At 39.1% G+C, this 115,713-nt stretch overlaps 3 protein-coding genes and 5 long non-coding RNA genes across 9 annotated transcripts in view; all 8 read right to left on the bottom strand.

Annotated features, from left to right (window-relative positions):
* LOC120741991 (low affinity immunoglobulin gamma Fc region receptor III-like) overlaps window positions 1-3,008 on the bottom strand; it is an 8,324-nt gene extending 5,316 nt beyond the window's left edge. Inside the window, exons 1-3 of the mRNA XM_040045134.1 lie at window positions 2,910-3,008; window positions 2,537-2,569; window positions 1,569-1,652 (exon numbers count right to left, since the gene is read on the bottom strand). Coding sequence (XP_039901068.1) covers window positions 1,569-1,652; window positions 2,537-2,569; window positions 2,910-2,946 — 154 coding nt within the window. The 5' untranslated portion in view covers window positions 2,947-3,008. The remainder of the gene's footprint in view (window positions 1-1,568; window positions 1,653-2,536; window positions 2,570-2,909) is intronic.
* A 17,790-nt stretch (window positions 3,009-20,798) lies between these two features.
* Window positions 20,799-32,275, bottom strand: LOC120741923 (immunoglobulin superfamily member 1-like). Its single transcript, XM_040045040.1, has 8 exons — window positions 32,184-32,275; window positions 32,028-32,060; window positions 29,781-30,044; window positions 24,157-24,423; window positions 23,782-24,057; window positions 23,334-23,633; window positions 22,247-22,510; window positions 20,799-21,549 (listed from the first exon to the last, which is right to left on the bottom strand). Exons 1-8 carry the CDS (start codon window positions 32,218-32,220, stop codon window positions 21,254-21,256), a joined length of 1,737 nt encoding a protein of 578 aa, XP_039900974.1. The 5' UTR covers window positions 32,221-32,275; the 3' UTR covers window positions 20,799-21,253.
* An 8,196-nt stretch (window positions 32,276-40,471) lies between these two features.
* Window positions 40,472-98,679, bottom strand: LOC120741910 (Fc receptor-like protein 5). Its single transcript, XM_040045020.1, has 17 exons — window positions 98,529-98,679; window positions 97,016-97,270; window positions 96,640-96,915; window positions 47,747-48,019; window positions 47,371-47,646; window positions 46,914-47,222; window positions 45,796-46,056; window positions 44,782-45,030; window positions 43,468-43,587; window positions 43,293-43,308; window positions 43,122-43,213; window positions 42,216-42,266; window positions 42,035-42,097; window positions 41,852-41,911; window positions 40,996-41,058; window positions 40,853-40,915; window positions 40,472-40,752 (listed from the first exon to the last, which is right to left on the bottom strand). Exons 1-17 carry the CDS (start codon window positions 98,569-98,571, stop codon window positions 40,745-40,747), a joined length of 2,478 nt encoding a protein of 825 aa, XP_039900954.1. The 5' UTR covers window positions 98,572-98,679; the 3' UTR covers window positions 40,472-40,744.
* On the bottom strand, window positions 53,483-56,937 carry LOC120741967. Its single transcript, XR_005697726.1, has 4 exons — window positions 56,760-56,937; window positions 56,503-56,535; window positions 53,954-54,007; window positions 53,483-53,528 (listed from the first exon to the last, which is right to left on the bottom strand). It is a non-coding gene; the product is annotated as an uncharacterized LOC120741967 (long non-coding RNA).
* On the bottom strand, window positions 75,443-77,317 carry LOC120741971. The gene is made up of 3 exons (XR_005697730.1): window positions 77,065-77,317; window positions 75,904-75,957; window positions 75,443-75,479 (listed from the first exon to the last, which is right to left on the bottom strand). It is a non-coding gene; the product is annotated as an uncharacterized LOC120741971 (long non-coding RNA).
* LOC120741973 lies at window positions 78,567-83,397 on the bottom strand. Its single transcript, XR_005697732.1, has 3 exons — window positions 83,219-83,397; window positions 81,081-81,093; window positions 78,567-78,577 (listed from the first exon to the last, which is right to left on the bottom strand). It is a non-coding gene; the product is annotated as an uncharacterized LOC120741973 (long non-coding RNA).
* LOC120741965 lies at window positions 89,725-93,497 on the bottom strand. 2 transcript variants are annotated; one of them, XR_005697724.1, is made up of 8 exons: window positions 93,477-93,497; window positions 93,176-93,283; window positions 93,001-93,016; window positions 92,830-92,921; window positions 91,741-91,972; window positions 91,549-91,608; window positions 90,603-90,665; window positions 89,725-90,505 (listed from the first exon to the last, which is right to left on the bottom strand). It is a non-coding gene; the product is annotated as an uncharacterized LOC120741965 (long non-coding RNA). The 2 variants fall into 2 exon arrangements; XR_005697723.1 differs by lacking the exon at window positions 93,477-93,497 and having other exon boundaries at window positions 93,176-93,444.
* A 2,663-nt stretch (window positions 98,680-101,342) lies between the features above and the next one.
* LOC120741969 lies at window positions 101,343-105,399 on the bottom strand. The gene is made up of 3 exons (XR_005697728.1): window positions 105,213-105,399; window positions 104,958-104,990; window positions 101,343-101,387 (listed from the first exon to the last, which is right to left on the bottom strand). It is a non-coding gene; the product is annotated as an uncharacterized LOC120741969 (long non-coding RNA).
* Between the last annotated feature and the right edge of the window lie 10,314 nt (window positions 105,400-115,713).

Genomic DNA, 115,713 nt, shown 5'->3' on the forward strand with positions numbered 1-115,713 from the left:
TTTTTATGTGGCACCAAAGTCAAAACTAGACTGGCAAAGAAAAATAAGAGTAAAGGTTCAGTAACCAGGAAAGGAGCACAAACTGTTTTTTAAAATCACTCTAAAAAGACAAAACAGCACCATGAACTCCTCTGTGTCTGTAAGTGATCTGAAGACTGAACAAAGGTGAAACGATGTACTGAGCCTAATAATTAATAATTTGACAGATTTAGTGCTTTAAGTACTGGTGATTACTGAATACTGATTTCCATTACAATTTGGAGAAGACCTTTTTCAACTATCAAATTTTTTTTAAACTCATCAGTTTCCTGAATGACGACTGAATCGCTTTTAGTTGTGACTAAATTCGTGTTTCTTCTCCTTCCTCTGCAGGTGTAGATGCCTCCATCAGAGACAGAGATTGCACTCTTAGAGCTAAAAGAGATGATCTCATTTTCAGATGAGGTTTTTCTGAACAGAGTAATTCACATCACAGGTCACACTGTGTCACACTGCCCCCTGCTGGTGTGGTTGTGCTGTCTGCTGTCAGAGTGGCCTTGATTTTAACTTCTATAAGTTAGAAAAATATGAGTCTATTGTTGTGGCCCTTTTAGTGGAAGAAGGAGAAACCCACCACATCTGCCACACAGATGTTCCAGCTGCAGTTTTATTTCCTACTGTAACTGAGACTCAAATACAAGGTGAAGAGCAGGTGAGCCTGGCTGAGTAATACGCCACCTGGTGGTTTGTTCTGAGTGTGACAGAAACCCTGAGCCTGTGAGTCTGAGCTCAGGGTTAATGAACCCTCGATTACAGAAAACCTTCCACACTCATCTGTGGATCTGTCACAGCAGAAGTGCAGCAAAGGTCACAAGTAATAAAACAGACAACAAAGAGAGCAGGTGAGCTGAAACTTGACCACATGTCTGTATTTTAAGTGCTTCATGCAAAACTTTAAGACTTTCCAGCTGATAATATCTGTGCACACAGATGTGTTGACTTATTTATAAACCTGATCACACACACAGAGATAATAAAATGCACACGAGGGTTAATATATATACACATGACTTTGCTACAGTAAAATCTCCAAACTAAGCTACTATCATAGAAACACCAAATTAGAGAAAAAGTATTTTGTGTCCATTCTTCCAGTAGAGTCCACACACTTGTAAATATGTGTCTCTGTAACAATGAGTGGAGTGCAGAGGTGTGAACTCAAATGCAGGAAGCAAAATAACTTAAATAAAACTGAACTTTAATATCTAAATAGTTTAAAAATGGAAACATACAAAGAATCAAAACGTAAAACTAGAAATAAATAAACTGTCAATAGAAACAACTAAGAGATGAACACACGTGAGTGTTCACAGATGCTCTGACAAAGACTGACAAGACACAGCAGGACTATTTAAACAGGACTGGGAATGAGAAACAGTTAAGTTTTTCAAGAGGACACTGAGGCAGGCAGCACACCATGACACTATAAATAACTGAGAGTAAAAACTCATAATAAGACTGATTAAAGTCTTCAGGCAGGACTTTAACTGGCTGATCTGTGGTTGAGTCTGTTTTCAGATTAGAGTTACCTGCATTTACCCTCATCACGCTGTGCTGTAATGAATTAGATTGATCCTCCAGTTCATCAGCATCTTGTGAATCATAACTGTGATCTGTGAGGATGGACAGATAAATACTCATGAAAAGGAAATCAGTCAGTTTCAAGGAAACAAACTCTAGTAAATGTAAAGTTTGTGTATCGGCTGAGTGAAACATCTGCTCACATGGTTGCACTCTTGATATGATCATTTTAGTATTTTAACCAATAAATGCAGTGGAGTGTGAGCTGTATCATATACAATATTTTGTCCCTCAGGTTATTCCTGAAATATAGTTTGTTTCAACTTTGTTATATGACGGGTCACATTTATTCATCCGCTTCTTCCTGGTCCGCTCATGTCAAAGTCCGCCATCTAGTGGTTAAATGGAGGAAGTGCCGAGTAATAATGGCTAGAGCTCCGTGTCTGTGATAGTTCTGCATCTGCTGCTCTTGAGATGGGATAAAGTGTAAGTTTGGGGAGATGATGGATTGTTTCTACATATTAGTGCTCTGTGGGTCTGTGAAGTTTGTTACATTACTACTGTAAGCTAACTGTTAGTGCTTTGTTTTGCCTGTTAGCATAAAACATGTCAGCATGTGGTATTTGTATTTACGTCACTTGACAGGCTTTGTCCATTTATTGTTGATGTTATGATCTTGCATTGGTCATGTGACATTTGTGCATCTACACTGAGATTAAATGTACCTGCTCTGTTTTGTTGTTACAGTTTTACAGACTGAAAGTGGTACAAATGGTACATCAGTAAAAGCTCTGAAGAACGCCACAGTCTCCACATGGAGCGCTTACTGAAGCCATTTATGTTTAACTGCACAGGCTGAATAGAAGCATTGAGTCTGTGCAGAAGATAACATGTAAACACAGGGAGGATATTATTGAGCGCATTATAGGAGATAACAGCTACATATATGAACAGGAAGAAAATAATCATTTCTTACCTTCAGCATTTCCACAGATGACAGTACTGAGCACTAAAATAATGAATAAAACCTCATCAGACATTATACAACGATTAAAATCAAAACAAAAATAAATTAAGACTTTATTAAAGATGAACAGTAATAACCAGTAATCTGTTTCACAATACAATAAAATAAACATAAAAATCCAAACTGTTGTAACACAGCGTGTAACTATAAGTGATGCAAAAAGCAGCAGCGTATCAAACATTTAAACACTTAAAGAATCACAAGTCTGCTTTGTTCCAGCTCTCAGGTAAACAGGTTAAAGCAGTGACTCACTGTAATTCTCACAGATCAGAAACATTTTCATTAATCGCTGCCGTTCAAACAATGTCAGACGTGTACTTACAGAAAAAGCCCATCATGCAGAGCAAAGAGTGCCCCATCGTCACATCCAGCCTGCTGCACTCTGATCCTCAGATAATCAAACAGTTTTAGTTTGCAGATAAAGAGAAGTTGTGTTTAATATAGATACAACAAGAGTTTTTCTACAGCTTTTCCTGATTGGTCTCTCTGTGCTTCCTGCCCTTGCACACAAAACTCAAACAGCTCCTGTAGCTTTGACCGCAGCAGTTGGTTGATATGTTTATATTTCCTGTCCACTGCAAACATAGAAGCTTGTTTCTTGTGTTGTGTTGTTTCCTTTCTCTATAATATACAAAGTTGTTGTGTTGCTTCATGTAAGTATGTTTTGCCCTTTTGGGGTATTTTTTGGGTGCAATATCCACTAATATTTGTCTCCTGGCAGGTTTCTGCAGACTGGGAGTCACTGAGAGTGAATATACCAAAACAGCTTTTCTACTTTGGTGCCTGTATTTTCACAAAAGCCTTTTTAAAAAAAAAAAATTCTCCTTTTGATTGTTTTAAATTAAATTCTTACTTTAGGCTGCATTAAAATGTTTTTATTTTATTCGACTCTCAGCTGAAACATCATCATGCAGTAATATAGTGAAAAAGGCTTCTTTGACCTCAGACCTGTGAAAGTTTCCACCTTGTGGTTAAATTCTGGTTTTAAGTTTTGTGGAGACCCAAACACAGGAAATGACTCAGTGTGTGGCTGAAGTGAGACTAAAGACCTTTATGTTTCACCAACTAAAGAACAATTAAATTCATAGATAAATTCAAAGTTATATTTATTATCTGTTGTCATTTCAAAGTAAAGCAGGAACTCATTTATTCTGCAGACTGTTCTTTGTCTTGCTTTGACATGTATGTGCAGATGCACACTGACCTCAGCCTCTGACTACATGTAAACACAATAAAATAAAACAAACTGATGATGTGAAACAATGATTGAAACACTGTAATAATGATGTTTGTGTTGAACACCACATGTTACCAACACAGATCATGTGATTGTGTTCAGAGTCAGTTCAAAAAGCAGACCCACATGCTAAATGGTTCTTATACAGCACTTTTTCTACTCTTCTGAGCACTTCACACAACTCGTGCATTCACCCATTCACACCAGCACATTTTTCTTGGTGCTTTCTGACGAACATTCACACACATATTCATACTCCGATGGATGCCTCGGAGAGCAATTTGGGGTTAGTATCTTGCCCAATGTGATAAGCAGACTAGGGGAAGCCAGGAATTGAACCAGCAACCCTCTGATCAGTAGATGTTCAGCTCTACTGCCTGAGCTACAGCCACCCATGCAAAGCAGGACTCAGAGTACCAAACAAAGGTGACCTTTATTATGAAGCTGATAGTTTCAGGCCTCGATGGTAACAAATGAAGAAAACTGAGTTACAGATAACTGATCACAGGAACACAGAGACTTACCTGTGGGTCATCACAAAATCTCTATTGAGGTCACAAAAGTTTCAACTTACACTTTCCAGTCAACATAAATAAATAACTGAGACTTAAACACTGTGTGATTCCACAAATGTTAATCTGTCCAAATGATGCAGTCATGTGTAGACTAATAGATCAGAAGATACTGTGGTGTATTACCTACAACATGACTGTAGACGGATCTTATCATAGTTATTCCTGAAAGACTTTTACCTTTATTTTTACTCATGTTGCCATAGTAACTTTAACCTCCGAAGACCAGGTTAAATCATGCTGAGAAAATGCACAAAGCATTGCAACAAACCACTATTGAACTGTTCACTTATAACTGGACCAAGCTTCCAGTTCCTCTTTACACTTACTGAGGTTTGATAACAAGAATAAGACGACACCACATTCACACCAGAGTTTTTGAAGTGTTTTAGAGCAGTGGGTTGATGTGGATGGTGGTTTGTCCTTGTATATTATGTGCATGTGATCACAGCTCTGGGCCCTGTCCTCAGGCCTCCGTCTTCCTTCTGCTCTCTTTCAGGTGCTGTTTGTTTTCTGTGTCGTTTCCTCTTTTTTCTTTTTTTTTAAATCTCTTTCCTTCTTCTAATTTCTTCTTCCTAGTCTGGACCTCCCCACCTGTCAGCTCTGACACTGTTACAGTAAAGATGTGTAATTTTTTTTTATTTTACTTTAGTTAATGTAGCAGTTAAAGCACAGTTTCTATAGTAAATGTTCTTCCTCATTTTAACTCTGCCGGCTAATGAAGAAAACAACAAAAGATCATTGAGGTTTGTTTCAGTGCAGAGATGGTGCAGATAAGACTGCAGCTCTGTGTGAACTTGCAGTTATACAAATAACAATGTTTACACAATATTTTCCATCATTTTGAGAAGTGATCCTTCCTGTCACAGTCTGATCTACAGGTCAGAGTCTAAACACTTTCTGCATATGTTCATGGTCTCAATCATTAAACCTTTACATCTTACTGACATGTAAATATTATAAAGTATTTTCCTCATCAGGGTATGAAGAGGACAATAAAGTGCAGTGTGCTTTAGGACCTTATGTTTGCTGGATACTGATGGCTTAAAATAAGACACTGCTACACACAAAACTGTTGTCTCAAACCACAGGCTGCATTTCCTCTTATGCATGTGGCCGAGACGAAAATGAGGCCGTTCAGTAGATTAAAAATAAACCTGTGGCAGAACAGACAGTAACCACCAACAACCCTTCACACACATATCGGCACTGTAGCTATTCTGCATTGTCATTTTTGCGGTTTGATCTTAATGTCTTTAAATTTAATGCAGAAACAGATGTCATGGTCCTCCAGTCCTCTCTGACTTCCTGTCAGTGCTGTTGTTGTTCCTCTCTCTCTCTCTCTCCTGCTGTCCTCTCCACCTGGGTGGTGCTGAGCTGAGCTGTAGGCTTTGCTGGATTGTTGTATTTACCTTAGTTACTGTAACCATGGTTCTCTCTTGCTTCGTTTGTCGTGTTTCTGATTTGGATGCGTTTCCCTTCCCTGGCTTCCCTGGAGCTCCCTTTCCCTTCACCATGGTATAAAGCACCTGGTGTCACTTCTGTAAATAGAGTCACCTTTATTATGAACATTCAGAGTCCCGCGTTTGATGCTCAACATCTCATCAAGTTTTCAAGTTGTTGAGTTTGACTATACACTGTGTATTTGGACACGTGTTGGCAGTGCTGCCTAAAACAGTCCAGTGCAATAACAGTAAACTGTGAAGCGACAGTTTATAAAAAGATCAAATTAAGTTTTAGCAGAAATGAGTTCAGCTTATTTGTGCGGCTTTTACAACAGTTCATGCTTCTCATGTGGCCGCTCAGGAAAATGAGTTACCAACCCTGTTTCTGAGGGTCTCTGTGCCACAGCAACGACCCAACGTCTCACCAACACCTGTGTGACGTTGATCTGTGAGGTGCAGAGCAGGTCATCTACTAATTGGAAGGTCGATGGTCGATCACTGTCTGCTCTAGTCTGCATGCCAAATATCCTTGAGCAAGATAGTAACCGCACGTTGCTGTCAGATGCATCCATTGGAGTATGAATGTGTGTGAATGTTAGTCACAGATGATTTTACACCCCCTCAACATAGTATAGTATAGCAGGTATGGGTTTATAGATTAGCTTGTAAGCCTTTATATACACAAACAAACAACAACAAAGTAAAGAATCAACAACATAATGTAGTGTTTGGGATTTCTGAGGTCCCTCAGAGGTTCAGCAGTGCTGGGAATAGTGGGAGTGTTAGTGGGAAGTGCTTGGGTAATAAAAGGCCATGCAGCAGGTGTAGTAGGCCTCTTTGTCTCAGCCTTAGTTTTGAAAACTTGTGTTAATGAAGTACCAGCTGACTTATTATAGTTTTTTTTAGCTAAACTTTAATTAGAATGTAATCATTTTGGACCAATCAGCATTACAGTCAGTTTGGCTCCTCATGAATCAGCTCTGAGCCTGAAGGACTGAAAAGAAACCATTTAAACTTTCATGGCTGCAGAAAAAGACTCAGTGACTTTGTGATAATTTGCTTATTTTCCAATAAAGACCCAAAGTTCAAATGTGGCCTCAGACATTTTCACGTATCTCAACTCATTTTAGAGATGCTGACACAATGTGGACAAATGCTTTTGGGCAGGTTTGTGCATTACAAATGCTTTTATCATGGCAAATCATATAAGTAATAGTAATACTGTTTCATCTGTGTGTCGGTTATTCCAGTAAAAAAAATTTTATTCATCATTTTTATGAGGAAAACAAGAAGGGAACATTTTTCGACATTAAAGTGGCAAATTTATAAGAAAAGTGTCTCTTAGTGCTGAATTGCCGTCACCTGCAGTACAGTAACTGATACTCAATGTCTCATTTACAACAGAGACCCGTTTCAGACAAACATAAAAATTACAACAGCATATTTGTGATATCAGTGTTGTGACCTGTGTATTGTATAAGAAATGATATGCTCATTCATACAAACAATGACCGTCTTGATGCATTCTCAATCATCCAGGAAAGTAAATCTCCAAAAGTTCATCTGAACGTAGCGTTTTGTGGGAGAAACGTTTCGTCACTCATCCAAGTGACTTCTTGAGTCTCAGCTGACTGCAGGTTTCCCCAAATCTTATAAACAGTACATTTGCATAATGACTGAAACCAGCCCACTGAAGGAACAATGGGCTGGGAGGTCAATTCCTTAATCATGCAAATTCTTATGACCATTGATCAACAACCACTGATCAAAGACCACTGATCAATGGCCATGAGTACCATTCACAGAGAGTTGGGGAATGGAGGAGGAGAGAGAAGGACAACCGCTGCCCAAGCGAAAACCTGTAGTGATCCCATATGTGTTAGGAGTATCGGAACAGTTGAGACACATTTTTTCTAAACACCAGATTGCCAGGATTTACACATCGGGGAAACCAAACAACCTCTGGCGAAGCGGATGGCACAACACAGAAGAGCTACCTCAACAGGCCGGGACTCTGCAGTCTATTTACACCTACAGGCCAGTGGACACTCTTTCAATGATGAGGATGTACACATCCTGGACAGGGAGGAACGCTGGTTTGAGCGCGGAGTCAAGGAGGCCATTTACGTGAAAAGGGAAAGACCATCTCTGAACCTATACATCTTTCGCCATCTTAAAATGGTGCGTGAGGTGCTGGATGAGCAGATGGCTGAGCTAGCTTTTCTGAGCCTACGGAGCCTGAAGAAAACTGCTGGATGGGCCCACCTGAGGCTCCAGCAGGGTCAGATACAGGTGCAGGGGCATGCTGGGAACTAGCCGCTCCCACCCGCAGGGTGTAGGTACGGGTGCAGAGGTAGGCTGTGTCCTGGCTAGCCTCACCCTGGGAACCAGAACAGGCACCGGCGACGGCTGGGCAGCTGCTGTCCACACCCGAGGAACAGGTACGGGTGCAGGGACTAGCAGAGCTTCAGCCGGCCTGGGAACAGGAGCAGGGATCAACTGGGCCCTAGCCCCCCTCACCCGAGGAACTAAGTGCATGGGATGGCTGGACCGCAGCTGCCCTGAGAGCAGGAGCACAGGGAGGCAAAGGATCAGGCTCAATGAAAACCAGCTCATCTACAATAGATGTCGACCCTTTCCCACCACGTTCAACAGTCTTTGTTTTGGCGGAAATGGGCTTCCATAAAACACTTGTTTTACAACATTTGTAAGTTATGTAAGTGACTTACTGTATACGTCATGTTTAACCTGAGTAGTGAAAGACTGCGGGGGTTTTGAAAACGTGAGTCTCGACCTCCCAGTCAGCTAAGGAGCTGGAGGGTGACAGACGTCTCCGAAGACGTCGGAGCACTTTTGCAAATATGTAATGTCCTGATAAATCGAGCAGATATTTGAAGTTTACACAGCTACATTCTCGACTGAAAATATCTTAAACATTTATTTTGTGACCAAGAAAGAGTAATATTAAAACAAAGTAGCTGCCGCCATTGTTGGAAACTAGAATTGGCTGAGCTATGAATTCTGGGTTAGATCGGGCCACAAAGAATACACCCGACCCATCCTTCGAATCTAAGGAAAAGGACACATTTGGAGGAGTCTTTGAGGTTGGACAGTCTTCGTTGCGTTGCTGTAACGTTATCGACCTACAAATACGGCCTGCAAAGGATGCAGCCCCTGAATTTGGACACAGCTACGATACTGGAGACGGCTTCTTCTTGTTTTTGTGTTGAACACTAGTTGACCTGATCGTGACTAGTCAACGAATCGTGGCAACCCCAGTTGTTATTATTGGATGACTCTACACAGGTTTAGCTGAGAGGTCGGTGACAGAAAGTGATTATAGGGTTGTAGCTTACACCGTCCCGATCATTGTGTTCTTATTTCTTAGAGCAAAAGAAGTGTCAGTCTGGACAAATGAACAGAAAAACTAAACAGAGGCAGATTCTGTTGGCATTGATATTTTTTATATTGTCATTTGTGCTAAAATATATAGATATATAATCATTGCCTTTATCTATCCTAATATGGCTATAATTATGAAGAAGTCAGACAGTCAGAGGATTTATTTTCAACCTTCTACTATTTCCTTTATCTGTGTCTGTGCTGACAAAATGTGCTTTCTTTATTAAGAGTGCAGCTTAGTCCAGAGATGAGCTATGTTATACATTAGGAAAGCACCATGTTCTGTTTCTTCTAAAGTGCAAGTCTTCACACCTTTAAATGTTTGTTTGAGACATGACTTATTACAAGTTCCTGTTTTTATTGTTTAGCAAGGTGCTTGTTTCTGCTTTTCTGCATACCTCATACACACGGTTTAAGTTCATTGAAAGGTCGCATGTCTATGTATGGTATAGCTGGAAACACACACACGCACACACACACACACACACGCGCGCGCGCACACACACACAGGCGTATACATTGCTCACACACACATGCTTGCCTTAAAACTGTCATGTATTTAACTGAATTATGTGTAACCTCTGCTGTCAATAAAAGAGTGAAGCGGACACAGAGGAGTTGGAGTTGCTTGGACAGTCACAGCAGTGCTCTCCAATGCTCCCCCTGCAAGTAAAATGTACAATGGTGTCTGTGTGGTTGCTTCCAGTAACAGGTTCTGTTTACCAGCAGGGTTGACTTAAACCCAACAGATTTAGAAAGTTTTTCTCAGCAAACAGCAGCCAGTTAAAAACTAAAAGGAGCAACGTAAGAATCTGAGGAAGAGTTTGATCAGCAAACAGAGATGAAGGTCTATGAAATTAAAGGAGTTTGACATCTGGACAGAAGAAAACAGAATAAAGACAACAGAGGACAGAGAGACATTCTTGACTTTAGACTGAGCAGAAGATGAGTGACTCTGAACAGAAAAGGAGAAAATCAATAAATGCACCTTAGAACACACATGCATCAACACTACATATGAGCAGGTGGAGGGAGGTTTGGAGTCTTCTCTCACCCCTGTTGTCTGCGGCCTGCTGGAGCGGGGGAGTTGGCCGTCCGACTGGGGTCTGGAGTGTGGGGCCTCCCTGCTGCTGCGGAGTCGGGGCGGTCTGCTTCTCCCCACCGCAGGGAAAAGGGTAACACCACCTGGGTCTGGGTGCAGTTCCCCCCTCCAGGGGCAAGGGTACTTAGACCCGGTTCTTAGAGTACGCTTGGGGAGTGTGATCGTGTGTACAGTGTCTCTCTATGTCTGTCTCTACGTTGGTTGAGTGTTGAGTAATTGCATATGAGAGCATGAGGGTGGGAATGGATGTTTGTATCTGTGTGTGCCTGTATGTCTGTGTCTATATGTCAGGTTGGGTATCAGACGCCACCTCTCTGGGGACATCTCAGGCCCTCCAAGGTTTGGAGGCCTATCTCCCCCCACCACCACTTCCCCTGCCAGTGGCGGACTCCCTCAGACATCGGTGCGTTGGTGGTTCTTTGTGTCCGGGGATGGGCGTCCAAGTACACACCGGCTCACTCCTTGGCGGCCGCATATCGGGGCCTGGAGCCTGGGGCTCGCTCGGGCCACTTCGGAGGTGGGGTGCCCCCGGCCTCTCGGCCTGGGGCTCGGTCACTCAGGCACAGCTGGCTGCCGGCAGAGCTCACGGGCGCATCACTGCAACCCCCCCTGACTTCTGCTCCGCGGCTGCTGAGTGAGCCCTCATCTGGGACTCTCCTCAGCTCTTTCTGGGACAGTGGCGCGGCTGCCCCTCTGTTGGTCTTCCTTGGTCTCTTGTGTTCTGGGGGCCTCTGGATGTCTGGAGTTTTGATCTCCTCCATACCTGCTTCATGCCCTGGAGGACGGGGCTGTGCCCCCCCCCACACCCTCTAGCAGATCATTACATGAAGGAACCTTTTAAAAAAAAAAAAAAAACAAGCGCGTCCATGCTCACCAGTGTACACACGGGTGATCACACCCACAAACTACACCCTTTTTGGCTCCTACCTCAAAGCACACTGTGTGCTGTCGATCTTACGTGCTGCACAATAATGTTTAATATTTAGTATTTACTGTTATATTCCCATATATCATCGTGATGTTGTTTATTGTATTGCTCTCGTTTTCTTCTGCTTGTTTTCTTTTTTCTTTCTCAACAGGTGATCCAGGTGATCGATATATGTATTTTTTCTGTCTGCTTATTTAGTTGGTTTTTGGTTTTTTGCCCTTTATCCCCGTCCCTCTTCTCCACTGTTTTTCCCCCTCTTCCTTTCTCCCTTTTCTTTTCCTCATTCAAGTCTGTCCCGTATTTAGCAAGTGAAAATAAAAAAATAAATAAAATAAACAATAAAAGGTGAAGCAAATAGACCATTACGGCAAGGCTGGGATGGTCAAATTGGTAAAGTAAATCCATTGCCTTTAGACAACAATTCTGATGGCAAAAGAACCAAACGGGACAGGCAAGAAAAAAAAAGAAAGAAAGAAAAGGAGAAAATCAGATGTCTGAGAAAAAGTCTGAGCAGAAAACTGAGAAGACATTATTCTGAAAGACAGTTTGACAACTTATCAGAGGAGAATGGGTTTTTTTTTTTTTTAAAAACTGCAAAGCAACCTGTCAACTGAGATTAACTTTGACTCAAACCAACTGTGCAACAACTTGGCAACAAGAGCAAATTAATGTCTATATGAAACTGACAGACAGTTTGGCAACAGAACAGAAAACAAGTGATTCTCAATAACTGAGCAACAATTTGGCAAATCGACAAAACAAAACTGAGTGAACTTTTTTTTTTTTAAGTCTGAGCAGAAGAAAAGCTGCTCTGGAAACATGAGCAACAGTTTGACAGGTGAACAGAAAGATGGTGAAGCTCAGCAAACACGAAGCAATTTGATACCAGAACAAAAGAGAAATGTCTCCCAAGAACAGCAACGACTTCACAGTTTAAAGAAGAGCGATGATTCATAACCATCAAAGAGCAACTCAGAGGATAAACAGAAGAAAAGTGATTTGATTGGAGAGGAGAGTGATTCTCAGAGACGGTCACTGAACAGGAGACGTGACGACTTTCAGGACGCCTCACTGATATTCAGTGATGCAGATGATGATTTGACTGAGACTAACCCAAAGATAACAGTTATATTTGTTACAATTTATGATATTTTGACTCTAAATGATGTATTTTTTATTATCGTAAAGCATTTCTAAAACCAGTAACACTGAGATTTTATCCACTTCTGTCTGTAGTTTTGTGTCATGGTCACAAGTCTGTGAAAACAAAGTGAGTGTAATCTCTAAGAGTTCAAACTTAAGTGCAAATTAAAATATTTTGATGAAAATAAAACCATCAGAAATGTTTACATGAACCAAATCACAAAAACTGGAAGATGGAGGATGGAAAACATGTAAAACAATCAGGTACTGAGCAGAATTAAAGTGTGGAAATGTCACATCAGGTGTTCAGCATTAAAGGGGACATGAAACACTACATGTATATGACTGATTCATAGACGTCAGCAGTACCTAAAGAAAAAAACAAGCCAGGCTCACATTAATCATTTTATTACAGTTACACTAAAGATCAGAGCAAAAACAGAAACACTGTGTGAGTCAAAACCAGGACTGTAAGATCTTTAAATGTTCTTTGAAAAACTGCTGAACACAAACTGAACCTGATAAATGTTCGTGTTAATGGAGGTTTAATAAAAGTCAGTATCCATCCATCCATCCATTCGCTTCTGCTTATCCTTTCCAGGGGCGCTGGAGTCTATCCCAGCTGTCATAGGTCGAGAGGCAGGCTACACCCTGGACAGGTCGCCAGTCTGTCGCAGGGCTCACACACAGGGACAGACAACCATTCACGCTCACATTCACACCTACGGGCAATTTAGATTGATCAATTAGCCTTTCCCCATTAAAAGTCAATATTAATAATGATAATAAAGATCGGTATAAATACTGACCATGTTGAAGAGAGTCGTACACATGAGTTTCATTCTGGTTGACTCCATGATTTGTGAAGAAGCTGTGATTCTCAGACTGGATCGACCTAAAAGAGGAAATAAACACAATTATTATGGTCCTCGGTCTTTTGACCCAACGGTTTGTGTTTTTCATTATTATGATCTTGTGTTCTAGGTTGTGTACTGGGGTTTAGACTTTTTAGTTCCTAGAGTTTGGTTTCTTTGTTTCCTCTGTTTATGTATGCTAACACACAGGGACAGACAACCGTTCGCACTCACATTCACACCTATGGGCAATTTGGATTAACCAATTAACCTATCCCCACAAGCTGCATGTCTTTGGACGGCAGGAGGAAGCTGGAGTACCCGGAAGAAACCCACGTGAACACGGGGAGAACATGCAAACTCCACACAGAAAGACCCCAACCTGATGGTGGAATTGAACTCAGGACCTTCTTGCTTTGCGGCAACAGTGCTAACCACCATGCCACCGTGCTGCCCAAAACCAACAGTAACTGAAAGTAGTATCAAAGTAACTTGCCCAACACTTTTGGTTGCTCTCTATTCTGCCACAGTTTTATTTTTAATCTACTGAAAGATGTCATAATTTGTGGCTGGGCCTCATAGAAAACAGGAAATACATGCAAAAGTCTTCTATGTAGCAGATACATAGTTTTAAGTCTTCAGAAAACAGCAGAGAGTTATCAAGACAGACAAAGAGCACAGTGAGAATTTCATTTTGCTCTCATTATTATTATATTATTATTATATGAAAGTGTTGGGACTGTCAGGAGAGTTTCCACCTCTGGGCTACAGAGCTTCAGTTGATGCAGTGTCATTGTAAGACAAACAGTCAGTGTAACCATGGCTTGTAAGTCAAGACTGCCTTTCTGTGTGTAAAAATTACTTACCTGTTTTCTGCTTTATGTTCCCTAATCTTGAGAAGTGTAGCTGGAGAACTCAGAGACTTTTTATAAATAGTTCTGTAAAAGCTGTGGAGGGAGTGTTTTTGTATTTGGAGAATCCTGATATCAACAAGGCATTTTAATCCAGATAACTGCCACTCACTGGGGATTTTCTCCTTTCTGATCTCTTCTCTGTAAACCCTAGAGATGGTTGTGTGGAAAAATCCCAGCAGATTTTCAAATAACTCAGACCAGCCTGTCTGACACCAACAACCATGTTACATTCAATCACCTTTATTCCTGATGCTCAGTTTGAAGATGAATAATATAGCAGACCAGTCACTAATAAAATGAGTCAATGAAATGTGGCCAAAACTGAAGATTAGGCTTAAAATGTTCCTTTTTGAGGAAGTTTATAATAAGGACTCGATTAGGGGACCCTGAATCCCTCACACTGCAGTAGGTCTAGTTCTAATCTGGGGGTTCCTATGATGTGTTTACACACCAGGTAAAGAGTAACATTTCATATTTCATGCAATAAAAAGTTATAAATGAATGATCAAACTATCATCATGATATCTCCTGATTAACTAACAGTGGGTGCAAAGCAGCTCTTTAGGCATCAAAAATCTGTTTTCCACATTCACCAAAGAGGCAAAGTGTACTTAAAGTTTTGTACTTAAAGCTGGGGGCCAAATTAGCATGATGATGCATTTGTAAAACTGAAATTGGAAAGTTGTGCTAACAGTGCGCTAATTTAAAAAGATGCAGTCATTTCATTTCAATAATTACCTGCTTAACAGCTCAGAAACAAGCCCAGCCAATGAGGGAGGGTGAGAGAAGGATCTAATTGTTTTAAATAATGATGTATGTTTTTCTGTACATGTAGCGCACAGGTTACAGAATACAAAGTGGGTGAATCCTGCTTCAACCTGAGTTCTCAAATTTATCTTAAACTTTGACGTCACTGTGCTAAAACAGCCTTAGAAACCGATTTTAACTCAAATGTGTGCACGCACATGTAAATGGCCTGTATTTGTATAGTGTCTTTCTAGTCCCTAAGGACCCCAAAGCGCTTTACACATTCAGTCATCCACCCATTCACACACTGGTGATGGCAGGCCACAGTACCCTGGGGCGCACTGATAACGGCGAGGCTGCCGGACACTGGCGCCACCGGGCCCTCTGACCACCACCAGTAGGCAACGGGTGAAGTGTCTTGCCCAAGGACACAACGACCGAGACTGTCCAAGCTGGGGCTCGAACCGTCAACTTTCAGATTACAAGGCGAACTCCCAACTCTTGAGCCACGATCGCTCCATAAAACAGCCTTAGAAACCAATTTTAACTCAAATGTGTGCGCGCACATGTGGGTGTGACCGCTAACTTAGCACCTCTGTTCATATGGTGCTGATCATATAGCTGCGGGCAGCAGTTGTGTTTTGTATTGTATTTGGTGACAGTAGCAATAATCACTCACCTCAGTGTGAGGAGTTTCTTCCCATCACCTTTTTTTGTGCTTGTTGAGTGTTGAGTGGACTTTCTTCATCATAGCCACGAGCTCCCCTTGTTTTTGTGAAACTTCAGTGTGAGATAAGACCACTAACCCTTCCCACATTTATCTATTATTATTCCAGCGATATCACTAGGGATGAGAAGTTCAGACATTTCAGCACTGTGCTGAACTTGCTTAGCGCAGATGTTTCAACACACTGCTCCGAAGCCTGGTTCAAAACACCCAGATCACGTGACCACGACTTAACGAGGTTTTAGCAACCCAGTTTCTGCAGGTGGCGTACCTGCTGCTTTTAGGTATTGCCAGGCGCAGGTATTCCCATTTTTTTTATTAACCAGAGTCTTTTGGGCTGGGCCTTGTAATCACTGAATTAATGCTTATGATGCTACTGCTTCAATTAATTACACGCACACATTTAAAAGGAAGTGATACCCTCTGTGCTGTTATTATTTTTGCTGTGGCTTGTGAAAACTAATGTAGACTCTCCAACCACTTAAACATTGCAGTCCAAAGTGTAACCAAATAAACATTATACAGATATATAAATATCTTATTTTAATGATGAGAGAAAGCGAGAGAGCGAGACTGATGAGTGAGCTCCATTCACTCCTATCAGCAAAAAGAGAGCGGCACACTGCGCTGTAAAATCAACAAAATATCTCACTAAACACCGGCTCTGCGTTCAGGCAGGAAACAAAACACTGAAAACACACATTTTCAGCTCTGACTCTGACTGTTTTCAGGTTTTTTTTACTTTCAACAGAAAATGTAATTTGCTGCACCAAGAGACGTCACACACTGCGGTACTCACACACTTCATCACCATAAAGAATATGTTTATACTGCAAAAAGAAAAGGAAGAAAAACTGCTTTTTCATGTTTTTATACCAAATAATTCATTTTTACGTGATGCAGATCTTTAAACTCAGACAGTAAAAGTATTTGTTTGTGTCCATAGCAGCACTTCCTGATGTAACTCTGCTGACTTTAAGTTGCTGCTATCAGCTACTAAAAATCAGAGACTTTTTCTCACTGCTGTTGGAACAGGATACATTCAAAGTTTGATATTAAAGCTCAACAATGAATAAAAGGTGAATATGAAGAGCATGGATCTGAAACAAGGACACACCTCTGTGTGCTTTATGCTAAAAGATAGTACCAAATCTATATCATATTATTATTCAATATCATCTTCATAAACACTAAAAAGTGAGCACGTCTGATATTTGAGCAGCAGAGGAGCAACAGTGGATTCATAAAATGCTCCTTTTTGCTGCTGCAGCTCTCCTCACTGACCTGTAAGACAAACACACAAAGAACAGAAATGTCCAAGTTTCAGGATGTTCGCCATTTAATAACTTGAAGAATAACTCATCCTGCACAGAAGCATAATTACCAGGAAAGCTTCTTAACATGACTTCAGAATAAACTGCTGCATCAGCTGCAGGACTTGATTTTCCTGTGAGTGGAAAGAAGATTTTAAGACCAGATAAACATGTTGAACAACATTCACTGGAGGTGATGGCAGACTTTGTTTACCTGCTTTCTTCTTGGCTTTTCCTTTTTTGGGGCGTTTGACCTCAGCATACATCAGACTGTCCTCTAAAAGAGAAGTCAGAGCTCAGGATACATTTGATCAGCAGATATATGACACAGAGCTGTTGGATGTAGAGGTGGATTTAAACTCTGCAGATTTGTCAGCTGCAGCCATTAACAGCATTAATGCTACGCTCCCCTTAATGATTCTCGCTCGTTGTAGTTTCACTAGATTATTACTTTAGCTGCCAAGTACAGAACAGAGTACTTTAAGTGCTAAGAGCAGCATGTAAGAATTATGTATGAGATGTATTTACAGTTAAAGTTGCCTTTACTGTTACACAAAAAGTTAACAATTTAGACTTTTGAACACAGGATATTTTATTTAAGGAAATTAGCAAAACAAAAATCTTAATCAACTAGTAATAATCATATAATTCAATCACCTGACTGTTATCCTAATGTAACTAATCTACTCAGTGCTATTGCTGATTTCAGATATAGTGTGGAGGTGAGGAGAGGGGTAATCAGTGCTGCACTTCTCTCCATCCTGTGCATGAAAGTCCAAATGAGGAAGCAGTAACACAGTACAAAGTCTTCCAAGTCTTGTGAAGGACAAAAATGATCATTTCAGTTCATAAGTTCACAGTGATTGGTCAACTGAAACTTTTGACTGTGAACTCCACTGTGCTTTCTTCAGATGTTGCATCATCCCCTACTTTCATCACTTACTCATATTTATATGCCCTACATTTATTCCACACACACTTTCCATGCTATTGGCACATCCGATACTTTCCTGTATCAAACAACCAGCTTAAACAGCTGTGCTCAAGCTCTGCTGTGCTTCTAGTGGTACACCGCACTCAGATTATATGCTTTATTTGTTTGTGTTTGGTTTTGTGATCAGTGCTCTGGTTCAGAATCAGTGGGTGGTGTGATTCAGTAAATCCAGCTGAAAAGCTGACTTTTTTGCCTCCCTGATTAAAGACTTTAACGAAAGCCCCAAAAAGTTGATTCTGTTCATCTGGACATACCAATTTTTGCCGCAGCGTGTTTTGGGGTTTAAAAGCCACAGAGACGCAGTGTTTAGAGAAAATGCGTCTCAGCTGTTCCGATACTCCTGACACAAATGGGATTACTACAGGTTTTCACTTAGGCAGCGCTTGTCCTTCTCTCCTGGATCAGCTGGAGCTTTCTTTAGGTGCCTTCCCAGCTTTGACAAATGTCTAGCTGGGATAACCACATTTACTCAGGGCCTTCTTGATGTAATGTTTTTCTGCTTCCCTGGACGCTGTGTCTGTGGGGATGGTGTTTACTCTGTGTTGTAGCGTCCTGGTGACTTTTTGGGCTTCACTTGCCTGGATGATTGAGCATGCATCAAGACACTTTAATGAAAGGCAACCCAACAAACCTGTTGGTGAGATTAACCTGTGATCTGAGGAAGAGACTGAACTCAAACTGTGGAAGAAGTTTGTTTTGAGTTTTCTTCGTTCTTTGCAAACATTCTGACCTGCTGTGTTTCTGAATCACTCAATAAATCTGTTCACCTTCTCCAGTGTGTCTGTGTTTGAGTGCTTTGAATGACAACAACAACACAGTATCATGTTAAACAAATACACCTGACTTAATGACTAACCCACCAAAACCCTAAATGACTGCAGATTAACTCTGCTGATGTGTAGTAGCTAAGCTTGGTAAGGGAATAACTAAACTCCATGTTGACCTATAATAACCTGCAACATAATGAAATGACACATTTCAGTACAAACACTGAATGAGACTGTTGTGACTGTACCTGCAGCTCCCGTCTTCACCTCAGAGTAAACAGCACTCTGCTCTGGTTTATGATGCTTCCCTGTGAAGATCATCAGAGTATTTGACACAAGAAAATAATTTTTTTTTAATCTTTATTTTTTGTATTTTTACATTATATTTACAGTTATTATTTTTAAACTGCACGTGTTTTATGTACTCACTCTTCTTTCCAAAGGTTTTAAATTTAATAAGAGCGTATGTGACATCTTGATGTTCATCTGATCCTGAAATGTTCATATTTTAGTTACAGGAATGTAAACATGTCACATGGAATTAGTTTCATTAAATCAAAAGCAAGTTTCATCTCTAACTGCTCTGTGCTTTTCAACACATATACTGCACCATTTCTGTTGTCTTCGACATGAGAAACTGATTCGTAGATGTGATTAGTACCTAAAAAAAGACGAACCAGGGTCACATTAATCATTTTAATAAAAACATAAAATAGAGATTAAATATTTCTGTTCATGTCAAAACCAGGACTATGAGATATTTTCGGACCATGAACCCATAAAGTTGTTACTGTTTGTGTTGTTATGATATGAAACAACAACATTGTGGATTCTTTCAGTCGACTTAAAGACACAATCAGGTTGTAAAATCCTGTTTATTTCTCATTTTATGTTCATGTGTCAGCTGGCTGTTTGGATGTTTGTCCAACTGGATTTTGACGAACGTTCTTTGAAAAGCTGCTGAGCACAAAATTAACCCTCAAAACTGTTACTGTTAATGAAGACTGATTTAAAAGTCAATATTAATAATGATAATAAAGATGGGTAAAATGCTGACCATATTGAACATAGCCGTACTCATGAGTTTCATTCTGGTTGACTCCATGATTTGTGGAGGAGCCCGGACTGTGACTCTCAGACTGGATCGACCTAAAACAGGAAATAAACACAATAAACTCAAAAGTAACTGATGTTTGTTTAAAATAATAATAAAAAGTATTTTACCAACCTGGTGAAGCAGGAATCTGTGAAAGAGACAAATGTTATTACACATGTTTGTCATGTATAAATTGTTCCACTGATATTTTGTGTCATGAGATCAGAATACATGTATATGTGTGAATAATTAAAGTGTATGTAGTAAATAAACTCTCTAATACAGCATGAAAAGAAGAGGCTCTTACACTTGGACTGTCTGCAGCGATACAACAAGAGCAGGAGAATAATAATGAGAGAGACTCCACAAACCAGTCCAACCATCAACCAAACAGGAGATGAAGAGCTGTCAGCTCCTGACACAGTTACTGTAACAACAAACAATAATTAATTATTAATAAAGTATAAAACAAACACTCTGAGAGCACAAATCTCTGCTAAGGCAGCTCACTCTGTTGACAGCATTTACTTTTAAGGAAACAGTATTGCATTTTCTGTGTATTTATTTTGTTTTATTTGTACTGTCAGAAGTTTGTAGTTCAGTAAAAATAAGTCCAAAAGCAGATTTTTTTTCAACATGACAAGATAAGCAGATGTGAAATGTAAAAGTGAGGTCAGAGGTCAAATGTAACATGATATTTTAAATCTTTATACAGTATTTTCTATATGTTGACAATAAACAGCACCTTTATAAGAATCAGTTTCTATGTTAAAGGATTTCTATTTTTATTTTCCCCTTGTTTCAGTTTCTTCCTGCTTCAAGATTCGTTTTCATGCCATCATTCACCTCCAGTCAGACGCCTGCCACCTTGGATCATTACCCCCCTATTCACCACCACCGCTTCCCCCCTCGGAGCCTCTTCCTCACTTGCCTGCCTGCCCATCATTCAGCAGTTTCCACAGACCTCTGCCTTCATCCACTAAACCCAGCTACTCTGGACTCCAAGTAAGGCATTGTTGCAGCCACTTTATGAACACTCTCTGTCTTGTCACATTCCCTCTCAGATTTCCTGCCCTAACTGCTCTCTCCTCTCCCACAGATCTGCCGCCCTCACACTGTTATGTCCGCTCCTCTGGCCTGTCTCTCTCACCTCAGTTAAGATGTTTTTGTAGGACTCACTCATTAAGTTTAGGTTCATTTATGTTTTGTTCTTGTTGACCAAGTCGAAGCTTGCAAAATGTTGCGTTAAATGAATGAACCTTTGTTTGATGAAGAAACTTTCACTCATTACTTCCTGCACTTGAGTCCTGAATCACAACAATATTAAACCTGACAATATACAGATATTACAAAATATTACAAAAAGTTCTGACAAAATAGATCCAGGTGACTTCAAGCGTTAAACAGACAATCTAATGTTCCTTCTCAAGCATGAAATCCATTAAAATCCATCACGTTTTGATCCTGCTCACCTTTAACTGACATCCAGCTCTGTGCTGACTCTCTTCCTGAGTACTGACACTTGTAGAAACCTTCATCAGACTTTGACACTGCAGAGATCTTCAGCTCCCCTCGGGTATCATTTTGAATAAGTTTGTCATTGTGATAGAAAAACACATTGGAAAGTATTTTTTGTGTTCTCAAACTGCAGCTCAGACTAACAGAAGCTCCCTCAGTCACAGGATGAACAGGACTCACCAGGATAGGAACATTAACATCATCTGTGAAACAATCACACACAATTGTTTCAGTCACATCAGCTGGTGCACACTTTTAGAAAAAGCTGTGAGTCGTGTCTCATGATCTACATGCAGACCTGGCTTCAGAGAGATTTTCTGAGAGCCTGGTTTTAATGACTGGAGAGACGTTTGAACAAGTGACAACATTTCAGTGCTTAGATGTTCAGTTACAGTGGGTTCATCATGTGGACTATCAACACTTCGTGTCGTCAGCACTTGCATTTTTGTTAGAAGGCTGAGGGTCCATGGAGTGGATAATTGCATCATGTTACTATTTTATGTGGAGATTGTTGAATCTGCTATTCGTGATATCACTACATGTTTTGGCAAATTTTCTGTCAAGCTCAGATCCCAAATTCAAAATTTGATTAAGAGGACTGGAAATATAGTTGGGATGCTTCCTTTTATTTTTCCTGCAGGAGTCAAATTATTAACAGTGACATAATTTAATGGTTATAGGTGAAATTGTAAACATTTGTATGTTTGTCTTATTTTGCATCACGTGTCTCTCAGAAATGAGACCAACAAATTAGAATATTTTGATGCTTTTCTGTCTAAAATTGTCTGAATTTTTTTTGTTTTGCCACATAGAATTACTTCACATAGAGCAAAGCTGAGACAAATGTTCATGTGACGTCTAAATCATTCAGATCCAAGAAGGAAATGTATAATAACATACTCTGTACAGTGATGTTGACTGCACTGCTGAACTCTCCTGATCCAGACTCACACCAGTACACTCCAGTATCTGACTTTGATGTGTGGATGTTACATGTGGATCCAGTCATTCTCTCACAGTTATAATAATATAAAGGATCACTCTGGGGAACAGTCATCACTCTCCACTCAGGGAAGTTTCCCTCACAGGTCAGGGAGACAGAGTCAGAGGTGAAGTGTTGCACTCTGTCAGGACTCACTGTGAGAGACGCTGCTGAATGAACATCTGGAAACAACATGCAGTGAAGAGACAAAGCTCACAGATGTTAGGATTCAAAATATCACAGTGAAAATATTTGTTTGTTTGAAGCTTTTGTTTTGAAAATCAAATTTAATAGTTCAATATGATAAAGTGTTTGTTTGGTGAGACAACACTGAGTCTGACAACAAGCCCTGAATCACACAGACAGTAAATTAAATGGAAAACAAAGGAGCCGAATACTGACATGTTTAAGATGATCTAACCCACATGCTTTATCTGCTGGCAGCTCATGTAGAGCTTGGTACAGGTCATGTGACATCATGAGCTTTGAGTCATCACTCTCAGCATCATCTACCTGATACAGATCACTCTGAACACACTTCAGTCATTTGCTGTAATGTTTCTGCCATAATTCTGTGATATTGTCTGTTTCACAGATTCCTTCTACAGTGAGATATTTTGCAGCAGCAGGACCAAAACTAAAAACCTTTGAAGTATATTTTAAATGAACAATAACAGCAGCTGTTATTTGTGACGTCTTCTTCTAGCGTCCATCTGTAGTCAGTGTTTCTCTTGTATTTGTCAGAGCTGTTAACCTGCCTGCTGACATCTTTGTTTCTTTATTAACTATATTTGACTTTTTATCTGAACACCTACCTGAGCACTAAACAAAGAGTCTTAACTGTGTAAATGCTGTCTGTGCACTAAGTAAAAATAATCAGTACAAACAGTATGTACACAGACATCAATAGTTGTCATGGAGATGAGCTTGTAATGGTCTAAATCCTGGTGAATAAAAATGATGAGCTAACATGAGCTCATTGAAAGGACAGAGAAACAAACTGACCTGCAGACCAGACAAACTTTGGTTGACTGTGATCAGTGTGATACTCTGGGTCTCCTCTTCCAGCTCTGCACACATATCCTGCTGTGTGTGTCTGTCCATGAATGATGTAGGAGTCCTGTGCAGTCCCACTGCCATCAGGTAGCAGCTCATAACTGGAGGATTTCTCTGATAGATCAGGAACAGCTTTATACCAGTAGAAGCTCCATCCTGCAGACGGATGTTCAACCTCACAATTCAGAGTTACTGAGGCTCCAGGACTCAGCCATGATGGAGACACAGTGAGGACAGGACGGGGTTCATCTGTTCAACAAAGATTTTCTCTCAGTGAACATGTAGTACAGTCTCTGAACAGTGAGCTCAGTTTATACAAAGAATAATAATCTCAGTCTATATGAACAGAAACACATTTTACAAAGTGTTCAAACAGCTTAAAGCAAACATGACTTACTGTCAGAAACTGTCAGTGTGACTGAATCACTCCACTCTGTTGTTTCATGCTGTGAACTTTTCATTCTGCCCTTACAGCGATAGTTTCCACTGTTGAATGATGAAGCAGATCTAATCCTGTATTCATTTTGATTTGGAGGTTTTATGATGCTGTTTGCTTCCCACTCATAATCCCACTCAGTGTCTCCTCCATGGATCTCACATCTGACAGTGATCGTCTCTCCTCTGTATATCTCAGACCAGTTTGGATACAGAGTCACAACAGACCTGTTTGACACTGTTAATGTTCAACAAGGTACAATAAAAACACATGAATGACAAAAAGTTCAGTTACTATGAGATGTAGTGCTTTGTGGGAAGTTACATTTACACTCACCAGTTGTTTCAATCCAAACTGACTTGCTCCACTCTGTGTAGTAAACTGGTTCTCCTCTTCCTCCTCTGCACCAGTAGAATCCTCCCCTTGAGACACTGATTTGTCCATTTGTCAGAATCTGATAAGATTTCCTATATGTGTACCAGTAGTATTTCCATCCAGATGATGATGATGATGATGATGATGGGTTTACATAGCAGGTCAGGGTCACACTGCCCCCTACTGGAACAGCTGTGTTATCAGCTCTCAGTTCAGCCTTTGGTTTGGCTGCAGTTCAGTTTAGAAGAAGAACATAAAAGTAAAAATGACTGAATCAGAACAATTTAAAGGTTGGAAAAATGTAAATGATCAAATATCATGAAACATTAATTGTGAAGGTGTAAAATACTGTGTCAAACAAAATACTCTGAAATACTGTTTTGATCAGCACCATGATTTGTTATGTGTATTTGCAATTAATTCCACACATGTACAGTTCAAATAAGTAATTTGAAGCATGACTGAGTTTATTGGTCAGTAATGAGAAAGTAACCCAGGTTAATAGGATCTGATTGTGTTTTGAACATTTGAGAATTGCTCCTAAATAAATGTGAGCAGTTATCATTTCATTGGTGTTATTTTGTACTTTTGTTTTTCGTGTATTGTTCCTTTATCACATGTACCAGTGACAGCCAATCAGTGTAACCACAGCGAGCAGCAGAAACCTGAGTGAGGGGAAGAGGTTCAACAGCAGAGCAAGTTGTGAACACATGCATTTTTATTTCCAGTCTTTCACAGTGATGGTGTCCAACTTCAGACCTTGTGGATAAAATCTGTTTGATGGAGTTTGAATGAGGATTTGGTGAGTCACAGTTGGTTTGCTTTGGTGTCAGTTAGCATGCTATGTGCTTGTGTTCTTTACTAAATCTGATGTTAAAGCCTCTGATAGCTAAGATGAGACCTAGTATGTGTGTTTTATATTCTTTTGCTGTGGAAGCTGACATTTCCTGTCGATGTGCACCAGTCCCAGCCTGATCTGAGGCCTGAGTTTGAACACTGCTGTAGTTTTGCCACAATTTGTTTTCTAGAATATTTTATATAAAATGTGATTTAGAAAATAATTAATAAGAAAAGAGTCCAAACTGAAACCTTGAAGAATTAAGTTTAAAAATAGTAAAAATGGCTAAATAAGAAGCTGCAGTGATAAAAACTCCACATGTACAGCCACTGAGGTGAAGAAACTAGGATAACTACTTTTACACTTGTTTTTTCATCAAACTGGCAAAATCTTTTTTTCTTCACTCTGAGTGATTATTGTATATTTTATAACTACATTAAACTGTTTTACACTACTTTTGATACTCATCTATAAAGACACTTACAGTACTTCTGAAAGACAAAATATTTTGTTGTGTTTTGGATTAAACGTTTCTGAACATGTAATTCATGAACCCTTTCAGCTGTTGTTTCGTAATAACACTGTTAAACCCCTGATGATGGATTCCAGTGGCGTTCTGCATCTTGTCAATATAAAAATATACATAAATTAAAGCGACAGCACTGTTATAAAGCTCCCCCGCCTGTGCATCCAGCCTTTACATTACTGCCATCTTGTGGCTGCAGGTCTGCTTTTACTGCTTTGAGATCAGTTACTAACCATACCTGGTATAAAAGCAGTATCAGCATTGCCAAGTAAACAAATTTTAGTAATTTGGTATCATAACAGATGAATTTCTCCTTGCTAACCATCCTTGGTCAACATATATGATGTAGAGGAGTTGTTTATAGCTCCTTTAGAACATTAGCAAGGAAAGCTGTGACAATGGTGGAGAGGGGATGGCAGCTAAGACCTTGTCCATAAAACAGGCAAGCTGAAGTTGCATCTGAGTTCAGATTTACGGAAAGAAATCGTCATTCAGACTAAAACTGCATGGCTCGTCCTCTTCCACTTATGGCTGCCAGATGTGAGTTTCACTGAGCTGCTGCTTATTATCACAAAATCCTTCTGAATGCACCCAAGGCGTGATTCACCATTGCTAAAACCTCATAAATCCAACACACAAGAGATTAAGTCGCCAAATTAAAAACAATCAATGTTGGATTGAACTTTGCAAATATGTGTGAGGAAAAGTTATAAGAATGTCCCACTGTGTTTATATTTGTGTTCCTCTATATGTTTCTTTCAGTACAAGATAATCTAGGCTTGGTTTTGAGGGGTTGTTTATAATGTCTGACAAAGTAAATCTAAATTTTGTTTCTTGGAACTGCAGAGCAGTAGGATTAACAGATTTCTTACTTTGAGCTGGGCCTAAACTATAAAGGCATTAACTCAGAGAGAGAAATCTGAAGATAGTTTTTAGTGGAAGGGGAAATACTCGTGCCAAGGCACACTCTGATCTGATGGTCCTGGTTGAATTCATTAACAACCAGTTGCAGAACTCTGGGCAGCTTCACGGGTACTGATGGAAGTGTAATAAATACAGGGAAAAAAGTCTTTCTCAGAATCTCTTATGCACACAAAAGCAACTCAGAATCTAGAAAAACTTTTGCAAGATCTCACAAAAATGCATCTTTCTGATGGTGACAGTAGGCTCTGTTAGAGAGTGTCAAGCTTCAAAGAGCCAGGAAGGTTACAGTGTGCTGGTGAATCAGAATACGATAATTACTACTTTGAACCCTCACTCTCTCCTAAATAGTCCTTTCATAAGATCACAATAGTCACTGTGTTAGTGCAGTTAAGTAACTACTGGCAATGCTTTTTTGGTTCGCAGTACGGAAAGCAGCTCTGTCTTGTATTATAAAGACTGTGACATGAGACATTTAGAAACTTTAGTTTTAAATACAAAAACTGAAACAAAACAGTAATAACAAAATGTTTTGAATCATACGTAAACAATAAAAACAACCCACTCTGTTTTCAGTAGATTAAACCTAATCAAAGCATCAAATAAATAAAGACGTGAACGAGCAAAGCTACCATGTCTAGAGGAATGATGGCTTTTATGTACGTGCTCATGTTCTAAAACCAAACCAATATATCACTACTGGTGCCCACAAATCTGAGAACCACCAAATCTGCTGTCTGCCCTGTGTGGGCACACCCACTTAATAATAATAATAATGGATTGGATTTATATAGCGCTTTTCAAGGCACCCAAAGCACTTTACAATGCAACTATTCATTCACTCTCACATTCACACACTGGTGGAGGCAAGCTGCAGTTGTAGCCACAGCTGCCCTGGGGCAGACTGACAGAAGCGAGGCTGCCATATCGCGCCATCGGCCCCTCTGGCCAACACCAGTAAACACTTGTGTCCACAGTGTATGTTTTCCTGCCTACACAACCCCACAGCTACCCAGGGCTACGGAGGGTCCCAAGTGCCAAAAGTATTAATTAAATACATCATTAATGAATCAAAATAGGAAATAAATAAATACGTGTTTAAAATGAAATTAATTGACATTTAATTGTTATTTATATATTTAATTAAGGACTATTTCAAATTTTGATCAATTCATTTTGATGTTGGGTCTTGGCCCTCTAGGATGTAACAGTTACAGTGGGATACAGTTTGGGCAACCTTGTTAATAGTCATTATTTTCCTGTATAAATGGTTTTAACAATTAAAAATGTCAGTTAAATATATCATATAGGAGACACACACAGTGATATTTGAGAAGTGAAATTAAGTTTATTGGATTTACAGAAAGTGTGCAATAATTGTTTAAACAAAATCAGGCAGGTGCATAAATGTGGGCACTGTTGTCAGTTTATTGATTGCAAAACCTTTAGAACTAATTATTGGAACTCAAATTGGCTTGGTAAGCTCAGTGACCCCTGACCTATACATACACAGGTGAATCCAATAATGAGAAAGAGTATTTAAGGGGGTCAATTGTAAGTTTTCCTCCTCTTTTAATTTTCTCTGAAGAGCAGCAATATGGGGGTCTCAAAACAACTCTCAAATGACCTGAAGACAAAGATTGTTCACCATCATGGTTCAGGGGAAGGATACAGAAAGCTGTCTCTGTGTCTCTGTTTCCACAGTTAGGAACATATTGAGAAAATGGAAGACCACAGGCTCAGTTCAAGTTAAGGCTCGAAGTGGGAGACCAAAAAAAATCTCAGATAGACAGAAGCTACGAATGGTGAGAAGAGTCAGAGTCAACCCACAGACCAGCACCAAAGACCTACAACATCATCTTGCAGCAGATGGAGTCACTGTGCATTGTTCAACCATCCGGCGCACTTTACACAAGGAGATGCTGTATGCAAGAGTGATGCAGAGGAAGCCTTTTCTGCGCCCACAGCACAAACAGAGCTGCTTGAGGTTTGCTAAATGACATTTGGACAAGCCAGCTTCATTCTGGAATAAGGTGCTGTGGACTGATGAAACTAAAATTGAGTTATTTGGGCATAACAAGGGGCGTTATGCATGGAGGAAAAAGAACACAGCATTCCAAGAACAACACCTGCTACCTACAGTAAAATATGGTGGTGGTTCCATCATGCTGTGGGGCTGTGTGGCCAGTGCAGGGACTGGGAATCTTGTCAAAGTTGAGGGACACATGGATTCCACTCAGTATCAGCAGATTCTGGAGACCAATGTCCAGGAATCAGTGACAAAGCTGAAGCTGCGCCGGGGCTGGATCTTTCAACAAGACAATGACCCGAAACACTGCTCAAAATCCACTAAGGCATTCATGCAGAGGAACAAGTACAACGTTCTGGAATCTCAGTCCCCAGACCTGAATATTATTGAAAATCTGTGGTGTGAGTTAAAGAGAGCTGTCCATGCTCGGGAACCATCAAACCTGAATGAACTAGAGATGTTTTGTAAAGAGGAATGGTCCAAAATACCTTCAACCACAATCCAGACTCTCATTGGAATCTACAGGAAGCGTTTAGAGGCTGTAATTTCTGCAACAAGCAGATCTACTAAATGTTGATTTCATTTCTTTTTTTGTGGTGCCCAAATACACAGGTGAATCCAATAATGAGAGAGTATTTAAGGGGGTCAATTGACCTGCCTGATTTTGTTTAAACAATTATTGCACACTTTCTGTAAATCCAATAAACTTCATTTTACTTCTCAAATATCGCTCTGTGTGTCTCCTATATGATATATTTAACTGACATTTTTTATTGTAACAACCAACGATTTATACAGGAAAAATAATGATTATTAACAAGGTTGCCCAAACTTTTGCATCCCACTGTATATAGCACTTTCTAAAACCCACATTTCAAAGTGCTTTAAAGGGGCAACAGAATATAATACAAGTGGCATGTAAAACATATTTTACATGTAAAGCAAACATAGAAACACATAACATATAAAGCAAGTTAAAAAGTGAAATAAAATTGGGGAAATCCTTGTCATAAAAGAAACGAAATATTAAATGACAGAGCAAACTAAGCTGCAGTGATAAATCCACATGTGCACCAACTGAGATGAAGAAACTGGGAAACAGGCTGCATACTTTTATAACTACATTAAAAAGTTTTCACACTACTTTTTTTTAACCAACTATAAACAAATAAAATAAACTACTGTATTTTTGAAAGTATTTTGTTGTATTTTTAGAACATACAATATAAAGTGCAATATAAAATAAAACGAGTGAAAAATATCCAACTTACGTAATACAATCAATGTGGTGATGTCACTCCACTCTGTCCAAGAAAACCTTCTGCCCCGGCAGCTGTATCCTCCACTGTCAGCCTTAGTGGCTCTGCTGATTGTGTATACACTGTATATCTGACGTGTCTTCAACTTCTCACGTGTCCATTCATACATCCACTGAGCTCCTTCACCTCCCTGAATGTCACATCTGACAGTGACTGTCTCACCGCTGTATATCTGAGGCCAGGATGGCTGCAGGATCACAGTGGGCTTTGGAGGAGCTGTTCAAATAAAAAAAATCACATTAGCAGACTTAAAGAAATATAAAATTATTATTAACCTGTCCTGTATTTTATTGATCTTGTTGGTATTGGTTTTTGCATCCTAGTGATAATTTGACTTCCAAAACAACAAAAAGTTTTCTTTTTATTAAATAGATTAAACCAGGTAGTTTCCTGATATTTACAATATACCAGCAGAGGGACTGAAAACAAGCAGCTACACACAAATCTAAACTGTGAGACTGTCACCTAGTTGTGTGTGTGAAGCCTTGTTCTTTTCTAAATTTGACAGCTTTTAGAGGTATTTCCAGAGGACACTGAGGCAGACAGCACACCATGCAAGTTTAAATGTATAACAGTGTAAGAATTTACACAGCAATAACATTCAGCGATTCATTGAGTAATTAACATAACTTTATTATTTTAAAAAATCCTCAACACAAATTTGTTCCTCCCACGCTTTGATGACTGTGTAACACTCGGTTGTCAGCACAACATTTTACTCAAATCTGTGAATAAAAACAGACCTGCAGTAGAAAACCTGCAGCAGGCGCACATGTGTGAACAAAGAGTATGATGGCATTAAGCCCACACAGCCCACAGTCAACACAAAAAGACTGATAACACAACAGAAGCAGTGACAATGACGCTGGCATGTTTTAGTATAGAGGACTGTCTACACTAACACACTACAAAGAGCAAAAAGGCCCAGCTGTTACAGAGACTGTGAGCTCAGGTAGAAAGAAAACCTTTTTCTAGGGTCCAGAACAGCGGTGCCTCTTATTATAATCACCATAAAAGACCACAGACAGAGCCCTTCAACACAACACCTGATCCACCAGCTGCAACATGAAGAAAAACCTTCGCACTGTATACTGATACGCAGGGATAGGCCAATAAAAATATACATGGGCCAGTAAAACTCTGACCTGACCTGAGGCTGTTAGGTTGGACACTGAATTATTATTCTGCACCGTCATAACATCTGTTTTCAGCAGCAAACTTCAGAATGCTGATGTGCTTTTCTTCATTGCAGCCAACAACATGAAATTGTCCAAAATGTCTCGGTATGCTGAAGCATTAAGAGTTTTTTTCACTGGAACTAACTCCTGATAAACAGCCCCACACCATAATCCCCCCTCCACCAAACTTTGCACTTGGCACAGTGCAGTGAGACAAGTGCTGTTACCCTGGAAGCTGCCAAAAGCACACTCATTGTCAGATTGCCAGATAGAGAAGTGTGATTCGTTACTCCAGAGAACACATCTCCACTGCTCTAGAGTTCAGATGCAGCGTGCTCAAGACTTGGATGCAGCTGCTTAACCATGGAAACCCATTCATGAAGTTCTCTACGTTCTCTTCTTGAGCTAATCTGAAGGCCACATAAAGTTTGGAGGTCTGTAGTGATTGACTCAGTAGAAAGTTGGAGACCGCTGCACGTATCAGTATCCACTAACCCCTCTGTGTGGTTTTACTTAACCTACCACTTCATGCGTTGCTGTCGTTCCCAATCACTTCTACTTTGCTATAATACCACTAACAACTGACTGTGAAATATTTAGTAGTGACAAAATTGGACACAGGTGGCATCCACAGTGCCACGCTGGAATTCACTGAGCTCCTGAGAGCAACTCATTCTTTCAAAGATGTTTGTAGAAGCAGCCTGCATGCCTACATGCTCGATTTTATACACCTGTGGCCATGGACGAGCCGCAGGTCTCACTGTGAATTCAATGATTTGGATGGGTGAGTGACATTTGGCAATATAATGTACCTTTTGAATATTTATTCATACAAATTATTATAGTATAGTAAATATTTCTTATCCATTTACTTGATTAATCAGTTGAAAATCAATAAAATGCTTGATTACTAAAATAATCAATAGCTGTAGCTCTAAATAAGACTCAGTACTGTGATCTGTTTGAATGGTCAGTAATAACAGCTGCATATGTGAACTGCAAGAAAAACAGCATTTCTTACCTTCAGCATTTCCATAGATGACAGTACTGAGCACTAAAATGATGAATAAATAAAAGCTCATTAGACATTATACAACTGATTAAATCCAAATAAATATAAAGTAAAGCTTCTGTTAATGAGTCAGTGCCATTCAAACAATGTCAGACGTGTACTTACAGAAAAAGCCCATCGTGCAGAGCAAAGATTGCCCCATCGTTACATCCAGCCCTGCTGCACAAAGAGTTTTGCTTTGAACAAAGAAGATGAAGAAAAAAGAGAAGTTGTGTTTAGTTTAGATACAACAAGAGTTTTTCTGCAGTTTCTTCATCTGATTGGTCTCTCTGTGCTTCCTTCCCTTTTACACAAAACTCAAACAGCTCCTGTAGCTTGGACCACAGCAGTTAGGTGACAGGTTTACATTTCCTGTCCACTGCAAACATAGAAGTTTGTTTCTTTTGTTGACATCTTTCTCTGTAACATACAAAGCTGTTCTGTTGTCATATTTATTTATTTATTTACCATTTTCTTCTTTAAAGCTCTTCTGTGATTTTTGCAGTTTCCTGTGGATCATTGTCACGCTGCATTATTGCTTTTCTGGCAGACTGGGAGTCACTGCGAGTAGAAATATGAAAGCATCATTTTCTGCTTTGGAGCCTGTATTTTCTATGAAGTCTTTTTAATTCATTTGTTTTTTTTCTTTGTTTATGAGTCTCTGCATGCAAACATGTAGATGTATTTCACAGTTAGCACAAACGTTATCATGCAGTGAAAAAGCTCCTTTGATCTGTGAATGTTCACAACTTGTGGTTAAATTCTGGGTTTAAGTTTGGTGGAGACCCAAACACAGGAAACGACTCAGTGTGTGGCTGAAGTGAGACTAAAGACCTTCATGGTTCACAAAGTAAAGTAACAAAGACAGCAAATAAATTCATAGTTACATTTATTATCTGTTGCTATTTAAAACGAAGCACAAACTCATTTATTCTGAATTCTTTGTGTTGCTTTGACATCTTACCATCTGACTACATGTAAACACAATAAAAGGATACAAACAGATGATGTGAAATAATGATATAAACACTGTATTAATGATGTTTGTGTTGAACACTATATGTTACCAGCAGAATTATGTGATTCTGCTCAGAGTCAGTTCAAAAAGTAGACCCACATCCAGCGCAGGACTCAGAGTACCAAACAAAGCTGACTTTAATTTCAATAAGGACACATTGTTAGAAAGAATGAACATGATTTATTGAGGAACAGAATATAGAAGGTGTTTGGACTCCAATGGCTCGTCTGGGTGCTCTGTCTGGGGAGCCCCCTCTTCCTTCTACTCTCTTTCAAGGGGGTTGTTTGTTTTTGGACTGTATTTTGTTAAACATGCAGCAGGTGGTGACCCATCATGCTTTACTTCAGCTTTGTTCTTTTTTTCTTTCTTTTTTTTATCTTTTCTTGTATTTCCACCTCATTTCTCTATCTCTGTGTCTTTATTCTTTATCTCCTCTCCTTTCTTCTTCCTAGTCTGCACCTCCCTGCCTGTCAGCTCTGACACTATTACACTAATCCAGATAAGCTTGTAGCTGTGTGTTTACTTGCAGTTATACAAACAAATAGCTCATACAATATTTTCTATTAGTCATGTCTTTTTGAAAAGTGACCCATTCTTTCAGGTCAGAGTTTCAAACATTATGAAACATTTTCTGGATATGTTTATAGTCTCAGTCACTAAAGTCTTAAATGTTACTGTCATGGAATGGACATGTTATAGTTGTTTAGAAGTGTTACTACCACCTAGTGGTAACGGAGCACAATGTCTTTTTTTTTGTAGAGAAAGTTGTCTACAGGAAGTAGTGTGCGCTGGTGATGGTAAATTCAATTCTTTTTATTGAATCGAGTTTGAATGAGTCACTCACCAAAATGAATCGGGTTTTTTGAGTCATTTGACTCACTGAGTCAGTTGCCCAGAGAGTGCAAGAAATTTACATTTTCACTCAAATTTAATTTGTTTCTCTTTTCATATAAATCCTACTTCTAAGATGAGTGATTAAAAAAGAAAAACAACTATTTTATAGAGGAAAAAAGAGCACAAAAAATAAGATTTCTAAAGGGAACATTTGTTTTATTTTATTTATTTTATTTTATTTGTATTTTCCTTAAATGTGTCAAATATATATATTCTCATCTAAATAATTTAGTGAAATAGCAAATTTATGATTATTTTACTTACATTATTGCAGCAGCAGAATGCGAGTCAGACACTGTATTTTTTAATAGTGGTGGAACTGAGTTCATATATTTTTTTCTTTAGCCTGCTTATTATCTTTGCAAAACAAACAAAGTGTAGACTGAATGTAGCGTGAGCATCCACTGAGCTTTGAGCCAGGGGGCGGTAATGCACCTTAACCTCAGTTGCCAACCAAGAAGTAGAAGAAGAAGCTGTGAGTGACTCATAAGTGATTCGTTCGTGCTATGATTCAGCACAGGAAGGGAGGTGGTGAGTGAATGAGTGAGTGATTCGTTCATGCTACGATTCAGCACAGGACATTAGCTCTCAGGAAAGGGTGAGTAACTAAAATGTGCTGTAAGCACGTTAGCAGAGCGATGCTACTGTGAACTTTTGAGCTATTGTCTTGATGTGAGCTTTCTACTCATGGGTTTTTCTTCCATCCCAGAGCAGAAATGTTTTTGTTAAGAAACTGGCTGTTGTTTTTTCCCACAATTTTAATGATAAGCTAGATATATTTCTACTAGTGAAATTAGTTTGCTAACAGTAACAGGGATGAGTCAGTGAATGAGTCAGTTGGGCTTGTGAATCATGATTCACGAGTCAGTAAAATGATTCTCGAGTATTGAAAGGTTCGTTCATGACTCGCACATCACTGGTGTGCTCTTTTGCTGCAGTAAAAAAATTGTAATCTGATGGCAATCTCTGCAATCCTGGGGTTAACCCTTTAAGACCTACCAGTCCGTAGAACCAAGTCCGTCAGAGCTTATATTATATTTTTATATGCTGTAGTGCCATTTTTGGAAGCATTTCAAGTTGCTATACGTCAATGCAACCATTATAGCCCAAATTTTAATAATATGCATTAAGTGCATAGTAATTACATAAATTGCAAAAAAGTGCAATAAACTACAAAAAAAATCGTTTTTGTTTTTTTAACATATATTTCTAGTTAGAGAAATTTAAGAGGCTTATCCCTCAAAACTGTAAATACAAAAAAGTTGCACAAAATAGTTTCCCACCACAGGAAATTTATTTTGAGTGTCTTCATAGTTTTATTTTTGAAATACACCAATTTTTATATACTGCAGGAAAAACGAAAATAATTATTTTAATGCAAATTTGCAAAAAAAAAAGCATATACATCAAAATAAACTATTTCCAGCAGTGCAATTTGAGTTCTAAGCATCCCAGAAACTATTCAGAAAGTCGTAAAGTCAAACATAACTTTTAAAAACACCAGTATTGTCAGGGTTTCTGGGTCGTTGACCCAGTATTTTCAGTTCACGTTCACTGTTTATCTACTGCCTGTTCCACTTCCTGTTTTATTGTATTAGCCTTGGTCTGTGTGCATTATGTTCAGTCCTCTTCCCATTCCCTAAGCCCTCTCTTCCCTTCAGCCCTTGTCGTGTCATTGATGTTATGTTGTCATTCCCGTTAGTGCTCAGTTATTCAGCCAGCCACTCAGTCTTTCAGTCAGCTAGTCAGTTCTGCCGTTCCTGTGTTGTTCATTCACCCGCTCCAATAAATTCTCATCATTTCTGCACTGTGAGTCCTGCATGTAGGTCATCTCTTCCATGCCTCCACACACAACCCCTGACAAGTATAGGCTTATAAGGCCCTGAAGGTAAAAACTACATTTCCGCAAAAACGACGTCACTTCCGGTTTTGGGCAGGACTTGCGATAGTTCGCGCTGATGTCTATTCCAATGTAGGAAGTGTTACAAACAGCTGATCGGATCGGCAAATATTATGTTTTTGTTGCTGCAAGTGCTTTTTATGCAATTTTTGCAAAGCTATATGTGGAAGGAAACTGTGACCTAGGACAAGCTGATGGCATAAGATGTAAGTACAACTCCTCCGGTTTCATATGCAAAAAAAATTATTGCGCTAGCTTATGTGGTTGCAGTTCTACTGGGATTTAAAAATAGTTACGCAAAACAAACTTTAGTGAGGACAGCATAGTTACTCACATGTTAATTTTGTCAAATTTGATCCTCATCAGAGTCAAAAAGGACAAAGTATGCTTTAGCATGTTGCTACCTTCTGGAGAACATGCTTTTCTGCTATACTACAATAAAGTGTGAGTCCACATCCACTACAGTACCAAGCATGCGCACACACAACACAGAGCAGGAAATATGAAGTGCAGTATACAAACCATTACAAATAATTAAAAGGGACGAAAACAAAGGCGGCACGGTGGTTAGCACTGTTGCTGCACAGCAAGAAGGTCCTGAGTTCAATTCCACCATCAGGCCGGGGTCTTTCTGTGTGGAGTTTGCATGTTCTCCCCGTGTTTGGGTGGGTTCCCTCCGGGTACTCCGGCTTCCTTCCACCGTCCAAAGACATGCAGTTAGTGGGGATAGGTTAATTGGTCAATCTAAATTGCCCATAGGTGTGAATCTGTGAGTGAATGCGCGTGCGAATGGTTGTCTGTGTCTCTATGTGTTAGCCCTGCGACAGACTGGCGACCTGTCCAGGGTGTACCCCGCCTCTCGCCCTGGGATAGGCTCCAGCACCCCCTGCGACATTGGAAAGGATAAGCGGAAGCGAATGAAAACAAAGGCGCAGAGAGAGTCGAGACAAACAAAAGTCTCCCAAAAGTTAATTCAATTCAATTCAATTCAATTTTATTTATATAGCGCCAAATCACAACAAAAGTCGCCTCAAGGCGCTTCATAGATACAGAGAAAAACCCAACAATCATATGACCCCCTATGAGCAAGCACTTTGGCGACAGTGGGAAGGAAAAACTCCCTTTTAACAGGAAGAAACCTCCGGCAGAACCAGGCTCAGGGAGGGGCGGGGCCATCTGCTGCGACCGGTTGGGGTGAGAGAAGGAAGACAGGATAAAGACATGCTGTGGAAGAGAGACAGAGGTTAATAACAGATATGATTCAATGCAGAGAGGTCTATTAATACATAGTGAGTGAGAAAGGTGACTGGAAAGGAAAAACTCAATGCATCATGGGAATCCCCCGGCAGCCTACGTCTATTGCAGCATAACTAAGGGAGGATTCAGGGTCACCTGGTCCAGCCCTAACTATATGCTTTAGCAAAAAGGAAAGTTTTAAGCCTAATCTTAAAAGTAGAGATAGTGTCTGTCTCCCGAATCCAAACTGGAAGCTGGTTCCACAGAAGAGGGGCCTGAAAACTGAAGGCTCTGCCTCCCATTCTACTTTTAAATACTCTAGGAACAACAAGTAGGCCTGCAGAGCGAGAGCGAAGCGCTCTAATAGGGTGATATGGTACTACAAGGTCATTAAGATAAGATGGGGCCTGATTATTTAAGACCTTGTATGTGAGGAGCAGGATTTTGAATTCAATTCTGGATTTAACAGGAAGCCAATGAAGGGAAGCCAAAACAGGAGAAATATGCTCTCTCTTTCTAGTCCCTGTCAGGACTCTTGCTGCAGCATTTTGGATTAGCTGAAGGCTTTTCAGCGAGTTTTTTGGACATCCTGATAATAATGAATTACAGTAGTCCAGCCTGGAAGTAATAAATGCATGAACTAGTTTTTCAGCGTCACTCTGAGACAGGATATTTCTAATTTTAGAGATGTTGCGCAAATGGAAGAAAGCAGTCTTACATATTTGTTTAATATGTGCGTTGAAGGACATGTCCTGGTCAAAAATGACTCCAAGGTTCCTCACCGCGTTACTGGAGGCCAAGGTAATGCCATCCAGAGTAAGAATCTGGTTAGATACCATAATTCTAAGATTTTCAGGGCCGAGTACAATAACCTCAGTTTTATCTGAATTAAGAAGCAGAAAGTTAGCGGCCATCCAGGTCTTTATGTCTTTAAGACATTCCTGCAGTTTAATTAATTGGTGTGTGTTATCTGGCTTCATGGACAGATAGAGCTGGGTGTCATCTGCATAGCAGTGAAAATGTATGCTATGTCTTCTAATGTTAAGACGAGGAAATATGGCGAAGCGTATGTAGCGCTGAAGTTGATCTATAATTTTCTTTTTCCTTTAATGTCAATAAGGATACAATGTTACAATTGTACTTATAGGAACAATTTTATAGCCAAACGATATTATTTATAGTCGTGGGGAAGAGTGGGGGGAGCGCAAAATGTTTTCTTTTTCCTAATGAGGGTGTCACAGAAAATAATTCAGAAGCACTGACATATTGATAAAGACAGCAAGCTGTGACTTTAATGATCCGTGTGCTTCAGCAAAATCCTCTTTCTGTTAACATATGTGTTGCTCCCAATAAATCAATTTATAAAGTAAAACATACAGAGAAAAGACTGCACTGAAACCAACTGTATTGACAGGAGTGCTGGTAAAAGACGAAGAGCAAAACAAGGAAGTGATGGAAGTACCATCTGTGAGGAAGGCTGCATGTTAACCCTGCCATGAGTGTTAATGATGAAGATCAGTCTTCATATTTAACTGTCGTGGCGTCTCTTTATGGAGATTCAGATGATGAGGATTTAAATCAAGCTATAATTGCCAGCCTGGAGAGTCACATGTGAGTAGCAAATCAACAGAACTTCAGCTTAAGAGGGGCAGTCATGGAATTGTCAAATGAATAATGCAAAATCTCACTTTAAGAGATATACGAGTGGAACTGTCAAGCAAAATTAGCACAAACAGATTGAAAAATTTAATAAGAACAAAAAGGGATTTTTTCTTAAATCTAGAAGCAACATGAAAAGAGACTGCAGCAGGATCCACTGACTTACTATGCTACTTTAATATTTTTTTCCCTCCGATAAGTAGATGGGCACTTGGAAAGAGCATTCTCTGTGGAAGCCAATCGATAATTTCACAATTTTAAAGGAGCGTGTAGCCACAACAAAATTCAATAATTTCTTCTGTATCCCAAGCAAAGCCACTAGATCCATCTCAGTTTGGCAGAAATATAATAATTAAATTCATAGATTTGGAGAATTGAGACTTCATTCATTCTCTGAAGAAAACTGTATAACTCTGTTATGTTTGGACTTTAATTCTACCCTCAGTCTTTTATCCTCTTGTATCAACTCATTCCTATGTAGGTCCTCCATGTGTCTGCATTTTCCCTGTTTAGTTTTCACATTTCCTGCTTTACTTTGGAAGTTTGTGTTCTTTGTGTGTTGCCTTAAATGTTACCTCCTTTGCCTCATCAATTGGCGATTGGCTTCAGCCCTGTCTCATTTTCTTGAGTTGTCTCCACTCCTCTAATCATCCTTCTGTGTATATGTAGTCTCTGCCTCTCCTTAGTTTTGTGCCAGTCTTCCTTCTGTGTTTTTGGTCGTCCTCTCTACAACATACATGACGGTTTATTTGGGTCGGTTATCTCAGTTTGATGCCATGTTTACATCCATGTAGCATGCCCTTGTCATTCTACCACAATCAAATAACTTTACTTCACAGAAATACGAAATGCAGAAGAAAGAGAAGCACTGTTTAATATAGATATAAAAATCCCTTTTTACAACGCATGTTCTGATTGGCCTGTCTGTGTCCTTCCTCCTTACACCAACCTCAAACAGCTCCTGTGGTTTTGACTGAATGTTTATATTTCCTGTCCTTTTCAAAAACAACAGCTTGTTTCTTGTGTTGTGTTGTTATCTTTTTCTATAGACGTGTACTGTACTAAAATCATGGCTGAATATGTGATAAAAGTTGGCAAGAGAACTGTGGACTTACAAATTGGATCTGTGTTATTTGCCGCTCTCTGCTCATCTGTACCATGTGGATTATAATTTTCAGAAAGAATTGGACTATTATATTGGATATATATAACTGATGTGATTTGATGATTATTTTGTGATGATTATTTTTGAATCTGCTTTTGTTTTACTCCTGTTAAATTGCTTTAATAAAATTTCATGCAAACAGTAAAAGGAAAACTGCAAAATATAATAATTGAATGGGTTTTCCACGTGTCTGCATGTCCCCTTTCCAGGTACTCCAGCTCCATCCCACAGTCCAGAGACCTGCATGTTAGGTTAACTTGTGATTCTAGTGGTCGTAGGTGTGAGCCTGAATGTTTGTGTGTCTCTGTGAGTTAGTCATGTGACACAATGGTGAACTGTCCCAGTGTGTTACAGCTGGGAGAGGCTCCTGTGATTCTGAATTAATAAGTGGAAGAACATGGGTTGATAATTCCTTTTTACATGATGTAGATTTTTAAACTCAAATAGTAAAAGTATTTGTTGGTGTCCACACCAGCACTTCCTAAGAAACTCTGCTGACTTTAAGTCGTTGCTATCAGCTACAAAAATCACAGGCTTCAAACTTTTTTCTCACTGCTGTTGGAACAGGATACATTCAAAGTTTTATACAAAAGTTCAACAGTGAATATAAAGAAAATATCAGCTGAATATAAAGAGCTTGGATCTGAAACAGGACACACCCTTGTGTGTGTTATGCTAAGCGAAAGTAACAAGTCCATATCATATTATTCAATATCATCTTCATAAACACTAAAAAGTGAGCACGTCTGATATTTGAGCAGCAGAGGAGCAACAGTGGATTCATAAAATGCTCCTTTTTGCTGCTGCAGCTCTCCTCACTGACCTGTAAGACAAACACACAAAGAACACAAATGTCCAAGTTTCAGGATGTTAGACATTTAATAACTTGAAGAATAACTCATCCTGCACAGAAGCATAATTACCAGGAAAGCTTCCTAACGTGACTTCAGAATAAACTGCTGCATCAGCTGCAGGACTTGATTTTCCTGTGAGTGGAAAGAAGATTTTAAGACCAGATAAACATGTTGAACAACATTCACTGGAGGTGATGGCAGACTTTGTTTACCTGCTTTCTTCTTGGCTTTTCCTTTTTTGGGGCGTTTGACCTCAGCATACATCAGACTGTCCTCTAAAAGAGACGTCAGAGCTCAGGATACATTTGATCAGCAGATATATGACACAGAGCTGTTGGACGTAGAGGTGGATTTAAACTGCAGATTTGTCAGCTGCAGCCATTAACAGCATTAATGCTACGCTCCCCTTAATGATTCTCGCTCTTTGTAGTTTCACTAGATTATTACTTTAGCTGCCAAGTACAGAACAGACTACTTTAAGTGCTAAGAGCAGCATGTAAGAGCCAATGATGAGATGTAATACTTCACAAGGTTTCCTTTACTGTTACACAAAAAGTTAACAATTTAGACTTTTGAACAAAGGATATTTTATTTAAGGAAATTAGCAAAACAAAAATCTTAATCAACTAGTAATAATCATGTAATTCAATCACCTGAATTTTATCCAAATGTAACTAATCTACTCAGTGCTATTGCTGATTTCAGATATAGTGTTGACATTAAAAAAAGATAATTTCAGTTCATAAGTCCACAGCGATTGAGCAACTGAAACTTTTGACCGTGAACTCCACAGTTCTTTCTTCCAATGTTGCTGATGTTACTCATCTGCAGCAAAATGATGACAACACAACAACACAGTATCATGCTAAACAAATACACCTGACTTAATGACTAACCCACCATAAACCTAAATGACTGCAGATTAACTCTGCTGATGTATAGTGGTAGTGTGTAGTAGGTAAGCTTGATAAGTGAATAATTAAACTCCATGTTGACCTATAATTAGCTGCAACATAATGAAATGACACATTTCAGTACAAACACTGAATGAGACTGTTGTGTCTGTACCTGCAGCTCCCGTCTTCACCTCAGAGTAAACAGCACTCTGCTCTGGTTCATGATGCTTCCCTGTGAAGATGATCAGAGTATTCAACATATGAAATAAATTAACTGCTAATTTTTTTATTTATTGTATTTTTACATTACATTTATATTTATTTTTTTTAAACTGCATGTGTTTTATTTACTTACTGTTCTTTTGAAGGTTTTTAAGGTCAATAAGAGAGTATGTGACATCTTGATGTTGATCTGATCCTGAAATGTTCATATTTTAGTTACAGGATTGTAAACATGTCATATGGAATTAGTTTCATTAAATCAAAAGCAAGTTTCATCTCTGACTGCTCTGTGCTTTTCTGCACATATACTGCACCATTTCTGTTGTCTTCCACGTGCATAACATATTCAGAGAGGTTATTGGTACCTAAAAAAAAGACGAGCCAGGGTCACATTAATCATTTTAATAAAAACCTAAAAGAGATTAAATATTCCTCTTTAAGTCAAAACCAGAACTATGAGATATTTTCAAACCATTAACCCATAATGTTGTTATTGTTTGTGTTGTTATGATATTAAACAACAGCTGTTCTCACTCCCGGGGCGTAGCATACCGATGTTTTGTCACGCAGCGTTCCTGAGGATTGTGAAAGGTGACCTTTCATGTATGGCAAGCCACCCTGGCCAAATATCGCGATGGCTTGCCATATCCACGTTCTTATGGTAGGCGCCGGGTTATGGATGAATTCCTGTGCAATGACGGTCCCGCGGTAATAGACGTTCCAGCCATGTATTCCAGCCCTAAACCTAACCTTATCCCTAACATTAACCAGCACTTTAATAAAGTGAAATAGTGTTTTCCAAAGCAATTTTAAGAAAATGAACAAACATGTGTAGATTGCGTCCAAACGGTTCTCATGCTTTCTTATTTTTCCAATGTTGTCATTTAGGAATGTGTTGGGTACCCAAAAGCATAAAATGTTGATGATTTGTCACCTAGCGTAAAATAATACGCTTAGGGAGTTAGAACGTGTTGAAACAACATCTCTGTGGATTCTTTCAGTAAAGATACATTCAGGCTGTAAACTCCTGTTTGTTTCTGATTTTATGTTCATGTGGCATTTGGCTGTTTGGATTTTTGTCTAACTGGATTTTGATAAAGATCCTTTGAAAAACTGCTGAACACAAACTGAACCTGTTTGAAACTGTTTGAGTTAATGAAGACTGAATGAAAAGTCAATATTAATAATGATAATATTATTTAAATGGTTTAAATACTGACCAGGATGAAGAGAGTGGTACTCATGAGTTTCATTCTGGTTGACTCCATGATTTGTGGAGGAGCCCGGACTGTGACTCTCAGACTGGATCGACCTAAAACAGGAAATAAACACAATAAACTCAAAAGTAACTGATGTTTGTTTAAAATAATAATAAAAAGTATTTTACCAACCTGGTGAAGCAGGAATCTGTGAAAGAGACAAATGTTATTACACATGTTTGTCATGTATAAATTGTTCCACTGATATTTTGTGTCATGAGATCAGAATACATGTATATGTGTGAATAATTAAAGTGTATGTAGTAAATAAACTCTCTAATACAGCATGAAAAGAAGAGGCTCTTACACTTGGACTGTCTGCAGCGATACAACAAGAGCAGGAGAATAATAATGAGAGAGACTCCACAAACCAGTCCAACCATCAACCACACAGGAGATGAAGAGCTGTCAGCTCCTGACACAGTTACTGCAACAACAAATAATAATTAATTATTAATAAAGTGTAAAAGAAGAACTCTGAGAGCACAAATCTCTGCTAAGGCAGCTCACTCTGTTGACAGTATTTACTTTTAAGGAAACAATATTGTATTTTCTATGCATTTATTTTATTTTATTTGTACTGTGAGAAGTTTGTAGTTCAGTAAAAATAAGTCCAAAGGCAGATTTTTTCAACATGACAACAAGGGCACATGTGAAATGTAGTGAGGTCAGAGGTCAAACGTAACATGATTTTTTAAATCTTTATACAGTACTTTCTATATGTTGACAAGACACAACACCTTTGTAAGAATCATAGTTTCTGTGTCATAAGGATTTTTATTTAGTGATAAAGTTGACCTTGAAGACCTCGGTGGCTGTAGCCAAATGTTAATGGATAGTTAACATGACTGCAGCTCGTCAGTGAGGTAACCAGGCAGGTCTGCTGGGATCCTTTCTAGGAAAATAAGATTTGTATGCTAACAGATTTTCCCCTTGTTTCAGTTTCTTCCTGCTTCAAGATTCGTTTTCATGCCATCATTCACCTCCAGTCAGACGCCTGCCGCCTTGGATCATTGCCCCCCTATTCACCACCACTGCTGCCCTCCTCGGAGCCTCTTCCTCACTTGCCTGCCTGCCCATCGTTCAGCAGTTTCCACAGACCTCTGCCTTCATCCACTAAACCCAGCTAGTCTGGACTCCAAGTAAGGCATTGTTGCAGCCACTTTATGAACACTCTCTGTCTTGTCACATTCCCTCAGATTTCCTGCCCTAACTGCTCTCTCCTCTCCCACAGATCTGCCGCCCTCACACTGTTATGTCCGCTCCTCTGGCCTGTCTCTCTCACCTCAGTTAAGATGTTTTTGTAGGACTCGCTCATTAATTTTGGGTTCATTTATGTTTTGTTCTTGTTGACTGAGTCAAAGCTCACAATCTGTTGTGTTAAATTATTTATCCTTTGTTCGAGTAAAAAAACCTTCACTTATTACATCCTCTGCTGTTTTCACTTGAGTCCTGAACCACAACGATATTAAACCTGACAATATAGAGATATTACATAATAGTTTTATAAAAGTTCTGACAAAATAGATCCAGGTGACTTCAAGCATTAAACCGACAATCTAATGTTCCTTCTCAAGCATGAAATCCATTAAAATCCATCAAATGTTTTGATCCTGCTCACCTTTAACTGACATCCAGCTCTGTGCTGACTCTCTTCCTGAGTACTGACACTTGTAGAAACCTTCATCAGACTTTGACACTGCAGAGATCTTCAGCTCCCCTCGGGGATCATTTTGAATAAGTTTGTCATTGTGATAGAAAAACACATTGGAAAGTATTTTTTGTTTTCTCAAACTGCAGCTCAGATTAACAGAAGCTCCCTCAGTCACAGGATGAACAGGACTCACCAGGATAGGAACATTACCATCATCTGTGAAACAATCACACACAATTGTTTCAGTCACATCAGCTGGTGCAAACTTTTAGAAAAAGCTGTGAGTCGTGTCTCATGATCTACATGCAGAACTGACTTCAGAGAGATTTTCTGAGAGCCTGGTTTTAATGACTGGAGAGATGTGCGAACAAGTGACAACATTTAAGGATGGAAATGTTCAGTTACAGTGGGTTCATCATGTGGATCATTCAGCACTTGCATTTTTGTTAGAAGGCCGAGGGTCCATGGAGTAAATAAATGCATCATGTTACTATTCTATATGGAGATTGTTGAATCTGTTATCTATTATGGTATCACTACATGATTTGGCAAACTTTCTGTCAAACTCAGATCCCAAATTCAAAATTTGATTAAGAGGACTGGAAATATAGTTGGGATGCTTCCTTCATCCTTCCTCCAGGAGTCAAACTATGAAATTATTTAATGGTTAAAGTTGAAATTGTAAATGTTTGTATGTTTGTTTTATTTTACACGACGTGTTTCCCTATTCCTTTATTCTGAAAGGGAGAATATATAAAATATTGTCTGCAAATTTTGACAAACTTGATTATAAAAAGATCGAGTGAAATGAGACCAACAATCAAGAATATTTTGATGCTTTGGTGCCTGTCTGAAAATGATCATTGATCATTGTTGTTTGTGTTGCCACATAGAATTACTTCACATAGAGCAAAGCTGGGACAAATGTTCATGTGACGTCTAAATCATTCAAATCCAAGAAGTAAATGTATAATAACATACTCTGTACAGTGATGTTGACTGCACTGCTGAACTCTCCTGATCCAGACTCACACCAGTACACCCCAGTATGTGACTTTGATGTGTGGATGTTACATGTGGATCCAGTCATTCTCCAACAGTCAGAGTACAGTCGGCCGTCCTCAGAGAACTTCCTCACTCTCCACTCAGTGAAGTTTCCCTCACAGGTCAGTGAGACAGAGTCAGAGGTGAAGTGTTGCACTCTGTCAGGACTCACTGTGAGAGACGCTGCTGAATGAACATCTGGAAACAACATGCAGTGAAGAGACAAAGCTCACAGATGTTAGGATTCAAAAGATCACAGTGGAAAAAAATAGTTCTTGCTAAACCCACCATAACTGCAAATAAATCTATGAATGAGATTTGTTAATACAGATTTAAATGTTGTGACTCCTGCATCTGGAAAGATTTCACTGAACCATCTGGGTCTCTCAGTAATAATCTCACAGCATCATTAGAAGCTACATTAGAAGTTTCTGTAAACCTGCTTTCCTACAGTTTGTCCACAGCGTGCATGTTTGTTGTTGCACAAGCAAATATCTTCACCATCAGTCATGTAATAAGATGTCTGACATCTGTGACCTTATTACAAACAGTCAGATCATGATCAGACAGTTTAACATCAGCAGATCTTAAATGTTTGTTCTCTTTGCTTCTACAAATCATGACAGCACTTTTACAGGCATCATGTCTGATATCATTTTTCACAGCAAAAGCACAACAACATGAGGACTAAAGACCACGAGATCATCTGTGTACATAATGTGCTTCACAGGAGTGCTGCCAGCTTTACAGACTTTCTAATCATCAATATGAAGATTAAAAAGAGCCAGAGACAAAATTCATCCTTGTTTAACTCTGTGAGAAACAAACAAGGAAGAATTTGAATAACAACAGAAGTGTCTGACTGAAGCTCAGTTTATTGAATGTAGTGAGAAAGGATGAGATTCAATTTAATCCTTATGAGGAAACTTAAGTATAATCATTTAATGCAATTTAATTGTAATTGGACATCAGATTTCAATGTCAGCATGCCACTGCAAGAAAAATAATGGTGAATTAAAGTGATGACGTAATTTATTAGAGAGAAACAAGCTGACCTGCAGACCAGACAAACTTTGGTCGACTGTCATCAGTGTGATACTCTGGGTCTCCTCTTCCAGCTCTGCACACATATCCTGCTGTGTGTGTCTGTCCATGAATGATGTAGGAGTCCTGTGCAGTCCCACTGCCATCAGGTAGCAGCTCATAACTGGAGGATTTATAGTTGAATGTTTTCAGATCAGGAACAGCTTTATACCAGTAGAAGCTCCATCCTGCAGACGGATGTTCAACCTCACAGTTCAGAGTTACTGAGGCTCCAGGACTCAGCCATGATGGAGACACAGTGAGGACAGGACGGGGTTCATCTGTTCAACAAAGATTTTCTCTCAGTGAACATGTAGTACAGTCTCTGAACAGTGAGCTCAGTTCATACAAAGAATAATAATCTCAGTCTATATGAACAGAAACACATTTTACAAAGTGTTCAAACAGCTTAAAGCAAACATGACTTACTGTCAGAAACTGTCAGTGTGACTGAATCACTCCACTCTGTTGTTTCATGCTGTGAACTTTTCATTCTGCCCTTACAGCGATAGTTTCCACTGTTCAATGATGAAGCATAAATAATCCTGTATTCATTTAGATTTGGAGGTTTTCTGATGCTGTTTGTTTTCCACTCATAATCCCACTCAGTGTCTCCTCCATGGATCTCACATCTGACAGTGATCGTCTCTCCTCTGTATATCTCAGACCAGTTTGGATGCAGAGTCACAACAGGCCTGTTTGAGACTGTTAATGTTCAAGAAAGTACAATAAAAACACATGAATGACAAAAGGTTCAGTTACCATCAGATGTAGTGCTTTGTGGTAAGTTCAAGTTTGAACTCACCAGTTGTGTCAATCCTGACTGGCTGACTGTCCTCTGTGTAGTAAACTGGTTCTCCTCTTCCTCCTCTGCACCAGTAGAGTCCTCCCTCTGAGACACTGATTTGTTCATTTCTCGCAGGTTCAGAAGATTTCCCATCTCTGTACCAGTAGTATTTCCATCCAGATGATGATGATGGTGATGATGATGATGATGGGCACACAGAGCAGGTCAGGGTCACACTGCCCCCTACTGGAACAGCTGTCCTATCAGCTCTCAGTTCAGCCTTTGGTTTCGCTGCAGTTCAGTTTAGAAGAAGAACATAAAAGTAAAAATGACTGAATCAGAACAATTTAAAGATGGAAACATGTGAATGATCAAATATCACAAAACTTTATTGGTGAAGCTATAACAAAGTGTGTGACACAAAATACTCTGAAATACTGTTTTGATCTGCACAGCAATTTTTTTTTAAATTTACTTCAGTGTATTTAAAATTAATTAATAAATGCATAGTTCGTTTACTGTCATTAATTTGAAGCATGACTTAGTTAATTCATCTGTAATGAGAAAGTAACCCAGGTTAATATGATCTGATTGTACTTAGCATGCTATGTCCTTGTGTGCTTTACTAAATCTGCTGTTAAAGCCTCTGATAGCTAAGATGAGACCTAGTAAGTGTGTTTTATATTCTTTTGCTGTGGAAACTGACATTTCCTGTCGATGTGCACAGATGTGTCAGAATGGGTTTTAAAAGACACATCGATGGTTTGGAGGAAGTAATTACGGAAGCTAACTCAGAAAGATCAATTAGAGAAAAAACTCTAAATAAATATCAATGGTACTGAAAGTAGCTGCACATAATGTTTTGTCTGTGAGATGATTATGAGTAATTTCTATACTCATTAAATATCATTAGCCTAAATTAATAACATACCAGCACAGACCAGCGTCAAACAAAATGAGGCCATATTGTCGTCTGAAGTTCAGAGTTCATTAAGTGAAAAAGACCCAGTGTGTGTTTGTCACCAGACTCTTTAACTAAAACCTGAAACCTCTAAGATCATTTCAACAATAGACAACATGCTAAAAACAACTGAAGGAACTGCATCATATGTTGGTGCAACAGGGAGTAATAAAAATAAAAATAACACAAATACAGAAGTGAAAATATTGGATGTAACTGTTGTTCTTAGTGGATGTGGTGGAGCAGCTGAAGCAGGTTCAGCATTTGTTCTGCACTTCATGTATTAGAGCTGCACAGCAGAGAAGTTACTCTGATATGTTTTGTTCTCTTCACTGTGAATAAAAAGCTGCTTTTAAAAATATTTTACTGAGCAGCACAAATGAAACAGCTACAAAGCTGCAAGAACAACAGATTCTTACTGATGTTGATAAAACAGATCTCCAACTTACATGATACAGTCAGTGTGATGGTATCACTCCACTCTGTTAACATATAGGTCCTTGTGCCCCGACAGCTGTATCCTCCACTGTCAGACTCAGCAGCGCTGCTGATTCTGTATTCATTGGATGTTTCAGGTATGTTTTTCTGGCCTTGTCTCCATTCATGCGTCCACTGAGCTCCTTCACCTCCCTGAATCTCACATCTGACAGTGACTGTCCTCACCGCTGTATATCTGAGTCCAGGGTGGCTGCAGGGTCACAGTGGGCTTAGTGGGAACTGTTCACATAAGAATGATCCAGTTAGGAGAAGAGAAACAGAAAAACTCTGCTGTTTATAACATAAGAGTAGAGTCACTGCAAAACAGCTGATTCACAGACAAACAGTTTGAAGACTCAACATCAAAACAAAGTCACAATAAAACTATTTATAGCTTTCAAACTGTAAGACAACATTTTTAGTAAAACGTACAAGTATTTACTTTGTACAGTTATCTTTTATTTATATTCTTTATAAATAAATTTATTATTTACAAAAAGTTACTGATTTTTTTTAATGAGTTGTCTTAAGTCTGATTTACTTTCACAAAGATGCAATCTTTGAGGTGTGTAAACAAATCAGTGTGGATAAACAAGAAAACACTTTAGATTAAATCTAGAAACAGGATGAGGAGAGACTTTTTTTAAATCCCAGGATTAGTTAGGCTTTTGAAGAAGTTACTCTGTCAAGGCCGATCCTTAATCTCACAATCTTAAAGTAGACACAAAAAAACTGAAGTTCTTCTCTTTTTCTATTTCCATCTCTCCAAGTAATCCTGCTGTCAGAAAGAGAAACAGAAGAACAGACTAGTCCCCAAAGACAGGACGTGACAGTAATGACAACTTTATACAAGACTTTTCAAACTCAAAATTTCACAACTCTTTATAGGAGCAGAAGAATAAATAAACAAAAGTGACAAATGTAGAAAAAAGCAACACAGTTCAAAGAACATTAACATGTCGAGTAAAACTGGAGAATTTGTCTCATGAAAATATTACTTAAACGAATTAAAAGGAAGTGACTGACTCCATGTCAGACTCCAGGCCATGAAGCACCTTAAAAGCAAATAATTAAATCCTGAAATCAGTTTGAAAACATGCTGGGAGCCAGTGTAACAGTGGGACAGGTTTAATCCCATGTGATGTGATTCGATGTGATGTGTTTGAGTTGATCTGCAGTCATTCATCTGATTGTTTGATGAGACTGTTTCAGTGATTTAGGTGTGAAAAATCAAAGCATGTAAAATGGTTTCCTGTCTTTAAATGTTTTAAAATGATTCATAACTTATGTTGCAATTAATCCAGAAATATTTTTGTTATTGTCTTGAAATTTTCCAGCAGAGAAGCAGCTGATGGCAGCGTGTGTTCAGCGTGTGTTCAGCATGTGTCCAGCATGTGTTCAGCATGTGTTCAGCGTGTGTTCAGCGTGTGTTCAGCATGTGTCCAGCGTGTGTTCAGCATGTGTTCAGCATGTGTCCAGCGTGTGTTCAGCGTGTGTTCAGCGTGTGTCCAGCGTGTGTTCAGCGTGTGTTCAGCGTGTGTTCAGCATGTGTCCAGCGTGTGTCCAGCGTGTGTTCAGCGTGTGTCCAGCGTGTGTCCAGCGTGTGTCCAGCGTGTGTCCAGCGTGTGTTCAGCGTGTGTTCAGCGTGTGTTCAGCGTGTGTTCAGCGTGTGTTCAGCGTGTGTCCAGCGTGTGTTCAGCGTGTGTCCAGCGTGTGTTCAGCGTGTGTTCAGCGTGTGTCCAGCGTGTGTTCAGCGTGTGTTCAGCGTGTGTCCAGCGTGTGTCCAGCGTGTGTTCAGCATGTGTTCAGCATGTGTCCAGCGTGTGTTCAGCGTGTGTTCAGCATGTGTTCAGCGTGTGTCCAGCGTGTGTTCAGCGTGTGTCCAGCGTGTGTTCAGCATGTGTTCAGCATGTGTCCAGCGTGTGTTCAGCGTGTGTTCAGCATGTGTTCAGCGTGTGTTCAGCGTGTGTTCAGCGTGTGTTCAGCATGTGTCCAGCGTGTGTTCAGCGTGTGTTCAGCATGTGTCCAGCATGTGTCCAGCGTGTGTTCAGCGTGTGTTCAGCGTGTGTTCAGCATGTGTCCAGCATGTGTCCAGCATGTGTTCAGCGTGTGTCCAGCGTGTGTCCAGCGTGTGTCCAGCGTGTGTTCAGCGTGTGTTCAGCGTGTGTTCAGCATGTGTCTAGCATTTGTTCAGCATGTGTTCAGCATGTGTCCAGCGTGTGTTCAGCATGTGTCCAGCGTGTGTTCAGCATGTGTCCAGCGTGTGTTCAGCGTGTGTTCAGTGTGTGTTCAGCATGTGTTCAGCGTGTGTTCAGCGTGTGTTCAGCGTGTGTTCAGCTGAGGAGATTCAATGGCAACATTTAAAGTTTCTCCTGAGTTTAGCTGAAAGACATTAGCTCACATTCAGTTTTGAAACAGTGATGAAAACTCTGCGTTTGCAGCCACAGACACAAGGCAGCTGGGACAATGACAATTGGATTTATTTTTTTCATGTTACAAACACATTTTTTTTCTTTTCCGGATGTTTGACTCTGAATGACGACTGAATATTTTTATAAAGGAAAAACTGTTTTACATGACTTTGGATACTAAATTAAAAAAAAAAAAACTGCAGTACTGTTTAAAGTATTTTGTTGTGTTTTGGGAATTAAAATGAGTGAAATGTGTCCAACTTACCTGTTACTCTCAATGTGGTGATGTCACTCCACTCTGTCCAGGAAGAGTTTCTTCTGCCCCGACAGCTGTATCCTCCACTGTCAGACTCAGCAGCGCTGCTGATTCTGTATTCATTGGATGTTGGAGGTGTGTTTACCTTAGCTGGTCTCCATTCATACGTCCACTGAGCTCCTTCATCTCCCTGAATCTCACATCTGACAGTGACTGTCTCACCGCTGTGTATCTGAGTCTTGGATGGCTGCAGGGTCACAGTGGGCTTAGGAAGAGCTGTTAAAAAAATATCATTAACAAACTTAAATATAAAATCATTATTAAAGTTGTCCCAGTTTTTATTGCTCTTGTTAATTGTAATCATAATTTTGCATGCTGTAGACAATATGAGTTGAAAATCAGCAATAAAAAAGTTTTGTTGTATTAATTATTACTAAAAGTCATAAATGCATGACTGCATTTCTTTTGTGATATGCGGACATTGGTTGATATTCAGTTTGAGCCTCACAAAGACAGTCATTAAGAGAACTCAACATGCCAGGGTCACATGTAATTTTACAATCCAAGTCCAAACTTTTCTGAACCAGTGGATTTAGCACTAGACTTTTTTTAATAATCAGGAATGTAAACATGTGACAGGAAACAGTTTAAAACATCAAGCACATGGGCTCAACAAAGTTTACTAAAAACTTCATCAGCAGCAGATCAAGGTACCTCTCAGTGATTTTCATGAACTGAACTGTAAACAAATGATCCACATATGGACCTGTTCTACATTACAGGTTCTTCTGAGGTATTCTGACACTCGTGAACACCTGTGGTGGGTGTGGTTTGGGGCTTAGACTGAGACTGAGAGTCAGACTGGAGCAGAATGGAGGGAAGAGTGTGTGTGTGTGTGTGTGTGTGTGTGTGTGTGTGTGTGTGTGTGTGTGTGTGTGTGTGTGTGTGTGTGTGTGTGTGTGTGTGTGTAAACAACAGAGATAAAAAGTGAGCACAGGATCTAAAAGCTCTCCCCTTGTGTGTGTGTTTGGGCGTGTCGTACTGAGGAAACATGTCAGAGTGCTATAAACCATTAGTTTTTCATTCATTTATAAATGTATTCATTAACATCAATCAGTGGAATGAATCCAAGTAAAACCTGTTGTGAGAAAGGCTTACATAGCAAACCAGTCTCTGATACAATTATATTGTATTTTTCGGCCAAACTTGAAGAGAAATTAATGTAAAAATGCTAAAAACAAAAGAACTGATGGAACTGCAGCAATAAATCCACATATGGAAATCTTTTTTCCTTCCAAGTGTTTCACTGTGAGTACTTATGATATGAATCTAAAAAACAGTATAATTGAAAGACAAAGTATTTTGTTGTGTCTTTTGATGAAACATTATGCAGTGTAAATTAAAATGTGTGAAATATGTCCAACTTGCCTGTTACTTTCAATGTGGTGATGTCACTCCACTCTGTCCAGGAAGAGTTTCTTCTGCCCCGACAGCTGTATTCTCCACTGTCAGACTCAGCAGCGCTGCTGATTCTGTATTCATTGGATGTTGGAGGTGTGTTTACCTCAGCTGGTCTCCATTCATACGTCCACTGAGCTCCTTCACCTCCCTGAATGTCACATCTGACAGTGACTGTCTCACCGCTGTATATCTGAGTCCAGGGTGGCTGCAGGGTCACAGTGGGCTTAGAAGGAGCTGATCAAATAAAACATATCATTAGCAGACTGATAATTTGACTTAAAAAAATCAACAATAAAAGTTGTTTTTATACTTTTTAAATGTTTTATACATTTATGAACATATAATCCATTCGTTGTCACTTAGCTGTTGTTTGCTAACAATGCTGTTAAACCTCCAGTGGTGGATTCAGAGCTGGAGATTTAAAGATAAACGAAGTGAAAAAACTGCTGCTATGAGTAAACATACGAGCAGTTTGGGAAAGGCTAACATAGCAGACCAGTCTCTCCTAAAATGAGGACAATCATTTATTATTGTTTTACAACTGCTTTTGTTAGTATTTTGTTCTGTTTTTGGATGAATTGTGTAATACAAATAAAATAAGTGAGGAGATGCGTTTAACTTGTATCCCTGAATCTTATATCTGACAGTGACTTTCTCACCTCTGTGTATCTGAGTCGTGGATGGTTGGAGGGTCACAGTGGGCTCAGGAGGAGCTGTTCAAATAAAAATATATCATTACAAAACGATCCTGGTTTTATTGCTCTTGTTAATTTTAATTATATTTTTGTGTCCTGGTAAAAATTTGACTAAAAATCAACAATAAAAAGTTAGTTTTTACCAAACAGATTTAATGATATTTAGACTCTACCAGCAGAGTGACTGAACACAACCAGGTGTGCACAAATCTAAACTGTGACACTGAACATCGACGCATAAACACACAATATCATGTAAACAACCTCAGTTTTACAGTCAAATATCACACAATTTACTTATTTCCAGAGGTGGGAAGTAACGAAGTACAAATAGTTTGTTACTGTACGTAAGCTATCTGTACTTTACTTGAGTATTTATGTTGACATTGTGTTTTTCATAGTGTGAAGCATGCTGCAAAACAAACTGAGGTAGAATCACTGTGTTATTTAAGGCTGCATGAAAATCCTCTACAGATTAGTGCAGGATAAACAGGTTAGTTTGCTGTACTGTGATGGATTTAAAGGAAAGACCAGTGTGTGACTGGTGCACAGTGACAGTCCAATATAAAGTCAGTATAAACAGTGTACTGTGAGTGTAGAGACGAGGACAACTCATGAAACGTCTGCTTACATCTGACTGAATTCAGGTGGATAAATCTGTAAAGAGCAGCAAGTCAGCTGATCACAGCTCATACATTAAGAAAATCTACTGGAGCTCTCAATAGAAAATAGCCTGAGCCATTAAAAACTGATTTTAGGGCTCTGCACCGCTGAATCCCACTTTAGACTCTTGTCCATTCTCTTCCGCTTATCCTTATCAGGGTCGCAGGAGGCTATAGACTATCCCAGCTATCATAGAGCGAGAGGCAGGGTACACCCTGGACAGGTCGCCAGTCTGTTGCAGGGCTAAGACAGAGACACAGACAAACATTCACACTCCCACATATTTAAAATAATCAATTCACTTAACCCCACTAAGTGCATGTCTTTAGACTGTGGGAGGAAGCCGGAGTATCTGGTATTTCCTTTCATTTTTATCCATGTAGCTTTGTACAAGGATTTTGAGAACTCCAAGAGTTAATACAAAAGCGTACACTGAGGTAAGCAGCACACATGCCAATATCAGTGAGATACACTGCACTACTCACACAAATCATCATCTTCTTGTACATCTGTACTGTAATCTGTTCAGATAAACATCCATGAAAAGAGAATTAGTCTGTATGAAGGCAGCACACTCTTAATATGATCATTTTAAACACTCTGTGTTCCTCCGCCACTGCCTCATTTAAGTTTTGGACAAAATGGATTCTGGGATATTGCATTTCGTCATTTCGAGCTGATTGGAGACCAGAACAGCCAATCAGATTTTTTTTGCATCCAAGTCTGTGATTGGATGGTTTTGTGGCACAAATATAACGGTGTACAGAAAGAGTTGAGCGCGCACGGGCAGAAATGTTGAGAGCGCGAGCAACACATTGCGAGCGAGCGCAAGTGCAAAAACTGAGCGAGAGGGGCTGCTGTTGTGTGTGTGTGTGGATAACAGCAAACACTGAGATACATTTTTTGCACGCAGCAATGAATTTTGTTCACTCAAATTAAGTTTTTCTTCACTCAAAATAAATTTCTCCTCAAAATGAAACAATTATTTTTACGTGCGCTCAATTTTTTTTTTTACGTGGGGTCAGAATAGTGGCACAAAAATAACGCCATATAAAACCGACTGACAGCTGATTCCATAAATATACAAGATGGTGATGAGGAAACACACGGAGAAGACAGCTGGGGGGAATAAACATAATGACACAATACAGGAAGCAAAACTGAACACAGGATGGGACACTGTCAAAGTAATACAGGAAACACTGAGACCTACACCTGAGACACACGGACTTGACAACAACAGTGATAAACAAACAGGGAGGCAATAGCAGAGACACAAGGACAGGAACAGATTTACAGTATTTAACTGTTTTTCTACGTGATGAAGAAAAAGCTGCTGTGAGAAAGAGAGAAACCTGTCGGCACCACCCTTTGACTTAAATTGTAAGAAACAAATGTGTAAAAATAGAAAGAAACTTCTGGTAGCTCATCATTATTATATCTATACTATATTTCTATAGTAGATGCTGAAAAATAGAAACATTTCTGTTTACCTGCACTTTAATCATTTGCTGTTTTACCTGTTTGGTAGCTGTTGAAATGGTTTGGCCTGTACCACTAAACTTGCTGCCTTCAGGACCTCTGCCCCCCTTCTTTCTTTCACATAATGGTATGATCCCAGCCTGTCTTTGCATGCGATTGGTGCGCCCACCAAAGCACAGATTCGTAGCAGGGCTGAAGATTCAGCTCCCACATACCGAGGGTCCATTAATAAGTGGCTCGCAGGCCGGAAATAATTGTATCGAGGGCCGAATGTGGCCCGTGGACCGTAGGTTTGACACCCCTGATTTCGAGCATTGTAGGAGATAACAGCTACATATATGAACTGGAGTAAAAACAGTGTTTCTTACCTTCAGCGTTTCCACAGATGACTGTACTGAGCACTAAAATAATGAATAAAAACTCATCAGATATTTTACCTCAGAGTAAAGTTTTTTTTAAAGGCTTTACTCTGATTATTGATTATTGTAAATTTAGGGATGAACAATAATCACCAAATTTCTCTTGTTTGCTAAACATGCTCTAAGCAGTGACTCACTGTAATTCTCACAGATCAGAAACATTTTAATTAATGGTGCCTTTCAAACAATGTCAGACGTGTACTTACAGAAAAAGCCCATCATGCAGAGCAAAGAGAGCCCCATCGTCACATCCAGCCTGCTGCACTCTGATCCTCAGATAATCACAAACAGTTTTACTTTGCAGAAAAAAAGAGAAGTTGTGTTTTGTTTGGGTGTGACAGAGTTTTTCTACAGGTTCTTCTTCTGATTGGTCTCTCTGTGCTTCCTTCCCTTTTACACCAAACTCAAACAGCTCCTGTAGCTTTGACCGCAGCAGTTTTGTGACGTGTTTTCCATCGCTTTAAGTCATATCTTACCAGGTCTTTTTTTTTACCGTGACATGTTTTCGCAACGTCCCCTGGATCATTATCATGCTGCAATGTTACTCTTCCTGCACACTGGAAGTGAATGTACCAAAACCCCTTTTCTGTTTTGCAGCCTGTATTTTTATATCTAAGTCTTTTTAATGATTTTTTTATATTTTGATTCTTTATCGGAGGAATTATGTGGAAATTCTTCTTTCATGCTGCATAAAAATATCCAGAGATTTTATCTGACTCTTAGCTGAAACATCATCATGCAGTGCTATAATAAAAATGACCTTTGACCTCAGATCTGTGCATGTTTTCACCTTGTGGTTAAATTCTATGTTTGGCTGACACCCAAACAGAGTAAATGACTCACTGTGTGGTTGAACTGAAACTAAAGACCTGTATGTTTCACAAATTAAATTAACAAAGACAGCAAATAAATGTATCTTCTATTGGCACATCAAAGTGAATGTTACATGTTACCAACAAAGACTATGTAATTCTCTCCAGAGTCACATGCAGACGAGGTGACCTTTACTAAAGCTTACTGAAGCTGATCATTTCAGGCCTCAATAGTAACAAATGAAGAAAACTGAGTTACAGATAACTGATCACTGGAACACAGAGACTCTGGGTCATCACAAAAACATCCATATGGTCTCTATCAAGGTCACAAAAGTTTCAACTTACGACATAAATGAGAATAACATCCTGTATGATTCGACAGAAGTTCAGTCTGTTTAGCTATGTGTAGACTGATATGTCAGATGATATTATGGTGTCCCTACAATACGAGTGAATAAACTCTTAAACATTATCAACATTTATTCATTATTTTCAGTTTTACTGTGGATTGTAATTATTTATTAAAAACTAAAAATCATTTGCAGAAGGTCAAAAACAGAGGAGAGATGTCAGGATGTTTTTGTTGTGTATCTAATGGCATTTTAATAATTATTCCTTAAACCATTTATTTTTATATTTTTACTCATGTTGCCATAGTAACTCAAAACTTGAATGCATATTGAGTAAATACACAAAGCACTGAAACAAACCCCATGTTGCTTCATTGTGTTAAATGTTTCAATTTGGTCATGACCAAACTTCCAGTTCCTCTTTACACATCCTGAGGTTTGATAGCAAGAATAAGACATAATCACATAGCACAGAGCCAAAGTGTTTTCAGGAGACATTGAGATTCATTCTGTGGGCTGATGGAGAAAAACATGAGATCACTGAGGGTTTTTAAGTGCAGATAAGCCTGCAGCTGCTTGCAAACTTTCATTCATACTTCACAGAAATACTGACACAGGGTGAAGGGTTTTAGAACGGTGGGTTGATGCAGGTGTGTGTCTTTGTGCATTTATGTGCATGTGCCCACACCCCTGGGGCTCTGTCCTCAGCTCGTACTGGGGTGGCCAACCTCTGACAGGATCAGCTGCCGGTTGGTTTTTAGGTGATCTTTCTTTTTGGCTCCTTGTTGCTTCTGCTGGTGTGGACACGTGTTTGTTTTTGGGTCTCCTGGATCTTTCTCTGTTTTCTCTGTTGTGTGTCTGTGAAGGTTCTCAGTCATCCAGGTCATCGTAGTCTAAGGAGCTTGAAAATAAAAACGTCTGGACTTCTTTAAGTTGCTTGAAGACGTTTCACCTCTCATCCGAGAAGCTTCTTCAGTTCTAAGGTCAAATGGTGGAGAGTCCCACCATTTGACTCTCTGTTGTGGTTTTGCATCCTCATGATCACGTATGTTTTATCTCACACACACACACACACACACACACACACACACATACACATGAGGTCATTGATGTTTGTTTAAGTGCAGAGATGGTGCAGATAGACTTGCAGCTATTTGCGAACTTGCGGTTTCAAAAATGTTAACACAATATTTTCCATCAGCCACGTCTCTTTAAAAAGTGATCCTTCCTGTCATGGTCTGATCTAAATATCCTTAATTTCACTGTACATGTACAATGAGAATAAAGGGCTATTCTATTGGCGGTGTGAAGAGGGAAGAAATGAGGATTCGACCCAAAATGCAGACTCTTAGAAAAGGTTAACTTAAACCCAGCTGTATTGCTGGAATACAAAAAAAGGCAAAAATACCAAAAGAATTATTTGAAACTAAACGGCAGGCAGAACACGCAGCCGGACGATGAGGGAGACTGCGATGCAGGACAGAGAGAGATGCAGGCATAAATACACACAAGAACAATCAAGGGAACAAGCCACAGGAGGGAATCGTAGCTAAGAGGAGACACAGCTGGACACAATTTAAACTGAACATCATGCACAAAGCACAAGTGACTATCAAAGTAAAACACGAAGTATGCAAAACGCACATTGAGACACAGGCTGTGTCCAAATTCAGGGGTAGCATTCGTCGATGGCTGCATTTGTAGGCAATTACGTCACAGTGACGCGACGAAGGCTGTCCAAATTTGAAGAGTTCTCCAAATGCAGCGACAAATGCGTCCTTCATTTCCCCAGATTTGAAGGATGTGTTGGCTGTATCGTTCGTGGCCCACCATATCCCAGGATTCATTTTGGATTTCAGGATTTCAGTTTGCTATGTTTTAATAATACATTTTAAGAATAAATCAATTTGCACATCATATTCATATGAGTACGGTTTTATTAACCCTCATACTGTACAGAACCGGTGATGTCCAGACGGTATTCCTCTTGTGTTCTGCTGTGAAAACTTTAGGGATTAACATAGTTGCCATGTTTTTCTCTCTTCTCTTATTTTTTGTGTGTGATCAGGACAATTCTGGAGAAGATGGGCCTGCAGGGGAAAGTCACCCCCATGCAGGCTAGAAGAAATGGGATAACTGAAGGGTGGCTGACCTAAGAACATAAACAGAGGGATAACAACTATACAGGGAAGAATCATGACCTCTGAATATTAAATAACCCAAAACTATAAAGTCCAAACACAAAACGCTGGGTGCACGACTATATTTATATACCAACAACAGCCTTTGACACACATGTAGGCAATGTGGCTGCTTAGAGGAACAAAGATGTTATTCTGTATTGCCATGTTTGTAGTTTGATCTCATATTATCACTGCATGATCTTACTTGTTGAATAAAAATATCACTGTACATTTTTGTAGAGTTGAAAATAGTAAAAACAATTTTTTAGGGTTTAAAAAGTTTTAATTTATCAAAACATGAACAATATTTTCCGTTTGCAAAGTCTTCAGTGAGACGGCTTCAGAGCGTAAACAGGTCAAAAACAAGCTTTGGTGCTCAGCAGCTCTAAAAGTGTTTAAGTTGTTGACTTTGACTCTTCTCTCTGTATTCTGACACGTGATGGCAGAGCCGCATAAAAAAGTGCTGCCAAGTAAAAAAGCAGTAAAAGAGTCACAGACACAGAAAAAGCTCTTCAAAATTCACCAGTGACTCAGTGACTCAGTTCATTTCAAAACACTTTATTAAACTGAATTATTGCAGAGACAAAACAAGACAAACAATCAGCGTAATAACAAAAAGCTGTGAAGGGCTTTTTTTCTAACTCTGTCTGTTTCACATTTTCGTTGCCTAATTGTAACGTCCACTCTTATCAGTACCAGTTTATACAGAGATCAAATTAGTACTGAGCAGGATTAGGTTCAGTTTATTGATGCGGCCCTCCACAACAGGCCCAGTTTCTCATGTGGCCCCTCAGGAAAATGAATTGCCCACCCTGCTTCAGAGGGTCTCTGTGCCACAGCAGACTCCTGACCCAGAATCACACTTACAGTAAGTCATCGTCTTCAAAAGCAACCGAATGATCTGTGAGGTCAAGCTGCTCAGTTATTATTCATTTCTGGTTCTTTTCCACAGTGTTACCCCAGCAGGTGGCAGATGACCGCCCCTCTCTGAGCCTGGTTCTGTCAAAAGTTTCTTCCTGTTAAAAAGGAGTTTTTCATTCTCACTGTCACCAACTGCTCACTCATAGTCGTCTGATTTGGAGTGTTTCTCTGTATTGTTGTACAGTCCTTACAATATAAAGCCCCTGGAGGCGACTGTGGTTATGATTTTGCACCTTATAATAAAAATTGTCAACTTTTATTTATATAGCACCAAATTACAGCAACAGACAGTTAAACTGAATTGAACTGAATTACTTGACAGTTGTGTGCGCTGTCTGAGGACAGTCACTGTGTTTGTAAGTAGCCATGTTCATTTTGTCACATGTTCTTTCTACTTTCTCCTCTTTGGATTTTAAACAATTTGTTGAGCACTAATGTGCACATGAAGCCCATTAGTGCTTTGAGTGCTCCAAGCGGGTAAAAAAAAAGCACCTCCGTCCAGTGAAAGAGCGCTGCCTGCTGCCGCTCGAAGAGGTCAGAGTCCGCTGGGTCCACAACGCAGGGTCGTGTCATTCTGTCAGGGGTGTCGAGTGTGGATGCGAGGAAAGGAGGACCCAAACGCTGGACTCACAGGTAGGTGAAGGCTGGTGTTTATTATGACGAGCAGATGAGCTGAACATAAGATGACTGGCTGAACTGAAATGACTGTCTTAACTGAACACATGTGCAGAGTAGACAACATTAACATCAATGACACGACAAAGACCAGGATGAAACTGAGGACTTAAGTACACTGGCCAATGATGATGATTAGGGACCGGTGAGAACACAGCTGAACATAATGAAACAGGAAGTAGAGCTAATGACACTGAGACAGAGGGCTGGCACGGTGAAGCAGGAAACATGAATGTGGAACATAAACTGAACATGAACTGAAAACACCAGGTGAACCACCCAGGAACCCTGACACAGTCTTGACTTTAGACAACTGAGCAGAAGATGATTGAATCTGAACAGAAGAGGAGAAAATCAGATGTCTGAGACAAAGTCTGAGCAGAAAACTGAGAATAAATTATTCTGAAAGACAGTTTGGAAACTCAACAGAAGAGAAATATTTTATTTAACTGCAATGCAACCTGTGAACTGAGATTAACTTTGACTCAAAGCAACTGAGCAGCAACTTGGCAACTGAACAAGAGCAAATTAATGTCTATATGAAACTGACAGACAGTTTGGCAACAGAACAGAAAACAAGTGATTCTCAACAACTGAGCAACAATTTGGCAAATCGACAAAACAGAAATGAATGTAAATTTTTAATCTGAGCAGAAGAAAAGCTGCTCTGGAAACATGAGCAATAGTTTGACAGGCGAACAGAAAGAGCTTGAAACTCAGCAAACACGAGGCAGTTTGATACCAGAACAAAAGAGAAATGTCTCCCAAGAACAGCAACAACTTCAAGTCTGTGAATGTAAAGTGAGTGTAATCTCTAAGACTTGGAACTGCAGATTAGAATATTTTGATGAACATGAAACCATCAGAAATGTTTACATGAACCAAATCAGTAAAAGTGGAAGATGGAGGATGGCAAACATGCAAAAGAAAAATCAATACTGAGCAGAAGTATTGTTGTGTGAAAATGTCACATCAGGTGTTCAGCATTAAAGGGGACATGAAACACTACATGTAAAAAAAAGGCTAATTTCCATCATGGAGCCCAGCTCTCAAAAACTGACACAGATGTAACTCTGACTGTGAAGCTGGATTTAAGAAATAACTGCTTAAAGCTATAAAAACACATGTATCGCCATATTTTGTCAATACAGAGCATGACTCCACCAGGTCAGTTGGCTACTTTCAGTCAAAAGACTCACATTAGGTTCTGTTAGGTAACTAATAACAGAACCAATAACTCAAGGAAAATAAGGACAGTAAAACATCAGTTTAATGGGGTCACTGGCTGCACCTCGTGCCTGTCCCATCTGTGGCTTCCTGTTGGAGAACAATAAAGTTTATTATAAAAACATTGTCTGCCCTCGATGTAAAGTGAAGTTCTGTTCTGTGTGTTTGAGTCTTTACGAAGAGTGTAACGTTAACTGCACCTTATTGACTGTTTAGGAGGTGCAACCCTCAGACACACCTCTGTACCTGTGTGGAGGAGGAAATCATCCTGATTTACTTTCACTGATTTAAACATGTGGTCTCTGATATACACATGGTATCATTTGTTGTGTGTTCTGTATTGTAAAGATTTCTTTTTGTGCAAAACATGTGAAAATGAAATGAAATGTATTTTCTTCTTCTCAGAGCAGGTGATACAGAGCTGAGTGTGGAGCTGGAGAAAAAGCTTTATGTGTAAAACTGGTTACAAAGTAGCTGTTAGTCAGCCAGCAGGTGATAAAAGCATCCAGGAAGCTCAGACTTTGTATCCAGTGTCTCTGTACGTTATGTGTTTCTGTGAGGTGGAGATCTAACAAACCAAACACTGCATGGGACTGTTGTGACTGTACCTGCATCCCATCTTCATTGTAGTAAACAGCGCTCTCCTCTGGTGTGTCGTGTTGCCCTGTGAGGTGATCAAATTCATCCACAAATGAAAAAAATACATTTTTAAAGGATGTTTGTTTTATTTTTAAACTGCACGCGTTTTATGTACTCACTCTTTCTTCTAAGATCTTTAAACTCAATAAGAGAAGAGGCGACGTTTTCATATTCATCTGCTCCTGAAATGTTCATAATTTTATTTACAGGATTGTAAAAACATGGAATTAGTTTCATTAAATCAAAAACAAGTTTCATCTCTAACTGCTCTGTGCTTTTCAGCACATATACTGACCATTTCTGTTTGTCACTTGTGTGACTGATTCATAGACGTCAGCAGTACCTAAAGAAAAATACAAGCCAGGCTCACATTAATCATTTTATTACAGTTACACTAAAGATCAGAGCAAAAACAGAAACACTGTGAGAGTCAAAACCAGGACTGTAAGATCTTTAAATGTTCTTTGAAAAACTGCTGAACGCAAACTGAACCTGAGAAATGTTTGTGTTAATGGAGGTTTAATAAAAGTAAATATTAATAATGATAATAAAGACTGTTTTTCAATGCAGACCATGTTGAAGAGAGCCGTACACATGAGTTTCATTCTGGCTGACTCCATGATTTGTGGAGGAGCCCGGACTGTGACTCTCAGACTGGATCGACCTAAAACAGGAAATAAACACAATAAACTCAAAAGTAACTGATGTTTGTTTAAAATAATAATAAAAAGTATTTTACCAACCTGGTGAAGCAGGAATCTGTGAAAGAGACAAATGTTATTACACATGTTTGTCATGTATAAATTGTTCCACTGATATTTTGTGTCATGAGATCAGAATACATGTATATGTGTGAATAATTAAAGTGTATGTAGTAAATAAACTCTCTAATACAGCATGAAAAGAAGAGGCTCTTACACTTGGACTGTCTGCAGCGATACAACAAGAGCAGGAGAATAATAATGAGAGAGACTCCACAAACCAGTCCAACCATCAACCACACAGGAGGTGAAGAGCTGTCAGCTCCTGACACAGCTGCTGAAATGACTAATAATAATTAAGTAATAATAAAGTATAATACTTATTATTATACTGCATATTTCAGTTCTCACAAAATAGATCCAGGTGACTTCAAGCATTAAACAGACAATCTAATGTTTCTTCTCAAGCATGAAAATCATTTTTACAAAATCACATCAAATGTTTTGATCCTGCTCACCTTTAACTGACATCCAGCTCTGTGCTGACTCTCTTCCTGAGTACTGACACTTGTAGAAACCTTCATCAGACTTTGACACTGCAGAGATGTTCAGCTCCCCTCGGGTATCATTTTCAATAAGTTTGTCATTGTGATAGAAAAACACATTGGAAAGTATTTTTTGTGTTCTCAAACTGCAGCTCAGACTAACAGAAGCTCCCTCAGTCACAGGATGAACAGGACTCACCAGGATAGGACCATTACCATCATCTGTGACACAATCACACACAATTGTTTCAGTCACATCAGCTGGTGCACACTTTTAGGAAACGCTGACATGTAAGCTTCAGGGAGATTTTCACAGAAGCGACTCTGTGAAACAGATGATCGACTTGAATCCAGGTAAGAAAGAAATGCATGTAGTAAATGAAGTTAAACGGCTGACTGTCGGATTTTATAAGCTCATAATGTGATCTAACAGAGACTCACTTAGTAACTGATCTAAGGGTTGTGAATAGAATGAAATAAAAATAACTGCATTTAAAAACTTAAATACCAAGAAGGCCTGTGGGCCTGATGCTGTTTCAGCTTTTCTCTTTAAACATTTGCTGATGAGCTGACTCCAGCTTGGAGTCCTGTTGATATCAGCTTCATCCTCACTATATAGAAAAAGGCTGCAATCAGCAAAATAATGATCACAGACCTGCAGCAGTAACATCAGTAGTAATGAAATCCTTTGAATGCATTATGGTTGAGCACTGAATGGAAAGTACAATTTGAATATAATTACTTTAACTCACTGGATTTTAAAGCATTTAGAAAACCCCTCAGCTTATGCACGATTGTTATTTATGATCTAAGATCACCGTTTAATACCACCAGTGTTGGGACTAACGTGTTATTAAGTAACGCGTTACAGTAACTACGTTATTATTGTGGTAACGAGCACGGTAACTAGTTATTATGCCAAAATCAGGAACGCGTTAGTCGTTACTGGGATTTAGATAGGGTCGTTACTCGTTACTTCGTGTGGTGGCTATCGCGGAGCTTCCACAGATTCAGTAACATTAGCAAGTGGTGGAGGCCAGCAGGTGGATGAAGGAAAAGGGACGCAGAAGGAAAAGAGACCCGAGGCGGCCGCCGGTCCAAGTGTGAACTGAACTTCAGGTAAGAAGTTATGACCTGCAGTCTCTCTGGGTCAGATATAAACCAAGTTTAGGTGGAGTTTATTTTCGTTATTCTGACTTTTTCCGTACTGCGTGCTAGCTAGCATGATGGAGTTTCTATACAGCTGGGTGGGTGCTATGATGTTACTGATGTTGAACTTTATTTTGTTCATAAGTTATTAGAGTTGCCAACCGTCCCGTCTGGTATTCAGAGAAAATATTACGCGTTTCTTATTGAGGTGAAAAGGAACCGTTTGTCCCGTAATTCAGCTACAAAGGCACAAAGCTGGAGTTACTCTGTGTCTTTGCTGCACAGCTGCCTCTTCTCTCATCCTCTCCCCCTCCCTCTCCCGTTTCTACTTCAATCATGAAAACTGATCAATGATCAGCTGATCGGCTCTCTTGTTTGTTTATCGCTCACTTTGCGCCAGAAAGAGGAAACCAGCGGATGTGGCGCTAAACAACAGCAGCACGTTTAAGCTTGATCAGCTGTTGTTAGAATTTATTTAATATTAATTTCTAGTATCAGCTGATGTTTGCTGGAGCCACAGCTGCAAAAAAGCTGCTGGTCATGATATGGTTTGGTTATCTGGTGAGAGGGAAACATGAAGATGAAACCAGGAGATGTCCTTACTGAATCATCAGAGCTGAACAGGTGATGGAGAAACAGGTTTACCTTTTAGGTGACATGAATGATTGAAGAGAAGTTATGAACTGTTTCTGAGAGACAAATAACACCAGGATCCTTTTTTAGGTAGCTGACAGCTGGTAACTGTGCAGGGGCGGGTCTAGCAAAGTGTTGCCAGGGGGGCAGGTAGGGCATTAACAGGGAGAGGGGGGCACAAAGAAATACTTTTCTTTCTTATTCTCATTTAAAATGTCTAGCTTTTAAAAAATAATTATCTGAATCTTACAACAAACGATTGATAGATTGATGCATATATACCATCAAAACAGTGAACATCACTGTCACAACAGTGTTTATTTTCATTCAAAGGCTTTATGATTTTTCCTGTAATGGTGGGCCGGTCTCTAGTCAAAATGCCCGGGACGATTTTTTTGTCCCAGTCCAGCCCTGTATGCAGCTCATCTGCAGTCTGGTGTTGCCTTCATCTTCCTATTCACAAGGCAGAATTTCTGAGTTCTAAGTACAATCAAAGCACCACGACTGCAGTTTTTGTGTTGGATGTAAAAGGCGCACATGACGCTATGACGTAGGCTAGAATCATGGCAGCAGTCAATGACGGTCCAGGCGTGGGATTTCTCTCGTGGAAATATGCACATTATCTTTTTCTTTCTATTGGTAGGTGGCACAGTGCACTTGTGGCAAGTAAGCAAGCTAGAAGACTGGCAAAGTTATGGAAGCAACACATTAACAAGAGAAGTCTGAGTAAAACCAAAGTTACTTTCCCTAGTAACTAGTTACTTTGAAAGTAACAAGTAACTTGAAGTAACTGAGTTACTTTTGAGAGAACTAACTAGTAATGTAACTAAGTTACTATTTTAAAGTAACTTACCCAACACTGAATACCACAAACACTTATACACTGTTAAATAACATGAAAGTGGATCCCTATATAATCGGATGGTTGTTTGGCTATTTTCATTAAAAAACAAAAGGAAGTGAAAGTCAGTTCTACTCGTTCACACATACAATTTATAAGAACAAGAGTCTCACAGGGCTGTGTGAGATCTCTTGTTCTTTTCATATTATATTTTAAAAATTGTGGAAATCAGAAGTGATTGTGCAGTGGTATAAGAAACACACCTTCGCATTAAATATAAAGAAAAATAATCATCATATTTATAACGATCTTTGATGAAAGATCTATTGGAGATCTCAGCCTGGTTTCAATGACTGGAGAGAAGTTTGAACAAGTGACAACATTTCAGTGTTTAGTCTTCCCTGCAGGAGTCAAATATTATCAGTACAATTGCTGAATCATTATGGGTGAAACTGTGGGTGAGTGTTTGCATTTTTGTTTGTTTTTTGGATGATGTGTTTCCCTAAGTTACTCTGAATGGAGACAATAAAAGTTTATCTAATGTGATGACAGAGATGTTGAGCTTTTTAGAGTTTTATTGTGATGGAGAAAATATAAAATACTCATTTAATTAGAGAACAAAAACCAAGAATATTGTTTGAAGCCTTGGAGCCTAAAATCATCTGAAATTCTCATTTTTGTTTGTTTTGCCACATAGAATTACTTCACATAGAGCAAAGCTGAGACAAATGTTCATGTGACGTCTAAATCATTCAGATCCAAGAAGTAAATGTATAATAACATACTCTGTACAGTGATGTTGACTGCACTGCTGAACTCTCCTGATCCAGACTCACACCAGTACACTGCAGTATCTGACGTTGATGTGTGGATGTTACATGTGGATCCAGTCATTCTCCAACAGTCAGAGAGTCGGCCGTCCTCAGAGAACTTCCTCACTCTCCACTCAGTGAAGTTTCCCTCACAGGTCAGTGAGACAGAGTCAGAGGTGAAGTGTTGCACTCTGTCAGGACTCACTGTGAGAGACGCTGCTGAATGAACATCTGGAAACAACATGCAGTGAAGAGACAAAGCTCACAGATGTTAGGATTCAAAATATCACAGTGAAAAAAATAGTTCTTGCTAAACCCACCATAACTGCAAATAAATCTATGAATGAGATTTGTTAATACAGATTTAAATGTTGTGACTCCTGCAGCTGGAAAGATTTCACTGAACCATCTGGGTCTCTCAGTAATAATCTCACAGCATCATTAGAAGCTACATTAGAAGTTTCTGTAAACCTGCTTTCCTACAGTTTGTCCACAGCGTGCATGTTTGTTGTTGCACAAGCAAATATCTTCACCATCAGTCATGTAATAAGATGTCTGACATTTGTGACCTTATTACAAACAGTCAGATCATTATCAGACAGTTTAACATCAGCAGATCTTAAATGTTTGTTCTCTTTGCTTCTACAAATCATGACAGCACTTTTACAGGCATCATGTCTGATATCATTTTTCACAGCAAAAGCACAACAACATGAGGACTAAAGACCACGAGATCATCTGTGTACATAATGTGCTTCACAGGAGTGCTGCCAGCTTTACAGACTTTCTAATCATCACCATGAAGATTAAAAAGAGCCGGAGACAAAATTCATCCTCGTTTAACTCTGTGAGAAACAAACAAGGAAGAATTTGAATAACAACAGAAGTGTCTGACTGAAGCTCAGTTTACTTGAATGTAGTGAGAAAGGATGAGATTCAATTTAATCCTTATGAGGAAACTTAAATAAAATCATTTAATGCAATTTAATTGTAATTGGACATCAGATTTCAATGTCAGCATGCCGCTGCAAGAAAAATAATGGTGAATTAAAGTGATGACATAATTTATTAGAGAGAAACAAACTGACCTGCAGACCAGACAAACTTTGGTTGACTGTGATCAGTGTGATACTCTGGGTCTCCTCTTCCAGCTCTGCACACATATCCTGCTGTGTGTGTCTGTCCATGAATGATGTAGGAGTCCTGTGCAGTCCCACTGCCATCAGGTAGCAGCTCATAACTGGAGGATTTATAGTTGAATGTTTTCAGATCAGGAACAGCTTTATACCAGTAGAAGCTCCATCCTGCAGACGGATGTTCAACCTCACAGTTCAGAGTTACTGAGGCTCCAGGACTCAGCCATGATGGAGACACAGTGAGGACAGGACGGGGTTCATCTGTTCAACAAAGATTTTCTCTCAGTGAACATGTAGTACAGTCTCTGAACAGTGAGCTCAGTTTATACAAAGAATAATAATCTCAGTCTATATGAACAGAAACACATTTTACAAAGTGTTCAAACAGCTTAAAGCAAACATGACTTACTGTCAGAAACTGTCAGTGTGACTGAATCACTCCACTCTGTTGTTTTATTCTGTGAACTTTTCATTCTGCCCTTACAGAGATAGTTTCCACTGTTCAATGATGAAGCATAATTAATCCTGTATTCATTTAGATTTGGAGGTTTTCTGATGCTGTTTGTTTCCCACTCATAATCCCACTCAGTGTCTCCTCCATGGATCTCACATCTGACAGTGATCGTCTCTCCTCTGTATATCTCAGACCAGTTTGGATACAGAGTCACAACAGGCCTGTTTGACACTGTTAATGTTCAAGAAAGTACAATAAAAACACATGAAAGACAAAAGGTTCAGTTACCATCAGATGTAGTGCTTTGTGGTAAATTCAAGTTTGAACTCACCAGTTGTGTCAATCCTGACTGGCTGACTGTCCTCTGTGTAGTAAACTGGTTCTCCTCTTCCTCCTCTGCACCAGTAGAGTCCTCCCTCTGAGACACTGATTTGTTCATTTCTCACAGGTTCAGAAGATTTCCCATCTCTGTACCAGTAGTATTTCCATCCAGATGATGATGATGGTGATGATGATGATGGTGATGATGATGATGGGCTCACAGAGCAGGTCAGGGTCACACTGCCCCCTACTGGAACAACTGTTTTATCAGCTCTCAGTTCAGCCTTTGGTTTCGCTGCAGTTCAGTTTAGAACAAGAACATAAAAGTAAAAATGACTGAATCAGAACAATTTAAAGATGGAAACATGTGAATGATCAAATATCACAAAACTTTATTAGTGAAGCTATAACAAAGTGTGTGACACAAAATACTGAAATACTGTTTTGATCTGCACAGCAATTTTTTTTAGAATTTACTTCAGTGTATTTAAAATTAATTAATAAATGCATAGTTCGTTTATTCTCATTAATTTGAAGCATGACTTAGTTAATTCATCTGTAATGAGAAAGTAACCCAGGTTAATATGATCTGATTGTACTTAGCATGCTATGTCCTTGTGTTCTTTACTAAATCTGCTGTTAAAGCCTCTGATAGCTAAGATGAGACCTAGTAAGTGTGTTTTATGTTCTTTTGCTGTGGAAGCTGACATTTCATGTGTCAGAATGGGTTTTAAAAGACACATCGATGGTTTGGAGGAAGTAATTACTGAAGCTAACTCAGAAAGATCAATTAGAGAAAAAACTCTAAATAAATATCAATGGTACTGAAAGTAGCTGCACATAATGTTTTGTCTGCGAGATGATTATGAGTAATTTCTATACTCGTTAAATGTAATTACTCTAAATTAATAACATACCAGCACAGACCAGCATCCAATAAAATGAGGCATATTGTCGTCTGCAGTTCAGAGTTCATGAAATGGCCTGTATTTGTATAGCGCTTTACTAGACCCTAAGGACCCCAAAGCGCTTTACCCATCCACACACACATTCAAACACTGGTGATGGCAAGCTACATTGTACCCACAGCCACCCTGGGGCGCACTGACAGAGGCGAGGTTCATTAAGTGAAAAATATCCAGTGTGTGTTTGTCATGAGACCAGACTCTTTAACTAAAACCTGAAACCTCTAAGATCATTTCAACAATAGACAACATGCTAAAAACAACTGAAGGAACTGCATCATATGTTGGTGCAACAGGGAGTAATAAAAATAAAAATAACACAAATACAGAAGTGAAAATATTGGATGTAACTGTTGTTCTTAGTGGATGTGGTGGAGCAGCTGAAGCAGGTTCAGCATTTGTTCTGCACTTCATGTATTAGAGCTGCACAGCAGAGAAGTTACTCTGATATGTTTTGTTCTCTTCACTGTGAATAAAAAGCTGCTTTTAAAAATATTTTACTGAGCAGCACAAATGAAACAGCTACAAAGCTGCAAGAACAACAGATTCTTACTAATGTTGATAAAACAGATCTCCAACTTACATGATACAGTCAGTGTGATGATATCACTCCACTCTGTTAACAAATAGGTCCTTGTGCCCCGACAGCTGTATCCTCCACTGTAAGTATCAGCATCGCTGCTGATTCTGTATTCATTGGATGTTTCAGGTATGTTTTTCTGGCCTTGTCTCCATTCATGCATCCACTGAGCTCCTTCACTTCCCTGAATCTCACATCTGACAGTGACTGTCTCACCGCTGTATATCTGAGTCCAGGGTGGCTGCAGGGTCACAGTGGGCTTACTGGGAACTGTTCACATAAGAATGATCCAGTTAGGAAAAGAGAAACAGAAAAACTCTGCTGTTTATAACATAAGAGTAGAGTCACTGCAAAACAGCTGATTCACAGACAAACAGTTTGAAGACTCAACATCAAAACAAAGTCACAATAAAACTATTTATAGCTTTCAAACTGTAACACAACATTTTTAGTAAAACGTACAAGTATTTACTTTGTACAGTTATCTTTTATTTATATTCTTTATAAATAAATTTATTATTTACAAAAAGTTACTGATTTTTTTTTTTAATGAGTTGTCTTAAGTCTGATTTACTTTCACAAAGATGCGATCTTTGAGGTGAATAAACAAATCAGTGCGGATAAACAAGAAAACACTTTAGATTAAATCTAGAAACAGGATGAGGAGAGACTTTTTTTAAATCCCAGGATTAGTTAGGCTCTTGAAGAAGTTACTCTGTCAAGGCCGATCCTTAATCTCACAATCTTAAAGTAGACACAACAAAACTGAAGTTCTTCTATTTTTCTATTTCCATCTCTCCAAGTAATCCTGCTGTCAGAAAGAGAAACAGAAGAACAGACTAGTCCCCAAAGACAGGACGTGACAGTAATGACAACTTTATACAAGACTTTTCAAACTCAAAATTTCACAACTCTTTATAGGAGCAGAAGAATAAATAAACAAAAGTGACAAATGTAGAAAAAAGCAACACAGTTCAAAGAACATTAACATGTCGAGTAAAACTGGAGAATTTGTCTCATGAAAATATTACTTAAACGAATTAAAAGGAAGTGACTGACTCCATGTCAGACTCCAGGCCATGAAGCACCTTAAAAGCAAATAATTAAATCCTGAAATCAGTTTGAAGACATGCTGGGAGCCAGTGTAACAGTGGGACAGGTGTAATCCCATGTGATGTGATTCGATGTGATGTGATGTGTTTGAGTTGGTCTGCAGTCATTCATCTGATTGTTTCATTGTTTCAGTGATTTAGGTGTGAAAAATCAAAGCATGTAAAATGGTTTCCTGTCTTTAAATGTTGTAAAATGATTCATAACTTATGTTGCAATTAATCCAGAAATATTTTTGTTATTGTCTTGAAATTTTCCAGCAGAGAAGCAGCTGATGGCAGCATGTGTTCAGCGTGTGTTCAGCGTGTGTTTAGCATGTGTCCAGCATGTGTTCAGCGTGTGTTTAGCATGTGTTCAGCATGTGTTCAGTGTGTGTTCAGCGTGTGTTCAGCATGTGTTCAGCATGTGTCCAGCGTGTGTTCAGCGTGTGTTCAGCGTGTGTTCAGCATGTATTCAGCATGTGTTCAGCATGTGTCCAGCATGTGTCCAGCGTGTGTTTAGCGTGTGTCCAGCATGTGTTCAGCATGTGTTCAGCATGTGTTCAGCGTGTGTTCAGCGTGTGTCCAGCATGTGTTCAGCGTGTGTTCAGCGTGTGTTTAGCATGTGTTCAGCATGTGTTCAGCGTGTGTTCAGCGTGTGTCCAGCATGTGTTCAGCGTGTGTCCAGCATGTGTTCAGCGTGTGTTCAGCGTGTGTTCAGCATGTGTTCAGCGTGTGTCCAGCGTGTGTTCAGCATGTGTTCAGCTGAGGAGATTCAATGGCAACATTTAAAGTTTCTCCTGAGTTTAGCTGAAAGACATTAGCTCACATTCAGTTTTGAAACAGTGATGAAAACTCTGCGTTTGCAGCCACAGACACAAGGCAGCTGGGACAATGACAATTGCATTTATTTTTTTCATGTTACAAACACATTTTTTTTCTTTTCTGGATGTTTGACTCTGAATGACGACTGAATATTTTTATAAAGGAAAAACTGTTTTACATGACTTTGGATACTAAACTAAAAAAAAAAAAAAAAACTGCAGTACTGTTTAAAGTATTTTGTTGTGTTTTGGGAATTAAAATGAGTGAAATGTGTCCAACTTACCTGTTACTTTCAATGTGGTGATGTCACTCCACTCTGTCCAGGAAGAGTTTCTTCTGCCCCGACAGCTGTATCCTCCACTGTCAGACTCAGCAGCGCTGCTGATTCTGTATTCATTGGATTTTGGAGGTGTGTTTACCTTAGCTTGTCTCCATTCATACGTCCACTGAGCTCCTTCACCTCCCTGAATCTCACATCTGACAGTGACTGTCTCACCGCTGTGTATCTGAGTCTTGGATGGCTGCAGGGTCACAGTGGGCTTACTGGGAGCTGTTAAAAAAATATCATTAACAAACTTAAATATAAAATCATTATTAAAGTTGTCCCAGTTTTTATTGCTCTTGTTAATTGTAATCATAATTTTGCATGCTGTAGACAATATGAGTTGAAAATCAGCAATAAAAAAGTTTTGTTGTATTAATTATTACTAAAAGACATAAATGCATGACTGCATTTCTTTTGTGATATGAGGACATTGGCTGATATTCAGTTTGAGCCTCACAAAGACAGTCATTAAGAGAACTCAACATGCCAGGGTCACATGTAATTTTACAATCCAAGTCCAAACTTTTCTGAACCAGTGGATTTAGCACTAGACTTTTTTTAATAATCAGGAATGTAAACATGTGACAGGAAACAGTTTAAAACATCAAGCACATGGGCTCAACAAAGTTTACTAAAAACTTCATCAGCAGCAGATCAAGGTACCTCTCAGTGATTTTCATGAACTGAACTGTAAACAAATGATCCACATATGGACCTGTTCTACATTACAGGTTCTTCTGAGGTATTCTGACACTCGTGAACACCTGTGGTGGGTGTGGTTTGGAGCTCAGCTGCAGGTTCAGGGGACAGAGTCAGGAGTGGGTGGCAGAAACAGCTGATCCCAGCCGCACTAATGACCTTTTCCCTTATTTTAGTAGCTGCTGGGGTCTGGAGGAGGGGAGTCGGACTGAGGCTGAGAGTCAGAGTGGAGCAGAATGGAGGGAAGTCTGTGTGTGTGTGTGTGTGTGTGTGTGTGTGTGTGTGTGTGTGTGTGTGTGTGTGTGTGTGTGTGTGTAAACAACAGAGATAAAAAGTGAGCACAGGATCTAAAAGCTCTCCCCTTGTGTGTGTGTTTGGGCGTGTCGTACTGAGGAAACATGTCAGAGTGCTATAAACCATTAGTTTTTCATTCATTTATAAATGTATTCATTAACATCAATCAGTGGAAAGAATCCAAGTAAAACCTGTTGTGAGAAAGGCTTACATAGCAGACCAGTCTCTGATACAATTATATTGTATTTTTAGGCCAAACTTGAAGAGAAATTAATGTAAAAATGCTAAAAACAAAAGAACTGATGGAACTGCAGCAATAAATCCACATGTGGAAATCTTTTTTCCTTCCAAGTGTTTCACTGTGAGTACTTATGATATGAATCTAAAAAACAGTATAATTGAAAGACAAAGTATTTTGTTGTGTCTTTGGATGAAACATTATGCAGTGTAAATTAAAATGTGTGAAATATGTCCAACTTGCCTGTTACTTTCAATGTGGTGATGTCACTCCACTCTGTCCAGGAAGAGTTTCTTCTGCCCCGACAGCTGTATTCTCCACTGTCAGACTCAGCAGCGCTGCTGATTCTGTATTCATTGGATGTTGGAGGTGTGTTTACCTCAGCTGGTCTCCATTCATACGTCCACTGAGCTCCTTCACCTCCCTGAATGTCACATCTGACAGTGACTGTCTCACCGCTGTATATCTGAGTCCACGATGGCTGCAGGGTCACAGTGGGCTTAGAAGGAGCTGATCAAATAAAACATATCATTAGCAGACTGATAATTTGACTTAAAAAAATCAACAATAAAAGTTGTTTTTATACTTTTTAAATGTTTTATACATTTATGAACATATAATCCATTAGTTGTCAGTTAGCTGTTGTTTGCTAACAATGCTGTTAAACCTCCAGTGGTGGATTCAGAGCTGGAGATTTAAAGATAAACGAAGTGAAAAAACTGCTGCTATGAGTAAACATACGAGCAGTTTGGGAAAGGCTAACATAGCAGACCAGTCTCTCCTAAAATGAGGACAATCATTTATTATTGTTTTACACTGCTTTTGTTAGTATTTTGTTCTGTTTTTGGATGAATTGTGTAATACAAATAAAATAAGTGAGGAGATGCGTTTAACTTGTATCCCTGAATCTTATATCTGACAGTGACTTTCTCACCTCTGTGTATCTGAGTCGTGGATGGTTGGAGGGTCACAGTGGGCTCAGGAGGAGCTGTTCAAATAAAAATATATCATTACAAAACGATCCTGGTTTTATTGCTCTTGTTAATTTTAATTATATTTTTGTGTCCTGGTAAAAATTTGACTAAAAATCAACAATAAAAAGTTAGTTTTTACCAAACAGATTTAATGATATTTAGACTCTACCAGCAGAGTGACTGAACACAACCAGGTGTGCACAAATCTAAACTGTGACACTGAACATCGACGCATAAACACACAATATCATTTAAACAACCTCAGTTTTACAGTCAAATATCACACAATTTACTTATTTCCAGAGGTGGGGAGTAACGAAGTACAAATCTGTACTTTACTTGAGTATTTATGTTGACATTGTGTTTTTCATAGTGTGAAGCATGCTGCAAAACAAACTGAGGTAGAATCACTGTGTTATTTAAGGCTGCATGAAAATCCTCTACAGATTAGTGCAGGATAAACAGGTTAGTTTGCTGTACTGTGATGGATTTAAAGGAAAGACCAGTGTGTGACTGGTGCACAGTGACAGTCCAATATAAAGTCAGTATAAACAGTGTACTGTGAGTGTAGAGACGAGGACAACTCATGAAACGTCTGCTTACATCTGACTGAATTCAGGTGGATAAATCTGTAAAGAGCAGCAAGTCAGCTGATCACAGCTCATACATTAAGAAAATCTACTGGAGCTCTCAATAGAAAATAGCCTGAGCCATTAAAAACTGATTTTAGGATTTTCCACAGGCTGAATCCCACTTTAGACTCTTGTCCATTCTCTTCCGCTTATCGTTATCAGGGTCGCAGGAGGCTATAGACTATCCCAGCTATCATAGAGCGAGAGGCAGGGTACACCCTGGACAGGTCGCCAGTCTGTTGCAGGGCTAAGACAGAGACACAGACAAACATTCACACTCCCACATATTTAAAATAATCAATTCACTTAACCCCACTAAGTGCATGTCTTTAGACTGTGGGAGGAAGCCGGAGTATCTGGTATTTCCTTTCATTTTTATCCATGTAGCTTTGTACAAGGATTTTGAGAACTCCAAGAGTTAATACAAAAGCGTACACTGAGGTAAGCAGCACACATGCCAATATCAGTGAGATACACTGCACTACTCACACAAATCATCATCTTCTTGTAAATCTGTACTGTAATCTGTTCAGATAAACATCCATGAAAAGAGAATTAGTCTGTATGAAGGCAGCACACTCTTAATATGATCATTTTAAACACTCTGTGTTCCTCCACCACTGCCTCGTTTAAGTTTTGGACAAAATGGATTCTGGGATATTGCATTTCGTCATTTCGAGCTGATTGGAGACCAGAACAGCCAATCAGATTTTTTTTGCATCCAAGTCTGTGATTGGCTGGTTTTGTGGCACAAATATAACGGTGTACAGAAAGAGTTGAGCGCGCACGGGCAGAAATGTTGAGAGCGCGAGCAACACATTGCGAGCAAGCGCAAGTGCAAAAACTGAGCGAGAGGGGCTGCTGTTGTGTGTGTGTGTGGATAACAGCAAACACTGAGATACATTTTTTGCACGCAGCAACGAATTTTGTTCACTCAACTTAAGTTTTTCTTCACTCAAAATAAATTTCTCCTCAAAATGCAACACAATTATTTTTACGTGCGCTCAATTTTTTTTTTTACGTGGGGTCAGAATAGTGGCACAAAAATAACACCATATAAAACCGACTGACAGCTGATTCCATAAATATACAAGATGGTGATGAGGAAACACACGGAGAAGACAGCTGAGGGGAATAAACATAATGACACAATACAGGAAGCAAAACTGAACACAGGATGGGACACTGTCAAAGTAAAACAGGAAACACTGAGACCTACACCTGAGACACACGGACTTGACAACAACAGTGATAAACAAACAGGGAGGCAATAGCAGAGACACAAGGACAGGAACAGATTTACAGTATTTAACTGTTTTTCTACGTGATGAAGAAAAAGCTGCTGTGAGAAAGAGAGAAACCTGTCGGCACCACCCTTTGACTTAAATTGTAAGAAACAAATGTGTAAAAATAGAAAGAAACTTCTGGCAGCTCATCATTATTATATCTATACTATATTTCTATAGTAGATGCTGAAAAATAGAAACATTTCTGTTTACCTGCACTTTAATCATTTGCTGTTTTACCTGTTTGGTAGTTGTTGAAATGGTTTGGCCTGTACCACTAAACTTGATGTCTTCAGAACATCTGCCCCCCTTCTTTCTTTCACATAATGGTATGATCCCAGCCTGTCTTTGCATGTGATTGGTGCGCCCATCAAAGCACAGATTCGTAGCAGGGCTGAAGATTCAGCTCCCACATACCGAGGGTCCATTAATAAGTGGCTCGCAGGCCGGAAATAATTGTATCGAGGGCCGAATGTGGCCCGTGGACCGTAGGTTTGACACCCCTGATTTCGAGCATTGTAGGAGATAACAGCTACATATATGAACTGGAGTAAAAACAGTGTTTCTTACCTTCAGCGTTTCCACAGATGACTGTACTGAGCACTAAAATAATGAATAAAAACTCATCAGATATTATACCTTTTAAAGGCTTTACTCTGATTATTGATTATTGTAAATTTAGGGATGAACAATAATCACCAAATTTCTCCTGTTTGCTAAACAAGCTCTAAGCAGTGACTCACTAATTCTCAGAGATCAGAAACATTTTAATTAATGGTGCCTTTCAAACAATGTCAAACGTGTACTTACAGAAAAAGCCCATCATGCAGAGCAAAGAGAGCCCCATCGTCACATCCAGCCTGCTGCACTCTGATCCTCAGATAATCACAAACAGTTTTACTTTGCAGAAAAAAAGAGAAGTTGTGTTTTGTTTGGGTGTGACAGAGTTTTTCTACAGGTTCTTCTTCTGATTGGTCTCTCTGTGCTTCCTTCCCTTTTACACCAAACTCAAACAGCTCCTGTAGCTTTGACCGCAGCAGTTTTGTGACATGTTTTCCATCGCTTTAAGTCATATCTTACCAGGTCTTTTTTTTTACCGTGACATGTTTTCGCAACGTCCCCTGGATCATTATCATGCTGCAATGTTACTCTTCCTGCACACTGGAAGTGAATGTACCAAAACCCCTTTTCTGTTTTGCAGCCTGTATTTTTATATCTAAGTCTTTTTAATGATTTTTTTATATTTTGATTCTTTATCGGAGGAATTATGTGGAAATTCTTCTTTCATGCTGCATAAAAACATCTAGAGATTTTATCTGACTCTTAGCTGAAACATCATCATGCAGTGCTATAATAAAAATGACCTTTGACCTCAGATCTGTGCATGTTTTCACCTTGTGGTTAAATTCTATGTTTGGCTGACACCCAAACAGAGTAAATGACTCACTGTGTGGTTGAACTGAAACTAAAGACCTGTATGTTTCACAAATTAAATTAACAAAGACAGCAAATAAATGTATCTTCTATTGGCACATCAAAGTGAATGTTACATGTTACCAACAAAGACTATGTAATTCTCTCCAGAGTCACATGCAGACGAGGTGACCTTTACTAAAGCTTACTGAAGCTGATCATTTCAGGCCTCAATAGTAACAAATGAAGAAAACTGAGTTACAGATAACTGATCACTGGAACACAGAGACTTTGGGTCATCACAAAAACATCCATATGGTCTCTATCAAGGTCACAAAAGTTTCAACTTACAACATAAATGAGAATAACATCCTGTATGATTCGACAAAAGTTCAGTCAAACTGTTTAGCTATGTGTAGACTGATATGTCAGAAGACATATCAGTCTGGTGTCCATATGAGTGAACATTATCAACATTTATTCATTATTTTCAGTTTTACTGTGGATTGTAATTATTTATTAAAAACTAAAAATCATTTGCAGAAGGTCAAAAACAGAGGAGAGATGTCAGGATGTTTTTGTTGTGTATCTAATGGCATTTTAATAATTATTCCTTAAATCATTTATTTTTATATTTTTACTCGTGTTGCCATAGTAACTCTAAACTTGAATGCATATTGAGTAAATACACAAAGCACTGAAACAAACCCCATGTTGCTTCATTGTGTTAAATATTTCAATTTGGTCATGACCAAACTTCCAGTTCCTCTTTACACATCCTGAGGTTTGATAGCAAGAATAAGACATAATCACATAGCACAGAGCCAAAGTGTTTTCAGGAGACATTGAGATTCATTCTGTGGGCTGATGGAGAAAAACATGAGATCACTGAGGGTTTTTAAGTGCAGATAAGCCTGCAGCTGCTTGCAAACTTTCATTCATACTTCACAGAAATACTGACACAGGGTGAAGGGTTTTAGAACGGTGGGTTGATGCAGGTGTGTGTCTTTGTGCATTTATGTGCATGTGCCCAGAGCCCTGGGGCTCTGTCCTCAGCTCGTACTGGGGTGGCCAACCTCTGACAGGATCAGCTGCCAGTTGGTTTTTAGGTGATCTTTCTTTTTGGCTCCTTGTTGCTTCTGCTGGTGTGGACACATGTTTGTTTTTGGGTCTCCTGGATCTTTCTCTGTTTTCTCTGTTGTGTGTCTGTGAAGGTTCTCAGTCATCCAGGTCATCGTAGTCTAAGGAGCTTGCAAAGAAAAGCGTCTGGACTTCTTTAAGTTGCTTGAAGACGTTTCACCTCTCATCTGAGAAGCTTCTTCAGTTCTAAGGTCAAATGGTGGAGAGTCCCACCATTTGACTCTCTGTTGTGGTTTTGCACCCTCATGATCACGTATGTTTTATCTCACACACACATACACTAGGGGTGCAACGATACACAAAATTCACGGTTCGGTTCGGTTCGATACTTTGGTGTCACGGTTCGATATTTTTTCGATACAAAAAATGTTCATGCATTTTTAATTTGTCATTTATTAAAATTATAAATATATATTTTAACTCAAAAGTACAGTTTTTAAATTTAACCCTAACCCTTGTGCGTGTTTTTTATTTTGACAGCGAATGCGCACCTGCGGACCACTTATGTGTAGCCCTGGTTATTTAGCTCATCATATTGCAGCCACAGAAATTCTTTTGTCCATGAAACCATAAAGCTGCACTTTCTTTTTGCCTTATAGTCTGATTTGTCATAACTTCTCCGTTTTGTGGTAAGCTTTTCTTTGGCTGTCACTTCTTCACCCTGACCTGTCTTATTTGGCTCAGCAGAACTGAAATGCTTTTATACGCTCACTCACATAAGCTCAGCGATTCTCTGCGCGATCAACCTCTCACATGTTTAAGCTTGCTGCGGGAGATTTCACTTGTCATGTTTGCATAGTAAGCTAACGATTAATAAGACGATGTCAGAGGAATTGGTGCACAAATTATCATCACTCACAGATCAGTGCTGTCGCTCTCTATACACAGTTCGCACGATTGCAAAGTGAAAGCAAAAAAACAAGCGCAAATTCAAACGCGACTTCAATATGTCACATATTGACAGTGGCTCACCGATGCCAATGACATAATTACCCAGCTACATTTCTGAAAGAATGCAAAAGCACTGACATATATTTTTCCTACAATAGCCCGACGGGCAGGGCAGAGATAGATTTTGGTAGCCCGACTGAAAAAATCGCTAGCTCCGGGACGTCGGGCTAGCGATATTGCAAGCCCTGTATCTGATTGAGGAATCACTCATCTTTGGAAAAGAGAGTTTATTACAGAGAAATGTCTCTTTCCAAAATAAAAGCTATACTATCCGCTTCTTCTGGGCTATATTCTCAGCAGCATAAGGAGAATCATGTGCTAACAGCTGTCTAAATGACTCGGCTAAAGTTAGTAGCATGCTTGCTTTTTTTTGTCTGCTTCCACTTGTCTTTGCACTAGGATGATGTCGGCGTAAATGTGCAGTCATATTCGTTGTGTTCCCACTAGTGCTTTCAGGTTAATCTCGTTTAAATGACCTTAACGCCACAACACGGCAAATCTCCGTTAACGAGCTACCGCCGATCGCTCCGTGCATGGGGCTAGACGGCAAACACGTTAACGAGCTAACTGCGCTAACACACTAGTTCACACCAATGTAATTGAGCATTGCATGGCACATCCAACATACTGTTTTACTTTAGTCCATGACTCGCTTACCTTCAGGGTCATACGTCACATGAAAACCAAAATAATTCCAAACGCCAGATCTGAATGAGGGTGGGGGAGGTGCCCTGCGCTCTTCCTTCTGACTATGCTGTCTGTGTTGAGCGCTCAGTGGATCTGCGCTCGACAGTGCAGCCTAGGCGGAGTAGTCGAACACAGATTCACTGAGCGCTCAACACAGACAGCATCGTCAGAAGGAAAATTGATAAAATAAATTACAAATGTTGTATTGTTCGATACATATGCGTACCGAACCGAAAGCACTGTATCGAACGGTTCAATATCGATACGAATATCGTTGCACCCCTAACATACACATACATGAGGTCATTGATGTTTGTTTAAGTGCAGAGATGGTGCAGATAGACTTGCAGCTATTTGCGAACTTGCGGTTTCAAAAATGTTAACACAATATTTTCCATCAGCCACGTCTCTTTAAAAAGTGATCCTTCCTGTCATGGTCTGATCTAAAGGTCCGAGTTTAAAACACCAGTAAATACTTTGTGCAAATAATTGTGGTCTCAGTCCCTGCAGTTTCAAATCTTACTGCATGTTAATTTAGTAAAACAAGCTCCTCATTAAAGTCAAAAAGGACAAGAAAGCACTTGATTAAAAAGCTCCTTCCTTATATATGCTGACGTAAAACAAGATACCAGCTACACAAAAGACTGCTGTCTGAAACATGCTGCATTTCCTCTTTCCTGCATGGCACAGATAAAAATGAGGCCTTTCAATAGATTAAAAATAAAATGTGGCAGAATATAGAGTATCCTTATTTTCATTGTACATGTACAATGAGAATAATAAATAAATAATAAATAAATAAATAATAAAGGGCTATTCTATTGGCGGTGTGAAGAGGGAAGGAATGAGGATTTGACCCAAAATGCAGACTCTTAGAAAAGGTTAACTTAAACCCAGCTGTATTGCTGGAATACAAAAAAAAATGCAAAACTACAAAATAATTATTTGAAACTAAACGGCAGGCAGAACACACAGCCGGACGATGAGGGAGACCGCGATGCAGGACAGAGAGAGATGCAGGCATAAATACACACAAGAACAAACAAGGGAGGGAATCGTAGCTAAGAGGAGACACTTGGGAGCACAGCTGGACACAATTTAAACTGAACATGATGCACAAAGCACAAGTGACTATCAAAGTAAAACAGGAAGTGTGCAAAACGCACATTGAGACACAGGCTGTGTCCAAATTCAGGGGTAGCATTCGTCGATGGCTGCATTTGTAGGCAATTACGTCACAGCAACGCGATGAAGGCTGTCCAAATTTGAAGAGTTCTCCAAATGCAGCGACAAATGCGTCCTTCATTTCCCCAGATTTGAAGGATGTGTTGGCTGTATCGTTCGTGGCCCACCATATCCCAGGATTCATTTTGGATTTCAGGATTTCAGTTTGCTATGTTTTAATAATACATTTTAAGAATAAATCAATTTGCACATCATATTCATATGAGTACGGTTTTATTAACCCTCATACTGTACAGAACCGGTGATGTCCAGACGGTATTCCTCTTGTGTTCTGCTGTGAAAACTTTAGGGATTAACATACTTGCCATGGTTTTCTCTCTTCTCTTATTTTTTGTGTGTGATCAGGACAATTCTGGAGAAGATGGGCCTGCAGGGGAAAGTCACCCCCATGCAGGCTAGAAGAAATGGGATAACTGAAGGGTGGCTGACCTAAGAACATAAACAGAGGGATAACAACTATACAGGGAAGAATCATGACCTCTGAATATTAAATAACCCAAAACTATAAAGTCCAAACACAAAACGCTGAGTGCAAACCCAGGATCACGACTATATTTATATACCAACAACAGCCTTTGACACACATGTAGGCAATGTGGCTGCTTAGAGGAACAAAGATGTTATTCTGTATTGCCATGTTTGTAGTTTGATCTCATATTATCACTGCATGATCTTACTTGTTGAATAAAAATATCACTGTACATTTTTGTAGAGTTGAAAATAGTAAAAACAATTTTTTAGGGTTTTTCAAGCTCCTAGAGAATTAAAAAAGTACAAAAAACTGAGCGACATTTCTGAGTCCTTTTCAAAGTTTTCGCGCTGCGGTGCTAGCGACCGGAAAAATGCAGAATTAAGTGCGGACTTGAACGAAGGCTAGAAGACTGTCCAGTTTCACAGCCGTTTGCTTCCAGCCTACCGGCCTTTCTGCTGGGGTGGACACGTGATTGTTTGGTCTCCTGGATCAAACTCCTGGGGTGCATTGTTGCTGTTTCTCACTCTCATGATCAAGTATGTTTCGTGACACACACACACACACACACACACACACACACTAGGTAAGAAAACTAAGACGACCTAAGAACATAAACAGAGGGATAACAACTAGACAGGGCAGAATAAGTTTTAATTTATCAAAACATGAACAATATTTTCCGTTTGCAAAGTCTTCAGTGAGACGGCTTCAGAGCGTAAACAGGTCAAAAACAAGCTTTGGTGCTCAGCAGCTCTAAAAAGTGTTTAAGTTGTTGACTTTGACTGTTCTCTCTGTATTCTGACACATGATGGCAGAGCTGCATAAAAAAGTGCTGCCAAGTAAAAAAGCAGTAAAAGAGTCACAGACACAGAAAAAGCTCTTCAAAATTCACCAGTGACTCAGTGACTCAGTTCATTTCAAAACACTTTATTAAACTGAATTATTGCAGAGACAAAACAAGACAAACAATCAGCGTAATAACAAAAAGCTGTGAAGGGCTTTTTTTTCTAACTCTGTCTGTTTCACATTTTCGTTGCCTAATTGTAACGTCCACTCTTACCAGTACCAGTTTATACAGAGATCAAATTAGTACTGAGCAGGATTGAGTTCAGTTTATTGATGCGGCCCTCCACAACAGGCCCAGTTTCTCATGTGGCCCCTCAGGAAAATGAATTGCCCACCCTGCTTCAGAGGGTCTCTGTGCCACAGCAGACTCCTGACCCAGAATCACACTTACAGTAAGTCATCGTCTTCAAAAGCAACCGAATGATCTGTGAGGTCAAGCTGCTCAGTTATTATTAATTTCTGGTTCTTTTCCACAGTGTTACCCCAGCAGGTGGCAGATGACCGCCCCTCTCTGAGCCTGGTTCTGTCAAAAGTTTCTTCCTGTTAAAAAGGAGTTTTTCATTCTCACTGTCACCAACTGCTCACTCATAGTCGTCTGATTTGGAGTGTTTCTCTGTATTGTTGTACAGTCCTTACAATATAAAGCCCCTGGAGGCGACTGTAGTTATGATTTTGCACCTTATAATAAAAATTGTCAACTTTTATTTATATAGCACCAAATTACAGCAACAGACAGTTAAACTGAGTTGAACTGAATTACTTGACAGTTGTGTGCGCTGTCTGAGGACAGTCACTGTGTTTGTAAGTAGCCATGTTCATTTTGTCACATGTTCCTTCTACTTTCTCCTCTTTGGATTTCAAACAATTTGTTGAGCACTAATGTGCACATGAAGCCCATTAGTGCTTTGAGTGCTCCAAGAGGGTAAAAAAAAAAGCACCTCCGTCCAGTGAAAGAGCGCTGCCTGCTGCCGCTCAAAGAGGTCAGAGTCCGCTGAGTCCACAACGCAGGGTCGTGTCATTCTGTCAGGGGTGTCGAGTGTGGATGCGAGGAAAGGAGGACCCAAACGCTGGACTCACAGGTAGGTGAAGGCTGGTGTTTATTATGATGAGCAGATGAGCTGAACATAAGATGACTGGCTGAACTGAAATGACTGTCTTAACTGAACACACGTGCAGAGTAGACAACATTAACATCAATGACACGACAAAGACCAGGATGAAACTGAGGACTTAAGTACACTGGCCAATGATGATGATGATTAGGGACCGGTGAGAACACAGCTGAACATAATGAAACAGGAAGTAGAGCTAATGACACTGAGACAGAGGGCTGGCACGGTGAAGCGGGAAGCATGAATGTGGAACATAAACTGAACATGAACTGAAAACACCAGGTGAACCACCCAGGAACCCTGACACAGTCTTGACTTTGGACAACTGAGCAGAAGATGACTGAATCTGAACAGAAGAGGAGAAAATCAGATGTCTGAGACAAAGTCTGAGCAGAAAACTGAGAATAAATTATTCTGAAAGACAGTTTAGAAACTCAATAGAAGAGAAATATTTTATTTAACTGCAATGCAGCCTGTGAACTGAGATGAACTTTGACTCAAAGCAACTGAGCAGCAACTTGGCAAATCGACAAAACAGAAATGTAAATTTTTTAACCTGAGCAGAAGAAAAGCTGCTCTGGAAACATGAGCAATAGTTTGACAGGCGAACAGAAAGAGCTTGAAACTCAGCAAACACGAGGCAGTTTGATACCAGAACAAAAGAGAAATGTCTCCCAAGAACAGCAACAACTTCAAGTCTGTGAATGTAAAGTGAGTGTAATCTCTAAGACTTGGAACTGCAGATTAGAATATTTTGATGAACATGAAACCATCAGAAATGTTTACATGAACCAAATCAGTAAAAGTGGAAGATGGAGGATGGCAAACATGCAAAAGAAATCAATACTGAGCAGAAGTATTGTTGTGTGAAAATGTCACATCAGGTGTTCAGCATTAAAGTGTGATTTACTCACAGGAATTACAGCTGTTTCTAGAAAGCATGCCGATTTCCTTTTTCAGTTCTCAGCCACTGGAAATACTTTATGGTTTCCTGCAAATCATTTTCACAGCTTGTTATTTCACACGTCAGACAGCCTCTTATTCGTTTTTCACATGCTCCAATGAGAAGCAAAAACTCGAGGGTGAGTTAATAAGAATCCGACAAGCTAAACATGGCAGCCCTTTGTTATTTACAAAGAAAAAAAGTGTCATGTATCGGTGTGTGGCAGGCAGGAAATAGGACCCAAACGCAAACTCACGGGAAAACAGAACTGAACTCAAAATGCAGCTTTATTGCTGACAGGTGACAAACGATAACAGAGATACTAAACTGGAAAGGGCTAATTGTAACACATACCAGAAGACAAGGGGCGAATCACACACAGCATGAGGGACAACACGACACTGACTCAGAGAAACACAGGGTTTAAATACACTGGGAAGTAACGAGGGGAATGAGACACAGAAGGAGGGCACAGGTGGGAGAAATCAGGACTGACGAGACAAGCAAAGCAGGACACATTCACATAAGACACGGACCTTCAAAGTAAAACAGGAAGGATCACACAGAGACGCGAACTTGACACAGTGGAGACAGCAACTAAGAAACACAGAGACATAAACCATAAGGCAGAGGACTCTAAGAACAGAGGGGACACAGAGGGGAACTCAAACATACAGACACAGACTTACACAGAACAGAGGGGACACAGAGAAACATGAAGGGCAAGGGATCGAAACTAGAAACCATAGAATAAATCACACACATAAGTACAATAATACAAAAACCACAAAGAACTAAAAACGCTGGGTCAGGAGACCCAGGACCGGGACAAAAAGAGCTTGCCTGGTACATATGCTTTTATATTTTCTACCCTGTGGTGCAGAAGCACACGCACACACGTGCTAAATGTGAACAAACCTTTTTTTTGTACATTTTTGGAACATGAACAGAGCATTGATGTTCTTTATTAATGTGACCAGAAAGTCATTAAAATGTATTATGTGGTATTTGTACTTATTGACAGTTTTGGAGGCGAGAGACGTGCTGAATGAGAGCCAGGTGTCACAGGCTGGGTCTCTGACCCAGCGCTCTGAGTTCATGTTTGTATTTGTCTCATTTTGTTATGTGATTAGTTTTTGTGTCATTTCCTATCTGTCTTTAGTTTGGGCAGTTATTGTTTATTGTTCCTCTGGTTTTCTATGTTTTGGGTTCTTGTATTATTCATCACGCATTAGGTTTGTTAAGTTTGTGTTGTCATGTCTAGTTTTAGTGTTTCCTGTTTTATTCTGACAGTGTCATGTGTTCTTTGTTCATTGTATTTAGCTTTCCTCTCCTGGTCCTGTCATTAGGTTTATGTCAGTCAGCTGTTCCCCCATGTGTCTCCACTTCCCCTGATCACCTCATGTATGTATTTAAGCCCTTTGTTTTCTGCATGCCATTGTCGGGTTGTCTGTTTATTTTGACCTTAGTCTTAGTTAGTTTTTGTCTGTCAGTTCTACATTAGTCTTAGCCTGTTATTTTCCACCACAGTTATAGTTTTTGGTCTTAGTACCTCTTAGTGTTTTGTTTCTTAGTGTTTTGACAGTTTGCTTTGGTTTCCTGGTTTTCCCTTGCCGTTATCATTAAAGGATCACTTTTCTGTTCAAACTTACAACTCATCGTCCTCATCTGCTTTTGGGTCCTGTTTCATCACACATCGGCGCACCCCGCCGTGACACCAGGAGCCATGTGACTCTTATGTTAAGGTATGTGCTACAGAACAGAATGATGAAAAAAGCCATTGTGGAAACTCTAAGACAGTAGTTAGTACTGTGTGGTGTTTTTTTTTTTTTTTTTTTTGTGTTTTTTTTTTTTTTTTTTCTCCCCTCTTCTCCTCAGGTTGGCTTGTTTCCAGATTCTGATCCCTTAGAAAGACAAGACTCAGATGGTTCCCCGCTGTAGGAACCCCATCTTCTTACGAACCTTTTACTTGTAAGACTTTATCCAGTTGCTCATCTTGTTATTTTGTCCCTCCTTGTTATTTTGTCCCTCGTTATTTTAAAGGTAGACATGGCTGCTCTCCGGGGCTTTAAGTGTTAACTGTTACCTCTGTCTCATCAATTGGCGATTGGCTTCAGCCCTGTCTCATTTTCTTGAGTTGTCTCCACTCCTCTAATCATCCTTTTGTGTCTATTTAGTCGCTGCCTCTCCTTAGTTTTGTGCCAGTCTTCCTTCTGTGTTTTTGGTCGTCCTCTCTACAACATGACGGTTTATTTGGGTCGGTTATCTCAGTTTGATGCCATGTTTACATCCATGTAGCATGCCCTTGTTATTCTACCACAATCAAATAACTTTACTTCACAGAAATACGAAATGCAGAAGAAAGAGAAGCACTGTTTAATATAGATATAAAAATCCATTTTTATAACACATGTTCTGATTGGCCTGTCTGTGTCCTTCCTCCTTACACCAACCTCACAGCTCCTGTGGTTTTGACTGAATGTTTATCTTTCCTGTCCTTTTCAAAAACAACAGCTTGTTTCTTGTGTTGTTATCTTTATCTATAGATGTGCAAAGTTGTTCTGTTTCTTCAAGCGGACATATTTCGCCAAGTCATAATTTTCACCATTTTCCTCTTTAAAAACTCTTATGTTATATTTTTTTTTAAATATATCATTATCTTGCAAAGAGCTGCATCATCTTATCAAAAGCACCTTGTGCAACAGAACTCCACTGGAACAGGATCTTGGGTGAAGTGATCAGGTTATAGGAGACTTCAGCAGCTACTTTACTAAAATCATGGCTGAATATGTGATAAAAGTTGGCAAGAGAACTGTGGACTTACAAATTGGATCTGTGTTATTTGCCGCTCTCTGCTCATCTGTACCATCTGGATTAAAATTTTCAGAAGGAATTGGACTATTATGTTGGAGATATATATATATATATATATATATATATATATATATATATATATATATATATATATATATATATATATATATATATATATATATATATATATATATATATATATATATATATATATATATATATATTTATTATGTGATTTGATGATTATTTTGTGATGATTATTTTTGAATCTGCTTTTGTTTTACTCCTGTTAAATTGCTTTAATAAAATTTCATGCAAACAGTAAAAGGAAAACTGCAAAATATAATAATTGAATGGGTTTTCCACGTGTCTGCATGGCCCCTCTCCAGGTACTCCAGCTCCATCCCACAGTCCAGAGACCTGCATGTTAGGTTAACTTGTGATTCTAGTGGTCGTAGGTGTGACTGTGAGCCTGAATGTTTGTGTGTCTCTGTGAGTTAGTCATGTGACACAATGGTGAACTGTCCCAGTGTGTTACAGCTGGGAGAGGCTCCTGTGATTCTGAATTAATAAGTGGAAGAACATGGGTTGATAATTCCTTTTTACATGATGTAGATTTTTAAACTCAAATAGTAAAAGTATTTGTTGGTGTCCACACCAGCACTTCCTAACAAACTCTGCTGACTTTAAGTCGTTGCTATCAGCTACAAAAATCACAGGCTTCAAACTTTTATCTCACTGCTGTTGGAACAGGATACATTCAAAGTTTTATACAAAAGTTCAACAGTGAATATGAAAAAAAAAAAAAAAAAATCAGCTGAATATAAAGAGCCTGGATCTGAAACAGGACACACCCTTGTGTGTGTTATGCTAAGCAAAAGTAACAAGTCCATATCATATTATTATTCAATATCATCTTCATAAACACTAAAAAGTGAGCGCGTCTGATATTTGAGCAGCAGAGGAGCAACAGTGGATTCATAAAATGCTCCTTTTTGCTGCTGCAGCTCTCCTCACTGACCTGTAAGACAAACACACAAAGAACAGAAATGTCCAAGTTTCAGGGTGTTAGACATTTAATAACTTGAAGAACTCATCCTGCACAGAAGCATAATTACCAGGAAAGCTTCCTAATGTGACTTCAGAATAAACTGCTGCATCAGCTGCAGGACTTGATTTTCCTGTGAGTGGAAAGAAGATTTTAAGACCAGAGAAGTCAGAGCTGAGGATACATTTGATCAGCAGATATATGACACAGAGCTGTTGGACGTAGAGGTGGATTTAAACTGCAGATTTGTCAGCTGCAGCCATTAACAGCATTAATGCTACGCTCCCCTTAATGATTCTCGCTCTTTGTAGTTTCACTAGATTATTACTTTAGCTGCCAAGTACAGAACAGAGTACTTTAAGTGCTAAGAGCAGCATGTAAGAGCCAATGATGAGATGTGATACTTCACAAGGTTTCCTTTACTGTTACACAAAAAGTTAACAATTTAGACTTTTGAACAAAGGATATTTTATTTAAGGAAATTAGCAAAACAAAAATCTTAATCAACTAGTAATAATCATGTAATTCAAACACCTGACTGTTATCCTAATGTAACTAATCTACTCAGTGCTATTGCTGATTTCAGATATAGTGTTGACATAAAAAAAAAAGATAATTTCAGTTCATAAGTCCACAGCGATTGAGCAACTGAAACTTTTGACCGTGAACTCCACAGTTCTTTCTTCCAATGTTGCTGATGTTACTCATCTGCAGCAAACTACAAAATGAACTCATATACTCATTTATACTCTGCATCACCCACCCTGTGTTTCAGTGCTTTGAATGATGACAACACAACAACACAGTATCATGCTAAACAAATACACCTGACTTAATGACTAACCCACCATAAACCTAAATGACTGCAGATTAACTCTGCTGATGTATAGTGGTAGTGTGTAGTAGGTAAGCTTGATAAGTGAATAATTAAACTCCATGTTGACCTATAATTAGCTGCAACATAATGAAATGACACATTTCAGTACAAACACTGAATGAGACTGTTGTGACTGTACCTGCAGCTCCCGTCTTCACCTCAGAGTAAACAGCACTCTGCTCTGGTTCATGATGCTTCCCTGTGAAGATGATCAGAGTATTCAACATATGAAAGAAATTAACTGTTAATTTTTTAACATTTTTTATTTATTGTATTTTTACATTACATTTATATTTATTATTTTTAAACTGCATGTGTTTTATTTACTTACTGTTCTTTTGAAGGTTTTTAAGGTCAATAAGAGAGTATGTGACATCTTGATGTTGACCTGATCCTGAAATGTTCATATTTTAGTTACAGGATTGTAAACATGTCATATGGAATTAGTTTCATTAAATCAAAAACAAGTTTCATCTCTGACTGCTCTGTGCTTTTCTGCACATATACTGCACCATTTCTGTTGTCTTCCACGTGCATAACATATTCAGAGAGGTTATTGGTACCTAAAAAAAAAAGACGAGCCAGGGTCACATTAATCATTTTAATAAAAACCTAAAAGAGATTAAATATTCCTCTTTAAGTCAAAACCAGAACTATGAGATATTTTCAAACCATTAACCCATAATGTTGTTATTGTTTGTGTTGTTATGATATTAAACAACAGCTGTTCTCACTCCCGGGGCGTAGCATACCGATGTTTTGTCACGCAGCGTTCCTGAGGATTGTGAAAGGTGACCTTTCATGTATGGCAAGCCACCCTGGCCAAATATCGCGATGGCTTGCCATATCCACGTTCTTATGGTAGGCGCCGGGTTATGGATGAATTCCTGTGCAATGACGGTCCCGCGGTAATAGACGTTCCAGCCATGTATTCCAGCCCTAAACCTAACCTTATCCCTAACATTAACCAGCACTTTAATAAAGTGAAATAGTGTTTTCCAAAGCAATTTTAAGAAAATGAACAAACATGTGTAGATTGCGTCCAAACGGTTCTCATGTTTTCTTATTTTTCCAATGTTGTCATTTAGGAACGTGTTGGGTACCCAAAAGTGTAAAATGTTGATGATTTGTCACCTAGCGTAAAATAATACGCTTAGGGAGTTAGAACGTGTTGAAACAACATCTCTGTGGATTCTTTCAGTAAAGATAAACTCAGGTTGTAAACTCCTGTTTGTTTCTGATTTTATGTTCATGTGGCATTTGGCTGTTTGGATTTTTGTCTAACTGGATTTTGATAAAGATCCTTTGAAAAACTGCTGAACACAAACTGAACCTGTTTGAAACTGTTTGAGTTAATGAAGACTGAATGAAAAGTCAATATTAATAATGATAATATTATTTAAATGGTTTAAATACTGACCAGGATGAAGAGAGTCGTACTCATGAGTTTCATTCTGGTTGACTCCATGATTTGTGGAGGAGCCCGGACTGTGACTCTCAGACTGGATCGACCTAAAACAGGAAATAAACACAACAAACTCAAAAGTAACTGATGTTTGTTTAAAATTATAATAAAAAGTATTTTACCAACCTGGTGAAGCAGGAATCTGTGAAAGAGACAAATGTTATTACACATGTTTGTCATGTATAAATTGTTCCACTGATATTTTGTGTCATGAGATCAGAATACATGTATATGTGTGAATAATTAAAGTGTATGTAGTAAATAAACTCTCTAATACAGCATGAAAAGAAGAGGCTCTTACACTTGGACTGTCTGCAGCGATACAACAAGAGCAGGAGAATAATAATGAGAGAGACTCCACAAACCAGTCCAACAATCAACCACACAGGAGATGAAGAGCTGTCAGCTCCTGACACAGCTGCTGAAATGACTAATAATAATTAAGTAATAATAAAGTATAATACTTATTATTATACTGCATATTTCAGTTCTCACAAAATAGATCCAGGTGACTTCAAGCATTAAACAGACAATCTAATGTTTCTTCTCAAGCATGAAAATCATTTTTACAAAAACACATCAGATGTTTTGATCCTGCTCACCTTTAACTGACATCCAGCTCTGTGCTGACTCTCTTCCTGAGTACTGACACTTGTAGAAACCTTCATCAGACTTTGACACTGCAGAGATCTTCAGCTCCCCTCGGGTATCATTTTGAATAAGTTTGTCATTGTGATATAAAAACACATTGGAAAGTATTTTTTGTGTTTTCAAACTGCAGCTCAGACTAACAGAAGCTCCCTCAGTCACAGGATGAACAGGACTCACCAGGATAGGACCATTACCATCATCTGTGACACAATCACACACAATTGTTTCAGTCACATCAGCTGGTGCACACTTTTAGAAAAAACGGACATGTAAGCTTCAGGGAGATTTTCACAGAAGCGACTCTGTGAAACAGATGATCGACTTGAATCCAGGTAAGAAAGAAATGCATGTAGTAAATGAAGTTGAACGGCTGATCCTTTTATTTTGCAAGCTCATAATGTGATCTAACAGAGACTCACTTAGTAACTGATCTAAGGGTTGTGAATAGAATGAAATAAAAATAACTGCATTTAAAAACTTAAATACCAAGAAGGCCTGTGGGCCTGATGCTGTTTCAGCTTTTCTCTTTAAACATTTGCTGATGAGCTGACTCCAGCTTGGAGTCCTGTTGATATCAGCTTCATCCTCACTATATAGAAAAAGGCTGCAATCAGCAAAATAATGATCACAGACCTGCAGCAGTAACATCAGTAGTAATGAAATCCTTTGAATGCATTATGGTTGAGCACTTGTGAAGTGAAGTACAATTTGAATATAATTACTTTAACTCACTTGATTTTAAAGCATTTAGAAAACCCCTCAGCTTATGCACGATTGTTATTTATGATCTAAGATCAGCGTTTAATACCACAAACACTTATACACTGTTAAATAACATGAAAGTGGATCCCTATATAATCAGATGGTTGTTTGGCTATTTTCATTAAAAAAAACAACAGGAAGTGAAAGTCAGTTCTGCTCGTTCACACATACAATTTATAAGAACAAGAGTCTCACAGGGCTGTGTGAGACTCTTGTTCTTTTCATATTATATTAAAAAAATTGTGGAAATCAGAAGTGATTGTGCAGTGGTATAAGAAACACACCGTGTTAAATATAAAGAAAAATAATCGTCATATTTATAACGATCTTTGATGAAAGATCTATTGGAGATCTCAGCCTGGTTTCAAAGTGACAACATTTCAGTGTTTAGTCTTCCCTGCAGGAGTCAAATTATTATCAGTACAATTGCTGAATCATTATGGGTGAAACTGTGGGTGAGTGTTTGTATTTTTGTTTTATTTTGCATGATGTGTTTCCCTAAGTTACTCTGAATGGAGACAATAAAAGTTTATCTAATGTGATGACAGAGATGTTGAGCTTTTTAGAGTTTTATTGTGATGGAGAAAATATAAAATACTCATTTAATTAGAGAACAAAAACCAAGAATATTGTTTGAAGCCTTGGAGCCTAAAATCATCTGAAATTCTCAGTTTTGTTTGTTTTGCCACATAGAATTACTTCACATAGAGCAAAGCTGGGACAAATGTTCATGTGACGTCTAAATCATTCAGATCCAAGAAGTAAATGTATAATAACATACTCTGTACAGTGATGTTGACTGCACTGCTGAACTCTCCTGATCCAGACTCACACCAGTACACTCCAGTATGTGACTTTGATGTGTGGATGTTACATGTGGATCCAGTCATTCTCCTACAGTCAGAGAGTCGGCCGTCCTCAGAGAACTTCCTCACTCTCCACTCAGTGAAGTTTCCCTCACAGGTCAGTGAGACAGAGTCAGAGGTGAAGTGTTGCACTCTGTCAGGACTCACTGTGAGAGACGCTGCTGAATGAACATCTGGAAACAACATGCAGTGAAGAGACAAAGCTCACAGATGTTAGGATTCAAAAGATCACAGTGAAAAAAATAGTTCTTGCTAAACCCACCATAACTGCAAATAAATCTATGAATGAGATTTGTTAATACAGATTTAAATGTTGTGACTCCTGCAGCTGGAAAGATTTCACTGAACCATCTGGGTCTCTCAGTAATAATCTCACAGCATCATTAGAAGCTACATTAGAAGTTTCTGTAAACCTGCTTTCCTACAGTTTGTCCACAGCGTGCATGTTTGTTGTTGCACAAGCAAATATCTTCACCATCAGTCATGTAATAAGATGTCTGACATTTGTGACCTTATTACAAACAGTCAGATCATGATCAGACAGTTTAACATCAGCAGATCTTAAATGTTTGTTCTCTTTGCTTCTGCAAATCATGACAGCACTTTTACAGGCATCATGTCTGATATCATTTTTCACAGCAAAAGCACAACAACATGAGGACTAAAGACCACGAGATCATCTGTGTACATAATGTGCTTCACAGGAGTGCTGCCAGCTTTACAGACTTTCTAATCATCACCATGAAGATTAAAAAGAGCTGGAGACAAAATTCATCCTTGTTTAACTCTGTGAGAAACAAACAAGGAAGAATTTGAACAACAACAGAAGTGTCTGACTGAAGCTCAGTTTACTTGAATGTAGTGAGAAAGGATGAGATTCAATTTAATGCTTATGAGAAAACTTAAATAAAATCATTTAATGCAATTTAATTGTAATTGGACATCAGATTTCAATGTCAGCATGCCGCTGCAAGAAAATAATGGTGAATTAAAGTGATGACGTAATTTATTAGAGAGAAACAAGCTGACCTGCAGACCAGACAAACTTTGGTCGACTGTGATCAGTGTGATACTCTGGGTCTCCTCTTCCAGCTCTGCACACATATCCTGCTGTGTGTGTCTGTCCATGAATGATGTAGGAGTCCTGTGCAGTCCCACTGCCATCAGGTAGCAGCTCATAACTGGAGGATTTATAGTTGAATGTTTTCAGATCAGGAACAGCTTTATACCAGTAGAAGCTCCATCCTGCAGACGGATGTTCAACCTCACAGTTCAGAGTTACTGAGGCTCCAGGACTCAGCCATGATGGAGACACAGTGAGGACAGGACAGGGTTCATCTGTTCAACAAAGGTTTTCTCTCAGTGAACATGTAGTACAGTCTCTGAACAGTGAGCTCAGTTTATACAAAGAATAATAATCTCAGTCTATATGAACAGAAACACATTTTACAAAGTGTTCAAACAGCTTAAAGCAAACATGACTTACTGTCAGAAACTGTCAGTGTGACTGAATCACTCCACTCTGTTGTTTCATGCTGTGAACTTTTCATTCTGCCCTTACAGCGATAGTTTCCACTGTTCAATGATGAAGCATAATTAATCCTGTATTCATTTTGATTTGGAGGTTTTCTGATGCTGTTTGCTTCCCACTCATAATCCCACTCAGTGTCTCCTCCATGGATCTCACATCTGACAGTGATCGTCTCTCCTCTGTATATCTCAGACCAGTTTGGATGCAGAGTCACAACAGACCTGTTTGACACTGTTAATGTTCAAGAAAGTACAATAAAAACACATGAATGACAAAAGGTTCAATTACCATCAGATGTAGTGCTTTGTGGTAAATTCAAGTTTGAACTCACCAGTTGTGTCAATCCAAACTGTCTCACTGTCCTCTGTGTAGTAAACTGGTTCTCCTCTTCCTCCTCTGCACCTGTAGAGTCCTCCCTCTGAGACACTGATTTGTTCATTTCTCGCAGGTTCAGAAGATTTCCCATCTCTGTACCAGTAGTATTTCCATCCAGATGATGATGATGGGTTCACAGAGCAGGTCAGGGTCACACTGCCCCCTACTGGAACAGCTGTCCTATCAGCTCTCAGTTCAGCCTTTGGTTTGGCTGCAGTTCAGTTTAGAACAAGAACATAAAAGTAAAAATGACTGAATCAGAACAATTTAAAGATGGAAACATGAGAATGATCAAATATCACAAAACTTTATTAGTGAAGCTATAACAAAGTGTGTGACACAAAATACTGAAATACTGTTTTGATCTGCACAGCAATTTTTTTTACAAATTTACTTCAGTGTATTTAAAATTAATTAATAAATGCATAGTTCATTTACTCTCATTAATTTGAAGCATGACTTAGTTAATTCATCTGTAATGAGAAAGTAACCCAGGTTAATATGATCTGATTGTACTTAGCATGCTATGTCCTTGTGTTCTTTACTAAATCTGCTGTTAAAGCCTCTGATAGCTAAGATGAGACCTAGTAAGTGTGTTTTATGTTCTTTTGCTGTGGAAGCTGACATTTCATGTGTCAGAATGGGTTTTAAAAGACACATCGATGGTTTGGAGGAAGTAATTACTGAAGCTAACTCAGAAAGATCAATTAGAGAAAAAACTCTAAATAAATATCAATGGTACTGAAAGTAGCTGCACATAATGTTTTGTCTGTGAGATGATTATGAGTAATTTCTATACTCATTAAATGTAATTACTCTAAATTAATAACATACCAGCACAGACCAGCATCCAATAAAATGAGGCCATATTGTCGTCTGCAGTTCAGAGTTCATGAAATGGCCAGTATTTGTACAGCGCTTTACTAGACCCTAAGGACCCCAAAGCGCATTACACATTCAGTCATCCACACACACATTCAAACACTGGTGATGGCAAGCTACATTGTACCCACAGTCACCCTGGGGCGCACTGACAGAGGCGAGGTTCATTAAGTGAAAAAGATCCAGTGTGTGTTTGTCACCAGACTCTTTAACTAAAACCTGAAACCTCTAAGATCATTTCAACAATAGACAACATGCTAAAAACAACTGAAGTAACTGCATCATATGTTGGTGCAACAGGGAGTAATAAAAATAGAAATAACACAAATACAGAAGTGAAAATATTGGATGTAACTGTTGTTCTTAGTGGATGTGGTGGAGCAGCTGAAGCAGGTTCAGCATTTGTTCTGCACTTCATGTATTAGAGCTGCACAGCAGAGAAGTTACTCTGATATGTTTTGTTCTCTTCACTGTGAATAAAAAGCTGCTTTTCAAAATATTTTACTGAGCAGCACAAATGAAACAGCTACAAAGCTGCAAGAACAACAGATTCTTACTGATGTTGATAAAACAGATCTCCAACTTACATGATACAGTCAGTGTGATGGTATCACTCCACTCTGTTAACATATAGGTCCTTGTGCCCCGGCAGCTGTATCCTCCACTGTCAGACTCAGCAGCGCTGCTGATTCTGTATTCATTGGATGTTTCAGGTATGTTTTTCTGGCCTTGTCTCCATTCATACGTCCACTGAGCTTCTTCACCTCCCTGAATCTCACATCTGACAGTGACTGTCTCACTGCTGTATATCTGAGTCCAGGGTGGCTGCAGGGTCACAGTGGGCTTACTGGGAACTGTTCACATAAGAATGATCCAGTTAGGAAAAGAGAAACATAAAAACTCTGCTGTTTATAACATAAGAGTAGAGTCACTGCAAAACAGCTGATTCACAGACAAACAGTTTGAAGACTCAACATCAAAACAAAGTCACAATAAAACTATTTATAGCTTTCAAACTGTAACACAACATTTTTAGTAAAACGTACAAGTATTTACTTTGTACAGTTGTCTTTTATTTATATTCTTTATAAATAAATTTATTATTTACAAAAAGTTACTGATTTTTTTTTTTAATGAGTTGTCTTAAGTCTGATTTACTTTCACAAAGATGCGATCTTTGAGGTGTATAAACAAATCAGTGTGGATAAACAAGAAAACACTTTAGATTAAATCTAGAAACAGGATGAGGAGAGACTTTTTTTAAATCCCAGGATTAGTTAGGCTCTTGAAGAAGTTACTCTGTCAAGGCCGATCCTTAATCTCACAATCTTAAAGTAGACACAACAAAACTGAAGTTCTTCTATTTTTCTATTTCCATCTCTCCAAGTAATCCTGCTGTCAGAAAGAGAAACAGAAGAACAGACTAGTCCCCAAAGACAGGATGTGACAGTAATGACAACTTTATACAAGACTTTTCAAACTCAAAATTTCACAACTCTTTATAGGAGCAGAAGAATAAATAAACAAAAGTGACAAATGTAGAAAAAAGCAACACAGTTCAAAGAACATTAACATGTCGAGTAAAACTGGAGAATTTGTCTCATGAAAATATTACTTAAACGAATTAAAAGGAAGTGACTGACTCCATGTCAGACTCCAGGCCATGAAGCACCTTAAAAGCAAATAATTAAATCCTGAAATCAGTTTGAAAACATGCTGGGAGCCAGTGTAACAGTGGGACAGGTGTAATCCCATGTGATGTGATTCGATGTGATGTGATGTGTTTGAGTTGGTCTGCAGTCATTCATCTGATTGTTTGATGAGACTGTTTCAGTGATTTAGGTTTGAAAAATCAAAGCATGTAAAAATGGTTTCCTGTCTTTAAATGTTGTAAAATGATTCATAACTTATGTTGCAATTAATCCAGAAATATTTTTGTTATTGTCTTGAAATTTTCCAGCAGAGAAGCAGCTGATGGCAGCGTGTGTTCAGCGTGTGTTCAGCATGTGTCCAGCATGTGTTCAGCATGTGTTCAGCTTGTGTTTAGCATGTGTCCAGCATGTGTCCAGCATGTGTCCAGCATGTGTTCAGCTTGTGTTCAGCATGTGTCCAGCATGTGTTCAGCTTGTGTTCAGCATGTGTTCAGCGTGTGTTCAGCATGTGTTTAGCATGTGTCCAGCATGTGTTCAGCATGTGTCCAGCATGTGTTCAGCTTGTGTTTAGCATGTGTCCAGCATGTGTCCAGCATGTGTCCAGCATGTGTTCAGCGTGTGTCCAGCATGTGTTCAGCTTGTGTTTAGCATGTGTCCAGCATGTGTCCAGCATGTGTTCAGCATGTGTCCAGCATGTGTTCAGCGTGTGTCCAGCATGTGTTCAGCTTGTGTTTAGCATATGTCCAGCATGTGTCCAGCGTGTGTCCAGCATGTGTCCAGCATGTGTTCAGCTTGTGTTCAGCATGTGTCCAGCATGTGTTCAGCGTGTGTCCAGCATGTGTTCAGCTTGTGTTCAGCATGTGTCCAGCGTGTGTCCAGCGTGTGTTCAGCGTGTGTTCAGCGTGTGTTCAGCGTGTGTTCAGCATGTGTTCAGCATGTGTTCAGCGTGTGTTCAGCATGTGTTCAGCATGTGTTCAGCATGTGTTCAGCATGTGTTTAGCATGTGTCCAGCGTGTGTTCAGCATGTGTTCAGCATGTGTTCAGCATGTGTTCAGCATGTGTCCAGCATGTGTCCAGCATGTGTCCAGCATGTGTTCAGCATGTGTTCAGCGTGTGTTCAGCGTGTGTCCAGCATGTGTCCAGCGTGTGTCCAGCGTGTGTCCAGCATGTGTTCAGCGTGTGTTCAGCTGAGGAGATTCAATGGCAACATTTAAAGTTTCTCCTGAGTTTAGCTGAAAGACATTAGCTCACATTCAGTTTTGAAACAGTGATGAAAACTCTGCGTTTGCAGCCACAGACACAAGGCAGCTGGGACAATGACAATTGCATTTATTTTTTTCATGTTACAAACACATTTTTTTTCTTTTCCGGATGTTTGACTCTGAATGACGACTGAATATTTTTATAAAGGAAAAACTGTTTTACATGACTTTGGATACTAAACTAAAAAAAAAAAAAACTGCAGTACTGTTTAAAGTATTTTGTTGTGTTTTGGGAATTAAAATGTGTGAAATGTGTCCAACTTACCTGTTACTTTCAATGTGGTGATGTCACTCCACTCTGTCCAGGAAGAGTTTCTTCTGCCCCGACAGCTGTATTCTCCACTGTCAGACTCAGCAGCGCTGCTGATTCTGTATTCATTGGATGTTGGAGGTGTGTTTACCTCAGCTGTTCTCCATTCATACGTCCACTGAGCTCCTTCACCTCCCTGAATCTCACATCTGACAGTGACTGTCTCACCGCTGTATATCTGAGTCCAGGGTGGCTGCAGGGTCACAGTGGGCTTAGGAGGAGCTGATCAAATAAAACATAGCATTAGCAGACTGATAATTTGACTTAAAAAATCAACAATAAAAGTTGTTTTTATACTTTTTAAATGTTTTATACATTTATGAACATACAATCCATTAGTTGTCAGTTAGCTGTTGTTTGCTAACAATGCTGTTAAACCTCCAGTGGTGGATTCAGAGCTGGAGATTTAAAGATAAACGAAGTGAAAAAACTGCTGCTATAAGTAAACATACGAGCAGTTTGGGAAAGGCTAACATAGCAGACCAGTCTCTCCTAAAATGAGGACAATCATTTATTATTGTTTTACACTACTTTTGTTAGTATTTTGTTCTGTTTTTGGATGAATTGTGTAATAAAAATAAAATAAGTGAGGAGATGCGTTTAACTTGTATCCCTGAATCTTATATCTGACAGTGACTTTCTCACCTCTGTATATCTGAGTCGTGGATGGTTGGAGGGTCACAGTGTCACGGTTCTGGGTCCGTTGGACCCAGTATTTTGAGTTCATTATGTTTTGGTACTTTTGCATCATAGATTTTCCTTTACGTTTCTCTGGTACTTGGTGTTTCAGTTATCTTGGTGTTTTTCTATATTATGATTTATGATCTGATACTGTTGTGATTATGATTATCATTTAGTAGCCTTTGGTCAGTGTCAAGTCTGTCTCTTTCATGTCTGTGTCTTACGTTGTCAAGTTCTGGTTATCATGTCTGCGTCTCATTATGTTTCCTATTTTATTTGGAAGAGATCCTGTGCTTTTATATCATGGTTTATGTTTTGAGTCCTTTGATGTACTGTTTCTTGTTTCCCTGGATCTCAGTTATGGTTATCTTAGCTTTAGCTCTTTGGCTTTGTTATATGGCTTCCCTGTGTTCCATGTTATGTCCACTGTGATGTTTTGTACCACGTTTCAGGTTCCTATGTTCTGTCTCCCCAGTTGCTGTTTAGTTTGCGTGTTTTAGAATTCAGTCAGTGTGTTTCCTGTTCTACTTTGAAGGTCCATGCCTCATGTGAGTGTTTCTAGCTTTGCTTGTCTCGTCAGTCCTGATTTCTCCCAGCTGTGCCCTCCTTCTGTGTCTCATTCCCTCGTTATCCCTCTGTGTATTTAAGTCCTGTGTTTCTCTTTGTCAGTGTCGTAGTCTCCCTCATGCTGTGTGTGCTTCTCCCCGTGGTTCCTGGTATACTTTATGTTTATCTTTCCCAGTTTAGTTTAGTACCGTTTTTGTGTTTCGCCTTTTGCCAGCATTAAAGCTGTGTTTTTGAGTTTACGTTTTGTCTCCGTGAGTTTGCGTTTGGGTCCTCTCCTGCCTGCCACACAGCTGAATCTTGACACACAGTGGGCTCAGGAGGAGCTGTTCAAATAAAAATATATCATTATCATTAAAAATCTATCCTGGTTTTATTGCTCTTGTTAATTGTAATTATATTTTTGTGTCCTGGTAAAAATTTGACTAAAAATCAACAATAAAAAGTTTAGTTTTTACCAAACAGATTAAATGATATTTAGACTCTACCAGCAGAGTGACTGAACACAACCAGGTGTGCACAAATCTAAACTGTGACACTGAACATCGACGCATAAACACACAATATCATTTAAACAACCTCAGTTTTACAGTCAAATATCACACAATTTACTTATTTCCAGAGGTGGGAAGTAACGAAGTACAAATCTGTACTTTACTTGAGTATTTATGTTGACATTGTGTTTTTCATAGTGTGAAGCATGCTGCAAAACAAACTGAGGTAGAATCACTGTGTTATTTAAGGCTGCATGAAAATCCTCTACAGATTAGTGCAGGATAAACAGGTTAGTTTGCTGTACTGTGATGGATTTAAAGGAAAGACCAGTGTGTGACTGGTGCACAGTGACAGTCCAATATAAAGTCAGTATAAACAGTGTACTGTGAGTGTAGAGACGAGGACAACTCATGAAACGTCTGCTTACATCAGACTGAATTCAGGTGGATAAATCTGTAAAGAGCAGCAAGTCAGCTGATCACAGCTCATACATTAAGAAAATCTACTGGAGCTCTCAATAGAAAATAGCCTGAGCCATTAAAAACTGATTTTAGGGCTCTGCACCGCTGAATCCCACTTTAGACTCTTGTCCATTCTCTTCCGCTTATCCTTATCAGGGTCGCAGGAGGCTATAGACTATCCCAGCTATCATAGAGCGAGAGGCAGGGTACACCCTGGACAGGTCGCCAGTCTGTTGCAGGGCTAAGACAGAGACACAGACAAACATTCACACTCCCACATATTTAAAATAATCAATTCACTTAACCCCACTAAGTGCATGTCTTTAGACTGTGGGAGGAAGCCGGAGTATCTGGTATTTCCTTTCATTTTTATCCATGTAGCTTTGTACAAGGATTTTGAGAACTCCAAGAGTTAATACAAAAGCGTACACTGAGGTAAGCAGCACACATGCCAATATCAGTGAGATACACTGCACTACTCACACAAATCATCATCTTCTTGTAAATCTGTACTGTAATCTGTTCAGATAAACATCCATGAAAAGAGAATTAGTCTGTATGAAGGCAGCACACTCTTAAGTGCAAAGTGCAAAGTGCAAGTGCAAAAACTGAGCGAGAGGGGCTGCTATTGTGTGTGTGTGTGGATAATAGCAAACACTGAGATACATTTTTTGCATGCAGCAATGAATTTTCTTCACTCAAAATTAATTTCTCCTCAAAATGCAACACTTGCACCTGCAATTTTTTTTTTTTTACGTGGGGTCAGAATAGTGGCACAAAAATAACGCCATATAAAACCGACTGACAACTGACTCCATAAATATACAAGATGGTGATGAGGAAACACACGGAGAAGACAGCTGAGGGGAATAAACATAATGACACAATACAGGAAGCAAAACTGAACACAGGATGGGACACTGTCAAAGTAAAACAGGAAACACTGAGACCTACACCTGAGACACACGGACTTGACAACAACAGTGATAAACAAACAGGGAGGCAATAGCAGAGACACAAGGACAGGAACAGATTTACAGTATTTAACTGTTTTTCTACATGATGAAGAAAAAGCTGCTGTGAGAAAGAGAGAAACCTGTCGGCACCACCCTTTGACTTAAATTGTAAGAAACAAATGTGTAAAAATAGAAAGAAACTTCTGGCAGCTCATCATTATTATATCTATACTATATTTCTATAGTAGATGCTGAAAAATAGAAACATTTCTGTTTACCTGCACTTTAATCATTTGCTGTTTTACCTGTTTGGTAGTTGTTGAAATGGTTTGGCCTGTACCACTAAACTTGCTGTCTTCAGAACATCTGCCCCCCTTCTTTCTTTCACATAATGGTATGATCCCAGCCTGTCTTTGCATGTGATTGGTGCGCCCATCAAAACACGGATTCGTAGCAGGGCTGAAGATTCAGCTCCCACATACCGAGGGTCCATTAATAAGTGGCTCGCAGGCCGGAAATAATTGTATCGAGGGCCGAATGTGGCCCGTGGACCGTAGGTTTGACACCCCTGATTTCGAGCATTGTAGGAGATAACAGCTACATATATGAACTGGAGTAAAAACAGTGTTTCTTACCTTCAGCGTTTCCACAGATGACTGTACTGAGCACTAAAATAATGAATAAAAACTCATCAGATATTATACTTCAGAGTAAAGTTTTTTTTAAAGGCTTTACTCTGATTATTGATTATTGTAAATTTAGGGATGAACAATAATCACCAAATTTCTCCTGTTTGCTAAACAAGCTCTAAGCAGTGACTCACTAATTCTCAGAGATCAGAAACATTTTAATTAATGGTGCCTTTCAAACAATGTCAGACGTGTACTTACAGAAAAAGCCCATCATGCAGAGCAAAGAGAGCCCCATCGTCACATCCAGCCTGCTGCACTCTGATCCTCAGATAATCACAAACAGTTTTACTTTGCAGAAAAAAAGAGAAGTTGTGTTTTGTTTGGGTGTGACAGAGTTTTTCTACAGGTTCTTCTTCTGATTGGTCTCTCTGTGCTTCCTTCCCTTTTACACCAAACTCAAACAGCTCCTGTAGCTTTGACCGCAGCAGTTTTGTGACATGTTTTCCATCGCTTTAAGTCATATCTTACCAGGTCTTTTTTTTTACCGTGACATGTTTTCGCAACGTCCCCTGGATCATTATCATGCTGCAATGTTACTCTTCCTGCACACTGGAAGTGAATGTACCAAAACCCCTTTTCTGTTTTGCAGCCTGTATTTTTATATCTAAGTCTTTTTAATGATTTTTTTATATTTTGATTCTTTATCGGAGGAATTATGTTGAAATTCTTCTTTCATGCTGCATAAAAATATCCAGAGATTTTATCTGACTCTTAGCTGAAACATCATCATGCAGTGCTATAATAAAAATGCTCCTTTGACCTCAGATCTGTGAATGTTTTCACCTTGTGGTTAAATTCTATGTTTGGCTGACACCCAAACAGAGTAAATGACTCACTGTGTGGTTGAACTGAAACTAAAGACCTGTATGTTTCACAAATTAGATTAATAAAGACAACAAATAAATGTATCTTCTATTGGCACATCAAAGTGAATGTTACATGTTACCAACAAAGACTATGTAATTCTCTCCAGAGTCACATGCAGACGAGGTGACCTTTACTAAAGCTTACTGAAGCTGATCATTTCAGGCCTCAATAGTAACAAATGAAGAAAACTGAGTTACAGATAACTGATCACTGGAACACAGAGACTCTGGGTCATCACAAAATCTTCCATATGGTCTCTATCAAGGTCACAAAAGTTTCAACTTACAACATAAATGAGAATAACATCCTGTATGATTCGACAGAAGTTCAGTCTGTTTAGCTATGTGTAGACTGATATGTCAGATGATATTATGGTGTCCCTACAATACGAGTGAATAAACTCTTAAACATTATCAACATTTATTCATTATTTTCAGTTTTACTGTGGATTGTAATTATTTATTAAAAAATAAAAATCATTTGCAGAAGGTCAAAAACAGAGGAGAGATGTCAGGATGTTTTTGTTGTGTATCTAATGGCATTTTAATAATTATTCCTTAAATCATTTATTTTTATATTTTTACTCATGTTGCCATAATAACTCTAAACTTGAATGCATATTGAGTAAATACACAAAGCACTGAAACAAACCCCATGTTGCTTCATTGTGTTAAATATTTCAATTTGGTCATGACCAAACTTCCAGTTCCTCTTTACACATCCTGAGGTTTGATAGCAAGAATAAGACATTATCACAGCACAGAGCCAAAGTGTTTTCAGGAGACATTGAGATTCATTCTGTGGGCTGATGGAGAAAAACATGAGATCACTGAGGGTTTTTAAGTGCAGATAAGCCTGCAGCTGCTTGCAAACTTTCATTCATACTTCACAGAAATACTGACACAGGGTGAAGGGTTTTAGAACGGTGGGTTGATGCAGGTGTGTGTCTTTGTGCATTTATGTGCATGTGCCCACACCCCTGGGGCTCTGTCCTCAGCTCGTACTGGGGTGGCCAACCTCTGACAGGATCAGCTGCCGTTTGGTTTTTAGGTGATCTTTCTTTTTGGCTCCTTGTTGCTTCTGCTGGTGTGGACACGTGTTTGTTTTTGGGTCTCCTGGATCTTTCTCTGTTTTCTCTGTTGTGTGTCTGTGAAGGTTCTCAGTCATCCAGGTCATCGTAGTCAAAGCTTGCAAAGAAAAGCATCTGGACTTCTTTAAGTTGCTTGAAGACGTTTCACCTCTCATCCGAGAAGCTTCTTCAGTTCTAAGGTCAAATGGTGGAGAGTCCCACCATTTGACTCTCTGTTGTGGTTTTGCATCCTCATGATCACGTATGTTTTATCTCACACACACACACACACACACACACACACACACACACACACACACACACACACACACACACATACATGAGGTCATTGATGTTTGTTTAAGTGCAGAGATGGTGCAGATAGACTTGCAGCTATTTGCGAACTTGCGGTTTCAAAAATGTTAACACAATATTTTCCATCAGCCACGTCTCTTTAAAAAGTGATCCTTCCTGTCATGGTCTGATCTAAAGGTCCGAGTTTAAAACACCAGTAAATACTTTGTGCAAATAATTGTGGTCTCAGTCCCTGCAGTTTCAAATCTTACTGCATGTTAATTTAGTAAAACAAGCTCCTCATTAAAGTCAAAAAGGACAAGAAAGCACTTGATTAAAAAGCTCCTTCCTTATATATGCTGACGTAAAACAAGATACCAGCTACACAAAAGACTGCTGTCTGAAACATGCTGCATTTCCTCTTTCCTGCATGGCACAGATAAAAATGAGGCCTTTCAATAGATTAAAAATAAAATGTGGCAGAATAATTTCATTGTACATGTACAATGAGAATAATAAATAAATAATAAATAAATAAATAATAAAGGGCTATTCTATTGGCGGTGTGAAGAGGGAAGGAATGAGGATTTGACCCAAAATGCAGACTCTTAGAAAAGGTTAACTTAAACCCAGCTGTATTGCTGGAATACAAAAAAAATGCAAAACTACAAAAAAATTATTTGAAACTAAACGGCAGGCAGAACACACAGCCGGACGATGAGGGAGACCGCGATGCAGGACAGAGAGAGATGCAGGCATAAATACACACAAGAACAAACAAGGGAACAAACCACAGGAGGGAATCGTAGCTAAGAGGAGCTAAGGAAGCACAGCTGGACACAATTTAAACTGAACATGATGCACAAAGCACAAGTGACTATCAAAGTAAAACAGGAAGTGTGCAAAATGCACATTGAGACACAGGCTGTGTCCAAATTCAGGGGTAGCATTCGTCGATGGCTGCATTTGTAGGCAATTACGTCACAGCGACGCGACGAAGGCTGTCCAAATTTGAAGAGTTCTCCAAATGTGGTGACAAATGTGTCCTTCATTTCCCCAGATTTGAAGGATGTGTTGGCTGTATCGTTCGTGGCCCACCATATCCCAGGATTCATTTTGGATTTCAGGATTTCAGTTTGATATGTTTTAGGGAACAAAGACCAAATGGCTTAATTTCTTAAAATGAGAGGAGAAAACGATCACCTCTTCACTGGGGTGAAGAATTCGGCCACTGTGGCATGGAGGTACAAGAATAAATCAATTTGCACATCATATTCATATGAGTATGGTTTTATTAACCCTCATACTGTACAGAACCGGTGATGTCCAGACGGTATTCCTCTTGTGTTCTGCTGTGAAAACTTTAGGCATTAACATACTTGCCATGGTTTTTCTCTCTTCTCTTATTTTTTGTGTGTGATCAGGACAATTCTGGAGAAGATGGGCCTGCATGGGAAAGTCACCCCCATGCAGGCTAGAAGAAATGGGATAACTGAAGGGTGGCTGACTCATAGACGTCAGCAGTACCTAAAGAAAAAAACAAGCCAGGCTCACATTAATCATTTTATTACAGTTACACTAAAGATCAGAGCAAAAACAGAAACACTGTGTGAGTCAAAACCAGGACTGTAAGATCTTTAAATGTTCTTTGAAAAACTGCTGAACACAAACTGAACCTGAGAAATGTTTGTGTTAATGGAGGTTTAATAAAAGTAAATATTAATAATGATAATAAAGACTGTTTTTCAATGCTGACCATGTTGAAGAGAGCCGTACACATGAGTTTCATTCTGGTTGACTCCATGATTTGTGGAGGAGCCCGGACTGTGACTCTCAGACTGGATCGACCTAAAACAGGAAATAAACACAATAAACTCAAAAGTAACTGATGTTTGTTTAAAATAATAATAAAAAGTATTTTACCAACCTGGTGAAGCAGGAATCTGTGAAAGAGACAAATGTTATTACACATGTTTGTCATGTATAAATTGTTCCACTGATATTTTGTGTCATGAGATCAGAATACATGTATATGTGTGAATAATTAAAGTGTATGTAGTAAATAAACTCTCTAATACAGCATGAAAAGAAGAGGCTCTTACACTTGGACTGTCTGCAGCGATACAACAAGAGCAGGAGAATAATAATGAGAGAGACTCCACAAACCAGTCCAACCATCAACCACACAGGAGATGAAGAGCTGTCAGCTCCTGACACAGCTGCTGAAATGACTAATAATAATTAAGTAATAATAAAGTATAATACTTATTATTATACTGCATATTTCAGTTCTCACAAAATAGATCCAGGTGACTTCAAGCATTAAACAGACAATCTAATGTTTCTTCTCAAGCATGAAAATCATTTTTACAAAATCACATCAAATGTTTTGATCCTGCTCACCTTTAACTGACATCCAGCTCTGTGCTGACTCTCTTCCTGAGTACTGACACTTGTAGAAACCTTCATCAGACTTTGACACTGCAGAGATCTTCAGCTCCCCTCGGGTATCATTTTGAATAAGTTTGTCATTGTGATAGAAAAACACATTGGAAAGTATTTTTTGTGTTCTCAAACTGCAGCTCAGACTAACAGAAGCTCCCTCAGTCACAGGATGAACAGGACTCACCAGGATAGGACCATTACCATCATCTGTGACACAATCACACACAATTGTTTCAGTCACATCAGCTGGTGCACACTTTTAGGAAAGCTGACAAACAATAATAAGAACAGATTGTAAAAAATGCTTTTCATTATGAATATCTGATCTTGTGTATTTATAACTGCTGTATGTGTCGTACTATACTATACATTCATCATCTGGTCATCTTCAAACCCTCTCTGACATTATCATAGCTCTTAATAAAAATGTTTAATATTTCTGCAGAATTCTTTCTAAAATTTTTCATATTATACTGGCCAAGTTAAAAACATATAATTATCAGGACTTTACCAGCTTTAACCCTGATCAGCACTAATAAAACAGACAACACTGAGTCTGACAACAAGCCCTGAATCACACAGACAGTAAAATAAATGGAAAGCCAAAGAGCCGAATACTGACATGTTTAAGATGATCCTGACTTTTTTTTATCTTTCTCCATCTCTGAGTGAAGTTAGCTCTCTATCTTTTGTCTCCCTGTTAAATACAGCAGCTGGACCTTTAGCTAGCACTCTGCCCACAAGCTTTATAGAATAGTGTCTGAAATTGCCAGAATCCAGAATGTCCAAATGTCTTTTTCCTTGTCTTCTTTGAACTCCTCCCACACCCAGGTTTTTCCTTCAGCCACTGCCCGAGCCATGTTTTTCTTTGCCTGCCACTACCAATCAGCTGACTCCAAAGTCCCACAGGCAAACCAAGCCCGATAGGACTCCTCCTTCACCCTGATGGCTCCCTTCACTTTTGCTGTCCACCAGCTGGTTCATAGGTTACCACCACAATAGGCATCAACCACCTTTCAGCCACAGCTCAGTGCACCACCAACAACAGGGATTCCCTGCTGTTCCTGGGACACACAAACCTCCGCTACAATAAGGTAGCAAGACACAGAGTGCATATAATAATAATAATTATTATTATTATTATTATTATTACAATACACGTTAACTGGACTGTGTAAGTGCCTGGCTGTGACTTCCCCGAGCCAGAGGACCTCAGTATAAAGAGCCAAGATGGCTTTCCACTTACAGAGGAAAATTTGCCCAACCACTTGCATAAGTGTTATGTTGTAACTTTTAACTTTTGATCTGCATCTTGAAGACGTAAGCAGCAGTGAGCTGCCATTTATTATTAGTCTTGGGAGGTTAGCTATTGTTTTTTGGGTTACTTCTTTTGGGTTTGTAATCTCAGTTTGCAGTAGACATTTCTGTGTGTTTCTTATTTTGGGTTAAGTCCTGTGTTTGTAAATCTGTGGAATAATCAAAACATCTATTCTTTATTTAAATGTTGTTTCTGTGCCCCCTTGTGACTTGCGGATAACTGATGCGTTTTCATGTTGGATCTCAGCTTCAATGACAGGACGTAAGATGTAAGTGTAATCACACATTTACGAAGCACTTTTCAAAGTCCATATTTTAAAGTGCTCTATAGGAGCAACAGAATAAAGTAGAATAAAGTGGCAAATAGAGGAATAGGTCAGTTAAAATAATTTCTAACAAAGACAAGGGGTTTTATTATATAATAAGGGATTGCCACAGACAGTAGTTGCAGTTTAAAGATGAACAGTGTATAACTGCTGCTATGATTATTCTTTCTACTCTCAGTGTGGCCGTGAGTTTAATGCTCTTGGGTTTAGAGCAAAAATAAAATAAAGCATGGTTTGTTAAGTAAGTCTTGTAGATGCCTCCATCAGAAACAGTGATCACAGCCTCTGAGCTCAGTGGAACAAAGAAAGTCTGCAAACCCACCACATCTGTCACACACATAATAATAATAATAATAATAATAATAGTGGATTGCATTTATATAGCGCTTTTCGGGGCCCTCAAAGTGCTTTAAAATTCCACTATTCATTCACTCTCACACACTGGTGGAGGCAGCTACAGTTGTAGCCACAGCTGCCATGGGGCAGACTGACAGAAGCGAGGCTGCCATATCGCACCATCAGCCCATCACCAGTAGGCGGTAGGTGAAGTGTCTTGCCCAAGGACACAATGACCGAGACTGTCCGAGCTGGGGCTCGAACCGGCAACCTTCCGATTACAAGACAAACACCCAACTCTTGAGCCACGATCACTCCCAGCTACATACCCCAGCTGCAGGTTTATTTCTCCCCTTCTTCTGCAACATTGACTTCAAAACTAGGTGAATACCTGAGAATGACCAGGTGAGCCCACCTTGCATGAACTTGCATGAATTAAGTACAGCTCCACACACATTTGCAAATCTGCCGCAGCAGAAGTGCAGCAACAGTCAGGTGTAAATAGACAGAAAGCTGAAAAGCTGGTGAGATGTAATGTGATTACTTGCCAGTATCTTCAATGCTTTAAGCAAAATTTTAAGACTGTTCAGACATTGTGCACACTTACAGATTAATTTACACATTTAGTCAAGATTGAAATTTTTCTTTTTTGCCATTATACAAAAATATAAAACGTAATTTATTTTTACCAATTTAAGAAACAAATTTCATCACTCTAAATAAAAAATATTTATTAATTATACACAGATTGAAATACGCACACAAAAAGTCACTATTATTCAAACACCAAATTACAGAGAAAAAAAGTATTTTTTGTCCTTTTTCCAGTAGAGCCCATAGACATGTAAATATGTGCCACTGTACAAATCTGTGAAGAGGTGTAAGCCCCAGAGGTGTGGACTCGAGTCACATGACTTGGACTCGAGTCAGACTCGAGTCATTAATTTTATGACTTTAGACTTGACTTGAAAATATGTTCTAAGACTTGTGACTTGACTTGGACTTTTACACCAATGACCTGGGACTTGAATTGGACTTGAACCGGTTTACTTGAAAAGACTTGATATTTCACCCCAAATATAAAATTTAACATGCATATTATATAGAGATTGAAAATGTGACGTCATTCAGGGGTAAAACCTCAAAGGATTCTGGGAACTCGTGGCAAGCGGTACTAGCGCACGCAGGCTTTCAATTAAAATCAGTTATACAGCGATAAAAAGAAACACAAAAATGTCAAGAAGCTGTTGTATTATTAACTGCAATAGCCGGTCGCATGACAGCCACGGGAAGCCGACGGGTAAAGAGATCGGTTGTTATCGGATTACGTCGTTGAAGAGAAATTGTTCAGCCATGTTTCCGAAGTAACAAAGACGCGACGGATGGCCTGGATTGCAGCCATTCAAAGATCAAATATAACGTCCCAGAACACTCCAGCTCACAGGTTAGTCTGCTCCAAGCATTTACACGAAGGTCAGTGTTTTTTAGTAGTTAATACGTCATTTTCATAACATAATTGGTGATATAGGTTACAAGCAAGTCTGGCGCTGAACAGAAAATGTCGCGCTATGCTCCTTTATTTATTGTGCATAAATAGTGAATTGTCCTGACACAATATTGCGTTTCGCTTCTGTTATTATGGTACATTGACAAAAACATATACTTTTATTCACAGGATAAAACAGGTTTTTTGTATCACTAATTGCCCAGTACGATTACAGCATACAATATTATTGTCACTGCTACATTTCTGTGATGGGTACCAGAAATTATTTCCACTGCTAATTAATTACCGTTGAGCTCAAAGGTCCTATTAATAAACGGTTAACGAATGTGTATTTATGACGACAATTTGTGAGACTGGTAAACTTATGATAGGTACGATGGTCTTTACTTTCTACACGGTGCATTTCAAGGTCCTGCACCCATCCGTCAGTAAACTGTACCTGGGCTTGTTGCAGTGACCGGAAGTTACTAAACTTCATGAGTGTATGCACTCACTCCAAGAACCGTATGATTATAAATATGCATATAAATATGCTAAGATGAGATAGCTGACTTCATCTAACTAGCAAATGTTGTCCAGGCTACGTTGGTGATGCAGTTTTTTTAATGTGTATGATATTTTTGTCATGCGATTTTAAAGCTGGTCCTACAACCGCATCCAAGAATAACATGCAGCTTATCTCAGAACTGTCGGTGAAAATTATTCTTGGAGCTAGGTTTAATTGAGCTGCATTTTAAAGAGGTGCAATTTCACAATTTGTGTATATTTTCTAAGTTCACTATTTTGTCATGTGTTGAGAAAAACACAGATTTTAAAATTACATGGTCTAATATTTACATTTAGCATATAACTGCAACATGCTTTTTTCGTTTTTTTTTTGTTTTTTTTAAAGACTCGAAAGGACTTGAAATTCAAAGTTTCAGACTTGTGACTTTACTCGGACTTTTACACCAGTGACTTGAGACTCGACTCTGACTTGCCTGACATTACTTGAGACTTGACTTGAGACTTGAGGATAAAGACTTGAGACTTACTTGAGACTTGCAAAACAATGACTTGGTCCCACCTCTGGTAAGCCCAATGCAGGAGACAAAATTACATAAATAATAAGGAGCTCTACCAGCTGATCGGTCTTTAAAAAGTGAGAACAAAAGAACAAAACAGGTACACTGACAAGGAAAAAAGGGACGATTTAGGCATGACTGGAAATGAAAGACAGGTGAAAACCATCTGCAAAGTTGCAAATGATATATGTAGACAAAACAATTTCTTACCTTCAGCCATTCCATAGATGACTGTACTGAGCACTAAAATAATGAATAGAAGACATCAGACATTATACAACTGACGAAATCAAAATCAATATAAATTAAGGCTTTTTTTAAAAATGACCCACAATCATCAAATTTCTGTGCTCCTATTTGTCAAACTAAACAATATAACTAAAATAATTGTAACACAGTGTGTAACTATAAATGATCCAACATTCAGTAAAAAAACCTCACAAGTCTGCTTTGTTCCAGCTCTCAGGTAAACAGGTTAAAGCAGTGACTCACTGTAATTCTCACAGCTCAGAAACATTTTAATTAATGGTGCCTTTCAAACAATGTCAGACGTGTACTTACAGAAAAAGCCCATCATGCAGAGCAAAGAGTGCCCCATCGTCACATCCAGCCTGCTGCACTCTGATCCTCAGATAATCAAACAGTTTTACTTTGCAGAAAAAAGAAAGACAGAAAAGAGTTGTGTATCGTACAGATAAGACAAGAGTATTTTTCTACAGTTTTTTCTTCTGATTGGTGTCTCTGTGCTTCCTTCCCTTTTCCACAAAATTCAAACAGTGCCTGTGGCTTTGACCGCAGCACTTGTGCGACATGTTTAATTTCCTGCGCATTGCAAACATAGATGTTTGTTTCTTGCGTTGTGTTGTTTCCTTTCTCTATAATATACAAACGTGTTCTTTTGCTTGAAGTCAACATATTTGACCAGGTCAAATTTTTTATCATTTAAACTCTGACAAGTTTTTGCAGCGTCCTGTGTATCATTATCACGCTGCAATATTCCACTTGCAGCAGATTGGGAGTCACTGGGAGTGAATGTACCAAAACACCTTTTCTGCTTTGCAGGCTGTATTTTAATATTTCAGTCTTTTAAATGAAGAAAATTATGAGAAATTATGTTGAAATTCTTATTTCATGCTGCATAAAAACATGTAGATTTTATTTGACTGTTAGCTGAAAAATCATCATACAGTACTGTGGTGAAAAAGGTTCTTTTGATCTCAGCATAGACCTATGAATGTTTTGACCTTGTGGTTAAATTCTGGCTTTAGGTTTGGTTGAGACCCAAAAACAGGAGACTAACCTGTGAGACATCACAAATTCTTCCATATGAAGAACTTGTGATGACCCAACTTACAGCCTTCAGTAAACATAAATAAATAAATCAGAATAATACACTCTATGGTTTGACAGAAGTACAGCCAAACATATCAGTGTACACTATGTCAGAAGATATTACCCTGTCCCTACAATATGA

Source organism: Simochromis diagramma, unplaced genomic scaffold, assembly GCF_900408965.1.
Source record: "Simochromis diagramma unplaced genomic scaffold, fSimDia1.1 OVJJ01000590.1, whole genome shotgun sequence".
Taxonomy (NCBI): domain Eukaryota; kingdom Metazoa; phylum Chordata; class Actinopteri; order Cichliformes; family Cichlidae; genus Simochromis; species Simochromis diagramma.

Coding starts and splice junctions, on each gene's coding strand:
- LOC120741923 (XM_040045040.1), bottom strand. CDS start 32,220: ATGGGGCAATCTTTGCTCTGCACGATGGGCTTTTTCT. Junction 30,045..32,027: donor CATCTATGGAAATGCTGAAG/GTAAGAAATGCT, acceptor TTATTTGAACAG/CTCCTCCAAAGCCCACTGTG. Junction 24,058..24,156: donor AGTTTGGATTGAAACAACTG/GTGAGTGTAAAT, acceptor GAACATTAACAG/TGTCAAACAGGTCTGTTGTG.
- LOC120741910 (XM_040045020.1), bottom strand. CDS start 98,571: ATGTTAACAGAGTGGAGTGATACCATCACACTGACTGTATCAT. Junction 97,271..98,528: donor CATCACACTGACTGTATCAT/GTAAGTTGGAGA, acceptor ACTGAACTGCAG/CCAAACCAAAGGCTGAACTG. Junction 47,647..47,746: donor AGTCAGGATTGACACAACTG/GTGAGTTCAAAC, acceptor GAACATTAACAG/TCTCAAACAGGCCTGTTGTG.